The sequence below is a fragment of the Danio aesculapii genome, chromosome 4 (assembly GCF_903798145.1).
Source record: "Danio aesculapii chromosome 4, fDanAes4.1, whole genome shotgun sequence".
Lineage (NCBI taxonomy): Eukaryota > Metazoa > Chordata > Actinopteri > Cypriniformes > Danionidae > Danio > Danio aesculapii.
The window spans coordinates 30,152,944-30,297,122 of NC_079438.1; the positions used below are offsets into that span (position 1 = coordinate 30,152,944).

Here is a 144,179-nt window from a genome sequence, read left to right on the forward strand (position 1 = left end):
TTCAATCCCCAATCAACCTTAAATTTGGTAATTCCAATCTTGCAGTACTTTTATTAAAAAGGTGACTGCTTACCTTATTAGAAGCTCTGCGCAGAGAGGTTGATTTGGGATCGTCCTCCAACTCGACGAAGCGTCTGAGCGAATCCGGGTGCCCCCTCCAAATTGTAGGAAATAGATTTTCCCCTCCCCACGTTCAGGATTCGCTTGAAAGTAGACGCAGAGAACTTAGCTTTATCAAGTAATTGAATTTAATAAAAAGAGAATCAGATCAACAATGTCTGAGCTCAGGAATACAAAACAGCCACAATGTAAAAGGCACACCGGGCAGTCCAGTAATGCCGTACAGTAATATCACAGTTGTATTTGTTTTGCTGCCTCCTCCCCTTTTCTTTATAGCCTCCAATCCATTGTTCGCCTGCCCATCATCAGATTTCATCTCAGCCAGTCAGAAGCAGCCAGCAGCCTGCACACACAGAGAACTTCCCTTCCCCTCCCCTAATACATTTTTTGCTTTCGTTTCTCTAGAAAAACCTCTTGTCATATTTCCGTGGAAAAACCCCACCCTGAAAACGAAACTTAAGCAATAGGCACAATCATTTCAATATTTCAAGCAGTGAGCATTTCATTAGTAAAAAGCAAAACTTCTTTAAGAGAAAGATACATTTTCAATACATTTTTAGAAATATAATCCCATTTAAAAATATAATCCCTCAGTTTCAACACAGTTGCTGCAAGTGTGACTCTAGACCATCTTAAATTGCATCTAACTGTTTTTCTTTCTTTGCATGGGCTCGCTTGTGTAACAGCCTCACTTCCTCTTTTCTGTGTCTTAAAACAGCTTCCTGTGCTCTTTTCTCTTTTATTCCCACTTTCTGAAACAGAGACCCCTTTTTGTACATACAATCAGTACTATAATGTTCAATCATTTCGCGCGTACATTCTCCCAGTTCTTTTATCTGTTTTTCCTAACTTTTTTGATCAGTTTGTGCCAATAAGATATCTACCATTTTATCCCATTGTTGTCTTAAAGAAGGACAATCATATTCCTCACATTCTCTATCAAATTCCCCTTCCATTTTATTTATTGTGTTATTTTATCCCTACACTCTCCCTATTTCTCAATTCACTAAACCTGCTATCCTTGAGAAATGTCTTGAAGATATCATGTCCTCGTCAAGACCAGAGGGATCTTCAAGTTTTTTGCCTTCTCAGGAAAAAGGACTTCTCCGTTAGATAGATGTAGGCCTTTTACATACACTATCCATCCTGATTGTTGAAGAGTCAATTGTCTTCAAGACAAAATTTCTTCAACTAGTTTTGCCTTTTTAGGGAAAAGGACTTCTTTTTAGACTCTAAAAGTCTACCCTAAGTGCCTCCTTAGAGAAAAGGACTTCCCCTAGATCCTAGTGATCTACTCTAATTTTCTTTATTCTTTCTCTCACAACTCATTCATCTATATTCATTCACAATTTCAAATTAGTTTAATTTAGGTATTTTATAATTTCTTGCATGTCAAAATGTCATCAAGTACATGAACACTATATTTACTGATGCCAAAAACCGTTCATTTAGAATATTCAATAGCAGAATTTAAGTAAAAGGTTTCTGCTTACCTTTGTATAGAGAGGCCTCTCTGGTTTTGGCATCAGAAACAAACGTCCATCTATTTGACAGTCTCCAGTCAATCACATCGTCGGGTCACCAATTGTAGGACTCAAATGGTCCATTGTATGTTCAAAAATTGATGGAGATCTGAGTTAAAAAATAACAAGTTTTATTTTGAATGCAAGAAGTTAGAGAATACAAGTTCTGCGCAGGAGAGGTATCAGTTCAGCCCCCTTTTGTATATCAGTACATATCCTTTGCTGTACGGGAACGTCTCCAAAATTCGACCTATTGGCCAGGAATTCCGTGGTGAAGTATCATCGATAATGAGAACAATATCTCCAATTTTGAGGTTCTGTTTGGTTTTATTCCACTTCTGTCTTTTCTGCAATAACGGTAAGTACTCTCTAGTCCATCTATTCCAGAAAAGATTACAGATATACTGTACTTATTTCCATCTTCTTCTGGAATAGGTGTCGTCCTTCTGAAACACTCCTGGAGGCAAGATGGGAACTCCTTTTAACTGAAGTAAATGGTTAGGGGTTAAGGCTTCTGGAACTTTAGCATCCTCAGAAACTGTAGTAATTAGCCGGTCATTGAGTATAGCTTCCACTTCACATAAAGCATTCTGTAAGCCTTCATCATCAAGGGTCTGCTATCGAAGGACGGAGCATAGGATCTTTTTGATAATTCGAATTATTCGTTCCCATTCACCACCATGATGAGAGCCTAAAGGGGGATTGAAAGTCCACTTCACATTCTCTCTCAGCAGTGCCTTCTGTATTTTGTCTTGGTTGATGTCAGCAAGTGCCTGCCTTAATTCACCTTCCGCTCCAATAAAGTTAGTTCCATTGTCAGAAACAAACTCTTTACACACAAACCTTCTAAGAGCACAAATACAGGAATCTGTGTTTAATGAATAGGCCATTTCAAGATGAACAGCTCTGCTATTGAAGCAAGTAAATATCACTCCATATCTTTTGACATGTGCCCTCCCCCTCTTTACCTCTATCGGACCAAAATAATCCACTCCAAGGTGACTGAATGGTGGTAAGTCAGGAGTAATTAGATTCAGAGGCAAGTCTGTCATCTTTTGTTCAATTGGAGTTCCATGCCAACGTCTACAATGTAGACAATCTCGAATTTCTTTTCTGGCAGTATCATTACCTTTAGTAATCCAGAATCTTTTATGAAGTTCAGCAAGCAATTGGCTTCTACCGCAGTGTCCTGCCATCCTGTGTGTATAGTCCATTAATAGTCTGCACAAGCGACTTTCGTGGGGCAAAATTGCTGGGTGCTTGAGTTCTTCTGGCATTGCCATTCTACTCAACCTTCCACCAACTCTTAAGATGCCATTGTCTAGGACTGGATCCAACTTGTACACTCTGCTTTTCAGAGCTTGACCTTTATTTAACAGAATTATTTCGTCTTGAAAGCTCTGCTGTTGAACATGACGAATAAGAAACTCCTCAGCAAGTACCAGATCCGTCACTGAAATCTGGACCACAGATATAATCTTATTTGTGTGATTACCCTGCTTTTCTTGAGCTTTAGGATGTTTTATAAAAGCTGCTGCGGCATCTGTCCGCTTTTGACTCAAGTGCAGAAGCATACTCCTAAATTTTACCAACCATGCTGTCGCTCTTTGCAGTTTTTCCCATGATGAAAAATGATCAATTAACTTAGTGAATGGACTTGAATTAGCTGTGGTGATGGAAAAAACTGCAGTTGTTCTCTTTATTTCTGGGTCACTATCTGGAATGCGAAGTGATTCTTGAGGCATTTCTGGCCAGTCCGAAGTTGAACCTTTCAAATACTCTGGACCTGTCAGCCATCTTTCGTCATTCCTAAAAGCGCTATACTTGACACCTCGAGAGGCATCATCAGCAGGATTGGCAATGGAATTAACATATCGCCCCTGAAACTTCTGTGACAAATTTCTAATAGTGGAAACTCTGTTGGCTACATATGTCTGGAATCTGCTGGTGTCATTCGAGATGTATTTAAGGACTGATTTACTATCTGTCCAAAACACAGAATCATCCAGAACAAGCTCCAACTCTTCTCTCAACATCCTATCAACCTTTGCAGCAAGAACTGCAGCTGCCAATTCCAGTCTAGTAATAGTCATCACTTTCAGTGGTGCAACTCTTGCCTTGTCCATCATGAAAACCACATGAATCAAACCATTAATGTCTGTCAAGCGCAAGCTAGCTGAACCATAGCCAACTTCACTGGCATCACTAAAGTGATGTAGTTGAGCACTAGATATACTTCCAAAGTTACTGGGAATGAAACATCTACTGAAACGCAAGTTTGAAAGTAGCTTCAGATCTTCTAACCACTTATCCCATTGTTGTGCAATGGCTACAGGAATTTCTTCTTCCCAACCATAATTCATTTTGCACAACTCTTGCCCAATTCTTTTAGCTGGCAGCAATACTGGACCAAGGAATCCAAGCAGGTCATAGATAGAACTAGTAACCGACAAAATACCTCTTCTGGTGAGTGGTTGCTGTTTCAATGCTATTTTGAAAAGAAATGTGTCAGACTCTGTATCCCACTGAAGTCCTAGTCCCAGTCTCACAGAAGTTAACCCCCGCTTTTGGGCAGCCTTCTTCTGACCTCTTTATGCAGCTCAAAGGACCGAGCCGTCCTGGGAGACGCCTGCAAATACCCAGAGTTGGACCATGGGCCATATGGCCTTTCAATGCCTGCGCAGACCTGGACAGTCTCGTCCAGCCTGGCTCCTCTTTGTGCTGAAAAAGGGATCATTTGTCCCGATGGGCTATCAACCAAGGCTGAACCTGGACCCGGCCGTCCCATGCAACACTTTTAACACAGGAGACAGGGATCATTTGTCCCAATTGGGACTTAGCCAAGGCTGAACCTGAACCCGGCCGTCCCACGTGACACTTTTAACACAGGAGATAGGGATCATTTGTCCCGATTGAAGCTATTTTTTACCACACAGATAGAGGAATAATAAAGACACTGAACACCGTATGACCTTTATTGTTAAATTGTATAATATTTATTCAGGAAGATTCAGAGTCTTCTGTTGCTTCGAGGGGGCGTTTCCCCTTTGAAGGCTGCCATGGCAGCGTCCTCCTGCTAGTTCCCTTCTGGAAAAGAGATACAGAAAGGCCAGTTAGCTAACACCACACGTCCCTCTGTTGAGGTCCATGCCAAAAATGAACTGATTTACCAGGGGTGACCCAGGACTCTCTGTCCTCTTGCACCCCTTCCTTTAGTGGCGTTCTCTGCCCGCTGCCTCCTCCTCCTCCTCCTCCACCAAGGCCCTCTCAAAGAGTCTGCGCCGCTCACGTGCTTGGAGAGGGCCGAGGTGAAGTGCGTAGAACTTATCTGAGATTGAAGTGTCGTGGCACATGAATTGCGCCACCTTCCTGCAAGCCTCAGAAGAATGTGAATTCTTTGCCTGCGTCAGAGACAGACAGACAGAGACTTTTTGGGGTCAAAGCCGCTGGCAGTCATGGGGGTGACAGGGGGGCACTGCATAGATACTCACGTGCGTCGTGATGGCAGTTCAGGTGTCAGTGAAGGTGGGCTTGCCGGGAAGCCCCATGCTGGTCCACGCAGATTGAAAATATTTGTTCAGGGTTTGACAGGGACTGGGTCTGAAAGTAAAAAAAAAATAGGAGGCCTGGCTCCCCCCGGGGAGGCTAGCCCGCAGCTGCAAGAACCTCCGGAACCAGCTGAATTTTTCCTTGTTGAGAGACAACTGGGCCGCGCCGAAGGCTCTGTTTGTCTTAAGCGTGGTGATCTGGACAAGCAGAGAGAAGATGAGTGAGTGCCTACCACGGGTGGCCCCCACCCGCAAAGTTACACTCATGTTAATTACATAGGCAGACTCGTCCGGGCTTCTGGAGGCCTCCTCGACCTCCTGGAGGGTCAGGTTCTGGAAGACCCCACAGTGATAGCCTGTGATGGAGCCTTTTTATTTCCCTTTTCCCACACAAACAGATGGCATGAGCCTCGTCGAACATGCACCGTTTTGGGCAGCTTGAACTGCGCCAGTCGTGGGGCCATTTTGCATAGCTTTTTATTTCGCCTTTCCCACACAAAGGGATGGCATGAGCCCCGTCGAACACGCACTGTTTTGGGCAGCTTGAACTGCGCCATCCGCAGGGGCTTTTTGCACGGCTTTTCCCATTTTCAAAGCGGTTCCGTAGAACCCCATCGAACACGCACTTTTTCGGGGCTCACCGCATCATAAACCGCAACCATCAAAAGGGGGGGCCAAACCGTAACCCCGGACACCACTGACCCCGGCTTGTTTCACCTCGCTGGAGACTACTAGTGCACCAGTTTGGGCAAACGGCTTGGCCACTGACCCCCTGGTTCTTTCCCATGACCCAAGGACATGCGGGCGGAGCCATGCGGAAAACGGACGCACCAGTTCGGGCAAACGGCTTGGCCACTGACCCCCTGGTTCTTTCCCATGACCCAAGGACGCACGGCCGGAGGCATGCGGGAAACGGACGCACCAATTCGGGCAAACAGCTTGGCCACTGACCCCCTGGTTCTTTCCCATGACCCAAGGATGCGCGGCCAGAGGCATGCGGGAAACGGACGCACCAGTTCGAGCAAACATCTTGGCTACTGACCCCCTGGTTCTTTTCCATGACCCAAGGACACCCGGCCGGAGGCATGCGGGAAACAGACGCACCAGTTCGGGCAAACGGCTTGGTCACTGACCCCCTGATTCATTGAACCGCAAAGCCGTCAAGTCCACTTTTTTTCGCCTTCTCCGAAAACCTGATGGCAGGTCAGAGACAATCGGCGTCAGGCAAGTACCTCCAGGTGCGGGACGTCCTGGAAAGGCGGTCTCCCGTCGGGCATGGCTTGGCGGGCTGGGGCCTGAGTCTAATCAACTCCACCGGTGAGCGTCGACACCGGCCACGCTAATTCTCACTCAACCAACTGTGGCACTGGTGCTCCTGGGACCTCCGTCCTCCATGCCACCAGCACCCACCAGCTAGCCCGGAATCGGGGCACTGTCTGTGGGCCAGTCTTTAATGTCTGAACCGCTTGGATGAGGCGGGACTCCGGTCCTTCATGCCACCAGCGCTGGCCGGGTTCGGATCTTTTGTGTTAGGGCTCAGCTGCAGGCAGACCCTCAATGTGTATATAAGATTGCTCTTCCCTCCCTTGTGTCAAAATAAAATCATACTGAACCATTCAGCTGATTTTCTTCTCATCTTTTCCAAGCTTGGACGGTCTTGATGCAGACACTTACTGGTGATACAAAATACTAGAGTGAAGGGACCAAAGGAAAAAACGGATTTTCTTACAGTTCTGGGGGCTCGTCCGGGATATATCTGGTCAGGTAGAGGTTATCCCACACAGTGATTGTGTGGATGTGTTATCCTACACCACAACAGTGTAGATGATGGTTTATCCTACATAATTGTGTTCTTGTACCCGATTAAATTTGTGTTGCACAGTGTGTAGATGACGGGTTATCCTGCATAATTCTGTTCTTGTACCCGATTAAATTTGGGTTGCACAGTATGTGGAAGATCACATGGTAGCTGAAAACCGTGTGATAAAGCGCTTACAAATATAGACTAATAAAAATACTAGACAAAACAAATTATCACCAGTGAGTCTTCTCATCATGGGCCAAACTTATCCAAAGCCTGAGCCCAGTGAGACCCCTATTAATTGGATGAACAGATGTGGGTGGGGATTTTACACTGAACCATACATCTCAAATTTAGCAGTATGGACTGAGGGTCAATCCCAGTGGCGGAATTTCCCCCGAGAAGGGACATTCGACCCCAGTTATTTAAAATCTGCCTACAACCTGACTTTTGGTGGTATGGGAGACCCTGAATGGGATATGAAATAAATGACGGAAGCCTATGGCACATGGTATAAGATGAGTTCAATTTGGAATGATAAAAAGAATATCTATGTTCCTAAAGCCTTGTTAAAAACAGTTCCTAAGTCCCCGACAGGTAAAGATAGGGAGAGAGAGGGTGTGAAACGCAGCTTTAACAGCTCTCCACCCCCCTATGCGACCCCTACTGCCCCTGCTGAACTGGGCCCCAGCAAGGCATCAGCTGAAAAGCAGATATGGGCACCCTCAGCGCCAGTGAGCCCAGTCGCTCCAGTCGCGGGGAGTTATCCCTCATTAAAACAATGGCAGAGGGACAATGTGTGTGAAGACGATAATTGTAGTAGACCCAAGGACGCAGGTCCAGACGAAGGGTCCGTAATTGACCCACCAAAGAATGTAGCTGCTGTTTGGGTGGCCAGAGCCAAAGGCATTGACATTGTACCTCCCTCTCCCAGCTGCTGAAAGATTTGATTTCTCTGCTTCCTGGTGTTGACAACCCCATGGCTTTTGTCGATATGTTAATCAGGAGTTTGCGCCATTGCCAGTTGATTGGGGCGGATTACAGATTTGTATTGCAAGCTAAGATGGGCAAAGATTATGATGACGCTGCGATATCTGACAAAATTCTCGCATTAAACCATGAGAATGATAAAGTCAGTCATGAAAAAGGAGCAGAGTGCGCGCTTCACTGCCCTGGAGGAATGAGCAGGACAGACTACTCGCTGACTTTCGCGCACAATTAACTAAATATTTGGTGGAGAAAAGAACAGCCAACCGTGATCTGTCTCATGTCACCTCCTGTAAGCAGAAAAAGGGTGAGACGGTCCCCACTTTCTTTAGCGTGGGAGGATTGGATTTGAATGAGGGAGTGGCTAATCCAATTTTCCTGTCCACATTTCTGAATAATTGTCTGCCTGGCTGCAGAGATGTTCTTAAAACCCATCTCTGTGACAGAAACAGCCTGACTATCAGGGCTGCTGGCGAAAAGATTAGAACATTAGAGGGTGATGGTATGTTTCCAGATGGCAGAAAAGATACTGCATGTGTGTTTGTACAAAGACAAAAGAAGAGTGATAACGCTAGAGGAGGGCAGCCCAATAAAGGGGACTGGACTAAGCCAAAACCAGGGAATTGTGATTATTGTGGAAAACTCGGGCATTGGGTGAGGGATTGTAGAAAGAAACAGAGAGAGCAGCAAGGAAGTCGGCCATGGGCCAACGGTGCCCAGGGTGGTCGCCAGCAGCCCAATCATTATCAGCAGCCCTATCATTATCAGCAGCTGCCACAGCAGCATGGTGTACCCCCGCACACCTATTCCTGGGGTTAGAAACCTCTATGTTGATGGCTTGTGCTCAAAACCACAAGATGGTGTATACCTCATAGGTTATACTGTCTGTGAACTGCCAGACAAAGTGATTGAAGCTGCAGCTGTGCCTTTTTCCTCAGCCCAAGCAGCTGAGCTCATTGACTTGACCAGAGCTTGTCACATTGCTGCTGATCAGGATGTTAACATTTACACTGACAGTAGATACGCCTTTGGCGTCACCCATGATTTTGGACAAATTTGGGCTACCCGTGGGTTTGTGGCCGCAGACGGCAAACCCATATCTCACAGCTCATTGGTCATGGATCTCATACAGGCCTGCCATTTGCCTAGATCACTAGCCATTATTAAAACGAAAGCCCATTCTACATTTGACACCCCTGAGGCCAAGGGAAATAACATGGCTGACACAGCAGCCAAAGCAGCTGCTCAATCTGGGAGGATGCCAAGTTGGCTGAATATCTCTCAGGTTTCCACTTCCTCATCTGTGCTGACTAGTGCTATGCTCCCACCTATTGACATTGCGGCCATTCAAGCTACAGCCTTAGTGGCAGACAAAACTTATTGGGAAGAGCTCGATGCTCGTCCTGATTCCTCAGGAATTTTGCTAGATGCCAATTGCTGTGTGTGCATTCCTTCTGCTAGTGCACCTTTTCTTGTCCGCGAGTTTCACGGTGTTACACATAGCGGCCGAAGAGGGGTACTGGACACAATGATGTCTTTTCTGTGTATACTTAACTTATCACATCATGTTAACAGCACATTAGACAGATGTTTAGTTTGTGCTCAAAATCATGTGACTAAACCACAGGCTAAACAGCAACAGCTGCAAATGCCAGAAGGCCCATTCCAGCAATGGCAGGTAGATTTTACTCATCTTTTTAAGAGGGGACCACATAAATATCTTTTGGTGTTTGTAGATAGGTTTTCAAAATGGGTTGAAGCGTAATGATTTGCCGAACACAAAAGAATATTATCATAGGAGGGAAACAACGATACAAAAACAGCTTACAGCTACCAGAATATGTGAGAATGTATGCGTGCATCTGTGACCAAGTCAGATAGTTACTTTTTTGCACAGGGACGAAATGTTCCGGCCACACCGAGATAAGATGAACAGAATATGCATACCCACACACATTTCTGCAGTGAAAAGACACAGTAGAGAGAACAGAAAAACAGGCTGTAAAAACAGTAGAATACACACACATAATAATCAAATCTTTCAGTCACCAAATTAGACCCATCCGTGGTACTACATTTTTGATGTGCAGCACTGTAGGATGCTTCTTAGAGCAAAGTTGACATATAAGACTTTTTTACAGGTTTTTGTTAAATGCCCTTTTTTGAGACAGGCAAAACAAAGACCATTCATTGTCAAGAAGTCAATTTTACCTGTGTGTGGCACATCTGCTATTTTGGCACAAAAATCCAGTGCATGATCATGAGCACAGAACAAACAAGGCTTCTTGAAAGCAATACTGGCATCATATGAACTGTTTTTATTTAGTTGATTATTTTGTCTCGATTCTTTGATAGAAGAGACTGTGGTGATAAAACTTTTTCTGCTTGAAGATTTGTGCATTTGAGGTTCTATGGCTGTCTTTTTAATGCTAAAAGTTGAATTTGCTTTTGAATCTTGAATTTCTCCAAACACTGGATCTAGAAGGATCTTAGCTTGCTTCTCAATGAAAGCAACCAAATCTGCAAAATCTGGCCACCTTTGAATGCATTCTGAAATTTCACAAGCTGTATGTCTCCACTTCTCTCAACTTATAAGGAAGCCTGAAAACAATAGCCGCATTTCCACTATCGGGCCAGTGCGAGCCAGGGCTTTAATCGGGCCAGGCCGGGCCAATAGCCCGGGAGGTTGAGAAATGAGGCCGAAATCATGTCGCGTTTCCACTGTCGGGCTAGTTGCTCGCAGCGCGTCACGCAAACACCGCCCCCAGAACGTCCCCTGAATCAAACGTCACACAACCCGTCACACAACCCGCCCACTTCAGCGGGAACAAAAAACGCAAATTATAACCACAAACACAACCTGGCATCACTACAAGAGCTGGAAGATGGAGAACACCGAAGCGATTGCTTTTTTACTGTTTGTGGTCTGTTGGTGTAAGGCCAGACAGCGATCCCTGGATAAGGACATTCGAGTTCGGCGGCATTTACTTCGAACACAGATTTTGGCTGCAAGGCGCAAAAGAGCAGCCGAGCGACGAGAACGACGTATACAACGACAACTGCAACGGCAACAGTGGATGAACATGGTAATATTTCCCGTGATTGTTTTTGTAGCATTTTGTTGTTTGTAAATACCATCATATATGCTGTGTTGTTGTTAATGCCATCGATTGTAAGGATGTAACCGGATGATAAGTATTTCATTTCTTGCTCTTAAAGTAGCATATATGCATAAAAACGTACTAAAAAGCTTTAAAAGTAACGTTTAGCATTATTGTGGTATTCTGATTGGGGTATTATTTTGATGTTGCATATTTCTTTTGAGTATTTGGGCTGTGTGTGTGTGTGTGTGTGTGTGTGTGTGTGTGTGTGTGTGTGTGTGTTTATAGTGGTTGATACATGGTATTATTTGTCGTGATTATCATTTTTGTTATAAAATTGACTGTTAATATATCATAAAAATCTATTAATGTATTACATATGTATTATAGCATATAGAGTGGCAGGAGATTTCAGATTGTATAAATAACATAGAGGTAAAGTTGGTTTTATATTCAAATATTCAGACTTTCTCCTTAATAATATAATTTCAGAAAATAATTATTGGCAAATTCTAAATAAGGAAATCATATTAGCAGCAAATGACTATCGAAGTACAACATTGTTCACAGTCAATTATGATATATTCAAAGTACATTATGGAAGTGTTAATGTGATATAGAAGTCATACTTGCATGCCAACTACAATTGAATTTTGAAATTAACATGTTAAACAATATAGAGACTGCTAAATGAACAAATGTGTGAATATTAAACCAACTTTGCCTCTATTAAATAACTGGTTTGTGTTGGTGTATAAACAGATTAGCTGATATGAATGTATTGTAATGTATATGTCTATCCATAGTAACTAATTGTTCCTTTTTTTGCTCTATTTATCAGATGCTACATCACTACTACACCAACATACTGCGTACATCTGAAGTGTGGGCCTACAGTAGAACAAGTGACTGGTGGGAGAACACCACTCAAAAGTACACAGATGACCAGTGGCTGGAGGACTTCAGAGTCTCTAGAGAAACGTTTAGATACATTTGTACAACGCTTAAGCCCTCACTACAGCGACTAGACACGTCATTCAGATTGTGCATTCCTCTGGCAAAACGTGTAGCCATTGCACTCTATAATTTAGCTTCAACAACTGAGTATAGAACAGTAGCTAACCTGATTGCTGTCAGTCGGACCTCGGTGTGTTGCTGTGTGCATGACTTTTGTAAGGCTGTGATTGCTGTGCTTCGACCCAAGCTCATAAACACCCCTGACCAAGCTAAAATGGCAGAGATTGCTGATTATTTTGAGGACAAATTTGGAATTCCACAATGTGTTGGTGCTATTGACGGTTCACACATTCCCATACTGAAACCTCCACAATACCAGTCAGATTTTCACAATAGAAAAGGCTGGCATTCCATAATTTTACAAGCAGTTGTGGATGGTAAAGGCCTTTTTTGGGACCTTAATGTAGGACAGCCTGGTAGAGAACATGATGCCAGCGTCCTGAAAAAATCATGCCTTTGGACCTGGGCAACATCCACCACAGCTTTTCCCGGCAGAGTAAAGAACATATGCGGAACTGATGTAGGGTATTTCATTCTTGGCGACTCTGCATATCCACTGCAGAAATGGTTGTTAAAACCATATCCAGACACCGGCAGGCTCACAGAGGCTCAAGAACTTTACAACATGAGAACAAGTCAAGCCCGCTGTGTGGTTGAGCATGCATTTGGGCGCTTGAAAGGCAGGTGGAAATGTCTTAGTTAAAGAAATGACTGCAATGTAAATGTTGTTGTTGATATGGTTGAGACATGCTGTACACTGCATAACTTGTGTGAATTACACATGGACAGGTTTATGCCAGAATGGTCCTCTGATGGTGCTGATGCAGATGTTGAAAGACCAGATTATCTTGACAGTTCAGATGCAAGAACTGCTCTGCAACAGTATTTCATGCAGCAACAATAATTGTAATATTGTTTTTTTGTTGAGAAATAAAATACTGAAAACTACACATTAGAATTATCTTTGTGGTGCTTTTCACTATCAAATCTGTGACACAACTTGACATTTAGATTTATATAGTAACAGTATCATAAATTAATTGTATTGTATAGACAATTTATACATGTTAACTGGCTGAAAATATTTCACTTTCATATCCACACAATAGTACACATAAATTTTTATTTGATAAACCCGATACACCAACTAAACCTTTTCTCAGATTTATTTTTCTTCAAGGTGTAATTACTGTTTGTTGTTACATAGCACAGAACTACACTTGATCCTGTTACTGGTTTGCAACAATGCAATTAAAATATGTGTGAAGGGGTAGCCATTAAAATAAATGGCTTGTGATTACGTGCAATCATCTTTCATAATAGCTGCCTGACAGACTAAACCTTGACCTGAATATAAGCTTTTTACATATAAGAAACCCATTATCAGGTATGACGGTTCATGCCAATGCCTACTTGATATGCTAAACCAATTTACCTGAATAGGACCTGCTTTACATCTCAGAAGACAAATAGGCATACTTGTCTATTACAATAACTGTTTGATTCCCCAAAGCATTAGTCGTTACAGACAATGATCATTACTAGACAACAGTTAGCAAACGTATTTTATTCAACAAAACCTGTTTTGATACCTCAAATAAAAATTTACTTTTATTCATTAAAATAAAGCATGCTATTTCATAAGAGCAGTAAACCTCATACATAGACCTCCACATATTCTTATGGTTTACTATGAAACAGGATGCGAATTTGTATATTCCTAATACACAACAAACACAATACACAACTACTGAAAGAAAAGAGCTTTTATTTGTGATAAATTTTTTACAATAGTGCAAATTACGAAGGTGCAACACAACAAACAAAAATAACAAAGGTGCTTAAAATAACAAAGGTGCTAAAAGTACTTTATAGCAGATGCGACTTGGACAGACTGCTCTACTTTTTTGGCAGAAGAGCAGCTGCCAAGCTACCAAGAATTGAATTTATTACGTCAGAGTCCTTCTGCCTTTTATCCATTTCTTTTTGCTGTAATTGCATGTAAGCTGCCAGCTCCTCCCGTCAGATCAACATCTCTGCATCTCTGTCCTCCCGTCTCAGTTCCTGTTCTGCCTCTCTTTGTTCTTGGGTCTGCTCACGCATGTACTGCATAAAGTCCCTGGACAAGGAGGTTGCCTTACGCTTTCGAGATTCTGTAGAGAAAAAAAAATGAAAAAAGTAAGCCTCAAATACAGGATATTTTGTATGCACATAGGCTTACTTTTGTGAAGTTTACACAATGAATATAAAGTCTAAATACCTGGTCGTGTCCTCGGTGGAATGTGGTGTGATCCCCCTCTAATACCGGTTGTGCTGTCATGTCTCTCTGTAATATACATATACAGGAATAATTATGTACTGGCAATAAAGGTTCTCTTATTTTGTCTCATCTCTGTAATCAAACATACCAGGGGTAGAAGAAATAAGTGGTTGCGATGGACCATCCTCCAGTTCACTCAACTCCATGGCAGTGTTGTTTGATGGCAAATCTAGCACACACAACAAAAAATAAACATATTAGCCACTAGTGTCATGTCAGCAGTTTGGTATGTTAACAATCTAATTAGTAACAAAGTAACTTCGAAAGAAAAAAAAAAACTCTTTAACACATTTTAAGGTTGCAACATTTATTTTTACATAACTACAAAGCACCTTGAGAAAAAAATTGTAATAGCAGAGTAAACAAATAATATCTTAATATACAGCAGTAAATGATATATCCTTATGTATACACAAATTTTTTTTTCCATTACTTTGTTTTGTTTACTTACCGACTGTAAGGTTAGCTGCCATCGAATCTCTGGTGGTCTCCCCACTAACGGAGGGTCGGTGACCTAGCACACTGTCCATGATTTCAAACCACGGGAAATTTTTCCGGTGGGCGCCGCTCTGACCATTGTGGATTTTGATTGCTTTATACTGTGCTCGCAATTTCTTCAATTTCTCGCAGACTTGTACCATTGTTCGCTGAATTTGTGCTTTTGCTAGCTCAGCAACTATGTACTTGATAACGTCCTCATTTCTGCAAACGCCGTCTATTTGCCTCTGAACATTTTCCTCGGCCCAAATGTTCAGAAGAGCCCTGGTGTCCTCAACTGACCAGTACTGTCTGCTATCCATTTTTTCTTCTTCTTAGTGAGTTGATCAAGCGCGATAGCAAAACAAATGTAAGGGAAGAAAGCATCTTGTCTCCTCTTTACCTGACAGGAAAACTTCGCCTTTGTATGTAACCCCGCCCCGAAGCCCCAGTTGGCCCTCCTTGGCCCAAGGTATTCGGCGGCCCGAAAAAGGCCGGACGCTGGCCCCAAGGAAGCCCCGCTTTGGCCCGATTACGCCCCGGAAGTGATAGTGGAAACGCGACTGGCCTTGGCTCGCCCTGGCTCACTCGCTTTAGGCGCGATAGTGGAAACGCGGCTAATGATTCTTAAATTAAATGGCAAATTCTACTCTGCCAGATCTACCAGGTCGTTAGCTGCATTGCAACATCCTCGAAGTTAAACAGCATAGCTATATAATGATCTTCCATCATCAGAGCGAATGTCATTCCATTTCAAAGCCTTTTCCATATATGCACTAGCCAGCTTAAAGTCAACTCCAAAGTGCTGCTGCAAGAGACGCTTGGCTTCAGCATAACCTCTGCTTACATTCATATAGAGACAACTTCGAGCAAGCTCCTTAGGTTCTCCTGCTGTGAACTGTTCCAGATAATACAGTCGTTTTTGATTGCTATCAGTTTTCTTTTCAATATCATGTAGAAAAGATCTCATGAAAGGTCTATATTCCAAGGGATCCCCACTGAACACTGGAATCTCTCTTGTAGGAAGTGAGGCTTGTTTTTGCTGTGTCACAATTAAATAAGCCAAATCACTTTGTCTTTGCAGAACATTTCCAAGATCAACCCCAGAAAAGTTGGTATTACTAGATGCATCATCATGCTGATCAGTTTGTGATGTCACGTTTGGAGCTAAAGTAGCTGCTGAACGCATTGAGGAATTTGAGTTTTATGAAAAAGCCTTTGCAGAGGTGTTTTCGGAACGGTTTCGATCTTTGAAAAGTCCAGAGATGCTTCAGGATTAATAAGCAATGACATTTTTTCTTTTGCATTATCCAGATATTCAATCATACCATCTCTTAATTTGACAGATGAACAGGAACTGTGCAGTGAGCTTGTTTCAGTTATCTCCAGGACTTTTAATTTTGCATTTGCAGCATCAATTTCAGATTGCAAATTAATAGCTTCCATTTTGGATTCCAGCTGAATCTTTTCCAACTCAAGTGCATGCTTCTTTTTAAGACCTTCAGCACAAGCAAGCAAAGCTGCTTTATCAGCTGCAATCTTCACACGAGCTGACAGAACTTGAAACATTAGACACACTATCAGAAGGATCAACCAGAGTCTGTAGATCAAACTGCTTCTTTTTCCACATCTCCAACTCAACCAAAAACTCAGTAAAGGTGGCTCTCCTAGGCTTAAACCAGTCAACAATTTAGTTTTCTTTAACATCATCCGGTAAAAGCAGCTGTACAGACTCATGTACTTCATAAAATTCATCTAGAGCCTTTTGAAATTCAATGTGAAGTTCATTCACTTTGTCAACATTGCTTCTGTGAATCATCAAAACTCTTAATTCATTAATTTTCCTTGTACAAACCCCTAGTTTGCCTCTACGTGAAGCACTAAGTGATTTAAAGTTTACCATCATATTGCCAGAACCGTTAGTATCAATCTTCAAAAGCACTTATTATTTACAATCACTTTGCATGTTCAGCTCTAAAGAGAATCAACCGTTCACATATTAACTGCTTGCAACAGCTTAAATGTTTGGCCGCGATCACATAACTTTGACCCGTCTTGCAAGACCGCTTTCAACAGCCATCATCATCATCAAACACGTTCACGTGTGTTGAGAAACTTCGCTTCACTGTTCAGTTCATCAACGGCTTTCAATTCACATTTTATTAGGCATTAAAAGCAAATCCATCGCAGCTCCAAAGCCAGCATAATTCATAATAAACTTGCCAGATGGCTACTCACAGTACAGCACAGTCATACAGCGTCCTAATGAAGTGAACTTATTCGCTGAATCATCTCTCCGTGCAGTACAGCCGCAGACATCCACATCAAATGCCGGTCATCTCGTTTAGCGTGGGCTGCGTCCGCCTCCTCGTGGAAAATTTTCAGACTTAAATATAGCGGCATTATTGCTTTAAGCCGCTATCGCGGTAAGGGTAAACAATGACACGTGAGTCCGCTGTGAATCTTTTTCTCCTTCCTAATTTTAATGCATCTTGTGCCATCAAATCAGTGAATTAGTTCATTGCTCCTCAGTAGCACCCTCACCACAAACAAACTCACGGTCTGAAAATTGTTTCCTCTTCCCTTACTACTCCACCTACTACCTGGCTTTCTTAAATCCCAATTTCGACAAAATAAAAGTCTTCATTCACAAAATCACAACAATAAAACTAATACTTAGACATGAATAATATTCGAATACAAAATAATCAAACCTGAATACAATAATTATCGAATGTAAACATAATAATAATAAAAGAAAGAAATGGCTCCAACAATGTGTGTATAGAATGCATATGTATAGACTGTGTGCATATCTGTGTATATGTATGGAGTGTGCATGTGTATCAGGTCCTTTCGTTGCACTGTTTCATCAACTCCTAGTAGCTCAGTGGAAACATGGCTCACCCTTCACGCCAGAGACCCGGGTTCTATCCCAGACCTTAACATTAGTGTATATGTGAATATGTATGGATTGGGTCATGTATGTAAATGTATAGAACGTATCATGTGTGCATATGTATGGAATGTATCGAATGTATCATGTGTGCATACGTATGGAGTGTATATGTATACTGTGTCATGTGTGCATATATATGTAGTGTAACGTGTGAATATGTATGGATTGTGTCGAGTGTATATGCATGGAGCGTTTCATGTATGTGTATAGAATGTGCATATGTATGGAGTGAATCGTGTGTATAGAATGCATATGTATGGACTGTGTCTCATGTGTGCTTATGTATGGAGTGCAACATGTGAATATGTATGGATTGTGTCGAGTGTATATGTATGGAGAGTTTCATTTATATGTATAGAATGTATCATGTGTGCATATGTATGGAGTGTATCGTATGTATAGAATGTATCATGTGTGCAAATGTATGGAGTGTATCGTATGTATAGAATGTATCATGTGTGCAAATGTAGTGTGTCGTGTGTGCATATGTATGGAGTGAATCATGTGTGTCTAGACTGTGCATATGTATGGAATGTATCATGTGTATATGTATGGAGTGTATCATGTGTGCATGTGTATCAGGTCCTTTCATTGTATGGGTTCATCAACTCCCAGTAGCTCAGTGCAAGCATGACTCACCTTTCACGCAAGAGATGTATCGAATGTATCATGTATAGAATGTATCATGTGTGCATATGTATGGAGTGTATATGTATAGTGTTTCATGTGTGCATTTCTATGGAATGTATCATGTGTATATGTATGGAGTGTATCATGTGTGCATATGTATGGATTGTGTCATGTTTGTATATTCAATTCAATTCACCTTTAATTGTATAGCGCTTTTACAATATAGATTGCGTCAAAGCAGCTTCACATTAAAGGTCATAGTAAATTGGAACAGTGTAGTTCAGTTTTCAGTGTTTAAGTTCAGTTCAGTGTAGCTCAGATCAGTGAGGTTTAAAAATCCCTACTGAGAGTCCAAACACTGAAGAGCAAATCCAACGATGCGCAGCTTTACAGATCTTGTGCCTGCAGTCTCAGTGGCGGAGGCTGGAAGCTGGCCTCAGCGAAGACTTGTCTGTCCCTGGAGCAAAACAGGAATCAGTCTCATGTTCTCCACTCCTCAATGACCACCACAGTAGCTGCTCCAGATATGGAAACCTTGGGATCATCTCGTCGTTGGTCTTGGATTGAATCAGTGACTCTGCATAGTCTAAGGCCTGTGGAAGAGTATCCCCAGGTGGAAATGGAGAATAAAGAGAATAATTAGCGTAGCTGCTGTCCATAGTGTATATAAACTAGATGCAGAAACCTGTGTGGAAACCCGCTAAGTGGTGCACTGAGTGTATGCTTTACTAAAAAGATCTTTTTAATCTAGTTTTGAATTGGGAGAGTGTGTCTGAGCCTCGGACGTTATCAGGAAGGCTATTCCAGAGTTTAGGAGCTATAAATGAGAAGGCTCAACCTCCTTTACTCGAATTTGCTATTCTAGGTACTACCAGAAGCCCTAAGTTTTGAGATCTTAAAGAGCGAGTTTGATTGTAGCGAGACAGAAGATTGGTTAGATAAATAGGAGCCAGATTATTTAAAGCTTTGTAGGTAAGAAGCAATATTTTAAATTCAATATGAAACTTAACAGGCAGCCAGTGTAAGGAGGATAAAATTGGGGTGATGTGATCAAATTTACTAGACCTGGTAAGAACTCTTGCAGCTGCATTTTGTACTAATTGAAGTTTGTTAATAGAGGATGCTGGGCAGCCAGCTAACAGTGCATTACAGTAGTCCAGCCTAGAAGTCATAAAAGCATGGACTAGCTTTTCTGCATCTGAGATGCATAGCATACTTCGTAACTTAGCAATATTTCTCAGATGAAAAAAAGTTGTTTTTGTAACATGGGATATATGATTTTTAAAAGTTAAATAGCTGTCTAATATGACACCCAGATTTTTTTATAGTAGAGCTAACGCTAACTTTGTATCCCTCTAATTCTAGATTGAGTTGTGAGATCTGCTGTGTACAAAATTTAGGCCCAATAAGTAATAATTCGGTTTTGTCTGAGTTTAAGAGAACATCTTTAATACACTCAGTTAGCTTTGACAGTTTAGACATCAGGTTTAGTTGAAATATTTAATTGAGTATCATCTGCATAGCAGTGAAAGCCGATCCCATGTCTTCTAATAATGTTTCCCAGGGGTAGCATGTATATTGTAAACAGCTAAGGGCCTAAAACTGATCCTTGAGGCACCCCATACTTTACTGGGCTGACTTGTGAAGGATGTCCATTAATATTCACAAACTGGTAACGGTCAGCTAAGTATGACTTAAATTATTGTAGAGCCTGTCCCTGGACACCTGTAGACTTTAAGCGATTTATGAGGATACTGTGGTCAATGGTGTCAAATGCCGCACTAAGATCGAGTAAAACTAATAGCGAGATGCACCCTTGGTCAGCAGCTAAGAGTAAATCGTTGGTTATTTTCACTAATGCAGTTTCTGTACTGTGATGAGCCCTGAAACCTGACTGAAACACTTCAAAAACATTGTTCGTCTACAGAAAGGAGCATAATTGAGCAGAAACAACTTTTTCTAGCATTTTAGACATAAATGGAACATTTGAAATAGACCTATAACTAGCTAAGTTGCTGGGGTCCAGTTGTGGTTACTCAATAATAGGCTTAATAACAGCTAGCTTGTAAGGATTTGGAACATGGCCTAAAGATAAAGAAGAGTTGATAACATTAAAAAGAGGTTCTCCTATAAAAGGTAGCAATTCTTTTGGTAATTTTGTTGGAATTGGATCCAACATACACGTAGCTGGTTTAGAACAATTTATAATTTTATCTTGCTCTTCCTGTTCTATGATTTTGAAGCACTGTAGGTTATTTTGATTCGGTGGGATGTTTACTGGATCTGAAGTATAAGGCAGTGCAAAAAGTTTAATATCTCCTATTTTCTGTCTGAAGCCTTCTATTTTATCACTGAAAAAATTCATGAAGTCATCACTACTAATTTGCGGTGGAACATTTTGTTCCAAAGATGACCAATTATTTGTTAATTTAGCAATGGTGTTAAATAAGAATCTAGGACTGTTATGATTATTTTCTATCAGTTTGCGGAGGTGCTCAGCCCTGGCAGATTTTAGAGCCCTCCTATAGCTGGACATACTGTCTTTGTACGCAATTCTAGAAACTTCTAAATTAGTTTTTCAATTTACGTTCCAGGGTACGGGTTGCTGTTTTAAGAGCGCAGGTATGACTACCATGGTGTAGTTTTATTCTCTCTAGCCTTTTTTAGGTTGATGGGTGCCACTGTATTTAGAGTGCTAGTAAAGATGGCATCCATACTGCTGGTTACTACATCAAGGTCATTCGCGTTTGCGGGTGCATTTCGAAATAGAGAAAGATCAGATAAGTTATTTATAAATTCATCTTTGGTGGATGGAACAATAGTTCTACTAGGGCGATATATCAAAGCGGATCTGCTAATTTCAGGTAAACACAGCTTATATAGTAAGAGGTAGTGGTCTGTAATATCATCACTTTGTGGTATAATGTCTACATCAATTACCTCAATTCCATAAGACAGAATTAGATCTAGCGTATGCTTTAAGCAATGGCTTGGACCAAAAACGTTTTGTTTTATCCCTAGTGAACGTAGTAAATCCATAAACGCGAGCCCCAATGTGTCGTTAGTGTCATCTATGTGGATGTTAAAGTCTCCTACAATTAGTATTTTATTAGTTTTAACTTGTAAGTCAGAGATAAAATCAGAAAACTCTTTTAGAAAATTGACATAGGGTCCTGGGGGTCTATATATGGTGATTAAAGCGAGCGATAACATACGTTTTTGCAGTGTCCGGAGGCATAACATTAAGCACTAATACTTCAAAGGAGCTAAACATAAGTCCGTTTCTCTGATTAACATTAAGAATATCACTAAAGATTGATGCAACTCCACCACCACGACCAGTTTGACGAGCCTCATGTTTATCTAAGAATCCTGGAGGAGTTGCTTCATTTAAGCTAATATAGTCATTTTGTTTCAGCCAGGTTTCAGTGAGACAGAGTGCATTAAGATTGTTATCTGTTATTTCATTTATGATAAGTGCTTTAGGTGCTAGTGACCTGATGTTTAGGAGACGAAGCCTTATGAAATTGGTATTTTCACTTTTTAGTGGTTTTTCTGGTTTAATTCTTAATAGATTATTTCTGGAGCACACAGTACGTTTATTTATTGATCTAATAATATGAGAAACTATAATAGATTGTTCAATAGACCAGAACAAAGCCGGTCTAAAGTCCAGCACAATGCGCATTAGTTATGCGCCTCGCTTACACATTGCTTAATACAGACAAGATGTACAACAATACGCAAATATCTTTTCAAATATCATGGGAGCATGTGTATTTGGATATAACTCAGGTTTTTGAACACACTTCATTATTTTTGTTCATTTATTCATTTGCTGCAAATTAGAAATGAATTTAGAAATAGTTTTGAAACAAATCTTTGCACTTAACAAACGAAATGAATCATTATTAGGCTAATGGATGTCTGTGCGTACAAGAAGTTTCCCTATCCACGAGAGTGAAAGTGAAAGTAAATAATGAGGAGGCTCATTTTTCATTCTCACGCTGTAGATGCTCTGTTTAACCGTTTCCATGCTAGTGGAACGCTCAGTTTTTCCACTTACAAAGTCTGCCATGTAAATAGCAAATGCTCTTAAAGGGAATGGGAGATGAGACTGATTGGTTTATTCTCAAAACACACCTATAACTCATTAAGAAAATAAGCTCAACCCTTTTAGACCATGCACCACAGCGCAAAGCGGATTTTTCTGTTCTTACAATAGCAAAAGTGGATTCCGACACGCCCTTATTGCTTTTGCACCCAGCCCTTTGCACTTTGCGCATGGATCGTCAAAATAGAGCCCACTGTCTTCCATTGAAGCCCATTGAAGTGCTGTGCAGGTAAACCTCATTCTTCTGTCCTCTAAAGGTGCTCTGGCGACGGTCTTTAGCCTCCTTGGTAGAGCATCTGACATACATCAAAAAAAAAAAATCTGACTCTTCATAACAGATCATGCTGCACAACTTTCAGTGCAAACTCTTATTTCACGGCTGGACTCCCATCCTGCACCCTTAATCCTCAACAGATGCTCCAGAATGCTGCAGCTCATCTGGTCTTCAATGAGAGCCCATGTAACTCCTCTCTTTAGCTCTCTGCACTGGTTACCGCTCAAGGCTCGGATGTGACATGGCAGGGAAAGAAACAGCACCTTTAAGTCAGAAACCATGGTGCTTGACTGGAAAAAGGAGGCCATCTAAAATTTGTAGGAGAGTCCTTACCCCGAATGGAGTTCAAGTATTTGCATCTTTTTTCATGAGTAATGGAATGTGAGATTAAAAGATGGATCAGTGCAGCGGCAGCAGTAATGCAGTTGATGTGATTGCCTTTCGTCCCAGCTCCTTCACCACAACAGACAATGTTCTCAATTTACAATCTACGTTCCTACTCACACCTATGGTCATGACTGAAAGGACAAGATCTCGCATACAACCAGGCACATTTTACAAAGTGTTATAACCCGCATGTTTGAGTTGCACCATAAAAGAGAAACGAGCCAACAAAATAGCCAGAATACAAATGATTTATTATAAAATGTAACTCATAGAACAATTAATCAAAGCAACCAACAAATGTCTAGGGATAATAATGAAGATAAAGAACTTAGGATATAATCACAACAACACTTTAACTACATGATATAAGTAATGCAAAACAAAACCATAAGGTTAAAGAGTCAATGAGATGGCAGGTCTTGACATGAGGACTCCTGAGTAGCCACAGCGTCCTGGGGTAGCTAGTACAACAACTTTTATATAACCATTGATGAGTAATGCAGGCATCCAATCAGGATTTACCACATCCTCCAATCTGGAGTCCTGGGATCATCACAGTGTATTAATATTTTAAAACTTAATACCTGTTGCTCTGCCGAAATCATAAAATATTCATCCAGTTTATGTTCTAGTAAACTAGAAATAATCTCGAACCTAAAATAAACTTCCCTAATAAAAGATGCAACACAGGACAATTGAACGGGCTTTCTAAACTTGAGACCCTGGTATACTGCAAACTAACCGTCCTGAAGCTCTTTAACATCTTTTTTAACTCTTGCGGTGTCTTCCCAGTGATTTGTTTCTCATTCAGGGAGACAGACAACATCATTCAAAACAACACTAGCTACATGAATACATTGGAGAGTAAAATACAGATATATCCGCACCTGTACAATCACTTGCAAAGAAATTAAGCTGCAGAGGTGCTGTTTGCCAGATGTTTATGAAACTGTTCTTTTCTCAGCCGCCATCATTGTGTTTACTGTAAACGCGAGGAGCGCAACACATTTACTACAACCTGCAGTGTAGGAAAGTTGGAAAACAGCATACCTTCACTCAGCCTTTTTAAACATTATTCGGACATAAAAAATCCTTTCCTGCATTCATGTCATGTGTGCAACTTTTTTTCTATCTGTTTCTTAAGCTGCGCCAAATGAGCAAAACTCTGTAGACACTGATCAGATCTGTACAGTTTCTCTCCAGTGTGAATCCTCTTTTGTGTTTACAGATGTGTTAACTGATTAAACCTCTTGTCACAGTGTGAACACTTGTACAGTCTCTCCAGTTCGTTTGGTGCAGTTTCAATTTTGGAGCTGTAATAAAAGTCTTCTCACACTCAAAGCACATATACTCTTTCACAGCAGTGTGGATCTTCATGTGTTCATTAGGTTTGCTGATTGGTTGAAACTCTTCCCACACTGAGTGCATGTGAATGGTCCAGTGAGAGTCTTCATATGTTTATTAGAGTCTGATGAGTTGTTGAAAATCATCCCACATCGAAGCTACAGTCACACTAGAGTTTGAGCATGCAAAATTCAGTTGAAAAGCGCTGCGAAAAGGGGCAGGATTAAACAAGATGATTAGACATTAAAAAAGTGAGCGATTGGTCCATATTTTAAATTTCTGTCCAGGGAGGTCATGTTTTAATCTACAATTGGTCTCACACAGTAAAATGATGCGATTTCGCAGGTCAGAGTTCACCAAGCTTGAACTTTGCAAAGCAGTGAACTGCGAAACTTGACACAAAAACTTTGTGTCCGGTCTGACATATTCGCGTACACATGAATGGAAGTCTATGGGGAGAAAAGTGCAAGGGGCTTAAGTGCAAGTGAATGGTTTCTCTTCAGTGTGGCTCATCATGTGTTTATTAAGGTATGACGATTGGCTGAAACTCTTCCCACACTGAGTGCATGTGAAAGGTTTCTCTCCAGTGTGTATCATCATGTGTAGATTAAAGTTTGATGATTGGCTGAAACTCTTCCCACACTGAGTGCATGTGAAAGGTTTCTCTCCAGTGTGGATCCTCATGTGTGGATTAAGGTGTGATGATTGGCTGAAACTCTTCCCACACTGGGTGCATGTGAATGGTTTCTCTCCACTGTGGATCCTCATGTGTTGTTTAATGTGTGATGAGCAGTTAAAACTCTTCCCACACTGGGTGCATGTGAATGGTTTCTCTCCAGTGTGAATCGTCATGTGTAGATTAAGGGATGATGATTGGCTGAAACTCTTCCCACACTGAGTGCATGTGAAAGGTTTCTCTCCAGTGTGGACCCTCATGTGTCGATTAATGTGTGATGAGCAGTTAAAACTCTTCCCACACTGACTGCATGTGAATGGTTTCTCTCCAGTGTGGATCATCATGTGTTGATTAAGGGATGATGATTGGCAGAAACTCTTCCCACACTGAGTGCATAAGAATGGTTTCTCTCCAGTGTGGGTATTCATGTGTTGATTAAGGGATGATGAATGGCTGAAACTCTTCCTACACGGAGTGCTTGTGGATGGTTTCTCTCCAGTGTGGATCCTCATGTGTCGATTAAGGTGTGATGAGCATTTAAAACTCTTCCCACACTGGGTGCATGTGAATGGTTTCTCTCCAGTGTGGATCCTCATGTGTTGATTAAGGGATGATGAATGGCTGAAACTCTTCCCACACTGGGTGCATGTGAATGGTTTCTCTCCAGTGTGGACCTTCATGTGATTATTAAGGTTTGATGATTGGTTGAATCTCTTCCCACACTGAGTGCATGTGAAGGGTTTCTCTCCAGTGTGGATCCTCATGTGAATATTAAGATCGCCTTTTCTTACAAAACTCCTTCCACACTGACTGCAGGTGCAACAATTCTTGTCTCTCCTTTTCAAAATACAATCAGTCTGTAAATGAGTTTTTTCATCAATTTTGACTGGATGTTCCTCCTCTTTACTCTCTTCATTCTCTTCAATTAGGTCTGAAAAAAACAAAAACATTAGTTTTCATTAAGTCTTAAAAACTCATCAAATGCTGAAAAATTAAAGGACACTGGATACATTGGCTATACACACTGCAATTTTGATGCACATTAAATGTAAAATGAACCAGATCATATTTTGTTTGGTCCATAAAGGCTGATTTATACTTCTGCGTCAAGTGCACGCAGCCTACGTGTCAACGCATAGCCCTCGCTGTGGCATCGCTGATGTGCATCTATCAAAAAAATGTAACTACACGTCACAACGACGCGTAGCGCAAGCCCTGTCACTGGTCGGCTTGGAAGTGGTGACGAGTGTGGGCGGGACTGAGAGTCTGTTGCTTTGTGTTTACCTTATAGTTAAAGTTGTTGCACGTCTGCCGGTAAGTTTGAACCACTTATACATTAAGGAAGCGTTAAAAAAAAATAAAACACCCGCAAAGAAACTCAATACAGAGGAACATAAACACCTCAGTCCATTAAAACAGCCAATCCAGTTTTTAGAGTTTCTTACATAAATGATCATAAAAGTCATTTTGGTCATATTGATGAGACAGATTTGAAAAGCTGTAAATGGCCTACTTTTATTCATATATATTCATAATTACAACAAAATGTTTTTCTAAAATTTGTAATGCAGACAGAGAATACTTGTTCACTCTGTGCCTGACAGACATGAGACATATCTGTACAGCATCTGCATAAAGGCTGGAATGTGCACCTTTCCCCTTGTGTGCTGTTGGGTCATTTTCATCCATCCTGAGGTGATTTTGAGGCTTAATATGGCCAAAACTTTCTCTGTGTTTCAGCAAACGGACTGATATTCGTGGACATCTTATTTTGACATATTCTGGGAAAATGCTTTGAAAAAGATGCTGTGAGAAACAAAAAGCTAAAGTATGTATCGAAGCAACGGAGCAAAGACTGCTGTCTTCTTACTGAAGTGCTCATGATGTCTGTGAACACCAAAGACTTCAGTGCCGTGTTTCCTCACATAAGTGAACCCCCCCTTTTAGGCAGCCCTCTTCCGACCTCTTTATGCAGCTCAAAGGACAGAGCCATCCTGGGACACGCCTGCAAATACCAGGAGTTGGTCCGCGGGCCATATGGCCATTCAACGCCAGTGCAGACCTGGACAGTCTCGTCCAGCCTGGCACCTTTTTGTGCTGAAAAAGGGATAATTTGTCCCGATGGGCTATCAACCAAGGCTAAACCTGGACCCGGGCATCCCACGAGAAACTTTTGACATACCAGACAGGGATCATTTGTCCCAATTGCCACTTAGCCAAGGCAAAACCTGGACCCGGGCATCCCACGCAACACTTTTAACACAGGAGACGGATCATTTGTCCCGATTTTTACCACACAGATAGAGGTATAAAAAAGACACTGAACTCCATATGACCTTTATTGTTAAATCGTATAATATTTATTCAGGAAGATTCAGAGTCTTCTGTTGCTTCGAGGGGGCGTTTCCCCTTTGAAGGCTGCCATGGCAGCGTCCTCCTGCTATTGCAATCCTGGAAAAGAGACACAGAAAGGCTAACTGGCCAATGCCAAAGGCTAACTGGCTAACACCACACGTTCTGCTGTTAATATCTATCCATGCCAAAGAGGAACTGACTTACCAAGGGTGACCCGGGACTCTCTGTCCTCTTGCGCCCCTAACTTGAATGGCGTTCTCTGGCCGCTGCCTCCTCCTCCTCCACAAAGGCCCTCTCAAAGAGTCTGCGGCGCTCACATGCTTGGAGAGGGCCGAGGTGAAGTGCGTAGAACTTATCTGAGGTTGAAGAACACATAAATTGCGCCACCTTCCTGCGATCCTCCAAAGAATGTGCATTCTTTGCCTGCGTCAGAGACAGACAGAGGGGTCAGACAGCTTTGGGGTCAAAGCCGCTGGCAGGCATGGGGCGGGGGGGGGAGGCATTGCATGCATACTCACGTGCGGCGTGATGGCAGTACAGACATAAGTGAAGGTGGGCTTGCCAGGAAGCCTTTTGCTGATCCACGCAGATTGAAAATATTTGTTCAGGGTTCATCAGGGACTGGCTCTGGAAGTAAAAAAAAAAATGGCCTGGCTCTCCCCGGGGAGGCTAGCCCGCAGCTTCAAGAACCTCTAGAACCAGCTGTATTCTTCCTTGTTGAGAGACAACTGGGCTGCGTCGAAGGCTCTGTTTGTCTTATGCGTGGTGATCTGGACAAGCAGAGAGAAGATGAGTGAGTGCATACTACTGGTGGCTCCCACCAGTAGTTACACTCACTCCAGAGCTGCTGGTGCCCCCGAGCAGAAAAGGGAAGAACGGAAAGGTCAGCGTTTCCACAAGTGGTGGTGGAAACGCTGACTGGCAGACCGAACACTCACCTAGAAGGGCAGGGATTTTTCTTCCAGCGGTCTGGTGACAGCGTAGCAGGGTGGCTTTGAAGATCAGTCTGCCTTCTTTCGTCTGCTTGGTTCTTACCTCCAGTACCACAACGGGCCGGCGTATGCCGCGAATGAGAGCTCGAACCTCCCTGCGAACCAGGGTGGTGCTGGAGAGGCAGCAGGAGGCCGGCGGGGTTTCAGAAATATAATCTAGGAACTGCACGACATTCTTCAGGTTGTGTTGTCTCATGGGTTCAGCCATGCCCGTTTGGCCCAGCAGAGCGGACCAGGCTCGGATGTGCGCTGGCTGGTTGAGAAAAGACAAGGTTTCTGGGTCTGTGTGGCCTTTCGCCATGTAGCCTAGGAACGCCTTGACCCTCGCCAGTTTGGAGGCGACGTTGTTTCGTAGACGGCCGGTGGGCTCGCTTCCCATTTGGAAACCCTCGAACTCTTCCAGAAGCAGGTCTGCAGAACGGGGACGAAAGTCAGAAGTCAGCCCTGATGAAATCAACCCAGCAGCCCAACAGAAAAGTGCCATAACCATACTTAACTCAGGGTGCGGGAGTGGTCCGGGTTGGGGTACTTTTTTGGATCGTAGGCTTCCAGGGGGAGGGCGTAGGACCTCGGGCTGCCCCTCGCCCGGGGGCCGGTGATGCAGGAGACGACCTTGCACACCTCCTCCTGCCCCCTCCTCAACTCTCTCCCATGGCCTCTTTCCTGGCCGAGACAGAGAGCTCGGAGTGCTGCTTCAGGTGTCTGTCTAGGCGGGCACACTGTCTTCCATATGTCCACGCGGCCAGCGACGGGCAAAAGCTTCTTCTCGTCTGAGTTTGACACCTTGTGGACCGCCGACATGTCCGGCGAGAGCCGGCTGTAGATGTTGAAGCAGAGCACACATTCGGCCATGACCGTCCAAGACCAAGGCTGAAAAAGAGACCCACACGCCACGTGGAGCGGTTCAAAAGATGGCGGAAGAGGTGTCCACTTACACGTCATTGATGCTGGAGATCAACCACAACCATCAAAAGGGGGGACCAAACCGTAACCCCAGACACCACTGAGCCTGGCTTATTTCACCTCGCTGGAGACTACTAGCACCACCCCTCCACCAACCACCCCCACACCCTCGGTACCTCACTATCCCCCAAACGAGCTCCTATCGGTCAGCAGACTGGTTCAGGCGCGAAACCATCAGAGCCTAAGTTCACTGATTTGAGCCTTCACCGAAAACCTGACAGCAGGTCAGATATCATTGTTGCCGGACACGTAACTCCAGATGCGGGACGTCCCGGAAAGGCGGTCACCCGTCGGGCATGGCTTGGCGGGCTGGGGCCTGGGTTTAATCCACTCCACCGGTGAGCGTCGTCGCCACCAGCCGTTCCAGACACCACCCATCTTCCTACTGGACCTTACAAAGACTTACCATCCCCCTAATGGACTTAGTAATTTCAAAAGCTCGCTTGAAAAACCCACCATCCCCCCAAATGCTGATCCTTCCCCAGGGGGCCAGGGTCCACGTTAGAGGAGCTGGAGGCCCTGACCTCCAGAGCCACCCCTTCTCCCCGGGCAAGCGCCAGCCCCAAAGGGTCTTCTAGATTGACAACTGTTCTCCAGCAGTGCCTGGGCACCCCACACTTCAGCCGGGAACAATGACTTAGGTAACAGCTCGTGCTAGACAGATGTGCCACTGGTGACCCCCCTGGCTGTGGGGCACCACCCTCTCCACCACCTTGACGCACTGTGGTTCAAAGACAGCTCGGGTGCATCAGCCTTTCCCAGTTCCACCACCCGGGGCAGTGCTCAATTTCCGAGGTGGCTGGGGTGCACCAGCGGCATGTAGTTCTAGCAACAGATAATATAGTTCGTGTTCGTGTTTTCTGGGGCAGCGGGAAATGGACGCAACAGCTAGGGCAGACAGCTTGGCCATAGACCCCCTGCTTCTTTTCCAATTATCCAGGACACGTGCGGCCAGAGGCTTGTGGAAAATGGACGCAACAGCTCGGGCAGACAGCTTGGCCATGGACCCCATGCTTCTTTCCTATTGAGCCAGGACATCCGCGGCCAGAGGCTTGCGGGAAATGGACGCAACAGCTCGGGCAGACAGCTTGGCCATAGACCCCTGCTTCTTTCCCATAGAGCCAGGACACGCACGGCCAGAGGCTTGCGGGAAATGGACGCAACAGCTCGGACAGACAACGTGAAACCGCAAAGCCGCCAAAATCTAAGTCCACATTTTTACGCTTTCCCCGAATTCCTGATGGCAGGTCAGACTATCGTCACCGGACACGTACCTCCAGATGTGGGACGTCCTAGAAAGGCGGTCTCCCGTCGGCCAAGGCTTGGAGGGCTGGGGCCTGGGTCTAATCAACTCCGCCGGTGAGCGTTGACACCGGCCATTCCAGAGACCATCCATCTTTCCACTGGACCTTTCAAAGACCCACCACCCCCCAAATGGACTTGTTTCAAAAGCTCGCTGTTAAGACCCACTATCCCCCAAACACTGATTCTCACTCAACCAACTGTGCCACTGGTGGCTCTTGGTGGGACCCCCTTTCTCCAGGGCAACAGCGCCCACCAGGCTTGGTGGGTATAGGGACACTCTCTGTGGGGCAACATTTAATGGCTGGGTCTAATCAACTTCACCGGTGAGCGTCACCACGGGCCGTTCCAGAGACCACCTATCTTCCCACAGGACCTTAGAAAGACCCACCACCCCCAAATGGTCTCGTTTCAAAAGCTCGCTGGAAAGACCTACCATCCCCCAAATGAGGGTTTGTTGTTCCAATCAATTTTTTTACTTCTTGAACAAAAACAACTTACCGATTTATCTCGCTGGCATGGAGTCAGCTGCCGACTCACCGGCTGGGTTCGCCGATGCCCTCAACATTCACATTCGCCATTCCCCTCTCATTTCCCTTGACCCCTCCGCTCCATGGATAAGCAGCAAAAGTTTTTGTTTTCTCTCTCCGTACTACTATTATCAGTATTATTTTTCCCCGTTTTCAAGTTTGATGAACCTGCTGGCCTGAAATCATTTGCATTTTTTCCTTTCACTTTCATTTGAGTTAAAAGTGCTGAGGGTTTTGTGTTTCATTTTGATTCCTGTTATATTGTTTGTTTTGTTGTTGATACTGCTGTTTTATGTAAAAAGTACAAAGTATTTTAAAATTAATATTACTGACTAATACAAACTTTATTTAGACAAATACAGCAATTGTTTTTCTGGTTCTCATTGTTTGTTAATGTATTTGTTTATTTATTTATTTTTGGTTTGATATTTGTAACTGGTGGTGAGAGCTAGCCATGGTATATTTTCTTTAAAATGTATTTTGACAGATATTCTGTCTGGTGCCCAAGATTAATAGTTTAAAAACAAGTGACAAAAATATTTTTGTAATGTTTGTTTGGGATCACCATTCCCACACCACCGTTACATTTCCCTGTTGGGAAGAGATTTGAGATTTTTACTATTGATCATCAATTACAGTGCAACAAAGTTTCTGCGTTTTATATGGAGTATAGTGTGTGTGGGAGTGAGAGAGGATTTATACTTTCGCCTGGCGCCGCATCGCACACCTCTGCTGACTGCGCGTGCACCTCGCGAAACAGACAAGGTTTCTCTCCTCTTCTTTTGCTAAAAGGGCAATAGTGGTCCAACATTCCTGACCATTATCACCAATACAGCCTAGAACAACAGGGCATCAGTATATATTGTAAACTGAAAGGTTCAAATATTTCTTTCCAGTAGGCTTGCCACGATAGACGTGTTACCGGTTTTAAGACTCAACACCGGTGACATCACTTTTCCACTGTGACACTGTCCCCGCATGTTTTTTTCTTAATTATTTATTTGAATTAAATAGAAAATATAATGCTAAATAATTTACTTAAGACGAGAGCATCCACTGTAATTAAAATCTGAACAGCTACAATGCGTCATATTTCATTTATCACGTGAGGAGAAAAAGAGGAGTTGATTTTACAGAAAGAGAATTGCGGACGATTTAGTGTCAAAACGCAATGCAAAAGCGCCTGTTTGGCAATATTTCGGGTTCAAACTAAATGCAAAAAGAGAACCTGAAAACGTTAATAAGGCAATCTGCAAACTTTGCCTGACAAAGGTGGCAGCATCCGGAGGAAACACAACTAATTTATACACGCACCTCTAACGCACCTACTTAATGTTTAAATATGGGTGGGTCGTGGGTAGATAAGATCAATAGCCATGAATACGCAATGCAAACTCATTTTAAAAATCACGCGACCATCATCTCACAATGTTTGATAATAAATCTTATTTTTTTATTCAAACGAGTGATTTAGCAATACTGCGCATTAATAAGCCAACTGTAGAGAAACAAAGCAACCATCGTGGCAACCGCAGTGATCATTTTTTCTCAAGTTCAGCTGTTCTTTTTTGCACTTAATTATTATGCGTTAATGTGTAAAAAAAATCAATAATGAATAGGCCGACAAGAGTGTATCCTGTTTGTGTGCGTACTTTATCACTGAAGCCGCGCTCTTCAAAAACAGAAAGTTGCTTTATCTGTCTGGCAATATTTCGGCTTTTAATCAAATGAAAAGTTAATTTAAATGAGCCAATATTTAAAAAATTGCAGTAAAATAACTGTGGCATGTGGCCACACATCGAACCTGAGGTCTGATCTCATCTCTCTCGCTCTGCTGTCATCCAGACATTGATACAGACGTCACAGAAGTCAAGTTGCAAAACTGAGGCTGGCATCAGACAGAATAGCTGAAGCCTTTGCGAAATCTGTCAAAATACAGCACTGAAATTAACAGGCATAAATGTCTTTAAGCCAAAAAGTCTATCTGTAGGATATCTGTAAAAACGCAATCAGAGCCAATGTTATGTAGAAGCTGTGTCGCCTAATAATTATATTAATTCTAATAAAATGAAAACCAAAATAAACAATTCATTGCATTTTTTGTTTGATAAAAAATATAGAAACGTAGAAAAAAGAAACAAAAGAAAAGGGGTGGCTAGTTTGTATTATTGTGTTTTAAAATTAATTTTAAAAATGCTTGGCCTATTTAAACTTACCGTCTATACGCTGCCAGCAGGCAAGCCATTCAAAACATTATTTTACTGTGTACTGGGTTATAATATATATTTTACAATAAAAACTAAATGGAGCATGTCTCGCTGTCATTTAAAACATGCAATTTATAACACACCAGAGCTGTACTCTATGCAGTGTGTAAACTTACAGGGAGGTGTTGGTCAATAGTCATACTGGTCATTTTTGTGATAAAATTGTTGGTCCCCCTACGAAGTGTATTTATGCACACACACTATAATCTGCTGATTTACTCCATTGAACTTCAAATAAAATACAGAAACAATTTGAACAGGCCTATCTAAAGGGTTAATGCTGTCAACTGATGATCAACAGTAAAAATGACACATTTTACCTCTTCCCAACAGGGAAAACACCAACAATCTAGAATGCATGATTATTTGGTGTCATGGCTTTGCGGTTAAAATGTGGTTATAATGGAAGTCAATGGGTCAAAAACTGCCAGGAACATAATGAAAGGATATAGGGCTGCACCGGTGTTGCCAACTTGGCAATTTTGTTGCTAGATTTAGCAACTTTTTATACTACCGTAGCAACTTTTTTTTTCAAAAAGCACCTAGCAACAAATTTAGCAATTTTTAACATTAATCTGGCTACTTTTAACATTTTTAAAAAAGTGACTCAAAAGAGCAGTGTCAGCAGGCTTCACCCAGTAGAGTAAATTGCTTAGATTGTTTTTCATAACTGTTAATTTACTAATATACGTTGACATGCATAACTGTTGGTAATTTAGGTAGCAATACATTCCAATAGTGCTATAACTGTTGTCACTTTCACAAATGTGTTAATTTCACAAGTTAAAAAAAGTAAGTACACATGCTGTAATTGTTAAAAAGAATGTAACTGATCATTATCAGGGTTATATTTAAAACTAAAAATTCTTATCAAAAAGTGTTTGTATTTTACAAATAGTCAACTATATTTTTCATACAAAACTAAGTGAACATAATTCAAATAATGTTTTTGCCGAGATGGCCAGTCAATTTGAGAAAACATAAATTTTTTTGTATACTACATAAAGATGTAGTACTGAGTTGCAATTATGCAGTGACGTCATCACACGAAGTAATATGTTAATAAGAACCTATTTAATGTGCATCTGCATATAATGTTTTAATATAATATAATACACAGAGTAGAGACATGATGGGCTTACGCTTGTCAGATACTATGTGATGACGTCATTAATATGCAAATTATTGTGTGACATCATCTGGCAACAACTAGCTACTTTTCATTGGAAAAAGTTGGCAAAACTGGGCTGCACCATTATTCGTATTATCACGATAATATTGTTTTTATTTTATTGTTGTTTATTAACACAATATTGTTGGCCCACGATCAACAATTAAATATAGTCACGATTTTACAGTATAAACACCAAGAAGTTAACCAAATATTCGCAGAGATTTAGCAGGTTTTTTTTCTGAAACGTTTGCCAGTCATGTAGACAGAAGACACTATCCAATTGTTTCAATGTAAAATAAAATTCATTGTGGCCCTGTTCACGCAGGTATTCAGGTTAGTTTTCATCAATCTGATGCAACTTTTATTATTTACAAGAAAAGAAAATGCAATTAAAAGTTTCAGATCAATTAACTCAATTTATAAAAAAGACTAGCTTATTTTATACATTAAATAATGAAATAGATAACTAATTTCCTTTATTTCCGATTAGACCATGCACTTTATTCAGTTTTACAGTTTTAATGGGTATATATTAGGGGTGGGCGGTACACCGGTGTCATAGTCATCACCGGTGTGACATTGCGCCACGATATGGATTTTCTAATACCGTCAATACCGTAATAAATCAATTATGCGCCTTGAACGGCTGCATTTACATCAATTATAGCTAATTCTAAATAATAAGGCATTAAATTTTCTTCAAACGTTCAGTTGTGGTCTGAATGCATGAGCGCCCGAAATTTAATCTATGCACCCTCATAATATATTTGGGAGCATTTGTGTGTCTGAATATAATGGTTGTAGTGCAATCTGATTTGATTTTCTCTAAAAACTTGCTGAATCGCTCTACCCTGCTGCTGTATTGGTTCATATTAGCTGTCAGTCACTTAACGCTTCCCGCTGTCAGATAACAGGGAGCTTTTGTTACTGCAGGAAATGCAAACGACTGAAGAGTGAAAAGTGCACAGGTTTGCAAACCTCACCTAAAGTTATAAAAATAATAATAATGGCGCAGATGACAGCGATCATGACATGAGGTAAATGTTGATCCGCCAGCTGAGATCAATCGAGTGTTTTCGGAGAAGGTGCCCGAATCTCGATGCATTGCATTCACTGCGTGTTCAGCGCAAATGTCCGCTAAATATAAAGTCTAACACTGTACACATCATCGCCAAAGAAACTCACCTTTACTAAGTTTACACTGAAACTACAGCTCATTACAAAGAGCGGAATTGCGCTGGTGGTCATCGCGAGAATCCTGCTCTGTCTGCTCATAAATTGGTGCGGCTGACTCGCCTGCTTTATTCCACCAACACAGAGAAATGAAGATCAGCTCATAACGAGAATGAGCATTTACAATGACCCAAACCAAAACTTTTAAAGAGTGATAGAAGTGAGACTTTCTTTTGTCCGTTCTTCCTTGAGATGTATATTATTTTGCTATTGAAAGTAATACCATGATATTATACCGTCACCGTTCAAAAGATGAAAAATACTGTGATATTAATTTTAGGTCATATCGCCCACCCCTAGTATATATGCTTTTTTAAAATTACATTCGTTTAACTAATATTTTAGCACATCGAAAGTAATTAAATTATTTTGTCTTTTGATTAAAAAAATGTATGCAAAGGATCAGGAATTGATCGCGCGTGAAAAAAAACGCAATCATCCAACACATGCATCGCTCTCATGCCATGTTTTCGAGGATAAATTTGCATCTGAGTGCTGCTTTGAAAAGAATAAAATTATTAAAAGCACATTAAAGACTATACACATAAAACAAAAGAAAAAATCAAGTAGATTAAAAAAAATAAATTAAATTTGCAGAAGGGAAATGACAAAAGCACATTGAACCTAACACGCCATTCTTTTCATTCAATATTTGTGAAGTATGTGAACCAACCACAGATGCTTTGTCATGTTGGTCATGACACTGTGTTTTATAACTTATTAATTTATTACAGTAATTACATTTAGCTTTGCCATCATTCTTTATTATTGAAGGTGCTCTCCAGTTCCTGGCACAGTAGCAGGTGAAAAAATGTGCATGCCGAAATAGGACAGGAGGAATCAAAATGTAAATTATGTAACAAGTATGTGATTCTCAGTATCTAATCCCCACCCAGTTTTATTACAAGTTGTGTTTCATACTGTAATCATTTGGATTAAATTACCCTTAAAATCCTGCTCATTTAAAGGCATAATTTTCAGCAAATTATTGTTATAATAAAATAAAAGAAATAGCCTACCCTAGATAAAATAACAGTCGCAGACCTAACTTTATAGCTACAACTCGGCAGAGTCAGCACGGGTATAAAAACAGGTGATTTTATTCCTAATGAGAATATTTATTGTTGTCAGACTTCACTTTTACATAAATACACCAGAACTCACAGCTTATCAGAACAGCCTGTGCGTGCAGAATCTGGTCAGATCATACGGAACTGTCAGTGAAAATCTGAGGTAAATCTTAAATGAAGCAAGACAAGACCGCCTGACTCCTGTGTGTGTAGTTACAATAGCAACCCAACGTTCTCCTCAGAATTTCCAACAAGCTTACTTAAATACGAAATTAAAGCCGGTAACAAACATGAAGTACGATTGTGGTGCGGCGATGATACGAAGGTGTTGAGTGACTGACAGGAGATGTGGCTACGCAGGACCACGATGTGTGTGTGTGTGTAAACTTGCTTTCAGAAAGGAGAGACAGAAAGCGCTTACTGCTGTGGGGCTGCCTCTGATAAAAAAAAAATAAAAACTCTTAAATAAAGAAAAGAAGTAGAGAAAGCCCAGCTGATATTGCTTTATTGATCCTGTGGGAAAGCAATAATGAACTGGTTTAAATATTTCTGCATAATGTGTTGAAAAAACTACGTTTTGACAAAACTTAAACCCAAAAGATTCATGGCTTTGGAAAAAACATTCGAAGCCCAAAAACCTCCCGTGCCGCCCCTGATCAGGAATAAACACCAACCTATTTGTTGTTCAGAGTCTTCATTTTTAATTTTGCAGGGTTCTGGATCACTCATGTTCTCGCTGTCCTTCAATAAACTCTTCAGTGGAGCCTGATGGGAATATTCCAGTGTTTAGAGCTTCAGTGGAGGAGGAGGAGCTTCACTAGAAGAGGAGACAATTATTTTAATTACATTCTGTTTGCAAATATATTTTAATCTTATATCAGCAGCACTGGCTATATTTGTTGCAACACTTGTATTAAATATTCAATATATAATTGACAATCATAACTGTTTCTGAAACATCATTAATTGTTTTTTAAACACACAAATGAAAATTACACTGATAAAGTCTTACAAGCTCTTTCAGTCTGATCAATGATAAAAATTCCTCCAGAAAACACATTTTAAACATTTACCTCAAAATATTTCCTGAATAAAAACATTTTCTAATATCATTTAAAAATATACATTCTATTCAAATATGTTTTACCATCAAAATATTTTCACACAAGTTACAAGTTTTTCTTCCCTGTTCAATAAATGTGTGCAAGTCTTTAGTAGCTGATTCTACATCTCGTGTGTGCAGCTTGATCATGTCTCTGATTGCATACATTTATCTGGCTTTGGCCAGATTTGGTAGCAATGCATGAAAAAAGGGAAATTTAAGACCCGTTTTAAAAAAGATTTAAGACCTACAGCACAATATTTCAATAAATTTAAGACTTTTTAAGGCCTAAAATTTGGATTTTGAGATTTAAGACTTTTCCAAGACCCTGCAGAAACCCTGAAGATAACCCACGAGTAGGCTTGTGCCGGTATTCGGTAATGCGATAAATCACGGTAATGAATATGCACGATATTGTTATCGCGGGCACTTCAAAATACCGTGAAAAATAATAGATCCGAATTTATATTCTTAGAACGCGCCTTAGCTTATTTTCCATCAACCGCTTGAAGAAACACTGCGTATATGCTGCGCAGAACTGATGCGCACTCTGATGTAAACAATCCCCGCATGTAGAAGCCCTGTGTGCGCAGTGCGCGCCGCCGCTGCCACCGCACTATAATCCTCACACGCAGACCATCTGGCAGACTGGGCACTTTCCCGGTGGGCCGACGTACTTTTTGGGCCGGGCTGATCATCGTCTTATGATCTGATTGGCCCATAAAAGGCTTAGCAGCCTATCGTTTTTTTCTGCCTTATTGATTGACGCTGCTGTGATCTGTGACTCTCTGAAAGTAGATGCTTTTTTTCCCGGACAGACAGACCGGGCCGGCCCATGTGACACCCTGCAGCCCATTGGCTCTTTTCGGTATTGACATTGGGCTGGCCCAATCACAAACTCCTATTTTGGACTACGTGTGAGCGTGCGTCGTCTGTGTGTATTTGTCAAAATAGTCGAGTCAGAGAGAAGAAACGCAAGGGAGGCGCAGAGAAATCGCGGGAAATTCACTGGCGTTTCATTTAGCGATTCTGAAAAGTTCTGTTCATTCTAGTACATGGCTAAAAACGCAAATCACGTGACCACACACTCTCTGCCCAGAGCTGCAGCCACTAGTTCAGCGGGTAAGCATAAACCCCAGGTCAGAGTATAGTGCATGTCAGACAGTTCATCTGCTGGATGATCTCATCTCACTATAGTTGTTAAACGTAATATTGAATTCATCTTGTTGTCTCTATCTAACAATTCTTATGTCTTTTGAATCACTTGTTCTCAGTTAACTGTTTTGGCTGAGTGCAAAGCTAATATATTAATTTATGTAACCACATACACTGATTCTGCACATTGACTGATTGCTAACCTTTATCGTTTAAATTTAATGTACGTTATACTATTATAATGGCCATTATTGGTTATTAAAACTGATATTCTGCAAAAGAGACAGGGTAAAGTTCATTCTATTCAATGGAAATGAAAGGAGACAGTTATATATAAGCCCTGTTTTGTTATAAATATGCAGTGTGAAGATGATGCTTATAAAAATATGCAGCTACACGAGGCTGTTTGGTGTCTGTTAATCATAATATCAAAATGAAACAAATTTGACTTATATTATGTTTTCATTGTTTAGATAGTGAAACAGCAAGCAGGATGAGGTGAAAGAGGTTAAAATGTAACACTGTTCCCTTTGAAGATTTACCCATGCATTAGCAGGCGGTTTTTGTTATGTTTATTATTGAATATAGGCTGAGTCAATAGTGTATTGAATAAGCTAAATTGGCTGTAGTGTATGAGTGTGTGTGAATAAGTGTGTATGGGTGGTTTCCAATATTGGGTTGTGGCTGGAAAGGCATCTGCTGCATAAAACATGCTGGAATAGTTGGCAGTTCATTCCACTGTGGCAACCCCTGATAAATAAGGGACTTATGCGAAGAAAAATAAATGAATGAATAGTGTATTTTTTTAGAACTCAACAAATATCTTTATGGACAGCATACAGAAATTAAATTGAGATTAAAGTTTGTATTTATTTATTTATTTCATATATATGGCTTTTGTGTTTTATAGAATATGAGTTGATAAAAATATTGGACATGCATAAGTAGATAGCATTTTGATTGAATTTAGTGGGCCGCTCTGGCCCAAAATGCCAGGGCCGATTTTTTGCCCCAGTCCAGCCCTGCTCACACGAAGAAGAAGCATGGCGGAAGGAGGAACGCTGCCAATTTATCCCCCTTCAAAAAGGTTAAAGTCAGAAGTTTGGAAATATTTTGGGTTCCAAAAAAATGCAGAGGGATTACGAAGACGGTTTCCCTTTTGCACATTCACTTTGATATAATTGCTCAAGTTTACTTTTAAATTGTGTATTGTTTTATTTATATTTATTTGTATTTAAATGTTTGAAGTACTTCTAGTTAATTAAAAAGATATTAAAGTTTTGTTATTGAAGTTTTTTGTGTTTTTTTACCTGTTTCTCTAGTAAAATTACAATATCGTGATAATACCGTTACTCGTGGGTAGGCATGTGCCGGTATCACATTTTCATGCGATACCGGCACATGCCTACCCACGAGTAACGCATTCAGCTGGAATTCTACTTTAGCCTGGCACCACATCGCACACCTCTGCTGACTGCGAAACAGACAAGGCTTTTATACTTGCCACGTTCGCCGTTGTGAAATTCTTTAAAACGACAGGGGGCGGTCAAAAGAAACCCACCGTAAAATCAGACGGATAAACAGTGATGTATAAAGTTTCCGGAACTACGTTATGTCATATAATATCGTTCAATATTTTATAACTAATTATTTTTTTTATTGTTTTTATACATTATTTTAATGATTATAAGCATTTTTATAACAGTTCAAGATTTTTTTTTAATCAAACTTTGATGCATCACTTGCTTTTGTTCATATATCGGACAGTTTTACCATTTAAAGTTTATTACAATATTAATTACAAGAGAACATAAGTTGCTTTACAATTATATTTTTATTATGGCAAGAATAAATTTTTTTTTTTAAAGTACACTTACAAAAAAAAAAAAAAAAAAAAAAACTTTTTTTTTTTTTTTTTTTAGATTTAGCCCACTCCACAAACATATACATCAGTGTAAAACCTAAGACTGGTGGAAAAACATATTCTGTAATTGTGTACCTGAGTCTCCACTTTTGCCATGGCCTCTTTTGGCATAAACAAATAGAGGTGTGAACCTATACTGGTCTCGCGGTTCGGTTACGATTATCATGCCATTGATTCGGTTCAATTCAATATCTCGGTGCATTGACGATGCTTTCCATACAGTGTTGTATTTTGGGGGGGTGGCTATAACAAGCTGTCTGTATAAACACACACACACACACAGCACCACACTGTCTCTCATTCACACACATTCACAAACATAGACAGCACCAAACAAACAAACACACGCACACACACACACACACACACACACACACGCTTGCTCACTCAGGAGCGATATTGTGAGACTGCCCACTCCTGTTAAAATTACACCGGAGTTACCGACTGCTCCCGCGGTTTTATTCGGAAATTGTATTCGGAATGCATACAGCCGAGAGGAAAAGAGAGGGCAGGAAAGGTCACGCCAGCAGCCGAGAGGAAATGTCACGCCAGCAGGCGAAATGGGCCACAGTGAGTGAGAGAGAGAAATGGAGTACTTTCATTCCCTCAAATCGCACAGAAATGGGGCTTCTGCTGTAAGTGCCAGTGAAAGACTTTCCAGAAAACACACACATTGAAATTTTTAAGTAGTTGGCGCCTGTAGTGTTGTAATGTAATACCCATGCTCGCCTCCCTCGCGACAGCGCATATGAGATAAATGACGTCAGTACATAATAATCGGTTATGATTATTACTGAACCGATACCGAATTGTCCGCACACATTATTGTCTGGCTAGTTTCTGTCCTATACTTGTGCTAAAAGGGCAATGGTCCAACGTGACCATTATCACCAATAAATCCCAGAGAAACAGGGTATCAGTATAGTGGAAACCGATAGGTTTAAATATTCCTTTCCAGTTATAAAAGAAATAACTATGTCACTTCATTATAGTTTTGTAACTATTAAATGATTTTAAATTGAAAAATTAAACAAAATACATCAGTGTAAAATTTATGACTGGTGGAAAAACATTCTGTAATTGTGTACCTGGGTCTCCACTTTTGATAGAGGTAAAGTTGGTTTTATATTCGCACATTCGTTCATTTAGAAGTCTCTATATTGTTTACCATGTTACTTTGAATATTCGATCAGAATTAGCACGCAAGTATGACTTGAACAAAATTAAAACTGTTTATTTGACTGTGAACAATGTTGAACTTTGATAGTCATTGGCTGCTAATATGATTTTCTCTATTTAGAGTTTGCAAATAATATCTTTATGAAACTATATTATTAAGGACTATGTCTGAATATCCCAATATAAAACCAACTTTACCTCGATCCACTTTCGCCATGGTCTCTTTTGGTTTTACTAAACTTATCCTTCAGGTTTTTCCCAAACCTTTTAACAAAAACTTTTTTCTTTCCCACTAACGTTGCAATTTCTAGCCAAATATTATTGATCATCTGGTTATTTCTCTGATCACGGGTCATAAAAATGTCTGTACAGTCACCCTGTTTCAGACAAAATCTCTTCAAAGTGGTTCATATTAACTCAAATCAGTTGCGGCGCCGCGCGCACTGTTCGCTCGAGTCTCAAAAAAATGCCTTTCGCACCGCCAGCCGAAATCATGCAGCGCGAACCCAAAGCGAACATCCACAATCTCCGCGACGACGTCACATTCACCGCGCGCACTCAAGCGAACAAGCGGACGCGTCGAGTATAAACCAGGCTTTACAGAAGTGTTTACAGCGTAGCCTCGAGCTAAAAACAAAATAGTATATTAGCATTCAGCACACATGTAAAAGCAGTTCAACCCGCAAGGTAACTGCAGCCAATCTGCAAATGCTACAAAGGTCAGATATAATACACTTACTTTGAATAGACGCATAACACCCGTAACATAAGTGGAAATAAAGGAATTAAACCACAAACAGCAAAGCTCTACACTCCCGACTCTCCGCCTGACAGACTGAGCGCCCAGGGCGGGATTTTTGCCTGCACGCTGATCAGCGAAAGCTGATTGGCTGCCTGTGTGGCTCAGAGAAAGCTGATTGACTGCCTTGTAGGCGCACAGCGAACGCTGATTGGCTGCCTGTTTCTCAGTCTCTTGACAACAGAAGGAAACATTTGTGGAGAGAAGATAAAATGTTCTTTTTCAGACTCTTCAGAGGAATATAACATTGTTTCTGTGCAATCCCTAATTGAATAATACCTTCTGTCAATCCTGGCCCTAAAGGTTTTTACATTATTTTATATTTGACTGCACAAATCTTCTCAGTACATGTCAAACAAAGACATTCACACAATTACTAATAGATTTCAGATTTCTTTACCTGTTTTCGTGGGTTTTTGGAATAATATATTTAAGTGACAGAATGGTGGAGTTTTACATTAATTCCTCTTATATAATGTTGGTTACCTCTCCACTCATAACAGCTCTCCACTAAATCACAAACATGCTCAATCTAATATTATTTCCCCAAATGCTCTTTTTGTATTCAGTCTGAAGAAATATAAAGTCATTTGCTTTGGGAGTGTACTTAATATGAAGTGTTTTGCGTTGACATTTCCAGTTCTCCTAAAAATGCTTTTATCCAAACTTTTGTAACCTCTAAAATTCTATTTTTAGTTACTCTTTGAAACTAGAGCCTTCTTACTATAAATGTATTAATTTATAGCTTTTTCTTTCTAAATTTGGCATCCAGAGATTTTGATATATATGTGAACTATAATAATTATTGCATGGAAGACTCTTGCTTGGCGAGTCTGATAAATATAATATGCTGTGATTTAAGTTTTGTAACAAATTTATAATTCATAATGTATCTTCTGTGAAAAACAATATTTCTTTGCATACTAAAAAAGAAATAAGTATACCCAGATAGCAATATTAATTACAGCTCAAAGACTCTAACATGTTTGCGTTTCAGGTGCTGGATCATTGCTCTGGTGCTCCCGTCATCATGTTTGCTTATTTGACCGTTAACACACTTTTTTTGTTTATTTAGTGTGAAATGCTCCCACACATTGGATGACTAGGGACGCACATATCTATCCATATATATTGAACCCTGCAAACTGTTATGGAACTCCACATAAGACAAGAACACGAGAATGGTCAGGTACTAAAACAATAAACTTTTTAATCTGAGAAGATCAGCTAGGTTGTTCAGGTTGTCTTGATCAAGCATCCTGAACCCCTCTCTTTACCCTGGACTTTACCTTCTTCACCAGAGCAGCTCCATCACATTCCTTACAGAATCTCTAAGTTGTTAATATGGTGTATTTTGTGGCTCTATATTCATGTTTGGTGTAATTTTAAAAGTCTCTGTGTGATTGGTAAAGTGGTCTTAATTTCACTGTAATATTTTACGATCTCCCTTATATCAGTTCATTTGGGGTTTTGACTTTGATAAGATCTTTGCCAGATGCTCCACTCCAGGGGAAATGGTTTTCCCATCAACTCATGACAAGGCAAGGGTCTTGGTGAAGCTTTTACTGTCTTGAATTTATGTTTAATAATCAAACGTCTCAGTGTCGTGCGACACAAATTGATTACGAAATTCATTGCCAGCGCTTTAGTAAATGATTTTAAACGATTCGTTGTTGCAGCCCTAATTTGTTTCTCATGGTATTGTGAAAAAGGCCCAAAATGACAGTTTGTTCAGTACACATACTTTTATTTACAACAGTAAAAATTCATTCTGTCAAGACATTTGAACACATTTTCACTCATGTAGGTTTACATTGTGTTCTACAATATGTTCATGTGTTTAAAAGGATAGTTCACACACTAAAAAACTTTACTTCACTTGTTCCAAACCTGTTTCATTTTCATCCTTCTGTTAAACACAAACAAAGATATTTTGAAAAAAGCTAGAAACCTTGACATTGACTTCCATGGTATTTGTTTTTCCTTCTATGGAAATCAATGGTTACATGTTTTCCAAATATCTTCAATTGTGTTCAACAGAAAAAAGAACCACTAAAACTTGAGGGTGAGTAAATTTTCATTTTTAGGTTAATGCACTTAAAAAGATAAGTGGAGTAAATTGACACAAATTAAAAGCATTAAGTCTATTCAACTTATAATACATATTAGAACAACTCTTATCTTTTAACAGACCCCCTTGTTTTTCGCAATTCCGCAATTGCTGAATCCAACACAAAATCAACAAAAAGATGCAAATTTTTGAGATCCTGCAAAATTCTTAATTAAAGCAAAATAATCACAAAAAATGTAAATAATCTCAAAAAACATCCAATTCCAAACCATATAATCAAATGATATTTAATTCAGTTTGCAATTAATTGTTTTACATGTTTTATAGACGTTGCACACACAGTGCACGTGATGTATTTGAGTGTCTTTCAAAATTTTTACGCCTCACCGCACCCTGACAATTGTTACATTACATGGAATGGGGGGCAGAGGAGTGTTCAGCTTGCGCAGTAAGCAGACGCAGATGAAGCACGAGTGATTTACATGTGAAGTCATAGCAAAGATGAAGTATAGACATCTTATGGTGCAAAATGGGCATTTTGTGCATTTCACGCGCTTCAGACTGCAAAAGAAAGTTGGAGCAAACGCAGCAAAGAAACAGACAGGAGGAGATGAGATTGGTTCATGGGTGACGGCCATTGAATGACATTATTTGTGCTTTACATGTATGGCTGGTATTATGATCTGCATAAAAATCAATAAATTGTTTAGTTGAACTTTTTCCCTGCAGTTAGCGAGAGAAAACGCTTCCCTGCCATTGATGAGTTTTACCGCAATCCATGTTTAGGTGTATTACGGTAGGGGAAGCCCTAATGCATGTCCTATGTGTGATGATGTCAGATGCTGCGGGGAGTAGAATCAGAGAGAAAGTAAGATCGTGGGCAAACATAAGAGTAATATCACCTTACTTTGGCTTAATCCGTACTGTTTCAAATCTTGTCTTGACAAGAGACTAAAATATAGAAGCTTTTATTTTTATGATGTGTCATTGTAATTGTTTCAGATTGCACACCTAACATAGTAGACTACCTAATTTAATAAATACAAATGATGTTTTACATATATATATATATATATATATATATATATATATATATATATATATATATATATATATATATTGTGAAAAACTAGGGGGTCTGTTTTAAGTAGAGCTCACTCAAGATTTTTTTTTTTTTTTTTAAGTATACATACATATACTTAAGTACATTTTCAGTATACCTACATTTTTAAGGCAACCAGTTTCCTCTTATTTTTTAAAAATAAACTCAACTTATCCGGGCTTAGAGTGTGGACAAGGTCTCAATTTTAAGGACTCTGCTCTCCATTGTGAAGCGTCATGTGAGTCTGAGGCTTCTTTTACGTTTAAAGACCTTTCCATATTCACTGCATCTAAACTGATCCTCTGAGTGAATCTCCATGTGTTGCTTAATGGAGTCTTTGCGAGTGAGACTCTTTCCACACTGATCACATTACTATGGTTGCAGTGTGACCATTCATGTGGTTCATGAGGCTAGCTTTACATATGAAGCTCTTTCCGCACTGATCACATGGAAACAGCTTCTCTCTGCTGTGACTTATTATGTGGTAATTGAGTGCGCTTTGACATATGAAACCTTCACCACACTCTGTGCATATGTAAGGTTTCTCCCCAGTGTGAGTTCTCATGTGGATTTCAAGGGTGCCATTTTGGTTAAAACTTCTTCCACACTGATGGCAGGAGTAAGGCTTCTCCCCAGTGTGAATTCTCATGTGTGCTGCAAGGTTTCCTGTATTATAGAAGCTTTTCCCACACTGTTGGCATGTGTACGGCCTCTCTCCAGTGTGAACTCTCATGTGAACATTAAAGTTAGATTTCTGACTGTAACTCTTCCCACACTCTTTACAGGTGAAAGGCTTCTCTCCAGTGTGAATTCTCATGTGGACTTGAAGGCTGCGTTTTCGGCTGAAGCGGTTTCCACATTGACGACAAGTTAAATTACATGGAGATTTGGATTTCCGAGGTCTTCTGCATGAAGTCTTTTTAGTCAGTGTGGGTTTTTTATCAGCCGTTATGCCTTGGGGTTTCTCAAACTGCTGTTTCTTCTCCATTTCATTTAATTGATGAGTCTCTTCTTTCAGCACCATCAGGTCTTAAAAAAAAAAAAATAAAAAGTTAACTTTAGTGTGAAGGCACAAAGCGACAAGCATGAAATGGATGTTTTTCTCAAAATTTAAAATTACCTTACTATTTACTCTCCATCATGTGATTTTAAACATTTCCTTTCTTCTGGAACACAAAGTCTTTTCACAATATCTTCTTTTGTGTTCAGCAGAATCAAGAAACTCATAAAGGTTTAAAACCACATGAGGGAGAGTGTGACGAGGCATGATGGAATACAGGTCACAAAGAATATTGCAGAGCACTTATGTGCAAAATGTAATTTATTGACAGTTTCTGTTCCTCTTTACAGTCCATCATAAATATGTACAAATGATATCCATAAAAAAGATATCAGGAAAATAAAGAAACAAAAATCAAAACAAACTAGAAAATAAGTATATACATGTAGAACTTACCGCTCTTTACTGTTCAACCTGCCACAAAAAGGTTGAACACACTAGCTCTATTTGCCTCCCACTGCAAAAGACCCCTCTCAACAACCAACAGGTCTGGCTTATTAACTAGATGCCCCACCCCACATGGACTCCACTAAATTCCCTTGGGTGAGTATTAAAATATTGCACTTATGTAGATGATGACATACATAATATTTAAATAATCTCCAGTATCATAGCAGGTGTATTTAACAATAATAATACATCATATTGACCAATAAATGTGTCAGTTCATGTATTTTCCTATTACTCTGGTTTTGAATTCCCAGCTCTCCACCAAAAACATGCAACATTAAGACAGTCCAGTTACCGGAGTGATCGCGCATGTGCAGTGCGGAAGTTTAGCATTAAAAGTTTTCTAACCAGCTACCAGAGTTTGCCAGTTGCTTTTGGTAACCTGAACTGCAACACCACACACAGAAACAATGAAAGATGAGACATAAAACTTGATGATAAGTTCAAAAAATATTTACGTTTACCCTATTTGGTGTCTGTGTGTGTATATTGGGAATATCAACAGATGTGGTGACGAGTGAATGGATGTGTGTGGGTTATATATACAACAGTAATATTATCCCAACCTTTGTGTGCACCCAAGGGTTGGGAATTGCAAAATCACTGATGGATATTAGACTGTGTGTAAATGAAATGACGTACTGTCGCAATTGTGATAAAATTGAGTAAATGGTGAGGCTATTTTCGTTTCTGGGTGAACTATCCCTTAAAAGCATAGGTCTCAAACTCGATTTCTGGAGGGCCGCAGCTCTGCAGTTTTGCTACAACCCCAAACAAATACAGCTGATCCAACTAATCAAGGTCTTTAAGACTACTAGAGGCTATTTCAGAAAACCCAATTCTCACGGAAGTTCCAAGTGTCTCCGGCATATGCATGGGGACTCCCGGGTGCCCGCAAACGACCCGCAAATTGTGACTCCCCCCTGATCCTCAAACATGTTGCACACCCCTCTCCAATGCATCCCTCCCTGCCTTAAATGCAATTGATCAAATGCACTCGCTCTAGATTACTCATGTTGTGTTCCCTCATGTGCATCTACCACTCGATATTAACTTTTTTAACCTGCTTGGAAAACCCGACTGAAACAAATCCTGCATGTTCGCACATAACTCACGCTTATATTTGTGAGTTTGCATTATTGTATATAACATATGCAAATGTTTAATGCCCTGTTTGCTGTAAACTGGAGTGATGAGGAGATGGCAGAATGACATACTTTGCTACTTCTTTTCATTCAGTTGTACATTTTAGATATTTCTTAGCAAAAGATTTTAAATATTGTGTAAAAACAAGCAAGTTTTACTTGTATCCACACACTTCTTTCTATGGAATAATTTTTGTGCCAATAAGAATGAACGTAACTTTATAAAACTGAACGTAACTTTCCAAGAAACGATCAAAAATATGCCACTGCAAAAGAAGAAAAACACAATGAAAACAAAAAAAAATGAACTCAGTCGCACGAATTTAACATGCTCTTCTAATATGCTTCATTCTTTGTTAATGATTTTCAAAGAATCGTTTTCGCGAATCATGGATTTTGAATGCGTTGCCACAGTTTTCGCTTACGCTTCGTAAATTTTCGTTTGCTGTTTTGGCACAAACTTCTCGTGGGGCTTAACAGCGATCTACACTGATTGGCTAATGAGCTTTTGATGGACAGTTGCTCTCTGACTTAGAAGCACAGATGGTGACGTCAGTGGCGCGCATATCGGAAAGTTGTTGCGGTGTGCAATACGTCGTGCTTTATGTTAAGTATTAATGTTAGTATTTTACCTACGGTCGTCTCTTAGTTTCTAAAGATGACCTCCCGGGAGAGACACGGAGCGGTGCCATCATCTTCCACCTCAGCTTGTCCCTCAGGGCAGCTTGAAGTAAGTTCGTGTTGCTAAAGTAACGTTTATCAATAACAACAATAAAAGTTTTATTCATGTACAGTGTGCAACAGTTATTTTGCGGGTTATTGTTGTTATTCACAAGTTTGCAGTGCACCGATGTTATGTAGTTTATGTCATGTAGTTTAATTGTTTTAATTTTAGTTAGATTGCTGTTTTATACAGTTATACTTATAATATGTAAGGACGTGTCATTGTAGTGCAGGTATCAAACTGGTCTTTATATTCTACAGCAAGGCATTAATCTTGGTGCAGATGCTGCATCTGCAGCTGTACATAACATCCTTGAAATTCTTAACCAGTCGCTCGGGAAAACCAGCACAAGGCAGGGTCAGCACTCGGGACAGAGTCAAACAGTGGACCAAGAGATGGCCAGGTTTCAGTTTTGCAGTCATTGCCCTAGATGGAGATCCTGAGGATGAGGAGGCACTTTGTGTGTCAAAAGTAATGCAGTGGCTGTCTGGTCAAGCTCACGTGCATCTGCTTCTTTCAGAAAGACAAGCTTTTAAAATCACTGTTCTATTTGACCATACATGCATGGAACGTATGCCAGACCACAGAATTTGCTACCCTGTGGTCAGTGCATGCACCCAGACAATCACATTTCCCACTGCACATTCAACAAGTTTAAATGAATTTAAAGAGAACATGAAAATTGCAGTGCAACAGGGAGCTTACTTTTACAGGGTTTAAAACAGATTTGTTAATACACTCCTTTGTCCTTTTAATTGGACTTGGAGCTTTTGAAAATAGAGAGAGACACTACACTTAATCATTTGTTTTATTTTCGAAAGAGTGGCTTATAAGATTTCAAAACATTGTTATGACGTAAGTTTTACATAAACATTACATGTGTATTCTTGTAAATTCAATTTCTGATGGAGCTACATGTGTTTTGGTATGTTTTCCTTGTTAAAAGTGAATTGTTAAATAAAGCAGTCTTTGAATAATATCAAGTGACTGGACATAGAGCTCTTGGTTATTCAAAGATGATGTCAAGGGATCAATTAATCCCTGCAGAAGAGCAAGGCTCTGTTCAGATAAAGGGCATTGGATCTCTGGAACCACCACACCATCTTCTGGGTCAGTATCAGTTTGCTGTTGACACAAATGCTCCAATGTCTGCAAAATCAAAGAAACATTAAGTAGGTGAAAAAGTTGCCAGCTCTTTTGAAATAATGTCAATGATTTTTTATGTTCAAATCTGGTATTAAGATGTGTTTTCAATTTATACACATCACAAGTGATCAAGTTAGGCACATTTACAAAGAAGTCTGCTACCATGCTTCTGAAGCGCTTTTGTTGTAATAAAGACATTATGTTAAATACCGTAAGATCCACACAAAAATCATTTAAAATTAAAAAAGAAATGAGGGTGATGAAATTAAGAATTTTAGAGATGAACAAAGAATACCTCTACATCTGGCTCAGTCACTGGTGTCTGCAACTTTCCTATGTACCAAAGCTGATTTGGTGAAAGATTTCTTTCGGTTCTGATAGGATGGTTGTTCCAGCTCCCAATGAAGCACTTCAGGTCACATTTCAGCCGTGGAAGAATTGTGTAGTGCACACAAAAGAGGTGTAATTCATTTGATAAATCAAGCACTCCATCTTCTACCATTGCATGCAGGATTTCATAATATTTTGAAGTGACCGCTGACCAAACATCACACCACAGGCGCTCAATTCTTTAAAAAAAAAAGATTTTTGTTTAGTATGCTTACAAAACAGCAAACAGACTATGGTATAATGTAATGCCACACATTAACATGTCCGAAAAAATGTTATCAAGCTAATGGTTGTTGGACCCCAACAAAAATAACATAAAATAGCACCTTTGATTGTGAACACTTTTTCCGGCAATAAAGCTACCTCGACCAGTTCCTCGTACTGAGAACATGCAACGCGCAATGTCCACAATTTTAACTCCCTGGTCACCACGTACTCTGGAAAAGATTTAGGGAATATTCATTTAAAGTTAGGTTTCATTCAAAGAAATATTTGCAACTGGATATTAAAGTCATTAGCTTTGAAAATGTATAAACATAGGTCACTTTTTGTAAAAACAGAACACTGCAAGATTTAAAAATACCATAACTTACATTTGTGAAGTATTCAATATATTATAATTCACTCAGTTCTTTGAATTTGCGTTGTGCAAATATAGTACCACACACTGATATCACACAACATGTAGTTAAGAAGTTGACTCTAAAAAAGACTAAGATATTACATAAACGACACGTATTAACAGTGTTCTTACCTTGAAGGCCACCCATGTTTGTGAACACCCTCCAGGAAGAATAAGAAAGCAGTTGATGCCTTGTTGTTTTCAGCAGCATCAAGGTATAGGATCTATAAAAAAATGGGGGGTTCAGGAGAAACATTTAAATATACATTTTTAAAAATTCACTTTAAACACATTGTACAGACCAGTGTTGCAAGCAGTATCACATATCTATTTTGCCCAGTTTCTCAGACAAGGCTTAAGCCTTGTCCCAGATTTCTCTCTTCTGCTGATCATTAATGAAGATATTTTTAAGAATGTTGCAAACCAAACAGTTGACAGCAGCCACTGATTTCCAGAGTAGCTCCTGTACATCTGTAATTAAAGCTCCTAGATGTTGACTGATGATTTCATGCAGTAATCGCAGTTCATGCAGTATCCAGGAGGTAATCCAAATGTAACATCAATGCCTACCATCAACTGTCTGTTTACCCAAAATATCTTCTTTTGCATTCAGCAGAAAAGAGAATCTTAGGGGCCATTTACATTATAACAATAACAATAAAAAATAACGTTTTAAAAATCTTTCTTAATTCAGGAGAATGGCAGGGTTCACACCATAACTAAAACGATAAAGATACAGAGAACAATATCTTTGGGATCACTTTCAAAACAATTTCTTCCAGCTGATGAATGATAAAACTAAACTATCAGACATTTTTTGCCAAGTAACATTTGACTATTGGTGATCGTGCTGCGGGTTTTATGTCTGAATTAAAGACTGTAGTGGTCAGAAAGCAGTGTGTTTTCTGTGAGAAATTATATATGTAATACTTGACTTAAGCAAGCTGGCAAAATATATGCTTTACAGCTCGGACAATCGAGCATACCTTCAGCCAGCAGAGAGAGAGCATCCAGTCTTTGCTATCATATTTTGGAGAAAAGACATTTGGGAATAAAACGAAAGCTGCAGCAGCAGGTCATCTATATTCATTTTAGTGACTGGGAACACTGCAACGCACAGGCTTAAAATAAACAATGTTACTGGTATTGTTCACTGGTGTAGATGCATATAGAGTTAAAGTTACAGTTATCGTTATAGTTATTGTTAAAATGTGAACGGCCCATTACAGGTGTTTAGGTTTGGAACAAGTGGAGGCTATGTAAATTATTTTTGGGGAAATATCCCTTTAAGTTTCAAAACAGAACAAAGTCAAAGCTTGACAAACAGTACCTTTCTTGAGAAACCATCAATGCCACCAAATATCACAATATTGAATCTAGAAAACAAAAATATAAACAAAAGACTATGCTGTTTGTTTGCAGTCATTTTGTTTAGGGTATTTCTAAAGGCATGTTTAATGTGTGTACATGTGTCATTATATAAAGGAAAAGATGAGATTTTCTGTATATGTGTACATGCAAGTGTACTTACGTGATTAGCTTATGGTTGGTGTCCACATGAACTAGTGACAATGGTGCAGGGACAGAGTAACTTCTGCGATCTATAAAACCAAGCTGAACCATTCTGGCCAAAATTCCAGCTCCATCCACCCGTTGCATAGATGCCTTCATTCTGTTCCACTGTATCCGGTGCCCTCTAGCCAAAAGCTTCCCTTTCATTAGTCTGTAGCCAGCATGTGGCATTCTTATTTTTATTGATCTCACAACATGATCAAGTTCTTCATCTGATATGTTGGAATAGCAGTCTCTGACAGACAGGGCATGTTCCTTCAATCTTCTGTTCATTGTTCTTCTGGAAACGCCACAAATCCGAGAAAGATGCTCTACAGGGAGGGCAGTATGAAGGAGTTCCTCAAGGTCCTCTCTTCTGATATCCAAATGGGGGCGCCCCACATTTCCCCAAGTGCAGGTTACAATATCAGATGCAGTTGTTGAATTTTCTTCAGAACTTACATTTACATTAATTATGTTTATTAGCTCCTGTAGACCTGTAATTAAAGCTTCTGGGATGTTGAGATGATTTGATGCCGTAATGGCCAAATCCAGTTGCTGTTTAGCAGTATCCAGGAGGTACTCAAAGTCGAAAGTTTCATTCCGAGAAATCAAGTAAAATTTTGTCCGCATACGCTGTAAAATGTCTTCTTGCACTTGTTGCTGCAGGTATAAACATTACCAAGTAAGCATTAATGTGTAGTTAAAGCATTTTTGAACAGCTCCTAGAACATTTAAGCCAAGATAAGGACTAGCAAACCAGTTTTACCATAATTAGGCTTTAGAATTTATATGCAACCATTCAGTGCCTACCTGGAAAAGTGACCTTTGTCTTCGGTCCTGACCAAGTAGCATTAAAAGAAAAGAAGGCAATTAGGCAATATCTATTTATATTGACATCTAACTGTTATACACTGTATCTTGATATACATTAAACATTTTACACAATAAACCAAAAATGTATAACGTTTCTAAACACAACATTTAAACAATAAAAGTGTTAAAAAAAAGCCAGAACTGTTGCAGACTGTACATGAATAAAACTTTTATTGTTGTTATTGATAAACGTTACTTTAGCAACACGAACTTACTTCAAGCTGCCCTAAGGGACAAGCTGAGGTGGAAGATGATGGCACCACTCCGTGTCTCTCCCGGGAGGTCATCTTTAGAAACTAAGAGACGACCGTAGGTAAAATACTAACAATAATACTTAACATAAAGCACGACGTATTGCACACCGCAACAACTTTCCGATATGCGCGCCACTGACGTCACCGTCTGTGCTTCCAGGTCAGAGAGCAACTGTCCATCAAAAGCTCATTAGCCAATCAGTGTAGATTGCTGTTAAGCCCACCCCCACGAGAAGTTTGTGCCAAAACAGCAAATGAAAATTTACGAAGCGCAAGCGAAAACTGGCAACGCATTCAAAATCCATGATTCGCAAAAACGATTCTTTGAAAATCATTAACAAAGAATGAAGCATATTTGAAGAGCAATCTAAATTCGTGCGACTGAGTTCATTTTTTTGTTTTCATTGTGTTTTTCTTCTTTTGCAGTGGCATATTTTTTTTTTTGTACAATATATTTATTACTTTTTTTCAATTTGCATATCACAACAGATTACACAATACAGAAAAATAATCATGAAGGCACAGCAAACTTTTTACCCCCCATTCTCCCTCCCAACAACCCATTCCCTTAAAAAAATAATAATAATAATAATAATAAATAAATAAAATAAAAATAAATAAACAAATAAATAAATATAATAATTAAAAAAAAAAAAAAAAAAAAAAAAAAAAAAAAAAAGGGAGGATATGTTTAAATCAGGTAGAGAGTGTTTCCTGAGTGTGTTTAGACCATGATACTTCCCATATTCCTAAGCTTGTTCTTGTTGTAGTAGACTGTCAACATTTACATTGTACTTTAGAAAGTTATTAAAAGGTCTCCAGATATCTTCAAATACATTTTGTTTCTTTTTCACAATGTACGTGATCTTTTCCATTGACATATGCAATGCCATTTCTTTAATCCATTTTCCTATTCTAGGTTCATTTATATTTTTCCAATTAAGAGCAATAATACGTTTAGCTTGTAAAATACACATGTTTATGAATCTGACCTCTTTGCTTTGTAAGAGAGGGCTGACAGGAAATATACCCAGGATAAAAATCTTAGGATCTAATGGTAATTTCTTTAATAAAATTTGGTCAATTATTTCAATAACATCTTGCCAAAAGGGTTTCACTTTCACACATTCCCAAATACAGTGATAAAGTGTTCCTCTTACCTCATTGCACTTTATACAGGTATCTGGAATATTATCATTAAACTTGTGCAATATAGCAGGAGTTATGTATGTTCGCATTAACCATTTGTACTGTACCAGTTTCAGGCTACTATTGACTGTTTGTATCTGAGCTTTCCTACATGCCTCATTCCAATCCTCTAGAGATATTTCATCTTCTATATCTTCTTTCCATAACTTTAGTTTTGATTCAGAAGATTCGTTAGAGCCAATTACGAACAATCTGTACAAAGAGGAAATTGAACCTTTATCATAACAGTGTCCTAGGATTGCTGCCTCTAATGAGGAAATGTTAGGAATATCTAATGAATGATTTTGAGATGAGGATATAAAGCTTCTAAGTTGAAGATACTTAAAAAAATGGGTCTTTGGAATATCAAATTTTTTTGAAATTACTGCAAAGGACATAAATACTTCATCCTTATTGTACATATCTTGTACTTTCCTTAACCCTTTTTCAGCCCATATCCGAAATCCTGCATCACTTTTTCCTGGTTTAAACTTAACATTACCCCAAATAGGGCTAAAACGTGACCAGGAGGGATTTATATTCAAATGTTTACAAGAATCAAACCAAATATTAATCATGTTCAATACAATGGGGTTGTCTGTGTTTTTTCTTAGATATTTGAGGTCTGCCGAATATAGGTATAAGTGCAGTGGTATTTGTGGTGTAACAGAGTAGGATTCCAAATCCATCCAAGAAGGAGGACTTTCAGAAGAAAAATAATACATGATTGTACGCAGCTGAGCTGCCCAATAATACCACTGAAAATTTGGACATTTAAGTCCTCCTCGATCGAATGGTAAATATAATAAAGTTAGACGTAGCCTGGGACGTTTATTTTGCCAAATAAAGTTGGTAAACAGTTTTTTAATTCTAGTAAACAACGATGAGGGAGGGGGTAAGGGGATATTTTGGAACAAATAAAGAAATTTAGGGAGTATATTCATTTTTAGGATATTTATCCTGCCAATCATTGAGATGGGTAAAGATGTCCAACGTTCTACTGATGATATAGTAGCATCCAAAATTGGGTCATAATTTATTTGAGCAATCTTATTTATTTCATCTACGATTTTAATACCCAGATATGTAAAATTATCCGTTGAATTAAAAATAGAAGCATAACCTTGGCTATTTTTTCTCTCTGATTCATTAAGTAACATTATAGATGATTTGGAGTGATTAACTTTATATCCAGATATTTTTCCAAAAGTTTCAATAAGATCCAGGAGTGCAGGAATAGAACTACTTAGATTTTTTAAGAACAAAATAATATCGTCTGCAAATAATGCTAGTTTATGTTCCAAGTGGCTCTCTTGAATTCCATATATGGCATTATGTGTTCTCACTGCTATGGCGAATGGTTCTATTGCAAGGATAAATAATAAAGGTGATAGAGGACTTCCCTGTGGGCAACTCCTAGATATTTTAAAGGGTTTAGAAACAACATTATTTGTTAAAACTTCTGCTGTGAGCTCCGTACAAAGTAGTCTAACCCATTTACAAAATGTATCACCAAAGCCAAAGCGATTTAGCACGTCAAATAAATAATGCCATTCGACACGGTCGAAAGCCTTTTCTGCATCAAGAGAAAGTAGTGCCGTGTCTTTCGCTCCTCTCTGGCTATATAAGATATTGAGCACTCGTCTGACATTGTGGAAGCCCTGTCTCCCTTGAATAAAGCCATTCTGGTCTTCTCCCACCACCCGATGGAGTAAGCCCTCCAATCTTCTTGCAAGAACTTTGCTAAGTATTTTTGTATCTGAATTTAAAAGGCTGATTGGGCGCATATTTTCGCATTTTATATTTGGTTTTCCTGGTTTTGGAAGTAAAGTTATTAGGGCACTCCTCATGGATGTAGGAAGAAGACCATTCCTAAAGGACTCCTGGAACATCTCCAAAAGAGGTGAAATTAATTTAGACTGAAATTTTTTATAAATATCTATAGGTATGCCATCTGGACCTGCCGTTTTACCTGCCTGCATACAATTAATTGCTTCTACAATTTCTATTTTTGTTAAATCTCCATCTAATGCTTTACTTTCATTTTCTGAAATTCTAGGAATATTAATGTTATTTAGAAATTGTGTCTGTTCAACAAGTCTGGGATTACCATCAGAGCTATACAATTTCTCATAAAATATTTTGAAGGCCTCATTAATTTCTTTAGGATCTACTATAGTTCTGCCGCTTGAATCTTCAATGTAATTAATAGATCTTTCCGTTTGTTGTTGTTTAATGCGCCATGCTAAAAGTTTCCCAGGTTTTTCCCCTTGGTCATAATAGGATTGTTTAAGTTTCAGTAAATAAGTTGCTGCTTTATTAGCCGACAATTCATTGTACTGTGACCTAAGAAGGAGTAACTGTGCATTTGCATCTATAGAGTTAGACTTGTTATTGTAAAGATCTGATTCAAGTGTTTTAATTTTTTCATCTAATGTCTTCATTTCCAGTTGTGTACTCCTTTTCTTTGAACTGGTATAACTGATTATTTGACCCCTAATAAAGGCCTTAAATGCCTCCCACCTTATGCTAGCAGATGTTTGAGAAGTATTACATGTAAAATACAGGTCAATTTGTTTATCTAAAAAATCTATAAATGTGGGGTCTGTTAGCCATCCTGGTTGAAAGCGCCATTTTGGAGAATCCTTCACTAGTTTCGTATCTGTATAAGTGAGTGACATAGCTGCATGATCCGATATTACTATACTACCATAATTACAGTCGTCAATTTTTGAAACCAGTTGTGCTGAAACCAAAAAATAGTCTATGCGTGAATACGTTTTATAAGTGCTGGAATAACATGAGTATTCTATTGCATTTGGTTTACTATGTCTCCATATGTCCACCAAATTTAATTCTTTAATAAAACTATTTATCGTCTTTCTCGATCTAATGTGGGTATTATCTGAGCCTGATGACCTATCTCTTGCTGGATCTAACGTGCAATTAAAATCACCAGCAATTATATATTGCCCCGGGAGATTGGAGATAGTCAGAAACAAATTGTTATAGAATTTAGGGTCATCTTCGTTGGGTCCATAAACATTTATCAGATTTATATTTTCAAATAACAGCATACCCTGGACTATGATGTATCTACCTGCAGGATCCTTAATTATATTTTTAATTTGTAAAGGTACAGATTTATGAATTAGTATTATAACACCTCTAGCATGGGTGGTATATGGGGCAGATAGCACCTGACCCTGCCATCTTCTTCTTATTTTAGAAACATCCTCACTTACTAGATGGGTTTCTTGCAAGAAAACTATTTTTGATTGCAAGAATTTTATCCTGTTCATCACTTGTTTAACTTTTGAGATTTTGTTTAAGCCCCTACAGTTCCATGAAGTAAATTTCACCTTCAAGTTACTAGACATGAGTTGTCTAATATAACCTTACGGATTTGCTTGTTTGATGAAAACACACCCACATACAACAAGAAAAAAAAGAAAAGAAAAAATAAATAAATAAAAAAAAGAAAAAGAAAAAGAAAAAAAACCCACACCTTATACCAACCGCTTATGACAGATACGGGTCTAGGCAATACAAAGAGCCGTCTGTCTCTCACTTTTGATTATTTCTTTCTCTTTAGCTCCCTCTGCTATTATCAAGTACTAACTACTTTACCAACATTATTTACTTAGTTGTATAGAACTGTGCAACATCTGTAAACATAACCATTAAAAGATTAATATTTTGCAACTTTTAACAAATAGTGACATACCTGGGGGGTTAAGCTGAATAAGGATTAACAAAAAAAGATAGATATAAAAAAGAATAAATCAAACAGTTCTGCTATTGGCTGTGTAAAGTTCGTTGTGGGTTGAACGTCCCTTGCGAATGTCAAAAGGTCCAATATTTGAGTGTGCATTATGGCCATGTTTTCCTTTCCCACCCCAGGTACATTTTAAGTGTTTTTATCACGAGAATAAGCATATGCGGTCAGAAAAAAAGTATATGACTAACGTTAGCCAACAGAAAACATTATGCAAAAAGAATTGTAGCGCTCTCTCGTTTGAAAAAAAAAAATGACATAAAACGAATTAGCCAGTAGTGCTGTCATATTTTAGTTCCGTATATTGGTAGAGTTGTCTTGATCCTTCAAAGAGACTGGATAAATTTGTCTACTTCAGCCGGAGTTTGGAAGGTGTAGGATCTTTCTCCGTGTGTCAGCAGGAGCCGTGCTGGAAAAATAATTCTGTGCTTATGAATTCCCTTGTCTCGCAACCTTTTTCGCACGTCATCATAGTCGCGCTGCATCTTATGTATGCCGGCGGAGAGATCTGGGTGAAAACGGACTAGTTCGTTATTGAAAAGAACATTCCCTTTAACTCTGGCTGCCCTTAGCACTCGCTCCTTGTCTCTGAAGTTCAGAAACTTCATAATTAGTGTCCTCGGGCGTGTCGTTCGCGAGTGGATATTTGTCAAAGTGCCGATTCTATGAGCCCGCTCAATTACCAGAGATTCCCGCGAATCCAATCCTAGAGCCTCCGGTATCCACTTCTCCAAAAATGTTACCGTATCCTGGCCCTCCGCTTTCTCCGGTAGTCCCACAAGTCTTATGTTGTTCCGTCGACTTCTGCATTCTAAATCTTCCACTTTGTTTGAAAGCGTTTTAACAGTATTTTCAAGCGTGTTCACTCTGGATAACAACCCGTTGACGTTATCTTCGGCATCCGAAATGCGTTGCTCCGCTTGTGCTATCCGCCCTGTGCATTCCTTTATCTCCTTGCTTATCGTCGTAATTGTTGCTTGGACTCCATCAATTTTTTTGTAAAGTCCGTTTTTCAAGGACATTATAGCTTTCATGATATCTTCGTTATTACCATCCGAAGTTACTGCTTCGTCATCATCTTCGTCAGGGCCCTCACCAGCTGCCATGGCGTCGTTAGTTTCTTCACCCTCGGAATATTCATCTTCGTTTCTGGTCTTTTTCTTGTCTTTTCTGGTACCTTTGCGTGACATTTTTCTTTCCCTATACTTTTATATTTGTGTTGCTTGACTTTAGATACAATTCTGATTGGTATTGTAGGATTGATCGCAGATTAGCAGCAGAGCTAAAAAGTTTCGACCTCTCAGCACCTCGCCATAACCGGAAGTCAGTGGCATATTTTTGATCGTTTCTTGGAAAGTTACGTTCAGTTTTATAAAGTTACGTTCATTCTTATTGGCACAAAAATTATTCCATATCTTTCCAACATAAACTTTATTTAAAATAATATATATATATATATATATATATATATATATATATATATATATATATATATATATATATATATATAATTTATTTATTTATTTATTTTTTTAAATGTTTTAAGAACTATAATAAATAATATAATAATATATATAAATAAATAAATCTATGCACAACAATCTTTCCAGGTCGATGTCCTCAGCAGTAAATACATGGAGCACGTTTAAACAAATGTTATTGTAAGGAAAATAATTAAACCATTATGATAAATAGAGTTAAAATGACCTTTTGAATAAAAAGTTTAACGTTTTATTGAGATGGATTGTTGGTGATTGCATGGGTTTTGACTAGATTGGGTAGCAAAACATGAACAAAGAAAAATTAAGACTTGTTTAAAAAAAGATTTAAGACCTACAACACAATATTTCAGTAAATTTTAGACCCAGCAGAAACCCTGTTTAAACACAGTAGCCCTGATAATTAGTTATTATAATAATGATGTATTTTTAACTCAGATACTGTCTGTAAGAACTAGTAATAACTACTAAAAACAAGTTTAAACCCATAAAGAAGTTTGTGGAAGGATTGTGATCAACGTGACATATGAAAATGGAAAGTACTAAGCCAACACTATCACTGTAATAGCAGATATCTTCTATGAGAATACTGTAGGTCAAATATCGTCAGCTCAGTTAAACTTTATTCATTTATTGTTTTTGTTTATTTTATATAGCACCAGTGCTCAAGGACGCTTTACAAACAGTAGGAGAACGAGAAAAGCCATAACCTTAAGAAGGTAGAGAAAATGGGAGACTAATAATACATAAAATAATGACAAAAGACATGAGAACAAGTGACAAAAGAAACTCATTCCTGTCTTTCAATGAGTGCTTATGTGCATTTAGGATAACTAGGCAGCACACTCAGGGCTGCAAGATGGATTTAATTTAGTATTCTTATTATTAAAATATATCTGAATGAGGATCAGATGACTGAGTTGGTCTTTGAGAATGAAAATCAACCTGTTTGTTCCTGCAGATCTTCCTGTTTGACTGTGAATGTTTCTTCAATCTTCACATCTTCACTCTCCTCTTTAATAAACGCCATCTTTATAACAGTGTGGAGATCAGTTGCCTCAGCAGGAGTTTTTCTCTGTGTTTGGACACTTTATCCTGTTTAAAATGAACAAAACAATAAAAATGGTCTGTTTGAATAAAACAATGAAAAGAAACAAAATAACTTCTCTTCAACACTTGCTTCAACAGTTTCTTTATATGAGAGTAATGAACAAAAATAAATCAGGTAAGTCCGAGTAAGAAACAATAGCCATAAATGAGCTGATTAAAACTAGTACTCCATTTCTTATATATAGTGATGTATACTTCGAATGGAATGACATTATGCAATTTAATTAATTAAAACTTCATTAAAACACTTTACAAACATTTCTGCTAACTTATTCAAACAATATAGCCCTCATTACTGTGAGTAAAATAGTACTACATTGTATAAAGGGTTAAATAATATTGTCAACAGCAGGTATATAATTTAGCATCGGATGAAAAACCTGAAACTTTAATCAATCTGTTTATATCTGTGTAAAAGTTTAAAAACAAACCTTTCTCCAGTTGAATCACAGCGCAGGAGCGGCGCAGCCTTATGATGTCACATGCCACGCCAAAATAAAAGTCTTTCTCTCTCTCTCGCTCTCACACACACACAGGCACAAATAAACAGTACTTGAAGTTGGTCAAAATTATTAATCTAAACATTCATTGTTTTTAGAACAATTTTGAAAAACTTTTTTAATCCACTTTATGATGACTTGCAGGTCTAAAGCACATTACTATTCCAAATCTCATCCTCATAATTATGACATCTACTTTCCTATTTCTACAACTTCATAGGCTATATTTAGGATTTTAGTGCAGTCTAGGGTGTTCACTAGGCACTCAGGCATTGTCCGCCACCTGTTGTTTCAATCCCCTGTGAACTTTGCTCATCTTCAGCACAATTGACCAAACACAAATGAAGACACTTTAGATGAAATCTGAGTCCCGAGATGCTTACAGTCCAGAAAAGGAACCAAAAACATTGTCAAAACTGTCAATGTGACTTTAGTGGTTTAATTGTAATCGAGTCCCAAGAACAATTTGTGTGCTGTTGAACCAGGGGCGTTGCTAGACATAAAGCTCTACTGGGGCACGTACCTCCTTCCCCCATGCCCCCATACCCCCATATATATATTATATATATATAGATATGTAATAAATATATTATATTTATTATAAGTAAAAGTATTCTTATTATTATACAATTATTCTTCTAAATAATCTTAAATGTAACTGGAAAACAATGTTAAGACAACTGGAGTGAGCTAAGATCATTTAAGAAATTACTTTTGCATAAATATTCATTTCATTTGAATGAAATTCTATAGACAATTCAATAAAATACAAAAAAAAAAATTTAAAATAAGATGTGTTATAGAATTATCTGTTGTAGACTTGACACATGGCAGCTAATTAGGTTTATTAAGTCTTACCTCCCTGACTCTTCATCCCTCCTTTTTGCTTCATACAAAAAAATCTATCAGGAGGCACGCTTAGTAAGATCACAATCATATTGTTTAAACTTTAGTTTTGTTGATTTGCAAAACAAAAAAAGGCTGTTACTCTGGTTTTACAACGCATGAGCGGCGCGTAACAAGGAGGTAGCCTGCTTTTTTGGCGGGCATGTTAACTACCAGGACTCGCGCGTGCCACAGGCACGCGGGTTCTCTGCGCACACGCGGAGATGCGTCAGTTTGCTTTTTGATTACATTGCTTTCACCAGCGTTGGTTAGGTTGCACATAGAGAATAACCGTCTTTATTTCGAAATTACCACTCTTAATAAATACACTTGCATATGAAGTAAATCATATCTCAATGCATTTACTTGGGCACTGGAGATTTTTGCTGAGGCACGTGCCCCAGTGAATTGGGTCTAGCGATGCCCCATAGTGGCTGTTTTTTGCCCCTGTATTCTTCAGTATATCTTCATTTGCACTCAGCAGAAGAAACTCAAACAGTTTTGGAACAAGTAGAGGATGACAGAATTGTACATTTTATGTGAACTACCCCTTTAATGCTTCTTTAGGTAAAGGTAAAGTTAAATATTATTACAGAAGATGTTGCTAAAGAATGGCAGGAAACGTGGAACACAGATAAAAAGAGACGACAATTCATATGAAAAAAACCCTATATAGGCCTATGAAGTTGTAGAAATAGGAAAGAAGAGGTCTTAATTAAGAGGATGAGATTTGGACTTGCATATTAATAGGAAGTAATGTGTTTTAGACATGCAAGTCATCATGAATTGGATTAAAAAGTTTCTTAAATTTGTCTTAAAATGTTTAGGTTAAAGGTTTTGATTAACTTTAAATACTGAATATCTGTGTATGTCTGGGTTTGTGTGTGAGAGAGAGAGTGTAAAGTCGAAAACGGGGGAGAAATGTATCAATAAGTCATGATTGCAACAGTAAGTGGCAAAAAAGCAAGCTAAACAAAAAAGACTTTTATTTTGATGTGACGTGTGACGTCATCAGGCGGCGCCGCTTCAGTGCTGTGATTCAACTGGAGAAAGGTTTGTGTTTTAAAACGTTAACAGATATAAACAGATTTAATTAAAGCACAAAGAATGTAATTTGCCAAAAAACTAAGAAGAAGAAGAACCGATTTAATTAAAGTTTCAGGTTTGTTTATCCGATGATATGTCCCTGTTGTTGAAAATATCATTTTAACCCTTTATACAACAAAGTACTTTTTTATTTTCAGTAACCGAGGGCTATTGTTTGAATATAACAGAAATGTGTGTAATAAGTGTTTTAATGAAACCTTTCACCAGATTTATTTTTGTTAATTACTCTCATATAAAGAAACTGTTGAAAAGAAGTTATTTTGTTTCTGTAAATTGTTTTATTCATTTTAAACAGGATAAAGTGTCCAAACGCAGAGAAAAACTCCTGCTGAAGCGACTGATCTCCACACTGTTATAAAGATGGCGTTTATTAAAGAGGAGAGTGAAGATGTGAAGATTGAAGAAACATTCAGAGTCAAACAGGAAGATCTGCAGGAACAAACAGGTTGATTTTCATTCTCAAAGACCAACTCAGTCATTTGATCCTCATTCAGATATATTTTAATAATAAGAATAGTAAATTAAATCCATCTTGCAGCCCTGAGTGTGCTGCCTAGTTCTCCTTAATGCACATAAGCATTTATTAAAACACAGGAATGTCTTTTGTCATTTTTTTTTGTCATATTAGTCTCCCATTTTTCCACCTTCTTAAGGTTATTGCTTTTCTTGTTCTCCTGTTTGTAAAGCGGTCTTGAGCACTGGCGCTATATAAAATAAATAAAAACAATAAATTAAAAAAGTTTAACTGAGCTGACGATATTTGACCTACAGTATTCTCATAGAAGATATCTGCTATTACAGTGATCGTGTTGGCTTAGTACTTTTCATTTGCATATATCACGTTGATCACAATTCCAACTTCTTTAAGGGTTTAAACTTGTATAAGTAGTTGTTACTAGTTCTCACAGATATTGTCTGAGTTAGAATTACATCATTATTATAATAATTAATTACCAGGGCTATTGTGTTTAAAGAGGGTTTCCGCAGAGCCTTAAAATCTCATAAATTCCAAAATCAATCATTTAGACCTTAAAAATTCTTAAATTTACTGAAATATTGTGTTTGTAGGTCTTAAATCTTTTTTAAACAAGTCTTCATTTTCCTTTGTTTATGTTTTGCTACCCAATCTGGTCAAAACCCATACAATCACCAACAATCCATCTCAATATAACTTTAAACTTTTTATTCAAAAAGTCTATTTATCATAATGGTTTAAATATTTTCCTTACAATAACATCTGTTTAAACGTGCTCCATGTATTTACTGCTGAGGACATCGACCTGGACAGATTGTTGTGCATAGATTTAGTTTATTATAGTTTTTAAAACTTTTTAAAAACATTTCTTCATTTTTTAATTTTTTTTTAAGAAAGTTTATGTTGAAAAAGGTGTATGGATACAAGTAAAGATTGCTTGTTATTACACATTACTTAAGATCTTTTGCTAAGAAATATCTAAAATATTTAATTTTTTATTATTCATTTATTATTGTATTATTAAATGCATTAAATTATAATTTTTTGGAAAGGGCAAATAAAAATCTTTTTCATTTGGGCCATTTAAAAAAAAAGTCATAATGGTCTTAAAAAGTCTTACCTTTAACTTGGTGAAACCTGCAGAAACCCTGGTTTAAAGTATGTCAGAAAAACGTGGATGCCCCCAATTTTAAATAAGCTGATTGAAATGGACACTAAAATAATTAATTGTTATAAAACATTGTACAGTATCCTAAATCATATAATGATGTTATGGGACGACATGAGACAAAATGAACAAATTATAGTGGAACAATAACGTTTAGCATTGCACTGACTATAATTGGCCAACAAACTAGTATAAAAATAACTTTTGCTGCTTAAGAAATAGATTACAGTATGCTGATGATATGCAAACATTTGAGTGTAAAGTTCGTCAGTATTCACCATATTCTTCACGTACCAGCAGGCGGCGCCATTTGAATCTTTTTGCTTGAGACTAAATTAATTTTTAGATCCTAAAAACAGTGTTATGCTGCTTAGGCATGGGACAATAACCACTTTCAAGGTATACCGCGGTTTGAAAAAAGTCAAGGTTTTAAAACTGCCAATATTTTCTACTGTACTGTTCCTACATGAAAGTCATTTTTTTTTTTACATTTGTTTTAAGTTTTTTACCACAACAATATCTCCAGCAGAAAAGATAACCAAAGATGCTATTTTAAATCGTAAAGAAATCTGCGTTTATGAAACAAATGAAGACAGCAGAAGTCAATGATTCATTTGAATGCTTTAGCCTGACATGTTTACTGCTCCAAAATACTTTCAACGTTTCTTAAAAGAAAATATATTTTTTTTTCAAAGGGGAAAACATGTTTGTTTTTTACCTAGACTTTTAAAAAGAATACATTTTAGAGCAGTAATCACAATACAGTGAAACCGTGATATTTTTATTTAGGGTTATCATATTCTCACAATCTTATACTGTCCCATGCCTAATGCTGCTTGATGTTGCAAAGTCATATTTTCTAATTTTATTGTTTTTCTTTGTATATATAGTTATGAACACACTTGTTTGTAGAGCAAGTAGCCATTTTATTATTCCTTGTCATTTCTCCTATAGCATATGAGATCAGGTCACTATGACATGATTGACAATTGTCGCTGATTGTCATTGTAATCTGGTTACCCTGAGACCTAATGCTGAGTATTCTTAGGGCTGTTTACACTTGAAATTTTTAACCCTGGGTAAACAGAATCCTGGGTTATCTGTCACCACCTTCAACAGTGCTCATGCTGTACCTGGGGTTAAAAAATAATCCTGGGTGTTCATTAACAGACATTTTACATTCGCAAACCCTGGGTTAACATTATTATTTGGATATTTACGTTGTCACTGTCCCTGATTGGACAAACAGCAGGTAACCTTTTAAGATGGCATTTCTGCATCTTGTCAGTTCGTAGCATCTTGTCATCATGTAGGTCTTCAGCTAAGCCTCAGGACATGCACAAAGGCAAGAAAACAAAGACAAAAGTACAAATGAATAAAAACAAGTAGCAAAGTATGTTATCTTGCCATCTCCTCATCACTTCAATTTACAGCAAACGTGGCATAAAGAATTTGCATTAATTCATTCATCTTTCTTCAGCTGAGTCCCTTTATTCATCAGGGGTCGCCACAGCGGAATGAATCACCAACTTATCCAGCATATGTTTTAAACAGTGGATGCCCTTCCAGCTGCAACCCAGTACTGAGAAACCTAAGTTATATACAATAATGCAAACTCACTAATAAATGAGTGAATTATGCGTACTTGCTATGAACGTGCAGAATTTGTTTCAGTCAGGTCTTCCAAGCAAGTTAAATATTTCAATGTCTTTTAAGCATTTAAAGCCACAGGCACAAAACAAGCTTGGTTTTCCTCTGACTGCCAAAAGTAAATATTCTGCAAGGTATATGATCTGATTTTGAGCTGAAACCTCAGACACATTCTGGGAACATCAAAGACTTATTTTACATCTTGTAAAAAAAGGTTCATAATAGGAACTCTTTAAAGGGAAAGTAGATGCAGAAATAAAAATAGCCTCACCATTAACTCTCCCTTGTGTGGTTTTAAACCTTTATGAGTTTACGATTCTGTTGAACACAAAAGAGGATATTGTGAAAAAAACGCTGGCTTACTTTGTGTTCCAGAAGAAAGGAAATGTTTAAACCCGCATGACAGAGAGTAAATGGTAAGGTCATTTTCATTTTTGGGTGAAACATCCATTTCATGCTCGTCGCTTTGTGCCTTCATACTAAAGTTAACTATTTTTTCTTTCTTTTTTTTAAGACCTGATGGTGCTGAAAGAAGAGACTCGTCAACAAAATGAAATGGAAGAGAAACAGCAGTTTGAGAACCCCCAAGAAATAATGACTGATGAAAAACCCACACTGACTAAAAAGACATCATGCGGAAGACCATGGAAATCCAAATCTAGGTGTAATTTCAGTAGTAAACAAAGTAGAAAGAGTTTCAGTCAAAAGCCAAACATTGATGTTGACATGAGAGTTCACACTAGGAAGAAACTTTACACATGCAAACAGTGTGGAAAGAGTTTTGGTCAAATACAAGGCTTTAAAACTCACATGGGAATTCACACTGGAGAGAGGCCGTACAGATGTCAACAGTGTGGAAAAGGCTTCTATAATTCAGGAAACCTTGCAGTGCACATGAGAATTCACACTGGCGAGAGGAAGTACACATGCCAACAGTGTGGAAAAAGTGTCTATAATGCAGGAAACTTGGCAATGCACATGAGACTTCACACTGGGAAAAGAAAGTACACATGCCAACAGTGTGGAAAGAGTTTTAAGCAAAATGGCACCCTTGAAGTCCACATGAGAACTCACAATTCCACAAGTCCACAAGGAAGAACTTTTACTTGCACACTGTGTGGGAAAAGTTTTGCTCAAAAACAAAACCTTGACATCCACATGAGAATTCACACTGGAGAGAGGCCGTACACATGCCAACAGTGTGGAAAAAGCTTCTATCTTAAAGGAAACTTTGCAGAGCACATGAGAATTCACACTGGGGAGAGGCCGTACACATGCCAACAGTGTGGAAAAAGCGTCTATAATGCAGGAAACTTGGCAATGCACATGAGAATTCACACTGGGGAGAAGCCTTACTCTTGCCGCCAGTGTGGAAAGAGTTTTAAGCAAAATGGCACCCTTAAAGTCCACATGAGAACTCACAATGGAGAGAGAAATTTTACTTGCACACAGTGTGGGAAAAGTTTTGCTCAAAAACAAAACCTTGACATCCACATGAGAATTCACACTGGAGAGAAACCTTACAAATGCACAGAGTGTGGTAAAAGTTTCAGATGTAAAAACACACTCAAACACCACATGATAAGTCACACTGGAGAGAAGCCGTTTGCATGTGCTCAGTGTGGAAAGAGCTTCACAACCAAAGATAGCCTCACAAACCACATGAATGGTCACACTGGAACCATAGTGTTCACATGTGACCTGTGTGGAAAGAGTCTCACACGCAAAGACACCATTAAGCGACACATGAAGACTCACTCTGGAGAGGATCATTTTAGATGCAGTGAGTGTGGAAAGAGCTTTAAATGTAAAAGAAGCCTCAGCTCTCACATGAAGCTTCACAATAGAGAGTAGAGTCCTCAAAATTGAGGCCTTGTCCACACAAACATGGGTATATTCAAAACGGCAGCTTTTTCATGTAGTTTGGCTCTTTATTGACGTGAAGTTTATTTATAAACTACTTTTGAGAGAATCACATGCTTATGATTGTCCACCGATGGTCCCGCATTAGCCAACATGGGTCTCCCCCGGGTTCCTCCAACAGTCCAAAAAACACACAACCTAAGTAAACTGAACATTTTAAATTGGCACAATAGTCGAGCTCTTAGTAAGCCTTCTATCTCCCTTTACCCATCTCTATATCAATTATTAGAAGAGAAACAAGTCAAAACAAAAACAGAGATGGAGGAGAAAACTTAACAGAATAGTGTGAAAGAATACCTCTGATCAACACTATCATGTTTTTAGAAATTGCATTAATAATTGTGTAAAACTCTTTAGGTGACAAGCAAAACCATGTTTGAAACAGAAGTTATTGTAATTAAGAATGTTCCCATGGCTATCCATCATATCCAATAAAGAAAAAAATATTATTTTTAACCCAATTTTCATAAAATAAAGACTTATTGCGATATAAAATAAAACGACTGTTCGATAAACAAGTTTTATGAGGACTGAAATTATGGGAAAAGGCTAGTTTCAGCACATTAGTTTAGATAGTTTAGTTTAGACAGTTCAAAATCATATCTGATCAAAAAGTAAATACCACCTACTTTGTGAGACTTGATGATGCCTCAGATGCACGTAAGATTGCATTACTACTTACCGTCGCACGACCACAATCTATAGAAGTGTTTAAAGGGCACCTATGGTGAAAAATCTACTTTTCAAGCTGTTTGGACAGACATATGTGCATGTATGGTGTATAGACCGTCATATTGGGGTGATAAAAACACACCCAGTCCTTTTTTTCAATTTAGCAACATAAAAAACGGTGGACCGCAACTTTACGTAGGAGTGCGGTCCCCCCGCCCACCGAATTGATTGACAGCTGCACGTATTAACATGTCCCGGTAGTCACGTGTATAATCATCAGCAAGAGAGGACGAGTGCAAAGCAACCGGGAATAAAAGGTGTGTCCAGTTCGTTAGGATCATCAATCATCATCAGATGTGTAAGGACAAATATGATGGGGTAATACAGATGTGAAACTCAAGAGTGAGTTTCACGTGTTTAAAATGTTTTAAACGTGTGTAATGAATTACAGCGATTTAGCTTAGCTTTACTTCATCAGCACAGCCGAGTGTCAGAACAATTATAAAGGAAGACGCTTCAGTCCCGGTTTGTGGACGTTAAATCAGGTTTATTTTGTACATTTCCATAACAGATATCCATACAGCAGTGAGGATTAACCTGTATCCTGTCACATATGGGTGCAAAAAGAGTGCAAAGCTAAACGGGCGCTCTGTCTGTCTGTGTGTGTGTCTGCGCGTGTGAACTTTGTGTGACCCTGCCATGCAACTGCACAATAAAGACTAATTGGTAAAGTTCTTACTGTAGTATTTCTCACAAACACTACATGAGATCTACTTCCTTTATGTCTGTCTGTTGTCTGACGCTGCCGAGGGAGGAGATTAAGGCACGCAGAAAAACACGTAGAAACGGTGGGCGGGGAGGACTAGCCTTAAAGAAGCAGTACACCAAAACCGCCACCCAGTGAAAAAAATTATAAATAGGAATTTAATAAAAGGTATAATATAAAATCTGATGGGTGTTTTGAGCTGAAACTTTACACACAATTTTTGGGGACACAAAAGACTTATATTAAATCTGAAAAAATGGCTAACCTAGGTGCCATTTAATACACTCGTGTTTGATCAGGAAGAGGATAAGGACAAATATGATGGGGTAATACAGATATTTGATGCACATTGCTCACCCAGAAAAAATGAGACATTTGAAAGGTATGTTTTTCATTCTCATCTGCAGCAACAGGGAGATACTTTTGACAGTTTTTTAATGGATTTGAAGTTGAAAGCAAAACAATGTAATTTCGGACTGTTGCAGGACTCAGGGATTCACGACCAGATAGTGTTTGTCATCAATGATAAAAAAAGTAAGGGACAGGCTCTTGAGAGAAACTGAGCTTACTATGAATGAAGCTGTACGGATTTGTCAGCATGCTAAAACATTTTATGAAATAGCAAGAATGAGGGGAGTTGACTGTTTAGCCATTGTGATGGAACAGATGCAAAGAGGTGGAAAGAGGAGAGTGAAACCACAGCAGTATGAATTCTAGGCCAACACATTTCCTTTGGCTGCTGTATATATCACATAGGTAGGTGCCACCCTTGTGAAAGGCAACAGCCAAAAAGTAAAAGACAAACAAGAGTTTCACAGTCAGGGAATCAAACCCCAGTCTTCCTCATGACAGGCAGAGACACTGTCTACTATACTAACGAGGAGATGCACAGTTAGAACACCCGTTCCCACCCCACACAGATCACCAATGTAATCCATTCCTAACAGCATTGTCTGCCGCGCTGGCCCTAAAGACCTTGGCTGACAGCAAGAGGAGGGTTGAAAACTGGGCTTGGACAGCTTTTTTTTCATTAATATTCCTTGCTTCTTCATCAGTCTTCGACTTGCCATCAGCAGTAACTTTAACAGTGCATCACACAGGAGAACGTTATTAGCATGTTTTGCAACAAACAAAGCACAACGTTCAATCTTACACATAGCCCAGCTTTTACTCCACAAAATGTCAGCTTGCCCTATCATGAGCAGCATCCAGTCAACCCTTGCAATTACATTTAAACCGGGGAAGCTCATTACAGTGAATACTAGGTGACAGAACATGAGAACTCCACCACTGCAGAGTGAAGTTATCGACCTTGTATTTTTTGGTGCGGCTGTACCCTTGAACGCTTTATCCAACCTCAACATCAGAAAGAGATGGGATCCTTACTGGATATGTTTTTTTTTTTTTCGCCCACACAGATAACTCCTTAGTTGAAACCTTTCATTTTCTATACTTTTGTGAGAGGATGTCTACAAGTGTTGGCAATATAGTGGTGAGCATAACTGGCTTCTGAAGGATTCTGATTTATACCTTTTAATCCGTTTCAGCATGAATCAACAATTTTTTCAACTATACCTTTTTGCATCATCCTGTTTCTCATTATCTTTATTTAATATGATTATTTGATTATTTAAATGAGTATTTAACTTTGAAATGATTTTAACTAATGAATAAGTTAACACACTGCTCTATGTAAGAATGTTCAGTGCATTTGCCTGTCTCTGTAACTTTTTTAAGAACCACCAAACTAGATCAGAGGTCACGGAGACCTCGAGTGGAACTGAGGGCTGAGGACTGGAAGCAACTGTTTCTATTGTTATTTCTATGAGTTAATACTATCTAAAATGTCTGAAGTGATTTAGTTATTTTTACGGTTAATAAATTTAAAGTGACTCTACTTTTTATTCAAGATAGACTTTGTGTAGTAAGGATATAACTGCCTGAATGTAAATTATACTGGTTTTTAACCAGTTTTGATAAAGACGGCTGAGAGTACACTCAGCCTTTGGTAAGAAACAGATTATACTTTAAGTGTGTGTGTTCTATTTGATTTTGGATCAATTTCACAGGTCTGGAGTCAGCTCTAAACAGTCTAGTGGATGTCTGACATTTATGCTTAAGATATTGTTCAGAATTGTACGCACGCACCTCATGTGGAGATTTTCCTAGTCTATCTGTGTTTTAACATCAGGTTAGAACACTGTATGACGCAGTTATTGACGTTATGTGAGGATATAATTGTTAATAATTTGTGATTGTAAGCAGAGCGGCCTAGGAACTCATTTTCGAGTGTTGAAGCTGGCTTTTGCTGATGAAACTGCAAACTATCTTCAGTAAACTTTATTTATTTATTTAAATCTCTGACTCCGGCTCTTCTTCATCTGACAGACTGGTCATTCTTTGGGTTAAACTGTATACCATCCCTACATCAGGAATTCAATTGGTGATTTTAACAACTAAATTGCTAATAGTAAAAATTGGTTTGTCCTACACACACTTCTCCACTGTTACATCCTCTCTTCCCTCACACACAGTTCTCACTTCTTGATGTAAATAGTGCAGCAGAAACACTCTGTTCCACTTTAACATCCTGCCTAGGTGAGATCTGTCCTGTCCCCACCAGACCAATGCACCCTACTCCCTCTAACCCCTGACTGTCGGATGGTCTGAGAGAATGGGTAGTGTTAGGGCATGTTCTGAGATAACATCAAACAGCACCCAGGGAAACAGAGAGAGCATGGCACAAATCAAAAGCCTCCACTGACCTTAGCAGATACCAAACCCAGCTGTCATCTTTAGCCTCCCAACTCTATTCAGCCAAAACCACATACTACCATAACACAATTAAGACCACTTCAGACATCTGCAAAATATTCAGGACATTTAATACCCTGCTTTGTTCTTCTCCACCAACTCCTTATCAGCTGATGATTTGGCCTCCTTTTTTACACAAAAAAACACTCAAATTAGCAGTCTATTTTCCACTAAATCCAACCTAAATCTCCATCAAACAACACCCTCTGAAGAAAAATTCACTCTCTTCCTTCACTCCACACTGGCTCATTCCCAACCAGCAGGTGTAACGGAGGCCAGCTAGTGAAGTGCTGTGCAGGTAAACTTCACTCCTCTGACCTCTTAAGGTACTCTGGCGACAGACGCTGGGGGCCATGGTCTTTAGCCTCCTTGTTAAATTAACTGCCATGCAGAAGGTCGCCAATTCGATCCCAGCTCAGAGCGGGTTGGGTGGTGTAGGGCCAGCGGGGTTACACAAGCCTGGGTAACTTCACTGTTCAAAAACACATCACTCAACACCTCATTGGATAAAAATACAGACCAGTCTCTCTCTTATTCTATTTATTACCAAAACACTACAAAGGGCTGTTTTCAACTAAGTTTCCAAGTTTTTAACTCGCATCAAACTGCCTGAAGGATATCAGCTTGGAAAAAACATCACCAACTGCTTACTAATCTGCTTACATCACCTTCCCTGCAACTCCACACAATCAACACAATTTCTCAATCCAGCTGGGATCATCCACCATTACCCCATGTAGTTTGGTAAACAATCATAGGGTGATTCTAGATGATGAGTTGTCCTTCAAAGAGGACCTTGCTATCACAGCTCCATCATGCAGATCTGCACTTTTCAACATCAGAAAAATCAGACTCTTCTTAACAGATCATGCTGCACAACTTTTAGTGCAAACTCTTGTCATTTCAGGGCTGGACTCCTACAGTGCTCTTCTAGCTGGACTCCCATCCTGCACCCTTAATCCTCTACAGATGCTCTAGAATGCTGCAGCTCATCTGGTCTTCAATAAGAGCCCATGTAACTCCTCTCTTTATCTCTCTGCATTGGTTACCGCTCGAGGCTCCTATCTAGTTCAAATCACTGGCACTGCACCCTCTTACCTCCACCTACTGCTGAATGTCTACATCCCCTCCAGGAGCCTCCAAATATGGTAGTGAGTGCAGGTTATAAATCACTTTCCAAAACCTTTTCATTAACTGTTCCATGCTGGAGGAATGTCTTCCCATTCCCAACTAAATGTAAATGTAAATGTAAGATTCTCAGTCTCAAAAATAATAAAATAAAAACAAAATAACATTAATCCATGCACAAAATTAGTCCATTACAAAATCCAATACATAAATTCAAAAGACAACTTGTGAGTTAACAAAAATTGGATTTGTGATTTTAAGAATTGTGTGCTACTTCCAGAGACTTAAGGAGATCAATAAATGTGTCCCTCTGGGGCAGTGGCTTCATTTGAATACAACATGTATTTATTGCAGTTAATCAATGGTTTTTAACCCTTATAGCAGATGAATCCTTCTGTATGTGTCTGAAATGTATGATGTCTGGTACTAAACAAAAGCTAGTGATATTTGCAATACATTGGTGTAAATGAAAAACTAGTATCAGAAACAGTATTTGTCTTGTAACATTTGATGTAACATAGTAACGAACTTACAAGATATTTTACCACATGAAATTACCAAGCAGTCTGTTAATGACTTACCCTGAGCATAATGGTACAGGGCGTGGGCCCGCCCTCCATGGCAACTTCTCATTAGAAGACAGTGCCAATGGGATGGACCAAACCAGATCACTTAATCCAGTGTTTCCAAACCCTGTTCCTGGAGGCACACCAACAGTACATATTTTGGATGTCTCCCTTACCTGACTAATTAACTTCAGGTTTTGGAGTCTCTTCCTATGTTCTAATTAGGTGATTCAGGTGTGTTTGATTAGGGAGACATTGAAAAGGTGACTGTTGGTGTGCCTTCAGGAACATGGGTTGGGAAACACTGACTTAATCTACTGCAACAGTAAAACTTTGATTTTTGCATTAGCTCGCTCATGCTCTCTGCCCCCTCTCGCCTTGCTCTTGGACACTGCATCGGCACGCAATCGGGTCACAAAGAACTTTCCATGCAACCCCAAAACCACAAAAAACTTCTGCAAATCGACTCGCAGCAGAGTCTGTCACCCCGGATAACCAGGACAACTTCCACTCACAAGCGAGTCAATCCCAAGGACTTCACTGAAGCTGAGTCACCAACCAATCAGGAACGCTGTGTTTCATCGAGGCCAGTCGGCGGAGGACACTAAACAAATGTTGTCTCTTGCTGATTTATAGCAGTTAAAGATAAGCCAAATCTCTGCTTTTGTGGTTTCTCAGGTGTGATTCTAATATCTAGTAATAAGAGCTAAATTTAATTTGGGACGGTTGTCAACTCATTTTGCACAAGCACCAGAATTGAGAACCACTGCTCTGAGGTACTCAAAATAACAAACTACCATACTCAAATTGAATTGCCTTCCTAAATTTACTTCTCTACTTCAGTATATTTCGTTACAATATTTAAAACCGTTGGATTATTTAGTCAATTAATTTATCTGGAACAATAAGCACCCTAGGTGGCATAGGAGTACATCGCAACAGCCAGTTGATGAAAAAGGGTTGGGGCTTCCTGAGTATTTATTTCATTATTACGCCTTCAGTCTGAGACATCTCGCGCTGGTCCATCCCTTCTGAGAGAGCTCCATCTTGGTTTATAGTTGAAAAAGCCATCCTACTTCCCCTTCCACCACTACAATGTCTATCCATTCATTTATTTGTTTTTTTTTGTAAATGTGTTATTTTTGAGACTGATCTCAGAAATATAATAATTTTTACTGACAGAATTTTTGGTGCAGGCTAGGACTGTCTCTGCCATTTGCAGATAACGTTGTCCAGGGAAAGAAACATCACCTCTAAGTCAGAAACCATGGTGCTTGACTGGAAAAAGGTGGCCATCTCCAGTTTGGAGGAGAGTCCTCACCCCAATTGGAGTTCAAGTATCTGCGTTTATTTTTTTTTCTCAAGAGGAATGGAATGTGAGATTAAAAGATGGATCAGTGCAGCGGCAGCAGTAATGCAGATGATGTGATTGTCTGTTGTGGTGAAGGAGCTGAGACGAAAGGCAATGTTCTCAATTTTCTGCTCAATCTAGGTTCCTACTCACAACTATGGTCATGACTGAAAGGGCAAGATCTCAGATACAACTAGACACATTTTACAAAGTGTTATGACCCACTTGTTTGAGCCACACCATAAAAGAGAAACGAGCCAACAAAATAGCCTGAATGCAAATTATTTAATATAAAATGTAACTCAAAGAACAATCAATCTAAGCAACCAACAAATGTCTAGTGATAATAATGAAGATAAACAACTTAGGATATAATTACAACAACGCTTTAACTACATGATACAAGTTATGCAAAACAAAACCATAAGGTTAAAGAGTCAATGAGATGGCAGGTCTTGACATGAGGATTCCTGAGTAGCCAAAGCATCCTGGGGTAGCTAGCACAACAACTTGTATATACCCATCGAGGAGTAGTCAGGCATCCAATCAGGATTTACCACATACTCCAATCTGGAGTCTTGGGATCATCACAGTGTATTATTATTGTAAAACCTAATCACTGTCGCTCTGCCTAAATCATAAAATATTCATCAAGTTTGTATTCTACTCAAAAAGTAAATGTAGTAAACTAGGAAGAATCTTGAACCTAAAAGTAAAGAAACTTTACTAATAAAATATGCAACACAGGACAACTGAAAGGGCTTTCTAAACTTGAGGCCCTGGTATACTGCAAACTAACCGTCCTGGAGCTCCACCTTCTTTGATGTGCAGTGTCTTCCCTGAGATTTTAAGCTGCAGAGGGGTTGTTTGACAGATGTTTATGAAACTGTTCTTCTCTTAGCTGCCATCATTGTGTTTACGGTAAACGGGAGGTGCGCAACACATTTACTGTTTGGAAAACAGTATACCGTCACTCAGCCTTTTCAAACATTATTCAGACATGAAACATCCTGTCCACATGAGAAAATGTTTTGCTGCATTCATGTCATGTGTGCAACTTTTTGTCTATGTGTTTCATAATCTGCGCAGAATGAGTGAAACTCTGTAGACACTGATCAGATCTGTACGGTTTCTCTCCAGTGTGAATCCTCTTTTGTGTTTGCAGATGTGTTAACTGATTAAACCTCTTGTCACAGTGTGAACACTTGTACAGTCTCTTCAGTGTGAATCATCTGGTGCAGTTTCAATTTTGGAGCTGTAATAAAAGTCTCACACTCAAAGCACATATACTCTTTCACACCAGTGTGGATCTTCATGTGCTCATTAAGGTTTGCTGATCGGTTGAAACTCTTCCCACACTGAGTGCATGTGAATGGTTTCTCTCCAGTGTGGGTCTTCATGTGTTTATTAAGGTCTGAGGAGTTGCTGAAACTCATCCCACACCGAAGCTGCGGTCACAATAGAGTTTGAGCATGCGAAATTCTGTTGTACGGCGCTGTGAAAAAGAGCAGGATTAAACAAGATGATTAGACATTAAAAAAAGTGAGCGATTGGTCCATATTTTAAATTTCTGTCCAGAGAGGTCATGTTTTGATCTTCGATTGGTCTCACACAGTCAAGTAAAGCGATTTCGCAGGTTAGAGTTCACCAAGCTTGAACTTTACAACTAAGTGAACTGCGAAACTTGACGCACAAACTTGCATTTCCGGTCTGACGCATTCGCGTGCGTATATATGGAAGTCTATGGGGAGAAAAGTCTAGTGTGGCTGCGGTTTATGTGCTAGTGAATGGTATCTCTGAATGGTGTGGCTCATCATGTGTTTATTAAGGTGTGATGATTGGTTAAAACTCTTCTCACATTGAGTGCATGTGAATGGTTTCTCTCCAGTGTGGATTCTCATGTGTAGATTAAGGGATGATGAGCGGATGAAACTCTTCCCACACTGAGTGCATGTGAATGGTTTCTCTCCAGTGTGGATCATCATGTGTCCATTAAGGTGTGATGATTGGCTGAATCTCTTCCCACACTGAGTGCATGTAAAAGGTTTTCAGGTGAGCTTGGTGTCGTAGGGCCTGCTTCACCTTCCTTTTTTCCTTTCGAGTTATGTTGTTTTCCACTTGCTTTCTTCTTGTTACTGATGTATAACCGAATCCCCTGGCTACTTAGAATCAAGATATGATTGATTATGAAAACATAATCCTTCAAAATGACGATTTATTTGAGATTTTGCGGGAGCTGTCAGAGAGTGCGACCTATCGAAGCATTGCTCGCTAGTGCCCCCCTGAAGAGCTTTTATCTGGCTTTTAGTGACTTCACTCGCTTTACAGATATTAATGGCTTTGTTCAGATCTAGATCTGGCTCTCTCAAGAGTCTTGCTCTGATTTGATCATTGTTCACTCCACAAACAATGCGGTCTTGAATCAGAGATTCTGTCAACTGTGCAAATTCGCACTCTTTAGCTTCATTCATTAAATCAGTCACATAAGCATCAATCAGTTCATTTGGTGCCTGTGCTCGAGTGAAAAACACGTGTCTTAGATATGTCTGTTTTTTTCTAGGTTCACAGTAACTTTTGAACTTTTCCTTTAGCACTTCATAATAATTAGCTTCCGCGGCTGTGAACTCCATGGTATTAAATACCTTGAGTACTTTATCTCCAGCGGCGTGTAGAAACGTAGCACATTTTATTTTACCTGAATTTTCAGATGTTCCACTTGGCACAAGATACAGTTCAAACTTTTGTATCCAGATTCTCCAATTCTCCGCAGTATTTCCTTCAAAATTTAACTTATTCGGTGGCTTTAACTAATCCATCTTTAACTTCTGACACCATGTATTATATTCTGTAGACTCTTAATGTTTAGGCATATTTAGATAAAAGGATAGAATAATAAATAAAGACAGCAGACAAGGTTATTTAGTTAGCCGGAGTTTCTCTTGTTCTGCACTCTATGTACATAGTGCTTCACAGTATACACAAGTACAGGGCACCACCTAGTGGTGTACATCAGAATACATCACAATAACCGGAACTCCAAGTCGTTTTTTTTTGAAAAAAAAAAATTGGCACTAGGGGAGTCTGAAAAGTCACTAAGTTGGCAACACTAGCTAGCAGTGTCTTTGATTGAAGGAAGTGCTCACACCTCACGCATGTGAAGTACAGAAGGAACGTTCCATTTTTCATGGGGGCCCCAGTGTTGAAAAGAAGAAAAAACGTTAAAATCTTAACATTATAGACAGATTTGACAACATACGATAGAAAATGTATAAAATAGCTCTATGATTAATATAGGTTTTTTGGCATTGGTCTTGGGCTCCCCGGGGCCCTAAGTGGCTGCTTACCTTACTTATTGGTTTAGTCCGCTCCTGCACACACAGATCTTACTCACACACATATTTCAATAAATGCTGTCTTTAATCTGCAGTAATAATCAGCAACAGTGTAATTCACAGCATTCACCACATGACTCTAATGTGTTCATCTTTTTGACTGATATTCTGCTGAAAATGTTCTGCTGCATTTTCCAGTATTTTATCACTAAATGAAGAGTGGGGAGAGTGTTTTCTGCTAAAGAAGTTGCTGATACACATCAAGAAACCTGTTCATGTCTAGAAGAAGGCACACGACTTACAAAACAGGTTTATTTTGAGGACTGCTTCCTCATCCCACTGAATACTTATTTCTGAAGTAGTGAAAATGCACACTTATGAAGAGATATCATTGGTCAACACAAACATCACAGTATATATAAAGTATATTCAATGAAATCAGTGAGAGAAATCTTTTTTCAGCCTACCTAAATAAGAGCTGCTATTAATGATGTCAGAATCATCAGTGAGGGTTTGCTGCACTATTGTTCATCAAACATAATCAACCCTGTCTGATTTCATATTCTCTGAGCTGTAAATATTGCAGTGTATTTACATGATCTCCAGATTTTTGTTTGTCTCATATGTCATTGTAATGGCTATTTTCTTCAAAGAGGCTCTCTCTGTGGTCAAGAAGACAAATTCTTACCCAGAATGTCTTTAAAGCTTTTATTCTTTGCAAAGAAAGTCACACAATCATACATCAACGCCAGTTTCTGCAGAGTAAGACACTGAAGGAAGCGAGTGTTCGCCTTTTATGTAATTTTCACAGAACACAAGGTCACTATTCGTGAATTGCAGTTTTGTTCCCTGCCACATACAGCCTAACTAGTTAATGTATACAGAAGGACAGAGAAAATTAACAGGTGCCAAAATTGCCACGCATGGCTTAAATAATGTATAAAAAACAGACCTCGTAATGTGTATAAATGAATTTCCACCACAATTCCTGTCTTTTTATAATTCATTGATAACATAAACATTAAATTCATTTTATATTAGTTTCCAAAACTACACACAGTTCATAATCAAAATGTCTGTACACACCATACACAAGAGATTCTTCTTGATATAGGTTCCTAATCAAATTCGTTTTTTTGCCAAAAAACATCCCTATTCTCTGGAAGCCGGGCTAAACGAATAATCACTGTTATTGTGTTCATCTCACAGAGTTTAATCACAAAAATTTTTTAATTTACTACTGTTATTTCATACACATAGTAAATATTGTTAAAAGTAGTTTCATTCAGTAGTAAAATCATTAATTCTCTAAATCAATAGTACTACATCAATAACATCATCCATAAATGTAGAAACATGTTGTTGTTACTGCACTCTTAACTGAAAGCAAATCTTCTGTATGCATAAAGTACCTGATTCTGGAAAATATAATAGATCATCCAGGTAGTCCTTGACTTAAAACAGTACTCATGCTGCATTTGAAATACACAGTACCACACAACTCATACTACTACCTAGGTAAACTTCAGAATGCTTTAAAGAGTAATAAAACACCAAAACACATTTTTTGAGATGTTGACAGTCATATATACGTCCTTAGTTGCTAAAAACACTATTAGGACACATATAGTTCACTAAAAAGTTCAAATTGGTTGTTTTTTATTTTATGCAAATTCGTTCTTCCAGTTTGAAAAGACATTTTGAAGCTGCGCCACGCCCATAAGATCCTTGTGTCAATTCCAGCGTTGAGACTGAATGTCTGTATCGGCCGGTACAAAGTGACGTCTTTGAGTTTTCATCATTAATTCATGAGAAAGACTTTGTTCGAACCAATCACCAAGCTCTATTGTGAATGATGTGCAACTTCATTAATATGCATAATATAGCTTCAGCGACTGTTTTACCTGTTACAGTGTTCAGATGGCAAAGAGACGACACGTTGTGTTGCCAACCATAATTAAAACAATTAGAAGTAAAAGTAGAATTTTTGGAGACATGGGTCGTCAGTGTTTGTTTCCATTTTCCCATGATAAGAACACTGCTCGCGTGTGGGCCCACATTTGTGGATTACAGTGGTGTGCTAACATGTGACAAAAATACGTTTATAAGGAAACAATTTTACCCGAGAGCTTTTCGCATCTGGAAATGGTGAAATCCGGATTTGCCGCTCCTTGTCTTCTTTAAAAAAAGATGCGGTTCCAGTTCCTGCTGATTGTCCCGTCTCTATGCATTTGGTAAATGTGCGATCAGTGTTCTTTGTTTATGTTTATTCAGATGACAAAGTTAGTTGGTATCATCAGCAATACTCTTTCAGTTTATAAAGACATACCTTAGTCAAAATGATTTATTTACTAAGTTTACAGTAATACCACTAAAATATTATGGACTGTAAGATCTGCTCTAAATGCTCCTCTCTGAATGTAAATATGCAAACATCTTAATCAAACTATTACCATTGGATTTTCACCACGTATGATTTTCACTGCATTTTGTGACAGGATAGTGGCACTATTCTCTGCACCTACTGAGTCTTTGCATCTACAGAAAAATGCGGAGGTTTATTTTTTCTCTCCCATATGGTGTGCGGTATTAAATTCCATTAAAACAACATTCTTCCAGCATTTCCTCACATCCAATATCTTGTTTTTCATGAGGGGCATGCATGAAATGTTCCTGAATGAAAATGAAAGTGCCAAACTGCAGTTAAAGTTGACAAATTAAGAACGAAACACCCGAAATTACATGAAACACCGGAGGAAATGTGGATAGCGTGGTGATGCGATGACATTAATCAAATTATGTGCTATAACATGTAAAAAGAGATCATGAAATGAAGATTTAAAAAGCAACTCATGTACACACCTTAATCATATTGTCTTATTTAGATTAAGGCAAATGATTTGATTACTGATGTCCACGTAAACATAGTCACAGTCTATCTCCCCTGTGTTTGTGTTGCAGCTGTGAAAATTATATGTAGTGCATGTACTGAAACCCCTTTTCATGCAAACCCTTCCTACGTTCGCCACTCACCACTCCCACCTAAAGAAAGCTGGACTCACCCACTTTCCTGACATTTTTTAAACTGGAGGTGTGAAAGCACCCTGCTGAGACAGGGGGCGTTTCATGGGCCTTTAAAGCTAACACCAGGGCCAGTGCCTCTTTCTCAGATGTACTTTACTTTTGAGCATTGGTCACTGGCTCACTCATTATGTGTGCGTCTGTCTGTCTGTCTGTCTATCTGTCATCAATAGAAGCTTTTTCTCTGCTTTGAATATCAGTGTTGAGAGTAACACATTACATAAGTAGAGCAATTACTGTAATATATTAGTTTTGCTTTAATGCAGTAATATAACAGATAACTTTTCCAAGTTTGGTAATATTGTACTTGTTACAGTCTTAGTAACGCACATTACAATGACACACTTTAGCCTGACTTAAGTGGTGTTACTTAACTGTTGTGTCCCTGATGCTAAATGTCTAAGGTAAGAGAGTAAAGCTGCGGTCACACTGCACTTTTCTCACAATAGACTTCTATCAGATCAGAAACACAACGTGCATCAAATTTCGCATTTTACTGCGTTACAAAGTTCAAGCTTGGTGAACTCTGACCTGTGAAATCACATTACTCGACTGCATGAGACCAATCGATGATCAAAACATGACCTCTCTGGACAGAAATGTAAAATATGGACCAATCGCTCGGTTTTTCAAATGTCTATTTATCTTGTTTAATCCCGCCCCTTTTCGCAGAATTCCGCAAGCTCAAGCTCTAGTGTGACCGCAGCTTAATAGAGCAAAAGAGTAAAGTAAAATTGGTCAAGGTGAGCTAGTAGCAGTCCTCTGCTCCACATGACAAACATGTTTACATGTTTATGTTATGTTCAAGTAGTTTAACAAAAGCACAAATGATAAAAGTAAAATCAGAAGCATAAAAACAAAAACAAAAAAAGCAGCCTTTAACTAGAGGGAGTAAAATGGTTTATACCAACAAATTAAAAGAAAATTAACAACAGAAACATGCACTAAATCCCTGAACATAAACAAGAGAAAAGGGGTTCACAGGAATCAAATGGCACACACATGCCTACAGCTTCCCACACAGAGAGAAGCATCACAAAAACAACAATGATAAAGCTATTCAAAAAGGTTACAATAAGCTGCAACTTTCATACAGTAGCAATCTCTGGTACTGTCAGCAACATTACAGAAAGGCAGGAAAGAGGTTCATCACTCTGACATCAAGCTGCAGGATGGCAGACATGTTGCTCAGCTTAACATTTCCTCAGCTCAGAGTCTATTTGCTCCTACTCTAAATTGAGTTAAAATAACTCAGCAGCAGAGTTAAAGTTAATGAGAGAATTAAGTGATTAATTAAGTGATGATTGAGCCCTGATGATGAATATCTGCTGCTAATAATAGGTAAACCTTCAACAATTCTGACTAAAAGGTTGTAGCCTCAATATTTAAGTGTTTGGTAAAATCAGTACATTTCCTCAGTAGGATGAATGTCTACTGGTCAAATTTAAGGCAAAGTAAACAACTTTTTTAATAAGCCACTTCATATTTCCAACCTGTGGGTCAGCCTGACCACCCACTGGTGTCCTACTCACACCTGCTGCTTCTCCAGCTTCCGGCGCCTAGACTGCAACTCCACACAGGAAGTTTGGCCAGAAGAATAATGGTCATGCCCAACAGAGCCTAGTTTTCTTGAAGTTTTTTCGCTTCACTTCATCAATTGGTGAAGTTTTTTTCTTTATCACTGTCGCAACTGGCTTGCTCGGATCAGGACTTGTGGAGCTGTGATTCAGTAGATTTGCTCTTCGGTGTTGAACTTTCCGGATTGAAAATTAAACCGCACTGAACTGAAATAAACTGAACTTTAATTCTGAAATCTGGACTTTACTAGAACAATGTTAAGTTGCTTTGACACAACCTAAATTGTAAAATCACTGAATAAATAAACATGAATTGAACTGAATATGTATGCCAGGGTTTCACTTTGGACAAGTGACATTGGACAAGTGTGTGATTCTCCACCTATCTCATCGGTCATCTGAAGTCATTTGAAAAACTGGTTTTATTATTTTTCTAAAGTGGTTGTGGTTTAACCAGTTGAACATCTAAATAAACACTCCTGTATGATGATAAAGAAAGAAAAGTTCCAGAACTTCTGCTCAAGCAACAAGTAGAGTCTATATCTGCATTATTCCTGGTTAGTAAGTACAGCTTAAAATAATGACAATCAATTTTCTAAATTCAGCTTTTTGAAATGTCAAGTTTCTTGTGACAGGTTAATTTGATTATTCAAATAACAAATAAACTCTTAGGTCTATACGTTAATTGTGAAACTAATTCAGATGTTGTTGCTCTTGTCCTGTGTAGCTGTGAATGGATGAAGCACCATGGCGAATGTTAAACAGCTGCTCAAGAAATCACTGGATGAATTAGTAGAGGATGAACTAAATGACTTTCAGTGGCATTTAATAAATGACCATGAATGTATTTCAAAAGCTGAAATGGAGAATGCAGACAGGCGGAAGATAAGATAAGGTGGATAAGATGGTGTCTTGTTTTAAACCAGAAGGAGCTGTGAAGATCACAAAGGACATCTTCAAGAAAATAAACCAGAATCAATTAGCTGATCAGCTGGAGAATACACAGAAGCAAGGTATTGTTTAATTTTACTTTAAAACTTTACAAATGTGATCATTTGACTCTTGTTTTTATCAGTTCAACCTATTTTCGATTCTATTTGATAAAATCTTTCATATAAAAATCCTGTCCTAGCAACTGTTTTTGACTCAAATGTATTGTTATAACATTTGTTGCATAGTTTCTTAACCAGGGTTGGGTTGCAGCAGCTGTTCGTAAGGTCTTTCTTAAACTGGAATGTAAAGCCAACATTAGAGGCTTAGTAACTACTAGCTTGTTTGTAACTAAATTTATTCTTAATTCGCTTGCACCACATGGTCTTAAGGCAAAGCATAGTTAGTAGGTCATAAGCTCTCCGTAAGAGAAGTCATGCTTAGTAGCATTAAATCATGTAATATCCAATAAAAAGCATTTAATTTGTTAAACTGCATAGTACATTACATTACAATCAGTCATTATAACAGATGACACGCATACCTGCATCGCAAGCTTTGAATGCAGACAAAATACATATGATGTTATCAATACATTTAACTTGATTTTGTTATTTAATATACTACATATGAAAGAGAATAGAGCAGGGAGAAAAACTCAGTCATGAAGATATATAATACATAATATCATTTTAAGGGCGTTGTGGTGGTGCAGTGGGTGACACAATCGCCTCACAGCATGAAAGTCGCTAGATCAAGCCTTGGTTGGGTCAGTTGGCATTTCTGTGTGGAGTTTGCATGTTCTCCACGTATTCGCGTGGGTTTCCTCTAGGTGCTCTAGTTTCCCCCACAGTCCAAAGACATACGATATTGGTTAATTGAATAAGCTAAATTGGCCATAATGTATGTGTGTGAATGAGTGTTTCCCGGTGATGGGTTGTGGCTGGAAGAGCGGTTCAATCCGCTGTGGTGACTCTTGATTAATAAAGGGACTAAGCCGAAAAGAAACTGAATGATTATTTAAATTTATGGACTCTGTAGCAGGGAGGAGTGAAAATGCAGACACAAGTTCCAGGTGAACAGACCCCAGAGGGAATTAATTTGACAATGAAAGTGAACAAAAGGGGAGAAAGGTGCGTTTATGCTATTGGTGAGTGCCGTGTAATCAAATTAGAGAGGTGCTTCAAAGGTATGTCGGTGAATCAAAGTAAAGAAGTGCCTGTGTGGTACGCCAATCGTCTTCAGTTTTCCTCTTTCAGTCTGTTGGGTGAAAGAGGTCTCATTAGACATCATCAACATCATTCTATGTTGCTGTTTTATAGAGCCAAGGGCAATTGCTCTAAGGATTTGCTCTTAGGTGATGTGAATGAGTGTTTTCTACTACTAAAACATATTTAGTAGTGCGTAAGTTGCAATGTAGTGCCCCTTTATGTCACAGCTAGGCTTCATTTTAATTTATGCTCTGCAGGTGCAACCGGCCCCAGATTGTCTTAAATTCAGCTTTGCTACAGATAACAGTGATTCTTAATCATAATGCTAATGCATATAAATGGGTGCCTGCATTTCACATTATCAACATTTTTGGGCTTCAGGAACCTGCATGTCTGCTCATGCTGAATGTCAATGTTCATTCATCTGAATTTGTTACTTTATTTATATGTGCAATTGTTTTTTGTTTTTCATCTCTCTTGTAAAGGTGCAGCTTCAGAGAACTGTAAATCTCCTCCTCTTGATTACACAAACACCAGCCGTGAACTAAAGGACAAATTAATGATGGAATATCAGCAGATATTAATTGGTAATTCAGAGACGGGTCGCCAGAAGTACCTGGATGATATTTACACTGATCTATATGTGGTGGAAAATGAGACTGGAGGAAGAGAGAATAACCATGAGGTGATACAGATGGAGTCAAAACACAACCAACAGATAGCCAAGGATAAACCACTCAAGTGTAATGACATGTTTAAAGTTCAGCCTGACACAGGTCGACAAAATAGAAGAGTCCTGACACTGGGGATCGCTGGAGTGGGAAAAACAGTATCTGTCAGCAAATTCATCCTTGACTGGGCTGAAGGAAAAGACAATCAGGAAATAGTCTTCATATTTCCACTGCCATTCCGTAGATTGAATCTGATTAAAGAAGAAAAGTACAGTCTCATAGGTCTGCTTAACAAGTTCTTCTTTAGAAGACCTGGAGGACTGAGCTCTCTTCCTGAAGAACAAGGTAAGGTCATGTTCATCTTTGATGGACTGGATGAATATCGCTTTGAATTGATCTTTACAGAGGATGATGGAATTACAGATGTTGATAAAGAAATGACAGTGAGTGAGATAATAACACATCTCTTAAAAAGACAGCTGGTGTTCTCTTCCCTCATCTGGATCACATCCAGACCAGCAGCAGCCAGTCTGATTCCCCGAAACTACATTGATCAGATGACTGAGGTGCGAGGATTCAATGATGAGCAGAAGGAGCTGTACTTCATCAAAAACAGCAGTCCTGAGGTTGCTGGAAACATCATCCGTCACATTAAGAAATCCAGGAGTCTGTACATCATGTGCCACATCCCCGTCTTCTGCTGGATCTCTCTCACTGTTCTTCAGCCACTGCTGGATCAAGAGAGCAATGAAAAAACACCCACAACTCTCACAGAGATGTACATCAACTTCTTACTGTCTCAAAAACAACAGATGAAAGAAAAATACATCAATGATACTGAACCAGAAGCCAATAACTGGTCTTTTGATGACATTGTTCTGAAGCTTGGGGAACTGGCCTTTAAACAGCTGGAGGAAGGACAACTGATTTTCTACAAAAGAGATCTGCAAAAGTGTGGACTAGATGTCAAGAAAGGGTCAGTGTTCTCTGGATTATGTACTCGAATGTTTCAGGAGGAAAACCCCATTTCAGGGGAACAGGTTTACAGTTTTGTACATCTCAGCGTTCAGGAGTTCATTGCTGCTCTCTATGTGTTTTTCACTTACAACAACAAGAAAGCAAATCTATTTCTTGATTCCAGGAAAAAGGAACTGTCATGGAAACTCTCTAAAAAGACCCTGTTTAAACTTCACAAGGATGCAGTCGAGAAGACTTTACAAAGCAAGAATGGACACCTGGACCTTTGCCTCCGGTGTCTGATGGGTCTCTCACTGGAGTCCAATCAGAGTGACCTGATGAAGCTCCTGCCAGGGCTGAAGCTTGAAACTGAGAACATCAAAGACACAACTGACTATATCAAAGAGAAAATAGAGAAGGAGAACTCAGCAGAGAGGACCATCAACCTCTTCTACTGTCTGAATGAACTGAAAGATGACTTTGTGAAGGAACTCCAAAAGAGTCTGAGCTCTGGAAATCTTACAGAACAGGATCTGTCCTCTGCTCAGTGGTCGGCTCTGGTGTTTGTGCTCCTGATGTCAGAAGAGACTAAAGAGAAGTTTGAACTGCAGAAATACAGAAAATCTGATGAAGCACTGGTCAGACTGATACCAGTGGTCAAAAACACCACAAGAGCACTGTAAGAGTTTTATGTATACACTTTATGTGCATTTCATACATCGATTTGCAACACACTTGCAATCCATGAGTCATATGCATGCAATGCAGAAACAGCACAGACTATTTGTGCTTTCACGTAAAATATGTATTACTGATCACCAGTATACAATATCAGTTCTCCTTATGTTTACTTCATTTTCAGACCTTCTTTTCAATACTTTGATTCTGTAAGAATCAGCTCTTTGGTTTAAATCACATTTAAACTTTGGGGATTCAAATCTAAAGAATCAAACATGATTCACAAAGAATTATTGAAAGCTTACACGTAACCTACATATGAGTAAGGTAGCAGTATCTGAAGATGAGGAATTAACTTTTAAAGCACACAACACACCAACACAGATCTTGAAAATGAAACAAAAGTTTATTGCTACTCTATAACACAACATACTAATCTACATAATACAACAAACACACATACACACATACACACACACACACACACACACACACACACACACACACACACACACACACACACACACAAGCAGTTTGAGGAGAGTTATGACTGAGTGGATTCAACTTCTAGCATTTGCTAAGTTTTTAACATTGCAACCTGACCCTACTGAAAAAAAATAGCTTAAACCAGCCTAAGCTGGTTGGCTGGTTTAAGCTGGTCCTAAGGATGAGACCTGATCACTCCTTCCTGCGTTGAGTTTCTCCACATCTCCTTTCCTACTTCCTAGAGTAGAGTTTCTCTGCTCCTCCTGTCTTTCCTTCAAGCGTCAATTACTTTACCGCCTGTCCTCAACCACCCCTCTTCTCCAGTTCTCTCCCACCACCATCTCCAACTCCCTAACCCCCCTTCCAGCATTGAGTATTCCGCTACTCTTTTCTTCTTTCGCATAATCCCTCACTCCCCAAGCTCTGACTCCCCCGGATTCGCCCTGAGCTCAGACTCCCTCGGAGTCCCACCCAGTCCTCCCACAAGAGTCTCCACCGCCCCCTCCATATCCCAGACTCCTGCAGGAGGCCAAGCTACAGCTCTAACTCCCATGGAGTCGCCCCCAGAGCTCTGACTCCCCTGGAGTCAGTTTTTATGGCCAATACATATCTCTTTCTTTACTTTTTCCAGCATCTAATTTTCCACATCTCCTGTTCTCTCCTTCCTAGCATTGTTCCTCCGCACTGTCTTCCCTTCCTTGCAGCGTCGAATACTTCCACTCTTTCCCCCACCCCCTACAGTTCCAACTCCTCTACCCTTCCCACCTCTAAATTCCCAACCATTTTCCAGCGCCAAGTTACTCCGCTACTTTTTTCCTTCCTTTTAGCGTTGAGTTCCTCCGCTACTCTTCCCTATTTTCGGATAGGCCATCTCTCCTCAACTCGGACTCCCATGGAGTTCGACTCCATCGGAGTCATATCTCCCCGCCCACTTCACCCCCTCTCCTACAGGAGTCCTCACCACACAAAAATCTACCCCGACTCCCACAGGAGCCTCTCTTTCTTCTCCACCTTCAAGCAGACGGATATAGCATGGATCCTTAGCTTGTTGTGGGGTTTCTTCAATATGCGGCTGCTGTCCCGAGCTAAAAAAGCATCTTGGGAAGTTCTCGAGACCCACCTGAGCTCAAACTCTCCTCTTGCCCTCCAAACGGGCGGGAGCCCCGGGCTCAAGGATATTCTGGGCTCAGGGCTCTCTCCCGGGACAGCATGCCAAACACACTTTATTATCAATCATCAGCTAAGTGTGAATTCTTGAAGTGTGGTTTATTTATGAACTAATTTTGAGAGGACCACGTGCTTATGATTGAACACAGCTGGTACCGCATTAACTCCACATATTGCACCAATCAGATGAATTCTGACTCACTATAAATTACCAGAGATTTTTACTCCAGTCATCTTCGTTTTGAAGAATCCCCCTTCCACCTCTACTCCTCCCCTTCTCCGATAGGGCAGCACAGTGGCCCAGTGGGTTGCACTGTTGCCTCACAGCAAGAATGCCGCTGGTTCAGCCCTCTCCGGGCTGGTCGGAGAGGTTCTGGGCTCAGAGCTCTCTTCCGGGAACAGCAAACATGCTTTATTATCAATCATCAGCTAAGTGTGAACTCTTGAAAACATACCGTTCAAATGTTTTTGTCTCAGCTCTGAATTTCCCCTGCTAGATAAATGAAAAAAAACATTATTTATGTTTATCCTCACAGGCTACAGTGGTGTAATCTCACTGTTCGGTCCTGTGAGAGTTTGTCTTCAGCTCTACAATCCTCAAACTGTTTCCTGAGAGAGCTGGACCTGAGCAACAATGACCTGCAGGATTCAGGAATGAAGCTTCTCTCTGATGGACTGACGAGTTCAAACTGTAAACTGGAGACACTGAGGTAAATAATTCTCTACTCAATAACAACAAACAGACAGTTACATATTATGTTACCAAATGTGAAGCCCCTTACAGTAGATTGGCATTCACTATGATTATCTGATCTATGATGATCTATGTATTGACTTAGAATAATTTAAAAAAAGGCAAATCTATTTAAATGTATTACTAAGTAAACTTCATAATGTTGCATTTTCAAAGTTAAAGTAGCTTTGTTTCAAATATACACCATAAGAGTGTCAAAACAATTCGGTATCTGTTCAGCAATGGATCATAACCGGTTGTTACATACTGCTATAATTTATCTCATATGCATATGTCATTGTAGCTTACTATGGTGAGGGAGGTGAGCACGAGTAATTAAACGCTCCAACTACTTAGAAAGCAGATAACTGCACAATTCCCTGCTTGTTAGTTTTCTGGACAGTTGGTTTGCTGGACAGGCAGAAAATGAAAGCTGTAAAGATATCACAGTGATACTTGTGGATCCAGGCTGTCTGTAGAACGAGTTTTGTCCACTACGTCTGTCATGGATCAGCTGTGATCAAAGCAGCCATTCAGCATCATCATTTCTGTTGAGGATGTGAACACAATGGCTAATCATAGGTGTTTAAGAACTTGCTCAACAGTGCTCAAAAAAAAGGCAAGCGGATTATTAATTCAAAGTCAAGTCAAGTCACTGTTTATTTCTAATGCGCTTTTAAAGACAACAAGTGCAAAAATAGTTGTACAAGCATGCACCATTTAAACAAAGGACAAATAAAGGACACAAGACTCTCATATGGTTTAAATTCAAAGAGTAAAATGAGTTTTCAGATGAGATTTTAAAACGGAACAGGATAAAACTCTAATATGTAGAGACAAATTATTCCAAATGTACTTCTATGTGTTTGCTATAAATACTCCTGTTGTCTTCTGTGAATCTACTCAAGTTTTGTTTGATGAAGACAAAGTAGCAGGATTTCTTTGAGCGTATAAAATTAGAGAATTACAGTTTATTTATCTGAATGCTTGTATTAATAGACAAAATTGTATTCTTTCATTGTGCAAAATTAACAATTGTGTATAGAAAGAATCGCTAATGTTCTGCGATGCACCGAATCAGTATCTTTTAGCTTAAACTGGACCAGAGACCTGAATCCTTATACTGAACTGGAGGAATCTTTAAAACACAAAAACACACAAACAGCAAATAACAATGAATATATTTATTTATTTTCTATATTTCTGTTACATATGCATCTGTTTCACTTTATTTAGAAAAATGCTTAGAGATGCAACTTTTAAAAATGCTGCAGAAAATTATTGTTATTCATTAAAATTAAAATTATAATAAATAAAACAATTTAAAAAAAACGTATTTTCCTGTCTTGCCGTGTTAGGTGTTTAATAAAGAGTTGGGCTATTGGAACATCTGAAGAAAGCCATTTAATTGTGTTTTATAGACAAAAATTATACTTAAAGCTAAAATCACTAGATGTGCTCACTAATTAGTGAAGTTATATCATTCACTACAGTTATAGGTGCTCTAAACTTCCTGCTTCACTACTGTTTGGACGTCTTTGCTTACTGCTCCGCTCTCTGCCCACCAGCTTTTATATCTTATACCCTAATTTTAACTTGAGCCTATCAGCACAGTGCTCAAACGACACAGCTTGAAGATCAGCATCGATTCTACAAACTTTCTGGAATATAGCTTTACTAACAAGAGGGGAATTATCATCTAAACAATCCTCCCGCTACCAGCTATCAGCTGTTCACATTCCTGAGACGGAAAAACACAGCTGTGAAAATGCTCCTGGATCGGATTAATTCAGATTCTCACTGCTGTGCAAACTGCCACAAACTTTTACAAAAGATTGCAGTTCTTGAAACAAAGTTACTTGCGATCCGACCAGAACTGCAGCTTCATTGTGGACGCTCACAGCATATAGCCGGTGAGTCCCATAAATCTATTCCTGCCACTGTTTTGAGCACAGAAAAACTGAATAAAACTGTTAAAAAATGAGCATTGGCATAAACAAGGTGTGAAACCAAAGGGTACTCACGGGGTCAGATCATACTCTGCTGCATTAGCGTATTCTACCCCAAATACAGCTCAGACTGAAATACAGCTTCAGAACAGATTTGAATTATTGATTAATATGGGTAAAGAATCCCCAAATGCAGTCAGACAGAGATTGCATGACTCAGCAACTAACTCTGCATGGAACAGAGGCTCAAGGTCGACTAGTCAGCGGCATTTTGCTCCGATCGCACATGAGATAAGAACACTAGTTGTAGGAGATAATAATCAATAATCAGGAACCTTAGGAGCGAATCTACAATGACATACTGCTTCCCTCAGGCAACAGTTTCTGATGTAAACAAAGAACTTGAGGAAATTCTGAAAAAACACAAGACTGCAAAATGGATTATCATCCATGTGGGGAAGAATGATATCCGGAAGGAACAGTCAGAACTGCTTAAGTGCTCTTGGAAACTGTTGAAAGATTGAAAATTCAGCCGTTCATCAGTGGACCACTCCCTACAAGAGGGACAAATATGTTTTCACGGCTTCTTGGTCTCAATGCATAGCTGCAGAAAACATGTAACAGGAAAGGACTGAATTTTATTGACAACTTCAATCTCTTCTGGAACCAAAGACAACTGTTTACATCAGATGGCCTTCACCCAAACAAACTTGGTGCAAAGGTGCTAAACGACAATATCTTTTTCTCCCTCCGTTATCCATCAGCTGTGTGTGCCACTGACCTCAATCCAAATGGCACATACACACCTAGCAAATGTCCGGATGACCACAGGACCTCAAATCAGCTCCTGAGTGGACTTGAGGCAGACGCATCATCCAAGGACTGATACCGCCACGCAGCCAAAACACCCACTGTTGATAAAGACACTGTCACTGGCCCTCTGCTCAACCCAGACAGACTGTGATGCATCAGAACAGCATCAAGTCTCGTCACTCAAGGAAATCCTCAGGAAAACAGCCAGAAAAACATATTTCAGCAGCCAGCATCTCCAGAGCCACAGCCTCTGTCACCAGACACATTCTCATTGTCATCTTGCTCGCCTCTCTTGCGTTTCTCAAAAAAGATGGAAGAACTAGTGTATGCTGAAACTAAACTTTCACACTCCATTGCCGCAAGCCCCCAGTTACCAACCAAATAGTGGCCTGCTCCACAACCACCTCTGAGCCCACCTGGAAGAGCCCTCCGACTTTTGCCCCACTGCCAGTGCCCAAACAACAACGAACCATCTTTAGCTGGTGAAAACAACAGCTCTCCATGATGTGTCTCGGGTGCCTGCTTAGATAACAATGTCTTTATCAGATGTTTACAGAACAAGCAGGAACCCAGTGTGCCGATAGCTTTCTCTACACATATATGTGTTGTATTACGTGACAGAAAACCAAAGACTTCTTCAGGCCGTATAGCAAATCACTAAAATCTTGTGTCTATTAAATATAAATCTGAGACTACTGTAGCGAAAACAGCTAAAACTGTTAAGTTAGCACTTTTAAACATCCAATCACTTAACAATAAGTCACTTTTAGTCAATCATTTTATCAACACAAATTGCCTTGATTTTATGCTTTTAAATGAAACTTGGCTAGATGACAGCTGTAGCACAGCAGTTCTGAATGAAACAGCACCTTTAAACTCTGATTTTTTGAGTGTTTGCAGAGCCAATAGGAGAGGTGGAGGTATCGCTGCCCTGTTTAAAGATGTCTATGAGTGTAAACAAGTGTCATTTGGTGACTTTTGTCTTTTGAATATTCAATTCACCTTTATTTGTATAGCGCTTATACAATGTAGATTGTGTCAAAGCAGCTTCACATAAAAGGTCACAGTAAATAGGAACAGTGTAATTCAGTTTGTAGTGTTTAAGTTCAGTTCAGTTGAGCTCAGTTCAGTGTGGTTTAAAAATCACTACTGAGAGTTCAAACACTGAAGAGCAAATCCAACGATGCGCAGCTCTACAGATCCCGAACCATGCAAGCCAGTGGCGACAGCGGAGAGGGAAAAAAAACTTCACTAAAGGCGGAAGTGAAGAAAAAAAACCTTGAGAGAAACCAGGCTCAGTTGGGCACGACCATTTTAATTTCTCTGAATATCTGAGTATAGCACTGAAAGGTGCTCCATGTATCTTATTGATCATTATCTACAGACCTCCAAAACTTCTCCAACTTTTATGGTTGATTTTACAGAGCTGTTATCATTAGTAACCTCTGAATTTGACTATTTTACCATTGCTGGGGATTTTAATATTCACATTGATAATCCAGAAATCAATGCTGTAAAAGAACTGATGACTGTTTTGAACACTTTTGATCTGACTCAGCATGTTCAAGGACCCTCACACAATCGTGGACACACTCTTGATCTACTTATAACTAAGGGTTTACACATTTCATTGACTGTTGTTAAGGATGTTGCACTGATCATTTTTGTATTTTCTTTGATATATTGATCACTCCAGCCATTAAAGACAGATCTGTCTCTGTCAGAAAGAGATGCATAATGAGAACACTAGTGAGCAGTTTATGAAGGCCATATCGCTAGCACCAAGTATATCTGCAGACTCTGTTGATTCTCTCCTTGATTTGTTTAACTCTAAAGTAAGAGTGTCATAGATGACATTGCTCCTGATAAAGCCAAGAAGATGACTAGCAGGCAAAAGGGATCTTGGACAAGGTCACCAAGAGTACAAATGATGGAAAGACATTGCAGAAAAGGTGAGCGTATGTGGAGAAAGACGAAACTAGTAGTCCATTATGATATCTATAAAGACAGTCTTCGTGCTTTTAATATAGAACTAAGCACTGCTAGGCAGACTTTCTTTTCAAGCCTTATAAACAGCAACGTAAATAATGCTCGTAAAATCTTTGCAACGATAGAGAGACTCACAATCCCAGATGGATTTCCAGTGAACTACTCTCTGAGTTTGCTCATTTCTTTACTGACAAGATCAATAATATCAGAAAGGCAATCAGCTCATCCAATCAGCCAAGTTGTGTCGAAATCAGACAAGCTCAACCACAATTTAAGAAATCAGACATTATGTCCGATTTCATGGCAATTAATGGTAAAATCTTAGAAGAGATCGTGCAAGTTATGAAAACATCAACCTGCAGTCTTGACATGCTCCCCACAATGGTGTTTACCTGTTTAGAAATGGATCTACTAAAAGTGGTAAATGCTTCACTTCTCTCAGGGATTTTTCCAAACTCACTTAAAACTGCAGTTGTTAAACCCCTCTTGAAGAAGAGCAACCTGGATAATACCCTATTGAGCAATTACAGGCCCATCTCAAATCTCCCTTTCATTGGCAAAATCATTGAAAAAGTTGTTTATGACAAGGTTAACAAGTTCTTAAACTTCAAGGGGTGTTTGGACAATTTTCAATCTGGTTTCAGACCACATCACATCACTCTTATAAAGATAATCAATGATATACGCCTAAATACAGATTCAGGCAAACTAACAGTGCTGGTACTGCTCGATCTCAGTGCCGCATTTGACACTGTCGATCACAGCATACTTATGGATAGGCTGGAAAACTGGGTTAGGGCTGTCTGGGATGGTCCTCAAATGGTTTAGATCTTACCATGAAGGGAGAGGTTACTATGTCAGTATAGGTGATCATAGGTCAAGGTGGACACCCATGACATTTGGAATCCTATAAGGCTCGATTCTGGCACCTCTCCTGTTCAACCTTTATATGCTCCCTCTGAGCCAAATAATAAGAAAAAAACCAAATCTTCTACCACAGCTATGCTGATGACACTCAGATCTACTTAGCCTTACTGCCTAATGACTACAGCCCCATTGACACCCTCTGCCAATGCATTGATAAAATTAACAATTGGATGTGCCAAAACTTTCTTCATTTAAACAAAGAGAAAACTGAAGTGATTGCGTTTGGGAACAGAGATGAGGTTCTCAAGGTGAATGCGTACCTTGTCTCTAAAGGTCAAACAACAAAAAATAAGGTCAAGAATCTTGGTGTGACTCTGGAGTCAGATCTGAGTTTCAATAGTCGTCAAAGCATTTAGTAAATCAGCATACTATCATCTCAAAAACATTGCAAGAATTAGATGCTTTTTTCCAGTGAAGACTTAGAAAAACTTGTTCATGCTTTTATCAGAAGCTTGGTGGATTATTGTAACAGCCTCCTCACTGGCCTTCCCAAAAAGACAGTTGCAGCTCATCCAGAACGCTGCAGCCAGAAACTCAGAGCACATCTCATCTGTCCTCAGGTCTTTACACTGGCTCCCAGTTACATTCAGAATAGATTTTAAAGTATTATTACTTGTCTAAAAATCACTAAATGGCCTAGACCCTCAATACATTACAGATATGCTCACTGAATACAAACCTAACAGATCACTCAGATCTTTAGGATCAAATAAACTAGAAATTCCAAGAGTTCAGTCAAAGCAGGGTGAATCGGCTTTCAGCTACTACGCCCCTCGCTGCTGGAATCAGCTTCCAGAAATGATCAGTTGTGCTCCAACATTAGGCACTTTCAAATATAGACTGAAAACACATCTGTTTAGCTGTGCCTTTACTGAATGAGCACTGTGCTACGTCCGGCAATCACACTATATTATGTTTTTCTCTTATTTTTTATTCTATTTTATCTGTTTTTATGCTTATTTTTTATTTTTTTATTTTTTCCATTTTTATTATTTGTTTTTATTTCTCTTATACTTATATTATACTTTCTTTTATTCCTGTTTATGTAAAGCACTTTGAATTACAACTGTGTATGAAATGTGCTATATAAATAAACTTGCCTTGCCTTGCCTAAACTATTAAACACACCAGATGAACACATACATATTGTTTTTGTCCTCTATACAGGCTGCAGTGCTGTAATCTCACTGTGAAGTCCTGTGAGAGTTTGTCTTCAGCTCTACAATCCTCAAACTGTGTCCTGAGAGAGCTGGACCTGAGTAACAATGACCTGCAGGATTCAGGAGTGAAGCTTTTCTCGGATGGACTGAATAGTCCAAACTGTAAACTGGAGACACTAAGGTCTGAGTTCAACCACCTGATTTATTGATTGATTGATTTTTTGTTTGTTTTGTTACATCAGACAGATTACATAAGTAGTGTGGTTTTTAGTAATTTGAGTTCTTTCTCAGACTGGGCACATGTAATCTCACTGTTAAGTCTGTTGAGAGTTTGTCTTCAGCTCTACAATCCTCAAACTGTGTCCTGAGAGAACTGGACCTGAGTAACAATGACCTGCAGGATTCAGGAGTGAAGCTTCTCTCTGATGAACTGAAGACTGTAAACTGTAAACTGGAGATACTGAGGTAAACACTTTTCCACTCAACAACAACTACAAAAAGATTGTTACATATTAGAGCTTTTCATACTTGAAAATTTTAACTCTGGGTGATACTAAACCCCGGATAACAGGAATTTTGGTTTATCAGTGATTATGTTGAACCAATAAACCGTTAACCAGAAGAATCCATTTTCAACCAATTAATGCTATCCGTTAAACAATTTGTTGGTTAAAAATCATTAAAAAAAGCATAAAATATTTTTATTTCGTATTTTTTAAGTTTTGCTGCATAAATGTGCAACACATAGGCTATTTGTTAACTTGTGGGGTGGTAACACATGCAATTACATACGTAGCCTACTTTACCAAAGAAACAAAATGAAAGGAGGATATGAAAGAACGACATTGCTGCTCATAGTTTGACACAGACTAGTTGATGCCAAACCAGCGCTGATGGTGATTGCCTCTCCTGGATCCGCATCATAAAAACCTCGTTCTCTTTGCACAAGTAGAGAACAAAGCCCTGAAAGCAAAACTTTCTGAAATGTTCTCTGCTTTGCAAACAAGTTGGAACGTCTGGGTTTTCTCTCCATTAAAGCGTGTTGCGGCAGCACTCATAAACACAACAGATATAGTTTTGATGATTTATCCTAGTGTACTACCAACAAACCAACCTTTTTCCATTTGGAAAATTACAGTTGTTAATAGTTATAATAGATCAATTTTTTAAATAGCCTACATAGCTTAATCTACGAATCAAACAAATCCAATGATTTACTTGAATTTTTTATAATGATAGCTGTGCACCAAACTGAGGCTTTCATTTTATTTATATAAACAACAATGGCTGGTGATCAAAAATGTTAATGTCAAGCCCTGTGTATATATATAAACTATAAAATATATATGCAAATCAATGCAATTCTATATGTAAAAAGACTAAATTATTATATTCTATAGTAGCCTATATTTGAAAAAAGTCAACACACACTCAGCGTGCATGCATGAACCGCAAGTGAGACGGACGAAATGAAAGCACAGAAGCTTTAAGGTAAAATCAGAAGCTCAAGAGAGTCAAGACATAGGGCCCTATCATACTCTTGGCGCATTCATTAACAGATGATTCATTAAAGGGCCATGAAACCCCACTCTTTCAGTTCAAGTCTACCATGGGTCTGGAGCACTGCGAGCAGAGGGAGGAGTGGGCGTGGCCGGTGTAATGGAGGCCAGCTAGTAAGTGCTGTGCTGGTAAACCTCACTCCTCTGACCTCTAAAGGTGCTCTAGTGACAGACGCTAGAGGCCATGGTCTTTAGCCTCCTTGTTAGAGCAACCAACTCCCATGCGAAAGGTCGTCGGTTCGATCCCAGCTTGGAGCAGGTTGGGTTGTGTAGGACCGGTGGGGTTACACCGGCAGAGCAGGGGAAAAAGAGGGGGACAAATAACTGTCAGTTGGCTGCTCAAAAAAAAAAATATACCCATGAATTTATAGTTTACAAATTTTAAATTCAATAAAATAAACAGTAAGTAATTTGATGGCCTTTTACATATACGAAAGGCTATTTGTAAATTCAGATAATATTTACACATGTTATATATACAACTGGCAACCTCTATAAAAGAGTCCAAGGCGATGGAAAATAAATGAATGAATATACACATAACCACAATTTGTTATATTATTATAAAGTTAATCATGTTTATATAAACACTATAAATGAGGACTTCTCTCCTCCTCAATCCCTGGGTCTGAATGTAGACACAGTGGATAGTAGTGCAGCAGGTCTCTTGTCCTATCTATTCCAACCATTAGCCCTGCTGGTAATCTGGAGGATTTGGTAACAAACTCAACTGATAAAAGACAAAGTCTGCCATTCTCCAATTCTCGTACAGCTCTGCCAACAAAAATGCTTACCGCACACAAACAGCTTTGCTGTATTGGCCCTGACAACATAGCAGGGAAAACCATGCAACAAACCCTGTCGATCAAAACACAAACATGAACGGCTAAATACTGCTTACCATGCGCAGCCGCAGTCTCACAGCTTGGCAAGTCTTTCATCGGAAAGCACATGCTGTCTTGAATAATTAAGAAGCATAGGATAAAAAATTCTCTCATAGGATAAAAAAACTTAGCTATGATTAAAAATGAGAAACCTACACATCATCACAGGACAGGCAGTTAATCGATTCGTGACAGATTTTGATCCTGCCCCAAAAATTATTTTAATTCCACCAGATAAAATTAGCTGACAAAAGCTCAAAATTATTCAGTTATCCAGTTCAACACTTGCTCTGAGTTCTTCTTGCTCTACTGCTTCGGAGCTGGATGATAGGTGCAGTGTGTAGAGATTTTTAACTTGACACGGCATCTAAAAAATGCTGCGCTCAAGTGTGCAGTGCTTCAAAAGTTGTAAGGCGTAGAAGTAATCATAACACAATCATAATGGTAATAAACTAAATGAACTCTCCTCATGTTGCCAGTTATATAAAATGTTGCCATGTAGGTCATTAGTTTCAAGAAAACAAAGACAATAGTACAAATGAATGAAAAAAGGAGCAAATCAAGTAATCTAACATCTCCTGATGACTCCAGTTCCATCTTTTGATATTTATTTTCTCTCTCTGACTGCTGTTTACATGATGTACGCTTTTTGTTACTGACGTGTCATGAGCCTCGCTGATCAGTTTCAGATTGGCTGTTTCTTTTGCCAAGGGTCCAGCAGCAACAAGCAAACGTTGTTCTGTTTCACACTGAACAAACTTACAGTAGCAGCACAATGCAGGGTTAACACTACAAATACGATACTAACACCGCTCCATAGCAGGGCTTCATAACACTGGGTAAAATACATTGCTAACATTGCTTTCAAATGACTGGTTTGAAATGTGTCTTTACCTGGTTAAAAAGTAGTGTGAACAGCCCTAAAGTGTACCAAATGTGGAGCCCTTTAGTGGAGTGGGAGAAGAAGAAACAAGACATTTGCAGGGGTGTGATTTTATTCATATATTTATTCATATTCACACTTGCAATCGTTTAAGAATAAGGCGTATTTGGCGTGCTGTCCGGGGAGAGGGCTCTGAGCTCAGGGAGACACCCCAACTCCCGTAGGAGCAGTCACTGCGCTTGCAGTGGTGCATAATATGTGCATCTCCCGTTGGAGCGGTCACTGTGCTTGCAGTGGTGCATCATAATGTGTGCGTCTCCCGTGGGAGCTGTCACTGCGCTTGCAGTGGTGCATAATAATAAGGTGTGCGTCTCCTGTAGGAGCAGTCACTGCACTTGCAGTGGTGCATAATATGTGCATCTCCCGTTGGAGCGGTCACTGTGCTTGCAGTGGTGCACCATAATGTGTGCGTCTCCCGTGGGAGCTGTCACTGTGCTTGCAGTGGTGCTAAATAATAAGGTGTGCGTCTCCCGTAGGAGCACTTACTGTGCTTGCAGTGGTGCATAATATGTGCATCTTCCGTTAGAGCGGTCACTGCGCTTGCAGTGGTGCACCATAATGTGTGCGTCTCACCTGGGAGCTGTCACTGCACTTGCAGTGGTGCATAATAATAATAATAATAAGGTGTGCGTCTCCCGTAGGAGCGGTCACTGTACAAGCAGTGGTGCGTAACAATAATAATAAGGTGTGCGTCTGCCGTAGGAGCGGTCACTGCACTCGCAGTGTTGCATGGTAAGGTGTATGTCTCCGGTAGGAGTGATCACTGTGCTTGCAGTAGTGTGTAATAAGGTGTGCGTCTTTCGTAGGAGCGGTAAATGCATTAGCAGTGGTGCATAGTAAGGTGTATAATTGATCTGGAGTTTTTTGGTAATTGTGAGGTAAGATATGTGAGAAGATTATTATTGCAGTGTAAGTAGGGAAAAATCGGGAAACAGTATATTATAACAAGCGTGAAATGTTTAGAAGCTTTTCCATGCTGTTAAATATGACTGCCGGGGTGATCTATGGAAATATCCGCTCGGAATAAGGAGGTACTGATCTGCCTCTGGTACCAAGTGTCTGAATTTCTGGAAGGCAAAACGAGAGAGTCAGCAATTTGAGTTTTGGACCCAGGAATGTGCTTTGCAGTTAAATATACTGGTCGCATGCTAAAATCCAAGTTAGGCATCTTAGTAGGGGAATTAATGCTAGCGAATTTGAACGCCTTTTATTTAAGCAATGAACGGTTGCTTCACTGTCACAGTGAATTGTAATGCAGGAAGCGGACCGTTCTTATAGGAATGCAGCGACGACTAGTGGATAAAGCTCGAATAACGCAGATGATTTTAGTGGTTGCGGGAGGTCTAACAGCTGGGGCGGCCAAGTGGACGCGAACCAGCGTCCTTGATAATAACCTCCGAATCTCAGCTGGGGAGGATATTAGGTCACTGTAGAAGGACAGACCGTTCCATTGTTTGAGGAATAATATCCATAAACAAAGTTCATTTAGGCTGCTGTCTTCGATGGATATTTGATCTTCTAGACCGTGAGGGGAATTATGTGCATTGCGAAATTCAAATGGCCAAGAATTGATAATAGCTCACGCAGGTGCTGGAGCTGTCTAATAGGGAGGAAGCTACCAGGATCGTTTGATCAATTTTCTCTTTTGACTACAGGAGGGAAGGCTAATGACACCTGGATGAAAACCTTTAGACAGACCGGTTAATAGAAATTCTGTGAATTTGGGATTGGGATGTTGGAACAATTCCGATCTTAGGCGAGAAACATTCACAGGAGTCGATAGGTACTTTCTAGCATTTTTATTTACAGATTTTCTCACTGGACATATTGTGCGGGCATGAGTGCCGCCGCAGAAATTGCAAACATGCAAAAAACGACATTTCTGTCTCCAGCACCTGCCGTTATTGAAGCCGATGCAGGGGCTGGCAGAGGCTGGGACAGAAGGGCGGTTATTAGAAAAGAGGGGCAGAATATTTGGGTTTGAAGGGATGCAACTGGTAGATCTGGGCTGGTTCGGGGAGGGGGGATGGGATTTATGAATGGGCATGATTCCATGGGGTGGGTGGTGAATCGGCAGACCGTGCAAGATATACTACGGCAACCGAGAAAGACTTTATTATGAAGATGTGTGTCTATGGCTCCCCAGAATGGGGTCTGGTTCCATTGTGAAATGCGAATGGCGCATTTAGCAGAGAAAAGGCGGTGGTAAGTATAGATATGTGAGCCTCCGAATGAGAGCGCGAGCTCAGCGACTATTGCGAGATAATCATTGAGCTCACGCCTCCTCTGGGGGTAGACGGAACAAATGATGTTGGTGTAGCGTAAGAATGCTACGGTATATTCTGCAAAAGATAAGATGCGGAACTGAATGTTACCTGTTTTTTAGGGTTACTGAAAATTGGCCGCAATCTATCTGGCGGTATACCGATGCGGGTGGAATGAGTGAGAGGAGAGAAAAAAGACCAACATCCGAACCTGACAGGATTTGGCTCCTGATGGTGTTGGAGACGGGTGGAGGATCCAGGGCGAGGGCGTTGGGTGGAACGGGTAGAGGAGTTGGCAGTAGACAGAGTAAAAGACTTAGTGTGAGAAAGTGGCTGTGGAAAGTTAGAGGCTAGAGCCGTTTGCGGAGATATGCTCGCACTACTGCTGGCCCTAGGATCACCGGTGGGAGGAAAAGAGAAGAGAGGAGGGGCTGCCGGCGGTAGTGACATCAGTGGAGGCGGCCTCACGCAGGAACTTGCGTCTGAGCCTGAAAAAACCTGGGGAAGAAGAGGAGGAATTAGAGGAGCTGGGGTTTGAGCTGGGAGCGGAGGCTGCCTCACGCTCGCACTGCTCGTGGGAACTTGGAAGGGATGGGGAGGCAGATTATGGATTTGGGCCTGTGCATCCTGTAGCGACCCTGCGCTTGAGTTAGAAGGGGCAGCAGGCCAAGGATGGAGATGGGGATGAGCTTCTGGTGCCGCTAGCGGAGGCAAGCTCACGCTATACTGGCGGCTAGAGGGAATGTGCTTAGAGCCGGCGTGGAGTCCAACTTCCGGGGATTGAGATCCTTCGTCATCGGGACCTGGGTCTCTCCCCAGACTCGCTGAAGACCTGCTGCTGCGTCCGGGTCTGGAGGATGGGTTTGGATCTGGACGCTGGTATGGAGTTTTTTGGACCTGGCTGGATTTTTTTTTCATGGCTTTGGACGGTGGAGTGATGGAAGGAAGTGGTGCTCCGGATTGCAAGGAGTTATACATGTCCAGGAGATCCGCCTTTGTGGTTCGGCACGGAACGATGACGCCTGCGCTGGCCAATGCTTGGCGGAGGTTGAAGACGGTGCTTATCCCCGTGGCTGGGACGGAGGACATGGCTGAGGCGAATGATGAGAAGACTGCCTTCTGGGAGATGGAGATGGTGAGCCCCGTCGTGATCGAAAGGCCGTGGTTCTGGCTGAACGGCGGCCTCGAGGTGGAGCCGCGGGCTGAGCTGGTGTGCTCTGCGGGGCTACGGTGCTCTGGGTACCGGCGGGAGATCTCAGAGGAGCCTCGGCAAGGAAGGCGTCGTCCTCTGTGAAGAGATTAATCTCGGACATGGTTCAGCGTCGAAGTTTTGATGCTAAAGTCGTGAGATGCTGCAGGTAAGACAGCTTTGGTATATATAGGGGTTTGGTCAAGAACTGATTGGATAATGGAATAATTGTCAATGACGTATTTGATACTGAAACTACTGAAGTTAATTCATTTTCCTTCAGCTTAGTCCTTTTATTAATCAGGGGTCGCCACAGCAGAATGAATAGCCAACTATTCCAGCATATGGTTAATGCAGCAGAGCAAAAACTTGCACTTATTCTTAAATACTCCAGTATGACAAAATGATAAAGGAATCAGTGTATTTGAAGTTAAAGTTAAGCTGTTGTTTGTGCCCTGGTAAAGTTTTGACATGCTCAGATATTTGTGCATTTTGCAGTTTTTTGTAAACATAAAAGTCTCATGACACTCTTATGACACACACACACACACACACACACACACACTATAAGCATATGTATTTAAGACCTTACAGAAAGGGACCTGGTGGACTCATGTATTTACTACAAAATTATCTCAAAATGATCCTGATTATTCATTCACCTCAAACAATGTATCGGAAAGTTTTGTACAGTAAATATGCTCACATATTACAAGTCAGATATTTTTGAATGAAGGGTGCATTAAGTGAAGTTTCACAAACTAATTTCGAGAGGAGCATGTGATATGATTGACTACAGCTGATCCTCATTGCTAATCATTAGCTAGCCTATCAGATCATTCTAAAACTACTATAAATATCCTGCCTAAACTTCATTCCTTATCTTCGTTTTTGGAAAAAAAACCCCCATCCTTCCCTTTTCCCTCCTCCTCTTTCTTGATCGGGCAACATGGTGGCTCAGTGGTTAGCACTGCTGCCTCGCAGAAAGAAGGCCACAGGTTCAAGTTCTAATTAAGCCAGTCGGCACTCCCTGCGGTGAGTTTGCATGTTCTCCCTGTGTTTGCGTGGGTTTCCTCCCACAGTCTAAAAACATGTACATAAGTGAATCGTAATAGTCACAAGCACTTAACGCATACATAGCAAAAGGGGGCACTCGAGAAACTCCTGATCTCGTATCCCTCCTAATGCTCATTGACCAGGCGGGAACCTTGGTCTCATCTATCTGCGAGCTCAGGGTTCTCTCCCGGGACAGCATGCCAAAACTATCATAGTCGAGCATTATCTAAGTGTGAACTCTTGAATTGATTTTAAAATAACTGAAGGAAACATACACTATCTACAATCTGTGATTATTTGTTGAACATCAACGTTGAACAGCTTAAAACACACATTACCTAAAATCAACAGTCAGTTTTTTCTAATAAAAAAGGTGAAAATAAATAACATGCACTTTTGGAAACAAAATGAAATATTTTCTGTGCTTTTCATATTAAAAGTGGAAAATAAGCAGTATCTCTTCTAAATAAAATAACTCTTGCATATCCTGTACATATCTTAATCATTGCATTTCTTGCATCTTCTGTAAACAAATGTTGTAATGTAAATAATAATTTTATTGTTATGGAAAATATGCTGTCTCAAGATATCTCTGGCGCATCTTATATCTTAATAATCAGCTTAATAATCATTGTCAATTTAGAGCAAAGTAAGGTTTAAGAATGGGTCCATCATCTTACTTGACCACAAATCATCTGGCTGCAGAGGAATAAATCACCCTCAGACTTTAAAGGCTGATTTATACATCTGCATCAGTGATCGCTGTGACCCATGGTGCTTGCCTTGCGCATAGCCGTGCATTGATTTTCTCCAGTGTGTTGTTTGTGTTGCTCTGCAATAGCACTTCTGAAACGCTAGCTGGGTTTTTATGTTCCTCTGTGTCAAGTTTCTTCATGGGGTTTTTGTTTTTTCTGAATGCTACCTTTATGTACAAGAAGGTCAAATTTGCTCATTCAGAGCCAGTAACAGACGTGCAACAACTTTAATCATAAGGTAAACACAAAACAGCTCCTCCATGGGTCTCCATACTTCTAAACACTCACTTCAACTGGCCCTCTGCTGTCTCGCGGCTCTAAGCACTGACCACGCGTGTCAACGCTTCCAAACCGACCAATCACAGAAGCTTGCGCTACGCCTCTTCGCAACATGTAGTTACGTTTTTGAAAGGTGCATAGGTATGCAACCACGCGAAGGCTGCACTGGACCATATACGTGCTCTCAATATAAATCAGTATAAATCAGCCTTAACAGAGCGGGGATCTCCTGATTCCACACACAGTAGGGAAAATGATGGATAAAATCGACCTGTGAAAATTAGAATGATTATAGGTTCTGAATGTAGATTTCGATGATTTTTCGATTAATCACCCATCCCTAGTCTAAGCGGACCGAATAAAAGTTCCCTAACAGACCATCAATGTGAATGTGACTGTCAGGCAGGTGACAAAGACATTAAGAGAGTGGGTTTGTGTTTGTTTTAGCTCATTTTGTTTTAGTCCACAACAGAATCACAATATAAATAATCAAATCAGCTCATTTTCTGTTGTGTTTTCTACAATACTTTAAGATGTCCTTCTGGGGTCAAATGTGGCTTATTCCTCACGGCATTTTACAGATTCATGTGATGTATTATGAACAATGTCTTTGCTCTGTACAGTTATACAGATGATGTTGAGTCCTTGTTGAGTGTTTGAGTGTGTTTGCTGATTCCCGGAATTGATCAATAAGGAGAATTAATCTGGATATGTGTTTTCATCACATGTGTTCACATGAGCAGAAACAGCAGTCGGCACCTTCAGAACACAAAGAGATGTGTGATTGTCCAACTGTGTGATGTGGACTATTGCTGTGTTTGTAGATTGTCTGGCTGTATGGTGACAGAGGAAGGTTGTGGTTTGCTGTCTTCAGCTCTAAGTTCAAACCCCTCACACCTGAGAGAGCTGGATCTGAGCTACAATCATCCAGGAGATTCAGGAGTCAAGCTGCTCTCTGAAAAACTGGAGGATCCAAACTACAGACTGGACAAACTAAAGTATGTGGAGCGTCACTGCCCTTGTGCTTTTACACTTAATGGCTTTAAAAACACACTAAAAAGGTCTTTTCTGATCTTCAGTTTTCTGTGAGGGTTATGGGGTTAGGACACACAGAATATACGTACAGCTTGTAGGGTATTACACTCATGTCTATGAAGAGCAAATAATTCAGTATAAAATGAATCTTGATCTTTAAAATGTTTGAGTGTATTAGGGAAGTTTCTTACATTAACCAGGACACACTATACAGTTTCAGCATTTGAGCTGAGCAGAGAAACTTCTTCATACATTTCTGCTGAAGAATCCTACAATATCAGGTCAGGAATAGGGTTGGGGATTGAAAATTGATTCTGCCTCTGTAATCAGACACTATTTAGTCACTTGTTATAAAATTAACATTTTGTTTCCTCTTATCGTTTACTGTGCACACATTTGTTTTTTTTCAAGCATCTTTAATAATCTAATCATTAGTTTAGAGATGGACTGCAACATGTGGATGTGGTGAAGAATGATGGCAAAGCTAAGTGTAATCATTGTAATAAATTAACGTTACAGCAGGGTGTCTCCATCAACATGACCAGTATCTATGGTTGGTAAATGATTCTTTTCAAGCTGAAGCTCATGTAGCGCCCATAAACTGTTGTTTTACCATTAGATGCAGCTTTGTGAATTGTTTTATTTCATGTTTATAGTGTTTATTCTGCTTTTAATCATTGTATTCTACCTAATTTAGCCTTGAAAATGCTGCATGTGTTGGATGATTGTTTTTTTTTTTTGTGCTAGCAGTTCCTGATACTTTGCATAATGTTTTAATCAAAGACACAACATTTAAGTACTTTCAATGTGCTAAAATAATTGTTAAATGAATTTAAATATAAATCTAAAAATATTAAAAGCATATACAGATGGGGAGATAAGCATTGAACACATCTCCATTTTTCTCAGAAAACAAATTTCTGCAAGTGCTGCTGATGTATGTGCAAGAAAAGAAAAACATAATCAATTTGTTACAAATGAAGTTATGCGTAATAAAATGAAATGACGCAGGGAAAAAGTATTGAATGCATGAAAAAGGGTGGCAAAGAAAGGCAGTGAGAGCCTCTCAGTAGTTATTCTGCAACTCACTGCCCTTCCTCGTTGTAAATGAAAATCAGCTTCTTCAGTCAAACATCTACATTAGCAGGAGCATGAAGATGAAACCAGGGTGGACATTTCAGCAAGACATTGATCCAAAACACAGCCAAGGAAACTCACAAATGCTTTCAGAGGAAGAAAATCAAGCTGTAGAATGGCCCAGCCAATCACCTGACTCCAATCCAGTAGAATATACAGAATGAAGCTCAGATTTGATAGACGAGACCCACAGAGCCATCAAGATTTTTACACTCTTCAAGTCTGTGAAAACCTCACACCTGAGCAATGAACGTGACTTCCGTTTCTATATGAGAGGTGTCTTTAAGTTGCCAGCAGCAAAAAAAAGCCTTTTATATAAAGTGTTAAACACATTTCAGTAGTTCAGCACTTTTTCCTTCTGTCATTTCACAATGATTTGTTTGTTTTGTTTTATTTTTATGTTTGTATGGTTTGAGTTTTTACCCAAATCAGGTTCAATTTCATGTCAGCAGCTCCTTTGGAATTAATATTCCCAGGATTATCATTAAACATGTAAAACAGATAAAGTGCAAATATAGGTCTAGCCTATTCATGAAGTGTGTTTAATCGATCTGGAACTTTAATAAAATATGTTCTAGTAAATTATAAAGATTGCAACAGTAGCCTAAGTTTTCTCCTTTCTCCTTTGATTTGTGATCAGGTCGATGAAAAATGAACCTGAATACCCAAATTAACAGGGCTTAAATGACTTTATTTTATTCTATTATTATTATTTTCATTGGAATCAAAACTGGCTGTCAATAAGAATCAAAATCGATGAGCATAATCAAATTGGAATCAATTTCAGAATTTAAATTCTAACAATACCCAACTCTAGTCAGCAATCTGTTTGTGTAAGGTTTTGGAGCATAGCAAAATTACTTATGTTTTTCGTTTTGTTTTACTGGTTAAATGAACATCTAGCAGAAGAAAAATTTTCTTTAGTTGTTGGAATCTTAAAATTTCTCCCTTTTCAATGATGGTGCTAAAATTATCTTGTTTGCCCATAATTTAAATCTATCATCCAACTTGTTTGGTGTGAAATCTGAATCATAAGCAATCCATTTTAAAACTGGACAATGTTTCAGCAAGTTAAATTCTTTCATCACAGATGCCCAGACATTTAAACTGAGTTTTGTCCATAGCTCTTCTATTTGTTCGATGTATTTTTGTAATTTATTATCTATTAATATGGCTTTAACGGGGTTATTTTTTAAAAGTAATATTTTCTATATCTTTCCATGGGACATGATAATATGGGTTACAGCAGTTTACCACTGTCCTAATGTGTGCTGCTATTAGGGGTGTCAATGTCATTTTCAAAGGGAGACCCAAATGCAAGGGAAGTAAGTCAACAAAGTTTATTTAAATAATAGGCGGACAAAGTTCGGTTCTTCAGGGAGATGCGGAAAGTCACTTAAATGCAAATATATGAACAAAGGCAGTCAAAGTGCACAGCCTTCTTCTGGGCGATGCAGGACTGGTCGAACACAAATCTCCACATCAAAAAAAGTTGTATAGAATAGGACAGACCTCAGGTAGGCGAGCAGATGAATGATCTTCACTCAAGCACAGACTGTGGGCAGAGAATCAGAATCAGTTTTATTGCCAAGTGTGCTTCACACACACAAGGAATTTGTTTTGGCTACAGAAGCTTCCAGTGTATATAAAGTGACAAGTGACAACACAAAATAAATATGAAAAATAAAAAAGATAAACATTAAACAGATGCGGTTAGTCAAGAAACCTGGATGTTGAGTTGTATGTACAGATTGTTATAAATATACAGGTTATAAGTGTACAAGTGCGAATGTAGAAGGTATTGCATTGTATATTGATATAAGGTGATGTGTACAAGTGTGTATGATAAAGTATTGCACATATTTATTGCACAGTAGGGGAATATTTAACTGTTCATAAGGTAGACAGCCTGAGGAAAGAAACTTTTCCTGTGTCTGGCTGTTTTTGCGCTTGGTGCTCTGAAGCGCCGACCAGACGGTAACAGTTCGTACAGGTAGTGTGCTGGGTGTGAGGGGTCCAGAGTGATTTTGCGAGCCCTTTTACTCACTCTGGAAGAGTACAGTTCTTGAAGTGTAGGAAGGGTTGTGCCAGTGATACGTTCAGCAGTCCGGACTATTCGCTGTAGTCTATGGAGGTCGGTTTTGGCAGCTGAGCCGAACCAGACAGTGATTGAAGTGCAGAGGATGGATTGGACGACAGCTGAGTAGAACTGTACGAGCAGCTCCTGTGGCAGGTTGAACTTCCTCAGCTGACGAAGGAAGTACAGTCTCTGCTGGGCTTTCTTCACATTAGAGTCTATGTGAATGTCCCACTTCAGATCCTGAGAGATGGTGGTGCCCAGGAACCTGAATGACTCTACTACAGCCACAGTGCTGTTCATGATGGTGATTGGGGGGAGTGCAGGGGGGTTTCTCCTAAAGTCCACTATCATCTCCACTGTTTTGAGCGTGTTCAGCTCCAGGTTGTTGTATCTGCACCATAACACCAGCCGCTCCACTTCCTGTCTGTATGCAGACTCGTCACCGTTCTGGATGAGGCCGATAACAGTAGTGTCGTCTGCAAACCTAATGAGTCTGATGGAGGGGTCTTTTGCAGTGCAGTCGTTTGTGTACAGGGAGAAGAGCAGTGGAGAAAGAACACATCCCTGGGGGGCACCAGTGCTGATAGTGCGGCTGTCGGATGTGATTTTGCCCATTCTGACTAGCTGCTGTCTATCTGTCAGAAAGCTGGTGATCCATTGACAGACAGAACTAGGAACAGAGAGCTGGGCCAGTTTGTACTCAAGCAGTGATGGGACGATGGTGTTAAAGGCCGAACTGAAGTCCACAAACAGAATCCTTGCGTAGTTCCCTGGTTTGTCCAGATGTTGTAGGGTATAATGCAGTCCCATGTTGACTGCATCATCCACAGACCGGTTTGCTCTATAGGCGAACTGCAGGGGGTCCAGCAGGGGTCCAGTGATGTCCTTCAAATATGCTAGCACCAGTCTTTCGAATGACTTCATGGCCACAGATGTTAAGGCCACAGGTCTGTAGTCATTGAGTCCTGTGATCTTTGGCTTCTTCGGGATTGGGATGATAGTAGAGCGCTTAAAGCAGGATGGAACTTTGCGCTGTTCCAGTGATCTATTGAAGATATGTGAGAAAATGGGAGCCAGCTGGTCAGCGCAGGTTCTCAGACAGGCTGGTGAGACACCATCTGGCCCTGGTGCTTTCCTTCTCTTCTGTTTACTGAAGATCTGATGCACATTATCCTCACTGATCTGAAGTGCAGGGGGGGAGAGGAAGATGGCTGGAGGTGTTGATGGCTGTGTAGGGAGATGGTCCGGGCTGTGTTGATGTGGTATTGATGGCCGTGTAGGGAGATGGTCCAGGCTGTGTTGATGTGGTGTTGATGGCTGTGTAGGGAGATGGTCCAGGCTGTGTTGATGTGGTGTTGATGGCTGTGTAGGGAGATGGTCCAGGCGGGTGTGAGGTGTCTGGTCAGAGGTGTCAAATCTACAGTAGAACATATTCAGCTCGTTTGCAATATGTTTATTGCTGTCGATACTGAGGGACGGTGTCTTATAATTAGTGAAATCTTTTAAGCCTCTCCACACTGATGCAGGGTCGTTAGCTGAAAACTGGTTTTGCAGCTTTTTGGCATAGCTTTTCTTAGCCACACCAATCTCCTTTGTCAATGTGTTCCTGGCCTGATTGTACAAGATCCTGTCACCACTCCTGTAAGCATCCTCTTTGGCCTGACGAAGCTGTCTGAGTTTTGGTGTGAACCATGGTTTATCATTGTTAAATGACAAGTAGGTCCTGGTAGGGATGCATAACTCCTCACAGAAACTGATGTATGATGTTACAGTCTCTGTGAGCTCGTCCAGATCTGTGGCTGCAGCTTCAAAAACATTCCAGTCAGTGCATTCAAAACAGGCTTGTAAGACCTGCTCTGTGTCGTTGATCCATCTCTTGACAGTCCTTAATACTGGCTTAGTAGTTTTAAGTTTTTGCCTGTAAGTTGGTATAAGATGAACCAGGCAGTGATCGGAGAGTCCTAGAGCTGCTCTGGCGACGGAGCGATATGCATCCTTTATTGTGGTGTAGCAATGGTCCAAAATGTTATTGTCTCTGGTGGGCATGTAATGTGCTGTTTGAATTTAGGCAGCTCATGTGTGAGTTTTGCCTGATTAAAGTCCCCAAGTATGATAAAAAGTCCGGGTGTTGTTGTTCTGTCTCTGTGATCAGATCAGCCCGCTGTTGCAGCGCAGTACTCACGTGTGCTTGCGGTGGAATGTAAACACAGACGAGAATGAACGAGGAAAACTCTCTTGGTGAATAAAACGGCTTACATTTAATGAAAAGCACTTCCACATCAGGACAGCACATCTTCTTTAACACAGTTACATCCGTACACCACCTTCTGTTGATGTAAAAGCATGTCCCGCCACCACACGTTTTGCCCGTTGACTCCGTATCGCGATCTGCTCTGTACAGCTGAAAGTCCGGTATCTTTAATGCGCTGTCCGGAATGACTTCGTTTAACCAGGTTTCCGTGAAACACAGGACAGCAGAGTTGTTAAAGTTCTTGTTTTTGCATGTGAGCAGAAGTAGTTCGTCCATTTTGTTAGGAAGAGAGCAGAGATTCGGCAGGTGGATGCTGGGCAGCGCCGTTCTGAAGCCGCGCTGTCTTAGCCTGACGAGCGCGCCGGCTCGCTTCCCACGCTTGCGCGTCTTGTAGCGTTTCCACAATGCACCTGCTCCGCGGACTACAATGTTCCGCAAAACGCCACAAAAATCAAAATCCAGTTCTTGATTAGTTGGTGTGCACTGCCGAATGTCCAGCAGCTCGTCCCTGGTGTAACTGATCGTATTTGATAAACATAAATCAGGACAGACTAACAAAAACAGTGCAAACACTGAAGAGTTTCACACCGAAGCGGCCATCCGCGGCGCCATCTTGATGAGGTCTCCCATTTTGATGAGGTCAGAGGTGAGCAGAGGTGAGCCAACGCAGAGTGGGACGAACGAATAACAGGTTGACACAGGACAAGACTAGAGGAGGTTCACAAGACTCAACAATTCTCAAAACAGGTAAGACGAATAGCTCAAACAGCTTACAGATACAAAACAATTATCAAGCACAGAACGAGGGAAAAGGAGAGAATAAATTGCCAACAATCAGAGAAGAGGGAGAACAGGTGAGTAATAGGGAATTGCTAGCAGGTGTATCCCTTCCAGTCACCTCACATCAAGAACCCGGTATTCAAAGTGGCCGAGGGCTGTGTTAAATGCAGTCTTCCATTCATTTGGTGAAAATAGAAGCCCCCTAAAGGATATCGAAGGCTGACAACAAGAGAGGTAATGGATACTTATTTTTAATGGTGATGTCGTTAAGATCACGGTAGTCAATACAAGGGGCGTAAAGAACCATTCTTCTTTTGAACAAAAAAACCCAGCTGGTTGTCAGAAATATGCAGACTCACCGGGATGGTTGTATAATGAACATTAGAAAGAATACTGCTGTCGAGAGCGTACTTGGTGGGTGTGTCTCGAAGTCTCTGGAGCGGGATGCTGTGCTCAGCAGCAAATGTTTCATCAATAAAGCTCTCCTCCATGCCGGAATCAAGCAGCGCGGAACAGGAAATAGTGGACCCCCCCCCCCCCACGAAGTGTGACGGGAAACAGAGTTTTTGTCTGGGTGTTAGGGGACAGACTGGAAGCGCTCACCAGGAGGTCTTGACTCACTGACGAGCGTTGGCTTATGCATACAGAGAAACGGTGACCTGAGCCTCCGCGGTAAAGACATAATCTAAAATGAATTCTGCATTGCCTCCATCGAAACTGAGGGGGCATCGGGGAACCTGGAGTCAAGTACTGGGAAAACCCCTCGGGCCCCAGCAGGTGCGACGGCGCAAAGCCAATCACTTATCTATACGGATGAAGAGTTTAATAAAGAAATACAGACCGGTCGGCGTCTCGTGAGCATACAGTTCGTCCTTTAACTCAGTACTTAGCCCATCCAGGAAAGACAATGCAGTATCATTCCATCCACACGTAGTGGAAAGAGTGCGAAATTCAATCGCATAATCGGTAACTGAGTGATGCCCCTGGTGCAGAGCAGCGAGAAGTTGAGGCCTCGTGCCCATAGACTGAACGGTCAAATACCTTGAGCATCTCCTCTTTGAAGACGTCATAATGAGTGCAGATCTCCGACTCAGCTTCCCACATGGCAGTTCCCCAGTTCCTTGCTCTGCCCGACAGGAGAGAGAGAGCGTATGTGATTCAGGACCGCTCTTCAGTGTATGTTAAATAACAGACACAAATACACAAGAGGGAGACAGAGTAAACAAAAAAAAACCTGACACAAAATTAAATGTTTCTTTGGTGAACCACAATGCAGACACGGACAATTCGGTATTGGTTGAGTAATAGATCATAACCAGTTTTCAATGCACCGAGATATCGAATTAAACCAAATCGATGGCATGATAATCATAACCGAACCAAACCCTGGGACCAGTGTAGGTTCATACCTCTAGCTGCTATATAATAATCTTTTAGAGAGAGAGAGAGGAGAGCATATCCTCCTTTATCTTTTGACAGCTGCTGTGCTAATTACTACAACTACTTACTGTGTTTTAAGCATACTCTGGGCATTTTTCCTTGCCAAATGAAATGCAAAAGCATTTTATCCCATTCTATGAATTGTTTCTCAGGTAATTCTACAGATGAACACTGAAATAAATATAAAAATGATGGTAACGTGTTTATTTTAATTATTTTAATCTTTAAACTAAAAAATGGGATTAGCTTCCATCTGGTTAAATCTTCACTTGTTTTAACAGTCAGAGGCTCAAAGTTCTTTCTTTGGATTGTTTTTTGTGTCTTTTGTTAGATGATACCTAAATATTAAAATAATATGACAATGTGAATGACTTTTATAGGTGTCACGATTGCTCTCTCACAAAGGCACAGGATCGCAGAAATCTGTGACACATATTTATTTATACAACACTCACTGGAATCACTGGAACATCAACATCAGGAGTCATGGGTTGTAGACAAGCTGGAATGACGTTTCCACTGGGCGGTGGACTGAACAAAATATAGGACTTATATACACAGGACATCACTGAACTAATTACACACAGGGGTGAGACACAGGTGAAACTCATCAGACTAGCAACAGCCGGTAAAAATAAAGCTGCGGTCACACTGGGCTTTGTGTGTGCGAAATTCTGTCGTACGGCGCTGCGAAAAGGGGCGGGATTAAACAAGATTATTAGACATTTAAAAAAAAAAAAAGAGCGATTGCTCCATGTTTTAAATTTCTGTCCAAAGAGGTCATGTTTTGATCATCGATTGGTCTCACGCAGTCAAGTGATGCGATTTTGCAGTTCAGAGTTCACCAAGCTTGAACTTTGCACCGCAGCGAACTGCAAAACTTAACGCATGACCCTGTGTTTCCGGTCTGACGCATTCTATGGGAGCCCAGTGTGACCGCAGCTTAAAGCTGCCATGAGAGCGCATCAGCTGCACGGTTGAGCTCGCCCAGAATATGAATGGCACGCAGCAATTTCAGCTACGTGTGACTCCAGAGGAGCAGAAGGCGAGCGAGCTGAGAGATGCAGCGAGAGCGGATATACGCCACCGCGCTGTCCGTCCTGACCAGCACGTGTTGTCGCTCCAGGACCAGTAAAAATGGGCGGAGAGCGAAAAACACTGCCAACAGCTCTAGGCAATTTATATGCCAATGCAACTGGTTTGCATTCCACAGGCCTGACGAAATGCACGGAACCTGCGAGCCGGAAGGCTGCCTGCTTACGAGGTGCTTGATGCGGCCGCTTCGCCGAAGGCGGGGGTGGGACAGCTCTCATAGGCGGGTGCCTTGGGCAAGGAACAGCAGATATAGATGGCAGAGCAGTCTTACGTTCCCGCTGATAGATGACATTGCATCTGACTGCTCTCTCACCGCCTTGCATTCCTGGGTGAATTCACAGACGGTGTCGCCGAACAGGCCAGCCTGGGATATGGGGGAGACAAGAAAGCGAACTTTGTCAACTTCACGCATATAGCCAGAGGGGGTGGTCCTGGACCACTAAAGTGGCCATTGACCTTACCAGCACACACGCAGCGGATTTAGTGGTCTAAAGAGCAAAGTCGGTTGTGGTGCGTACTTTGTGCAACCAGCCTGGGTCGGAACCACCCACATGCAGCTGAGCCAGCGCCTGTGCTTGGTAGCTCTAGTAGGTGGCCATAGTGTGCAATGCCGAAGCAGCCTGGCCCACAGCTCTGTAGGCTCTGGCTCTGAGGAAGGAAGATAACCTGCAGGCTTTGGATGAGAGACAAGGTGGACCCCGCCAGGAAGAGGTCCCACGCAGACAAAGATTGACCGCAATGGCGTGCTTGACCCGCGGAATCATCTCATAACCCCTGGCTGCTCCACCGTCAAGAGTGGTGAGGGTGGAGGCGCACACAGTTCGGGCAAGGGGGAAGAAGGGGACGTGAGGCCTAGAAGGTCTAGTCTTCTTGGTATCCTCAACGTAGCACCCATTTAGTCGGTCCGGCCGCGAAGCTGGGAGATGAAACATTTCCAACCCCACGGCCAAAGCAGCCCGGGAAAGCACGGCTAACATGTTTGTTTCGGGATCCGACACAGTGCTCACCTGCCCGGAGGGGGGGAGCGGGTCTGGATCCTTGTCAGACAATGAAAGCTCTTCGATGCAGCTTTGGATGTCTGATCGAGCGAGAGGGCTACCATCTGGTTAGACGGATCACTTCCTCCACTCGAAGCTTGGATGGAGCGCTTGGAGGAGTGGGAGGTCTGCAGGCCCGGAGGCGGTGGATTTACTCCCACTGGAACCCTCAGATCTGCCCGAGTGCCCACTGCAGTGCAGGGGACAGCTGGGGTGGTTCGCCCTTTTGCAAGAGCGAGCCGCGATCTTAATTGCACTAGAGACATGCCATCACAGTGACGGCATGGACTGCCCGCGAGCACCGCATTAACATGTTGGACCCCTAGGCATGCAATGCAGTGCTCGTGCCCATCATCCGGGGACTGCAAACCCTCGCATCCAGAAATGCAGTCGGAGCGAGATCTTGAAAAAGATGCACTGCTCGACTGTGTTGCTCTTTTAGGGAAAGTGCAACTATACAAATCTATATGGAGTACCGAACCCAAAGCAGGAAAGGGGGAAACCCAGCTCGACCGTCTGCCGCCGTGTGTACCACACTCTGGACCGGGAGGCCGCTCTCGTTCACTGTTTCTCTGAAGCTGATTTCGAGGAACCCTCATCGACTCTCTCAGAAGCTTGTGAAGCGAAAAGGATGCTCAGCTTGTGTGTATTTGTGTGTGTGTATTTGACAATATAGAAATGTATTTATATTTATAATATCATATTGTAGAGGAACTAAAATCAATTAGATAGAAAAAACTTAAATGAAAGAAATAAAAAAAACAAATGATGATTAAATTGATAAATTCTACAGATGAAATAGATGCACAATATGTAAAATATGTGTGTGTGAGTGAACTTAATAATGGTTTAATAATAGTCTGTTTAAAAATTATTCTGGCATACATGAGGCTGTGTTGTATAAAATGAATTGACTTCAGAACTCTTTTGTTTTATAGTCGGCCAAACTGAAGAGATCTTTTGATAATGAAAAAGTGAATTATTGAAATTAATAAAAAGTAAATGTGTCCCCCTCCCTTTACATTAATTGATACTGAATGATTTCCTCTTCATAGACATGATTGTTCTACTCTACAAGCTGTATCTTCTGCATGTCCTCACTAGAGTATGTGAGCGGTGGAAAGTATTTTCTATCTACAGAAAGTAAGGATTTAATGAATGCTCTGCACTTATATCACAAACCTCTGTCACAAAACAGCTCCATTTAAATACAAAGTCAATATATTAATATTAAGTAAATATAATGTCTTGAGCATCTGATTTTACCTCAGCAATTGTTTGCTTTCAGTTTCTCCATCTCACTCGCAGTGAGTTCAGTGTGTTTTAATGAGTAATACTGGCCTTAAAACAAGAAATACACTATCTCCATAATTTTTTTTCATATCAGTCGATATCGATAATTATCACTATAAATCTCAAATCTTTTTATCTATCAATTTTAAAGGCTTTTCAGCTTGCCAATCCCTTTGTGCAGCTGACTTACCACATTTTGTGAAATGTTTTAGCTGTCTGACAATATATATATATATATATATATAAAAAAAACTCAATTTTTTTACCATTTTTGAGCATTTACTGCTCAAGATTTTAACATCCAAAGACATATCCCTACAAGGCATTGTATATTATCGTTCAACATCAGAAAATATATAAAGCAGGTTTGGAACTAGTAAAAGGTGAGTTATTAGTGACAGAATTTTCAGTTTTGGATGAACTCTCCTCTTAATAATGAGTATATGGTGAATAATGGGTGAAATATCATTTAATATATTATATTTAGGGATGCTAACGTTTATTTGATGATCAGTTAATTGTCGATAACCTTTTAATCAACAGACCTTATTGATGACCGATTAAGCATGGACACTTAAAGGATAAGTTATGCTTTGTGCTGTGACATGCGTCCACGACTTCACACATTACCTTACCATATGAAGTTACTTTATAGACATGGCAAATTGCGGGACACCCTGCTATGCACAGATATCGGTTATATCTGCAGGTGTTTTAACCAATTTTATCTCACAGACTGGCACTTAGAATGGAATAGACTTATGCAGACTCTCATTTTTAAAATTGTGCATTACGGCCACCCATGCGGGGAGCATCTCCATTCACACTCCATTCAGTTTCTGAGTTCTCTTCTGAGTTATATTACCTTCTTCTGAGGTAATCTAAAAATACTTTCAGTGCTGCAAATAGTTTGAAAAGACTGTCCTGGCTCATTCAAACCACTTGATTAAACAAAATAAATTGAAACAGTAAAAAAAAGTTTAATATAGGCTTGATTTGGTGCTGAAGCATATAGGGGGTCGGCAGACTTGTTTTGAAGTGCTTCCCCTCAAATGTTATTCATTCTTGTTTAATTTGTAGATAACTGACCAACAAAACAAACAACAAAAACAACAACAAAAAAAAAAAAATGGCACAAATTATACCAAATGAAATTTGTTTCTAAAAGATAATTTTTCAAAGAAAAATATATGAAGTGTCTATTTTTGTTCTGCCCGTTTTGTTCTGTTGTTTTGGCCCATCTTACACGCGGTGACTTTTTTTTGCTTAGTGGAAAATAAAGATTTAATTAATGATCCACTGTTGTTGTGTCACAAACATCTGTCAAATATTTGCTACAGTTTTAATATAAATCATTCATTCAAATATTATGTCTTCTAATCTAATAGCATCTAATTTCTCTGAGCTAATGAGCTTTCATTTGCTCCGTTTCACTCACGAGTTCAGACGACGGATTGTTTAATTTAAACAGGCCACAATTTAGTTTGCCTGCAGCGTTAATCTGCCAGGAAAATATGCATTTAAAATAATTCAATTCAATTCAATTCACCTTTATTTGTATAGCGCTTATACAATGTAGATTGTGTCAAAGCAGCTTCACATAAAAGGTCACAGTAAATAGGAACAGTGTAGTTCAGTTTATAGTGTTGAGTTCAGTGCAGTTTAGTTCAGTTCAGTGTGGTTTAATAATCACTACTGAGAGTCCAAATACTGAAGAGCAAATCCAACGATGCGCAGCTCTACAGATCCCGAACCATGCAAGCCAGTGGCGACAGCGGAGAGGGAAAAAAAACTTCACTAAAGGCGGAAGTGAAGAAAAAAAAACCTTGAGAGAAACCAGGCTCAGTTGGGCACGACCATTTTAATTTCTCCGCTGGCCAAACTTTTGTGCAGAGCTGTAGTCTCAGTGGCGGAGGCTGGAAGCTGGCCTCAGCGAAGACTCGTCTGTCTCTGGAGCGTCACAGGAATCAGTCTCATGTTCTCCACTCCTCCATGACCATCACAGTAGCTGCTCAGGATTCGGCCAGGTCCAGGATATAAAAAACCTTGGGATCATCTCGTCGTTGGTCTTGGATCGAATCAGTGACTCTGCATAGTCTGAGGGCCTCGGGAAGAGTATCCCCAGGTGGAAATGGAGAATAAAGAAAATAATTAGCGTAGCTGATGTTCACAGTGTATATCAACAAGATGCATAACCTGTGTGGAAGCCCCCAAGTGGTGCACTAAGTGTATGCTTTACTGAACAGATAGGTCTTTAATCTAGTTTTGAATTGGGAGAGTGTGTCTGAGCCTCGGACGTTATCAGGAAGGCTATTCCAGAGTTTAGGAGCTATAAATGAGAAGGCTCGACCTCCTTTACTCGACTTTGCTATTCTAGGTACTACCAGAAGCCCTGAGTTTTGAGACCTTAAAGAGCGAGTTGGATTGTAGCGAGACAGAAGATTGGTTAGATAAACAGGAGCTAGATTATTTAAAGCTTTATATGTAAGAAGCAATATTTTAAATTCAATACGAAACTTAACAGGCAGCCAGTGTAAGGAGGATAAAATTGGGGTGATGTGATCAAATTTTCTAGACCTGGTAAGAACTCTGGCAGCTGCATTTTGTACTAGCTGAAGTTTGTTAATAGAGGATGCTGGGCAGCCAGCAAACAGTGCATTACAGTAGTCCAGCCTAGAAGTCATAAAAGCATGGACTAGCTTTTCTGCATCTGAGATGGATAGCATACTTCGTAACTTAGCAATATTTCTCAGATGAAAGAAAGCAGTTTTTGTGACATGGGATATATGATTTTTAAAAGTTAAATTACTGTCTAATATGACACCCAGATCTTTTATAGTAGAACTAACGCTAACTTTGTATCCCTCTAATTGTAGGTCGAGTTTTGAGATCTGCTGTGTACAGGATTTAGGCCCAATAAGTAATAATTCTGTTTTGTCTGAGTTTAAGAGAAGATAATTGTTGGTCATCCAGTCTTTAACATCTTTAATACACTCAGTTAGCTTGGACAGATTAGACGTCTCGTCAGGTTTAGTTGAAATATATAATTGAGTATCATCTGCATAGCAGTGAAAGCTGATACCATGTCTTCTAATAATGTCTCCCAGGGGTAGCATGTATATTGTAAACAGCAAAGGGCCTAAAACTGATCCTTGAGGCACCCCGTATTTTACTGGGCTGATTTGTGAAGGCTGTCCATTAATATTCACAAACTGGTAACGGTCAGATAAGTATGACTTAAACCATTGTAGGGCATGTCCCTGGACACCTGTAGACTTTAAGCGATTAATAAGGATACCATGGTCAATGGTGTCAAATGCCGCACTAAGATCGAGTAGAACTAATAGCGAGATGCACCCTTGGTCAGCAGCTAAGAGTAAATCGTTGGTTATTTTCACTAATGCAGTTTCTGTACTGTGATGAGCTCTGAAACCTGACTGAAACACTTCAAAAACATTGTTGGTCTGCAGAAAGGAGCATAATTGAGCAGAAACAACTTTTTCTAGTATTTTAGATATAAATGGAAGGTTTGAAATAGGCCTATAATTAGCTAAGTTGCTGGGTTCCAGTTGTGGTTTCTTAATAATAGGTTTAATAACAGCTAACTTGTAAGGATTTGGAACATGGCCTAAAGATAAAGAAGAGTTGATAATGTTAAGAAGAGGTTCTCCTATAACAGGTAGCAATTCTTTAAGTAACTTTGTTGGAATTGGGTCCAATATACACGTAGCTGATTTAGAGCTATTTATAATTTTGTCTAGCTCTTCCTGTTTTATGATTTTAAAGCACTGTAGGTTATTTAGATTCAGAGACGTGTTTACTGGATCTGAAGTATAAGGCGGTGCAGAAAGTTTAATATCTCCTATTTTCTGTCTAAAGCCTTCAATTTTATCACTGAAAAAGTTCATGAAGTCATCACTACTAATTTGCGGTGGAACGTTTTGTTCCAAAGATGACCGATTATTTGTTAATTTAGCAATGGTGTTAAATAAGAATCTAGGATTGTTATGATTATTTTCTATCAGTTTGCGGAGGTGCTCAGCCCTGGCAGATTTTAAAGCCCTCCTATAGCTGGACATACTGTCTTTGTATGCAATTCTAAAAACTTCTAAATTAGTTTTTTTCCATTTACGTTCCAGGGCACGGGTTGCTGTTTTGAGAGCGCGGGTATGACTATTATACCACGGTATAGATTTATTCTCTCTAGCCTTTTTTAGTTTGATGGGTGCCACGGTATTTAGAGTGCTAGTAAAGATGGCATCCATACTGCTGGTTACTACATCAAGGTCATTTGCGTTTGCGGGTGCATTTCGAAGTAGAGAAAGATCAGGTAAGTTATTTATAAATTCATCTTTAGTGGACGGAACAATAGTTCTACTAGGACGATATATCGGAGCGGATCTGCTAATTTCAGGTAAACACAGCTTATATAGTAAGAGGTAGTGGTCTGTAATATCATCACTTTGTGGTATAATGTCTACATCAATGACCTCAATTCCATAAGACAGAATTAGATCTAGTGTATGCTTTAGGCGATGGGTTGGACCAATAACATTTTGCTTTATTCCTAGTGAGACCAGCAAGTCCGTAAACGTGAGCCCTAATGTGTCGTTAGCGTCATCTATGTGGATGTTAAAGTCTCCTACAATTAGTATTTTATCAGTTTTAACTAGTAAGTCAGAGATAAAATCAGAAAATTCTTTTAGAAAATTGACATAGGGTCCTGGGGGTCTATATATGGTGATTAGAGCGAGAGATAACAAAGGTTTTTGCATAGTGTTTGGAAGGACAACATTAAGTGCTAGTACTTCAAAGGAGCTAAATATAAGTCCGTTTCTCTGATTAACATTAAGAATATCACTAAAGATTGACGCGACTCCACCACCACGACCAGTTTGACGAGCCTCATGCTTATATAAGAATCCTGGAGGAGTTGCCTCATTTAAACTAATATAGTCATTTTGTTTCAGCCAGGTTTCAGTGAGACAGAGTGCATTAAGATTGTTATCTGTTATTATTTCATTTATGATAAGTGCTTTAGGTGCTAGTGACCTGATGTTTAGGAGACCAAGCTTCATGAAATTTGTATTTTCACTTTTTAGTGTTTTTTTCTGGTTTAATTCTTAATAGATTATTTCTGGAGCACACAGTACGTTTGTTTCTTGATCTAATAATACGAGGAACAGACACAGTCTCTATGTGGTTAGCTAGGTATGCATTACTGATATTTATGTGGGAGGAATAGGAGTCTATGTGGAGTCTATGTGGCTAAATTGCGAATTTTGTGAATTTTTACTTACTAGTCAGATAGAGCGAAGTGTTCTGGAGATATAATACATTATATATAAAGGCTGGTTATTTTACCGCTGATGAGGGACAATAATGGTAGGCTATTACAGATTTTAAAGACAATATCTTTAATTAACAAGCTTGACAACAACAGACCCTATCAATGTTGCAACGAATACCCTTAAATAAAGTACCCAGTAGTTTACAGAAAGCATCAAGTGTTTTTGAGATTTTGTGGTCTGTCATATAGCTGTCCTTTAATCTTTTTCTCATAAGGCACGGCTTTTAAAAATGATGACATGAGACTCTGCTGGGTAGTTGTGCTGATGCTGAGTGCCCGTTTTTGTCAACAATAACTGGGACTGTGACCTCCGAGCTAGTCATGGATGATGCATCATTTGAATAATTTTCTTTACTGTCGCTCATTCTCTTGCTCCTCCAAGTGCAACTGACACTGTATGGCTGTAAACTAATACTATGTGTGGCATCTAGTGTTGCAGGCTGCAAAATGCCTGTGCAGCATTACGCAGAACTTCTTGAACTGTTATTATCATTTTATCGAAAAAATATATATTGTGATAGTTATCGTAATCAAATTATCCCTAGTATATATTCTGTTTTCTATTTCCACAGATCAAAAACCTCTGTGTCTCATTCAAAAGCTGATTTTACAGCTACAAACACACTAATGTTGTTTAATGCAGTTATTAATGCATTGATATCATTAATTGTTGATCAGCCAATCGGAATCCAGCATTCAGCAGACACTGTAAATGTCTTATTGTAATGAATCTGCATAATGAGTGATGTTTGATCAGAATAATTCTGACTGCACATCTGCTGAAAAATAAAGTGTGTGCAGTGTTTGTTTACTGACTGAATGTCAATCTGTGTTGACAGTCTGGATCATGGAGGAGAAAAAAGGATTATAGCTGGACCATGCAAATGTATGTCTACACACCCACACACAAACACATTATCTCATTCAGACACACTCACAGGCACATTCTTCTTTTCTTTTTCACACACACATGCTGTCTCTCTCTCACACACACATACTTTCATAGACACACACGCACACAAACAAACACCAACTCACAGACGCTCTCTCACACACACACTAAAACACACATTCTCTCACACACACAGACACGCACAGCTGTTGTGTTATAAATGTGTCTCTTCTTGTGTTTAGGGGTCTGTTCTCTCACACTGGATCCAAACACAGCAAACACTGAACTCATTCTGTCTGAGGAGAACAGAAAGGTGGAGTGTGTGTGGGAGAAACAGTCGTACCCTGATCATCCAGACAGATTTGATTATGATCCTCAGGTGTTGTGCAGAGAGAGTGTGTGTGGATGCTGTTACTGGGAGATTGACTGGAATGGAAGTCATGTGTGTATATCAGTGTCATACAAGAGCATCAGGAGGAGGGGAAGAGGTGTTGAGTGTGCATTTGGATCTAATGCTCAGTCCTGGAGTTTGCTCTGCTCTTCCTCCAGTTTCTCATTCAGACACAATAACACACACACTCGTCTCCCATTAAAGTCGATCAGCAGTAGAATAGGAGTGTTTGTGAATCACAGTGCAGGAACTCTGGTCTTCTACAATATCTATAAAGACACAATGAGACTCATCCACTCAGTCAAGACCACATTCACTGAGCCGCTCTATCCTGGGTTTTGGGTTTATTCTGGATCATCAGTGAAACTGTGCTGAAGACTGAGGAAAAATTTACCTATAATCATCTGTTCTGCAGGATCAGTCAGTAACATTGTAATGATTTGTAGTCTCCTCTCTCTCTCTCTCTCTCTCTCTGTGTGTGTGTGTGTGTACACATGCATCTCTGCTTTTTGCAGTTTTTATTTCAAATGTTGTTTTGTATTGTCACATCAATTATTTCTAATATTTGGTCAAACTGATTTTCATAAAGTGTCTTTTACAAACACGGTTTATTAAGATCAGGCCTTCAGGAGACAATGTCAAATTAGATACATATATTTTTTATTTAAATATGTAAAATGTCTGAATACTGTCTGAATCTCTGTGAAATAAATAATCAACAGCTCACAGACTGAAATCAGCTTCAGAGAGTTTCTGGAAATCACAAAAGCAAAAATAAAAATCAATTAAAGCTGGAAGCAGCGATGAAAGGGACCTTGCACCCAGGCTCGCCACGTCCAGCTGGCCTCAGGATGACAAAGAACAGCGAACAATAATGATTTAAGCTGATATATTAAAAAAATCTGAAAAAATCAGATTTATGCCAAACTTCCTTCTGTCAGCAGGTGGCACTATAACTGTGACTCAATGTTGGCAGGTAGATGCCTTCTGGAGAGGAATCTTTTGGAACATGCAAATTTTCAGGCAGGTCAGACATTGTTTGGCTGAGTTATAAGCCAAACTACCTTATGCAAGCAGGTAGCGCTATGACTGAGATTCAATATTGGCATGTAGATATCTTCAGGAGAGGAATCTTACCGAACATGTGAATTTTCAGGCAGATCGGACATTGTGTGGCTGAGGTTTAAGTACTTCTTCCATAGCGAAACACTGAGGTTTGTCATGCCGCCACGCCACGGAAAACTCTAGATCTTCACAATTTAGCATCATCAGCGCTTTCAGATAACACCACCCAAATTTGGTGCTGATACGATATAATTTGTAGGAGTTTGTTACATTGTAAAACGTCATTTCCTGTAGCCAGCAGGTGGCGCTATAACTGTATCTGGATATTGGCATGTAAACGTGTTCAGGTCAGGACTTTTATCAAACGTGAATTTTGAGGCAGATTGGACAATGCATGCCTGAGTTATAACAACTTCCTGTTTTGTGGCGAATCGGCAGAGTTTGCAAGGCTGCCACGGACACACCCTTCGACGCAAACTCTAGATCTTCGCAATTTACCATCTCCAAGGCCCTTACATGACAAAACCCAAATTTTGGTGTTGATCGGATAAAATCCCTAGGAGGAGTTTGTTTAAATAAAACACCTGAAAATGACAAAAACTGATTTTTCAGCAGGAAGTTCAAATTATCTTCCTCTTGGGGTTGAGATTTCACACCAGGAGACTTTTTTGTAGATATTGGCATGTTTGACGTGTGTGCCAATTTTCGTGCACGTGTGTGAATCGTAGCTCTGTGGCCAGTCAAATGTGCATAGGTGGCGCTATGGAGTCATTTTGCCACGCCCAATTCCGAAAACTAATTCGTTCATTTCCACTTCTGGGGTGTTTGGAAAGTTTCGTGAGTTTTTGGGCAAGTTTAGCCCCTTAAAATCGCGATTCATTCTGGAGAAAAAGCAGAAGAAGAAGAAGAAGAAATGGAGCAATTCCAATAGAGCTTACGCACTCGGTGTTCGGTCCCTAATAAAGACATTTTAATTGAAATGTTTGTTTGTGCTGTAGGAATGAATCTATTTGAGAATATTTGTAGGGGTTTTATCAGCTCTATTTAAGTAAATTTATTCTTCACTGTCAGGTGGCATCAAAGTACGGCGAGAGCAGCTGGTGGATTCAGATTCTAGAGAGCGACTGCAATAGCTGCGATGAAGAGTCTGATATTACACTTGTAGTAAAGGTTTGTTTAGAAGAAGAAGGCAGGGTCAGCGATACAAGTAAATGCAAAGTTTTTATTATTATTTGGTACAGCCAAAGCCGTAAAAGGAAAAAAGGAAAACACAAATGGATCGGTCTAGGGGTTTATTCGTTACAAAATAACGAAGTGTGGTGAGGAAACACAAAAGAACAAAAGCTGAACACAAAAGGAGCACAACTCCGCATCTGGATGGCCGCTCAAGTCCCTGTCACTGAAACACTGCAGCATGAATCCTTATATCGCCTTATATCGAAACCTACTTAATCAACACACAGACAACAACAAAGCTCTAGAGGGCGAAAAAGTAACAAAAATAAATAAAATACATGGACATGTAACATCTTCCCCTAAAAGTGTTCACATTTTTGGTCATCACCACCAAAATATGCCATTTTCAAACACATTTTCCCGAACACAATGTCATGCACTTTACCCACAACCTCTGACATGCTTAATGTCAAGCATGTGAGGCTGCAAGAATAAACTCCAGCGCAAAAGACGCTGATTGGCGTTATGCTAAGAATTTAAAGGGCACCTATGGTGAAAAATGTACTTTTCATGCTGTTTAGACAGAGATGTGTGTAAGTATAGTGTATAAACTGTCATATTGGGGTGAAATAAACACACCCAGTTCTTTTTTTTTCAAATTTAACAACATAAAAACGGTGGACCAATTGGTGCTGTTTTCAGATCGACCGCAACTTTACGTAGGAGAGCGGTCCCCCCACCCACCAATATTGAATGACAGCTGCACGTATTAACATGTCCCGGTAGTCACGTGTATAATCATATAATGAAGAGAGGATGAGCGCAAAGCAGCCGGGAATAAAAGATGTGTTCAGTTCGCTAGGTTCATCATCAAACGTGATCAAGAGTGAGTTTTACAAGTTTAAAATGTTTTAAAACAGAGCATGTGTGTAATGAATTACAGCGATTCACTTCAGATGCACTTAATCAGCACAGCCGTGTGTCAGAACAATTATAAAGGAAGACGCTTCAATCGCGGTTTGTAGACGTTAAATCAGGTTTATTTTGTACATTAATATAAGAGATGTCCAACACCAGTGGATATTACCAGTATCATGTCACATGCGTGCAAAACGAGTGCAAAGCTTAATGTGCTGTCTCTCTCTCTCTCTCTGTGTGTGTGTGTGTGTGTGTCTTCGTGTCTGAGCTGTGTGTGTGTGTGTGTGTGTGTGTGTGTGTCTGAGCTATGTGTGTGTCTGAGCTATGTGTGTGTGTGTATGTGTGTGCGCTATGTGTTTGTGTCCTTGCTGTGGGTGTGCGTGATCTTTGTAATGACATTGTGTGTGACTCATTGTTGCAAATCCACAAAAAATGCATCAAATACTGATTGTTAAAGTTCTTACTGTAGTATTTCTCACACACGTTATGTGAGATCTGCTTCCTGAGGCAGCCGAGGGCGGCGATTGCTGACAGGCACGTGGGAACGGGAGGACTAGCCTTAAAGGGCCAGTACAAAAAAACAGCAAAAAATTTTTTCCAGCTATAATATAGACACTTCAAACAGCTATAATAAATAATATGATGGGTGTTTTGAGCTGAAACTTTACAGACACATTCTGGGGACACAAAAGACTTATATTAAATATGAAAAAAGGGGTAACCTATGTGCCCTTTAAGAAAGTGAGTGGGTTATGGTCACAATATATAACAATTGGTTGACAATTGGACAGGTAAACTTTAAAGTGTTGAAAGTGTATCACTAAAGCCTCCTTTTCAATAGTAGAATACTTCCACTGAGCAGAAGTAAACCAGAAGTAAACTTTTTTGAAAAATAGTGTGTTATTGTAGTGTTCCACTTCATTAGCACCTCTTTGCTGGAGGACAGTTCCTGCAGCAACATTGCTTGCATCCACCGCAAGACTAAATTACTTACAATTTTTATGCACAGCCAACACTGAAGCTGAAATCAATGAAGATTTTATATTCTTGAATGCACATTGGCATGCATCGGACCACTCAAATGGAATCTTCAGACTCAAGAGGTCAGTTAAAGGAGAAACAACTGTAGCGAAGTTCTTGCAAAACGAACCTACCATACCTAAAAAGAGACATAAATGCTTAAGGCTCTTCGGAGGGGAAAAGTCACAAATGGCTGTCACCTTAGCAGCAACTGGGCACACTTCACCATTACCAATTACTTTTCCCAGGTCATCAATAGTGGCTTTACCAAATTCACATTTGGCCAGGTTAACAGTAAGCTTAGCCTATGCCAGTCGATTAAAAACTTGCTGGAGTAAAATCATGTGTTCTTGCCATGTGGAGCTATATAAAATCACATCATCCAAATACACTTTGCAATTGGGCGCACCAGACAACATGGTGTTAACAAGCAATTGGAAAAAGCTTGGAGCGTTTTTCAATCCCGAACGCCATCACCCTATAATTAAGAAAAGCATTAGGGGTGACAAATGCTGATATTTACTTTGCACACGCTGTTAATGGCACCTGCCAGTATCCCTTTAACAGATTGAGTTTTGAAATACAAGTTGAAACACAGTTTTTAGACAGCAGAGCCTACACAATCCACACAATCATCTATTCTTGGCAAAGGATAACAATCACTTTTAGTCACAGCGTTTACGCGTCGATAATCCGTGCAAAATCTAAATGTGCCATCAGATTTTTCTACCAGCAAACACGTTGAAATGCATAGACTGTTACTGGACTCAGCGATGTGATTTTCCAACATGTACTCAACATCTTTTTGCAGAAATTACCTTTTAAGTGGATTAACACTATATGGATGTTGCATTATCGACTAAGTGAAATCGACATCACTATTATGCTCAATAACTGAGGTTAAACCAAGAATATCACTGAACAACATTGGGAAACTTCGCACTAACCAAATGACTTCTGCTTTCTCAGTTTGAGACAAGTGCAGTAGCTGGCTAGTCAAATTTGTGAGCATCTCAGAATTTTTCAACCTACCTTCAACTGTACATCTAGATGGTTTTACGTGTCTTTCCTCGACTGGTTTAAATGTAAACACACCCACAGATAGAGACTCTTCAACAGGTAATTTTACGACGATTTAAACTTTTCCAGTATCTGACGTTCTTTCATAATAGGGTTCAATCATGTTTACATGACAAATTCTCAAACTTTTTCGACGTTCGGGCGCATGGATGATGTAATCTAGATCCGACAATTTCTTTTTGATCACATATGTGCCACTATAACGAGCTTGCAACGACCCATTAGACACTGGCAATAACAACAAAACTTTGTTACCAGTGCTAAAAATTAGTTTCCTTGCTTTTTTATTGAACCAATTTTTCATAATATCTTGTGCTTTTTATGATTTGACCTTGCCAATTCATAAACTCTGTATAAATGTATACGAAACTGTGACAAATGAAAAGTGGTGCTTTTTGAATCAGAGAGCCACTTCTCTTTCAATACGGCCAGAGGACCAAGCAAATTGTGCCCAAAACAAGTTCTGCAGGGCTAAACCCCAGTGATTCTTGAATCACCTCTCGTGAAGCGAAAAGCAACCACGGAATTCCTTCCTCCCTATCTCTCTTGAGCTCAAAGCAGTACATGCACAACATAGACTTTAAAGTCTGATGAAACCTCTTCAAAGCCTTGACTTTCTGGGTGATACATGTTGGAGACGTTATGTTTTATGCCGAGTTGTTTAAGTACTTGAGAAAACGTTTGAGATGTAAAATTCGTTCCTTGATCACTCTAAAGAACTTTAGGCAAACCAAAGTCCACAAAAAACTGAACTAGTGCTTTGGTGATCGCTCTAGTAGTTACACAACGCAAAGGAATTGCCTCAAGGAATTGTGTAATCGTGCACATAATCGTTAAAAGATACTTACAGCCAGATTTTGAATATGGATGAGGTCCTACACAGTCAATTAAAATGTGTTCAAATGGTCCAGAAACAATCAGAATTGGGTAAAGTGGTGCAGGTTGGATACTTTAATTAGGTTTCCCAACAACTTGACAAACCTGACAAGTCTTACAAAATTGTGCAACATCCCGCTTTAAGCCAGGCCAATAAAAATTTGCAAAATCCAATCATATGTTTTTAAAATACCTTAATGACCAGCTGAACCGGTGTGTGCAAAGTCTAAAATTATGTCTCGATAAACTACTGGAATTATGATTTGGTCTACTACATTCCAGTCTTCAGAAAATTTTGGGGATACCCACTTTCTCATCAAAATTCCGTTCTAAATAAAATACATATGAGGCACACAGATATTCTCCTGCTCTGGTTGAACTAATTCTAAAAGCGAGGCAAGAGTAGAATCTGATTTTTGAGCGTCAATTAACTTCTCAGGACACAAAGACAAATCAGCACAGTCTATAGCATCCTTATCAGCACTCACAGGAGTCAGTTTTGCCTTTGCAAAGAACAAATCAATAGTGTCAGGATTTGCAATGATTGTGTCACATAAATCCACGTTATCAGAAATCTCAGCAGATTTAGTAATGGAATGAATAAGCACGCATGCAGCAAAGACATCCGGATATGTAAGCGTCATAAGCACCAGTGAGTGGTAAATGAACAAATTCAGGTGACACAAAATTCAATAAAATAAAAAAAAACTTCACACCATACACTACCTCCCACAAGATCATTGCCTAGAATGAATGTTACATTCGCAATGGGAAGAGAAGAACGAACATCGACGATCACGTCACCACTCACTAATTCAGACAGTAGATTGATTTTATGCAACGGAACATCAGCAACTCCCATCTCAAAGCCGCACACTAAAACCACGCTACCAGTGGCAGTTTCCTCTGAAAAAACTCTATCCAAAACAATGGAAAGGTTTGCACCAGTATCCCTTAAAATGCATACAGGTTCAGGCTTACGCTTGGAATGGACACAGTTCCCCTTTAGGAGAGAAACTTCAATGCTATGTGGATTTCGTCAGAATCCAATCATCTGAAAGAGTATATAAATGGGCCAATAAAATGCCAATGAGTTGGCATAGTCAGCAATTCACAGCTGGCGCTACTTACAATCAATCTTGTAATATAAGTGCTGCACGTGCCAAGCTGAGGCATCCTTTTTGCTTCAGATCCTTTCAACGAAGCTTCTAAGAGTGTCAATGAGGGTTTCTCCAGCTGTAACTACAGAGAGAGAGAGAACGAGAAAGTGGGCTGCTTTTCCAGAGTGTGATACATGCCAGCAGACTGTCGAGCTGGATTTCTCCCTTGCCTGGTGTTATTTGTGTCTAGTCCTCCAGAGCAGTTTGTATTGTTCCCTAAAAGAGCAGTATGGTTGTGCAATACATCCTTTTCAAGATCTTGCTCCGACCATGCGTTTCTGGATGCAGTGGTTTCCTGTCCCCGGATGTTGCTCGCAGGCAGTGCATGCCATCACTGTGACCCACCCCAGCTGTCCCGTGCACTGTGGCTGGCACTTGGGCAGATCTGAGGGTTCCAGTGGGAGTAAATTCACCGCCCCTGGCGATCTCTCAAACCAGAGGGTCGCTCTTTCGCTCGATGACACCAAGGACCAGATGTCCACCGCTTCATCGGAGGATGGGGTTTCACTGTCTGATGAGGATCCGGACCTGCTCCCCCCTCTGGGGTGGAGAGCGCTGCGGCAGATCCCGAAGCAGACATGTTAGCTTTGCTTTCCCGGGCTGCTTTGGCCGTGGGTCTGGAGATGTTTCATCCCCCAGCCCTGCGGCCAGACCGACTAGATGAGTGTTACGTGGAGGATACTAAGAAAATCAGGATTCCTGAAGGTGCACAGTAGGCTCTCGCAGTCTTGGAGGGCACCTTTTTCTGCCTGATCTGCATGCGCCTCCGCACTCACCACCGTTGACGGCGGAGCAGCCAGGGAGTATGAGAGGATCCCACAGGTCGAGCGTGCCATTGCGGTCAACCTTTGTCCACGTGGAGGGGGTCAAGCCTGTAAGTTATCTGCCTCCCTCGGAGCCAGAGCCTACAGAGCTGCAGGCCAGCTGCTTCTGCCCTGCATGCTATGGTAACCTACCAGTGCAGTCCAAAAAATTCACAATTTAGCCATACAGACTCCTTTTCGTCCCACATAAATATCAGTAATGCATATCTGGCTAACCCCATAGAGACTGTCTGTTCCTCATATTATTCGTGTGCTCCAGAAATTATCTATTAAGAATTAAACCAGAAAAACCACTAAAAAGTGAAAATACAAATTTCATAAAGCTTGGTCTCCTAAATATCAGGTCACTAGCACCTAAAGCACTTATCATAAATTAAATAATAACAGATAACAATCTTAATGCACTCTGTCTCACTGAAACCTGGCTGAAACAAAATGACTATATTAGTTTAAATGAAGCAACTCCTACAGGATTCTTATATAAACATGAGGCTCGTCAAACTGGTCGTGGTGGTGGAGTTGCATTAATCTTTAGTGATATTCTTAATATTAATCAGAGAAACGGACTTATGTTTAGCTCCTTTGAAGTATTAGTGCTTAATGTTATGCCTCCGGACACTATGCAAAAACCTATGTTATCTCTCGCTCTAATCACCATATTTAGACCCCCAAGACCCTATGTCAATTTTCTAAAAGAGTTTTCTGATTTTATCTCTGACTTACTAGTTAAAACTGATAAAATACTAATTGTATGAGACTTTAACATCCACATAGATGACGCTAACGACACATTAGGGCTTGCGTTTATGGACTTACTACATTCACTAGGTATAAAGCAAAATGTTATTGGTCCAACCCATCGCTTAAAGCATACACTAGATTTAATTCTGTCTTATGGAATTGAGGTCATTGATGTAGACATTATACCACAAAGTGATGATATTACAGACCACTACCTCTTACTTTATAAGCTGTGTTTACCTGAAATTAGCAGATCCGCTCCGATATATCGTCCTAGTAGAACTATTGTTCTATCCACCAAAGATGAATTTATAAATAACCTACCTGATCTTACTCTATTTCGAAATGCACCCGCAAACGCAAATGACCTTGATGTAGTAACCAGCAGTATGGATGCCATCTTTACTAGCACTCTAAATACTGTGGTACCCATCAAACTAAAAAAGGCTAGAGAGAATAAAACTACACCATTGTATAATAGTCATACCCACGCTCTCAAAACAGCAACCCGTGCCCTGGAACGTAAATGGATAAAAACTAATTTAGAAGTTTTTAGAATTGCGTACAAAGTCAGTATGTCCAGCTAAAGGAGGGCTCTAAAATCTGCCAGGGCTGAGCACCTCCGCAAACTGATAGAAAATAATCATAACAATCCTAGATTCTTATTTAACACCATTGCTAAATTAACAAATAATCAGTCATCTTTGGAACAAAATGTTCCACCGCAAATTAGTAGTGATGACTTCATGAATTTTTTCAGTGATAAAATAGAAGGCTTTAGACAGAAAATAGGAGATATTAAACTTTCTGCACCGCCTTATACTTCAGATCCAGTAAACATCCCACCGAATCAAAATAACCTACAGTGCTTCAAAATCATAGAACAGGAAGAGCTAGATAAAATTATAAATAGTTCTAAAACAGCTATGTGTATGTTGGACCCAATTCCAACAAAATTACTGAAAGAATTGCTACCTGTTATAGGAGAACCTCTTCTTAACATTATCAACTCTTCTTTATCTTTAGGCCATGTTCCAAATCCTTACAAGTTAGCTGTTATTAAACCTATTATTAAGAAACCAAAACTGAACCCCAGCAAGCTAATTATAAGCCTATTTCAAATCTTACGTTTATGTCTAAAATGCTAGAAAAAGTTGTTTCTGCTCAATTATGCTCCTTTCTGCAGATGAACAATGTTTTTGAAGTGCTTCAGTCAGGTTTCAGAGCTCATCACAGTACAGAAACTGCATTAGTGAAAATAACCCACGATTTACTCTTAGCTGCTGACCAAGGGTGCATCTCGCTATTAGTTTTACTCGATCTTAATGCGGCATTTGACACCATTGACCACGGTATCCTCATAAATCGCTTAAATTCTACAGGTGTTCAGGGACAGGCTCTACAATGGTTTAAGTCATACTTAGCTGACCGGTACCAGTTTGTTAATATTAATGGACAACCTTCACAAGTCAGCCCAGTAAAATACGGGTGCCTCAAGGATCAGTTTTAGGCCCTTTGCTGTTTACAATATACATGCTACCCCTGGGAGACATTATTAGAAGACATGGGATCAGCTTTCACTGCTATGCAGATGATACTCAATTATATATTTCAACTAAACCTGATGAGATGTCGAAACTGTCCAAGCTAACTGAGTGTATTAAAGATGTTAAAGACTGGATGACCAACAATTATCTTCTCTTAAACTCAGACAAAACAGAATTATTACTTATTGGGCCTAAATCCTGTACACAGCAGATCTCACAACTCGACCTACAATTACAGGGATACAAAGTTAGCGTTAGCTCTACTATAAAAGATCTGGGTGTCATATTAGACAGCAATTTAACTTTTAAAAATCATATAACCCATGTCACAAAAACTTCTTTCTTTCCTCTGAGAAATATTGCTAAGTTACGAAGTATGCTATCCATCTCAGATGCAGAAAAGCTAGTTCATGCTTTTATGACTTCTAGGCTGGACTACTGTAATGCACTGTTTGCTGGCTGCCCAGCATCCTGTACTAATAAACTTCAATTAGTACAAAATGCAGCTGCCAGAGTTCTTACCAGGTCTAGAAAATTTGATCACATCACCCCAATTTTATCCTCCTTACACTGGCTGCCTGTTAAGTTTTGTATTGAATTTAAAATATTGCTTCTTACATATAAAGCTCCTGTTTATCTAACCAATCTTTTGTCTCGCTACAATCCAACTCTCTCTTTAAGATCTCAAAACTCAGGGCTTCTGGTAGTACCTAGAATAGCTAAGTCGAGTAGAGGAGGTCGAGCCTTCTCATTTATAGCTCCTAAACTCTGGAATAGCCTTCCTGATAACGTTCGAGGCTCAGACACACTCTCCCAATTCAAAACTACATTAAAGACCTATCTGTTTAGTAAAGCATACACTCACTGCACCACTTAGCGGGTTTCCCCACAGGTTCTGCATCTTGTTTATAAACACTATGAACAGCAGCTCCGCTAATTATTCTCTTTATTCTCCATTTCCACCTGGGGATACTCTTCCCGAGGCCCTCAGATTATGCAGTCACTGATTCGATCCAAGACCAACGATGAGATGATCCCAAGGTTTCCATATCCTGGACCAGGCCGTATCCTGAGCAGCTACTGTGGTGGTCATGGAGGAGTGGATAACATGAGACTGATTCCTGTGACGCTCAGGGACAGACGAGTCTTTGCTGAGGCCAGCTTCCAGCCTCCGCCGCTGAGACTGCAGCTCTGCAAAAGACGTTTGGCCAGCAGAGAAATTAAAATGGTCATGCCCAACTGAGTCTGGTTTCTCTCAAGGTTTTTTTTCTTCACTTTCGCCAATTAATGAAGTTTTTTTTCCCTCTCTGTTGTCGCCACTGGCTTGCATGGTTTGGGATCTGTAGAGCTGCGCATCGTTGGATTTGCTCCTCAGTGTTTGGACTCTCAGTAGTGATTTTTAAACCACACTGAACTGAGCTAAACTGAACTGAATTTAAACACTAAAAACTGAACTACACTGCTCCAATTTACTATGACCTTTTATGTGAAGCTGCTTTGACACAATCTACATTGTAAAAGCAAGAGGAGAAGCACTTTAGCATCGAGAGCAACACCGAGTAAGTATATTTAGACCTGTTTTCAGTTGCTGTGTTTGGTTAGAGAACACTTAGACTTGTTTCAGCTGGTTGTGTATTGGTTGTTGGACATTTAAAATTGTTTTTCAGCTATCTGTGTTTAGTACTAGCAAGTTTTAGCCACTGTTTCCTTTTGTTTACTGTAAGAGCTTGCGTGCCGAGCCGGAGGTTTTTCGCGCGCCCCCGCGGCTGCAGTTTCGGGTGTTTTGTAACTTTGGAGGCGTGTCCAAATGCCAGGTAAGACTATATATTTGAACACATTTGGTCTAGCTAGCAGGAGAAGCACTTTAGCATCGAGAGCAACACCGAGTAAGTATATTTAGACCTGTTTTCAGTTGCTGTGTTTGGTTAGAGAACACTTAGACTTGTTTCAGCTGGTTGTGTATTGGTTGTTGGACATTTAAAATTGTTTTCAGCTACCTGTGTTTAGTGTTTGGTTAGAGAACAGCTAGACTTGTTTCAGCTGGTTGTTTATTGGTTGTTGGACATTTAAAATTGTTTTTCAGCTATCTGTGTTTAGTACTAGCAAGTTTTAGCCACTGTTTCCTTTTGTTTACTGTAAGAGCTTGCGTGCCGAGCCGGAGGTTTTTCGCGCGCCCCCGCGGCTGCAGTTTCGGGTGTTTTGTAACTTTGGAGGCGTGTCCAAACGCCAGGTAAGACTATATATTTGAACACATTTGGTCTAGCTAGCAGGAGAAGCACTTTAGCATCGAGAGCAACACCGAGTAAGTATATTTAGACCTGTTTTCAGTTGCTGTGTTTGGTTAGAGAACACTTAGACTTGTTTCAGCTGGTTGTGTATTGGTTGTTGGACATTTAAAATTGTTTTCAGCTACCTGTGTTTAGTGTTTGGTTAGAGAACAGCTAGACTTGTTTCAGCTAGTTGTGTATTGGTTGTTGGACATTTAAAATTGTTTTTCAGCTATCTGTGTTTAGTACTAGCAAGTTTTAGCCACTGTTTCCTTTTGTTTACTGTAAGAGCTTGCGTGCCGAGCCGGAGGTTTTTCGCGCGCCCCCGCGGCTGCAGTTTCGGGTGTTTTCACTCTCGAGGCGTGTCCACCTGAGCTCAATCAGCAAAGCGCTCGGGGGTGTATATAAGCGACTAGTCTCACCGCGGCAGCGGTCGCGGCAGCCTCGTGTGAAGACCGACGAGGGTAAAGACCATCGACTCTACCTGTGCGACTCCACCGAGCAAAGACACCGACAAAGCACTTGAGTACTTCTTACTTTATTTTTTTTCCTTTTCTCTGCACTCATTATTGTTTTCCTTGCACTTTATTATGTGTTTACTAATTCCTGTTGTTACTAATACTCGCAGAGCACGGGAGGTACGCTGCAGGCGCAACCCTCACAACCTTCGATCAATTCATGTATCCTCTATTTCACAACTCTCTCTCTCTGTGGGCCTCTGGAATTGTCAATCTGCTGTTAACAAAGCAGATTTTATTACCTCCATAGCCACTCATTATGACTTTAGTCTCATGGCTCTAACTGAAACCTGGCTGAGACCGGAGGACACTGCTACACATGCAGCTCTTTCTACTAATTTCTCTCTTTCCCACACCCCTCGTCAGACAGGGAGAGGGGGTGGGACTGGACTACTGATTTCCAAAGAATGGAAATTCACTCAGAGACCGTCCCTGCCAAAAATCAGCTCTTTTGAATTCCATGCAGTCACCATTATCCACCCCTTTCGCATAAATGTGGTTGTCATCTACCGCCCACCGGGTACATTAGGTCACTTCTTGGATGAACTGGATGTTCTTCTCTCATCTTTTTCTGATTATGACACTCCCTTGTTGGTGCTAGGTGACTTCAACATCCACATAGAAAGACCTCAAGCTGCTGACTTTAAGACTCTGCTTGCATCTTTCGACCTCAAAAGAGCACCTACCTCTGCTACTCACAAATCAGGTAATCAACTAGACCTTATTTACACTCGACATTGCCTCGCTGACCAAACACTAGTAACTCCACTACAAACATCGGATCATTTCCTTCTCTCTCTCAACATCCACATTACTCCTGAGCCGCCACACACTCCTAGTTGCCTTTCGCAGAAACCTACTCTAGTTGCCTTTCGCAGAAACCTACGCTCTCTCTCACCCAACAGACTATCCACCATTGTTTCTAACTCTCTTCCTCCATCTTCCAAACTCTCTGCACTTGATACGAACAGTGCAACTGATACACTCTGCTCCACGCTAACATCATGTCTAGACAGACTATGCCCTCTGACATCCAGACCAACCCGAGCCAGTCCTCCTGCACCCTGGCTCTCTGATGTTCTCCGTGAGCATCGCTCAAAACTTCGGGCTGCTGAGAGAAGCTGGCGAAAAACAAAAAATCCTGAACAGCTCATAACATACCAAACTCTTCTGTCTTCTTTCTCAACTGAGGTTACTTCTGCAAAGCAGACATACTTCCGTCAGAAAGTCAACAGTGCCACCAATCCTCGCTTGCTTTTTAAAACATTTTCCTCCCTCCTTCACCCTCCTCCTCCACCCGCATCCTCCACACTCACTACTGATGACTTTGCTACATTCTTTTGCACCAAAACTGCAAAAATCAGTGCTCAATTTGCTGCACCTACAACAAACACGCAAGATACACCACCAACACCACACACACTCACCTCTTTCTCCCAGCTCTCTGAGTCTGAGGTGTCCAATCTCGGGCTATCAAGCCATGCAACCACCTGTCCGCTAGATCCCATTCCCTCTCATCTCCTGCAAGCCATTTCTCCTGCAGTCATACCAACACTGACTCACATAATTAACACATCTCTTGACTCTGGCCTATTCCCTACTTCATTTAAGCAGGCTAGGGTAACCCCTCTGCTAAAGAAACCCAACCTGGATCAAACGCTACTTGAAAACTACCGACCGGTATCCCTGCTTCCATTCATGGCCAAGATTTTGGAGAAAGTAGTGTTCCATCAAGTCCTAGACTTTCTTACTCAAAACAACCTCATGGACAACAAGCAATCTGGCTTTAAGAAAGGCCACTCAACTGAGACTGCCCTGCTCTCGGTCATGGAGGACCTCAGACTGGCTAAAGCAGACTCTAAATCATCTGTCCTCATCTTCCTGGATTTATCAGCTGCTTTTGACACTGTAAACCACCAGATCCTGCTATCTACGCTTGAGTCACTGGGCGTCACAGGCACTGTTATTCAATGGTTCAGTTCCTACCTCTCGGACAGGTCATTCAGGGTGTCGTGGAGGGGAGAGGTGTCCAACCTACAGCATCTATACACTGGGGTACCTCAGGGCTCTGTGCTTGGACCACTTCTCTTCTCTATCTACACGGCATCTTTAGGAACAGTCATCCAGAAACATGGTTTTTCCTACCACTGCTATGCTGATGACACCCAGCTATACCTCTCTTTCTACCCTGATGATCCCTCGGTTCCAGCTCGCATTTCAGCCTGCCTGTCAGACATTTCACTCTGGATGAAAGATCATCATCTCCAGCTTAACCTCATGAAAACGGAAATGCTTGAAGTTTCTGCCAACCCGACTCTTCACCATAACTTTTCAATCCAGATGGATGGAGCAACCATCACTGCATCCAAAATGGTAAAAAGCCTTGGAGTTACGATTGATGACCAACTGAACTTCTCTGACCACATTTCTAGAACTGCCCGATCTTGCAGATTCGCACTCTACAACATCAGAAAGGTCCGACCCTTCCTATCTGAACATACAGCTCAACTCATTGTTCAAGCTCTTGTCCTCTCCAAACTGGACTATTGCAACTCTCTGCTAGCCGGACTACCAGCTAGTTCTATCAAACCTCTTCAGCTGCTTCAGAACGCAGCAGCACGAGTGGTCTTTGATGAACCCAAAAGAGCACATATCACTCCGCTACTCACCCGTTTGCACTGGCTTCCAGTTGCTGCCCGCATCAAATTCAAAGCTCTGATGTTTGCTTACAAAGTGACCTCTAGCTGTGCTCCTTCGTATCTGCTCTCACTTCTGCAGATATATGTGCCCTCCAGAAACTTGCGTTCTGTGAATGAACGTCGCCTCGTTGTTCCATCCCAAAGAGGGAAGAAATCACTTTCCCGAACTCTCACATTCAATCTGCCCAGTTGGTGGAATGAACTCCCTAACTACATCAGAACAGCCGAGTCACTTGCTGTCTTCAAGAAACGACTAAAAACGCAACTGTTTAGTCTCCACTTTTCCTCCTAATCTGCAATTGCCTCTCTGGCTATACCACTAACTGAGCCCTCTTTCTCTCTCTCTCTCTCTCTCTCTAAAAAAAAAAAAAAAAAAAAAAAAAAAAAAAAAATTTTCCTAATGTTTTGCTTCTTAGACTTTTACACGCCTGAAACTTGTCTATAGCGCTTGTTCACTGCTGCTCTTATAGTTGTGTAAATTGCTTCCTTGTCCTCATTTGTAAGTCGCTTTGGATAAAAGTGTCTGCTAAATGACTAAATGTAAATGTAAATGTAAAAGCGCTATACAAATAAAGGTGAATTGAATTGAATCCTCCGCAGCCTGGGTGCGAGGCGAGAGTGAGTGTCTCACCTCCTGCTCTTCTGCGGGATCCCAGAGCTCCCTGAAACAGCCTTCCCACTCCGTGCTGCCCCACCGCTGGTGTGTCAGCGATCATACCGATGAAGCCATTAGTGAGGGCTCTGCCTGCCTGGATAGTACAGGCCAGCCCATCGCGATGACTCATTTGCACGATCAGACTCAGCTATTCGATTCAATTCATGCAATGGCCCCCCAAGTTCACCGGTGTGTATTTCACCATTATCATCCCTGTGTCTGCCCCTGTCTTCCGAGAGGAGATTGCTGTCCTTCTGGCAAAGGATGCAATAGAGATGGTCCCTCCAACCGATTTGGATACTTCATCGTATCCAAAAAGAGTGGTGGACTACAGCCAATCCTAGATTTGCGCATTTTGAACCGCTGTTTTCTTAAGCTGTTGTTCAGAATGCTTACACAGAAGCATTTCCTCCAATGTGTTCGTGTTCGTCCTCAGGATTGGTTTGCAGCAATAAACCTGAAGGACACGTACTTTCATGTCTCCATACTTCCACGCTGCCGTCAGTTTCTGCGGTTTGCAATCAAAACCGAGCCTGACAGTACAAAGTCGTCCACTTAGGGCCCACTCATGGGAGCAATTGATTATGCACAGGGACAGGGTGCTCGGCAACCTCACCTATTGGGGTTTCAGGTCAACCGAGAAAAGATCAAACTCGCCCCCACGCAGAGCAACTCTTTTTCGGGTTGAAGTTGGACTCGGTCACAATGATAGCACGTCTCTCGGGAGAGCGCATTGAGCTGATGCTAAACTGTCTGAGAGAGTTCGACAGGAAAATAGTGGTCCCCTTGAAATCTTTTCAGAGGCCAGGTATATTGTCATCTCGACAGATGCTTCCAGCGTGGACTGGGGGGCCATGTGTTGTGGGCATGCAGCCGCGGGCCTGTGGATAGGAACCCAGTTGCATTGGAATATCAATTGCCAGGAGCTGTTGGCAGTGTTTCTCGCTCTGAGCCGTCTTTTACCGGTG

The 144,179-nt window shown here is 40.0% G+C and overlaps 5 protein-coding genes across 5 annotated transcripts; 2 read left to right on the top strand and 3 right to left on the bottom strand.

Moving 5' to 3' along the window:
* Window positions 1-23,488: 23,488 nt before the first annotated feature.
* LOC130222846 (gastrula zinc finger protein XlCGF57.1-like) lies at window positions 23,489-43,352 on the bottom strand. Its single transcript, XM_056455417.1, has 3 exons — window positions 43,264-43,352; window positions 37,839-37,981; window positions 23,489-26,209 (listed from the first exon to the last, which is right to left on the bottom strand). Exons 2-3 carry the CDS (start codon window positions 37,891-37,893, stop codon window positions 25,077-25,079), a joined length of 1,188 nt encoding a protein of 395 aa, XP_056311392.1. The 5' UTR covers window positions 37,894-37,981; window positions 43,264-43,352; the 3' UTR covers window positions 23,489-25,076.
* Window positions 43,353-46,533: 3,181 nt separating this feature from the next.
* On the bottom strand, window positions 46,534-62,764 carry LOC130222849 (gastrula zinc finger protein XlCGF49.1-like). Its single transcript, XM_056455421.1, has 3 exons — window positions 62,721-62,764; window positions 62,125-62,274; window positions 46,534-47,525 (listed from the first exon to the last, which is right to left on the bottom strand). The coding sequence occupies exons 2-3, from the start codon at window positions 62,207-62,209 to the stop codon at window positions 46,861-46,863; spliced, it is 750 nt and encodes a 249-aa protein (XP_056311396.1). The 5' UTR covers window positions 62,210-62,274; window positions 62,721-62,764; the 3' UTR covers window positions 46,534-46,860.
* Window positions 50,704-54,515, bottom strand: zgc:174680 (uncharacterized protein LOC100136843 homolog). The gene is made up of 7 exons (XM_056455415.1): window positions 54,398-54,515; window positions 53,565-54,247; window positions 53,364-53,409; window positions 52,166-52,257; window positions 51,738-51,848; window positions 51,317-51,590; window positions 50,704-51,024 (listed from the first exon to the last, which is right to left on the bottom strand). The coding sequence occupies exons 1-7, from the start codon at window positions 54,437-54,439 to the stop codon at window positions 50,815-50,817; spliced, it is 1,458 nt and encodes a 485-aa protein (XP_056311390.1). The 5' UTR covers window positions 54,440-54,515; the 3' UTR covers window positions 50,704-50,814.
* Window positions 62,765-64,693: 1,929 nt separating the features above from the next.
* LOC130222845 (gastrula zinc finger protein XlCGF57.1-like) lies at window positions 64,694-73,754 on the top strand. The gene is made up of 3 exons (XM_056455416.1): window positions 64,694-64,727; window positions 65,077-65,226; window positions 68,589-73,754. The coding sequence occupies exons 2-3, from the start codon at window positions 65,142-65,144 to the stop codon at window positions 69,926-69,928; spliced, it is 1,425 nt and encodes a 474-aa protein (XP_056311391.1). The 5' UTR covers window positions 64,694-64,727; window positions 65,077-65,141; the 3' UTR covers window positions 69,929-73,754.
* Window positions 73,755-86,031: 12,277 nt separating this feature from the next.
* LOC130222858 (NACHT, LRR and PYD domains-containing protein 14-like) lies at window positions 86,032-127,040 on the top strand. The gene is given in 9 exon segments (XM_056455426.1): window positions 86,032-86,166; window positions 86,168-86,297; window positions 87,911-89,732; window positions 91,921-92,094; window positions 98,963-99,136; window positions 99,247-99,420; window positions 108,709-108,882; window positions 126,222-126,268; window positions 126,517-127,040. Coding segments are annotated over 9 exon segments (3,354 nt in total).
* Window positions 127,041-144,179: the final 17,139 nt, after the last annotated feature.

Coding starts and splice junctions, on each gene's coding strand:
- zgc:174680 (XM_056455415.1), bottom strand. CDS start 54,439: ATGCTACTTGGTCAGGACCGAAGACAAAGGTCACTTTTCCAG. Junction 52,258..53,363: donor TTGATGGTTTCTCAAGAAAG/GTACTGTTTGTC, acceptor ATTTTTTTATAG/ATCCTATACCTTGATGCTGC. Junction 51,849..52,165: donor AAACATGGGTGGCCTTCAAG/GTAAGAACACTG, acceptor AATCTTTTCCAG/AGTACGTGGTGACCAGGGAG.
- LOC130222845 (XM_056455416.1), top strand. CDS start 65,142: ATGGCGTTTATTAAAGAGGAGAGTGAAGATGTGAAGATTGAAGAAACA. Junction 65,227..68,588: donor AGATCTGCAGGAACAAACAG/GTTGATTTTCAT, acceptor CTTTTTTTTAAG/ACCTGATGGTGCTGAAAGAA.
- LOC130222849 (XM_056455421.1), bottom strand. CDS start 62,209: ATGGCGTTTATTAAAGAGGAGAGTGAAGATGTGAAGATTGAAGAAACA. Junction 47,526..62,124: donor AGATCTGCAGGAACAAACAG/GTTGATTTTCAT, acceptor TTTTTTTTTAAG/ACCTGATGGTGCTGAAAGAA.
- LOC130222846 (XM_056455417.1), bottom strand. CDS start 37,893: ATGAGTGATCCAGAACCCTGCAAAATTAAAAATGAAGACTCTGAACAA. Junction 26,210..37,838: donor AGACTCTGAACAACAAATAG/GTTGGTGTTTAT, acceptor TGTTTTTTTCAG/ACCTAATTGAAGAGAATGAA.